This window comes from Ammodytes marinus, assembly GCF_949987685.1.
Source record: "Ammodytes marinus genome assembly, chromosome: 14".
Lineage (NCBI taxonomy): Eukaryota > Metazoa > Chordata > Actinopteri > Uranoscopiformes > Ammodytidae > Ammodytes > Ammodytes marinus.
The window spans coordinates 8630183-8774361 of record NC_137218.1 but is presented as its reverse complement, the minus strand read 5'-3'; the positions used below and the strand labels follow the sequence as shown (position 1 = coordinate 8774361).

Genomic DNA, 144179 nt, shown 5'->3' with positions numbered 1-144179 from the left:
TGATTGCGGTTTTGAGTAATGAACCAGGCTGGGAGTTTTTAAAAGCCTCAGGAATCTTTTGCAGGTGTTTAGAGTTAATTAGTTGATTCAGATGATTAGGTTAAGAGCTCGTTTAGAGTACCTTTTCATGATATGCTAATTTTTTGAGATAGGAATTTGGGGTTTTCATGAGCTGTATGCCAAAATCATCAATATTAAAACAACAAAAGACCTGAAATATTTCAGTTGGTGTGCAATGAATCTAAAATATATGAAAGTTCAATTATTATCATTACATTATGGAAAATAATCAACTTTATCACAATATGCTAATTATATGAGAAGGACCTGTATATTAAAGCAGAAAAAGATTTCATCACTGTAAATCTAAATAATGCAACCTCCACTCAGCTGTAATAAATAAAACTTTGTTTTTGCCTGAAGAGCACTGGAGTACTGCAGACTGTCCTCCTAAGAGTCACAGAATGAGTTATACTGTATGTGAACTCAGCTTTTTAGTCCCCCGGTTGAGAGATGGCCTCACTAACCATTAAACAATCCAACAACAGCAAAATTGAAAGTGACTTTACCAGGGAAATTATTCCCCGATCAATTCAAACCCCAAGACAAGAATATTTTAAATCAACTTATTGTATAGCAAAAGAAGAAAACAAAGATTTTTTTTATAGCAATAATACAAACTTTACAATGAGGAATTACATGTAAAAAGATGTAGACTTAGGCAGGCATTGTGAAATGATTGTAAATCTTAAAAAAGAAAGAAAAGCTCTGTCAGTGATAATCTCTGTCATTAATGAGTGACTGGGAGAGAGACTTAGAACTAGCCTGTCGCTGCCAATCCTGGATGATGATGGTTGTCTGTCCTGCGAGGAGATAATCCGTTCCAAACTATTGATCATTACAGCTACATATACAGTATATGGAAATTAAGTGTGCAGATTATACTGTCTATATATATATATACAGATATTTTTTTTCAGGCATTTAGCTGACACTCGTACCCACGGCGACTTGAAGTAGACGAGTAGATAAAGGCTCTGTGATTTGTTCCGGGACACGAAAACATGCTGTTGAGGGAGACACACTGGCGGTTTGCAGTGATTGTATCTGCAGCTTTTAAATTGTCAATGTAAGACAAGCCACCTGCCAGACCTTTGGGATGCAAATTAACATTTAAAATGCACAGACATCGTCATAATAGTCAAAAACATACTCTGCTCAGAAAGCAGTGTGTCCATCACTCGGCAGTGAGGGAGGTCTATTTTTTTATTTCATTTTCCACTCAGCAGAAGTGACATGTTTGGCCTGTCTATGAGTAACTATGTTTTGAGGCTGACAGCTTGAGTTTCCCAGGAAATAATCCAGGTTCATGTTAGCAAGGGTAGTGATGTGTTGACTGATGTGTTAAATCAGTGGTGCAGATACCAACGCTGCTCTATTCAGGAACTCTGCGGATTCATGTTTCTAAATCAATTTCAATCTCTCTTTTCCATCTGTTTACCTCTATATCCACATTCATGGAGGTAGACAGGCAGGTAGAACGTTGGCACCCTCAGATTTGTTGGCAGCTCCAGTAAAGTTACATTTCCCGACATGGTGAAACATCTTCAGTTCATTTTGTTTTAGATGCAGCTGCTTTATAGGACAGTAGAGCAGTGACAGTTTGATGAGAGCCGGCGCTGGCTTATGAAGGCTAAGTAGGGGGAAAGTGATGCATATGAAACTTGAAAACAAAGTTTAAGATCCAACGAGATGTTAAGGTGTTGTTATATACCTGAATTTCCCTTGGGATAAATAAAGTATCTATCTATCTATCTATTGTGTAAGCAAATCAATAATTTACATGCAAACAAAGAGGGGAGAGAAACACACAACTTGTGATATACTGTATGTTTGTGTGGGTGAATAAAATGGAAACTAAAGTCCTCTGTATCTAAGGCCTCCTGTAAAAACAAGCTCCTCCACTGGGAATAGCTACTATATGTAGGACATCAAGTGGGTGGATTTGTAGCCTTACATAATCCTTTCTTATTGGTACTCAGATCTATTAAGTTATGAATATTCCTGCAGTCATATTCAGTCAAAAGCTGTGGGCTGCACAGACAATTACTGTACATGATAAAAATCCCACAGCCTAGAAGAATGAGTTCTAAAGACAAATTGCTTTATTTGCTCAATTTAATGTGCATGAGTAAGCCCCCATAATGTAGGATATTTATAGCAATATAAAACCTTATAGATCTTATTGGTGAATTCTCTTTTTCTCTTACCTTGTTCTCCAAAGAGATGTAAGGGTAAAATCGGTTAGCAGTTAAAAGCTGTTAAATGGGACTGTGAATGGAAAAATACGATAGTCAAAATACATTCACACATACGACGCATGACAAGCATTTAAAATACATAAAGAGGACATACGATGGGCACGCTGGCAGCAGCATTACAAGCAACAGATATGTGAGGGGATCAGTTTCTTCCTGTGATCCCTGAAAAACGAAACATGACAGAATGTTCCTCAAAGTTACAAAAAGCATCCAACAAAGGCTTCCTGCTTTCATCAAAGGACCAAACCTTGAACTGCTCTGGCTATATCGAAATGGGTTGCTGCCTCTGTGGAATGATAACATATTGGGTAGGAATGATACACAGCTAAGATTGACCTATCTCTATTGTCAACATATCTGTAACACGAAATCCGCCCATACATCTCAATATCAAAGATTCAGTTACCACTTGTAGGAGTTTGGAGTATCCAAATTCACAACTCCTCTCAGAACCACAATTCCTATTGGGTTTTAGGGGTTTGGAAGCTTTGGGAGTCTCACAATTTAGATCTTGATTCAGCTAAGGGGGCACAAATGTTTGGGATTAAGCAGTGTAAAATACCATTTATGCTGTGCCTACCTATTGCAGTTAGTTAGTTATTTCTGTATTAAATCCTTAATGCGCCAAGACGACTGCTTTCATTGCCGATGAACTCTAGATAACTTCTGTGTGGGGGTGTGCAGCAGTGTGCCCTCAAGACACAGCTCTGCTTTCCTCGGTTCCACAATCAAAAGGTCATTAACAGCAAAATTCATTAATTTAGAGTCATAACATCAGGATTCTTAATTTTAATTAACATTTTTAATTTAACACTGTTTAATCTTACATATTCTGACCTACAAATGACCGAATCAGTGTTGACATTGTTATTTGTCTGACTAAAAGATAACTCTAGATAAAAGACAATAAAATAGTTTTTTGTTTTTGAAAATAATTTATTAAATGCAATCCTTTATAGGCTCAATGGAGAGTTTCTATGCACCGTGATGGTCACACTGAGGTTTAGAGGGAATTTTACCTTGGCAGGAGTTATGTTCTTGAGTGAATACTGAATTATTTTGATTTAGCGGGAGGGGGAATCCTTGAATAGTTTGAAAATGTATATCAGTGTCAGTCCTTGAACATCTGGTCTTGCCAAACTAAGGAACATTTCTCAAGTATAATATTTAGTATATAAAATGTCCATGATTTGTGCAATTGTATCTTTCAGTTCACACACAAAGTTACTGTCAACGATGACTCAGGAGTTTTTCTCCTTTCCTTATTTAACCAGAGCTGAGGGTAACAGAGCTGACAGTATTTTCCTCTCCAAGTAAATTTGATCAATAAACATATTGACGATAACACAGGACAAGAGACTAGCTTAGCTCTGCCTCACTTGCTTTATAGTCTGATAGTATCTCTATTTATCTGTCGTTCACTCTGGCTCTGTTACAACACTCCTTCTGTCTGTTTATCGTTCTCTTTCTTCCTCTCTTTCTCTGTCTCGCTCTTACAGTCTGACTGATAAGACTGCAACTTGGTGTTGATACTGGGAAAACATCCTTCACATTGTGTTTCCATGACAAACAAGCCCTTCTCTGTGTGTGTGTGTGTGTGTGTGTGTGTGTGTGTGTGTGTGTGTGTGTGTGTGTGTGTGTGTGTGTGTGTGTGTGTGTGTGTGTGTGTGTGTGTGTGTGTGTGTGTGTGTGTGTGTGTGTGTGTGTGTGTGTGTGTGTGTGTGTGTGTGTGTGTGCGCTCACCTCTGCCACCGTTTTAGAATCGTATATGCATTTATATCGATATCGTTCCTGTCCCAGTGTGTCATCTGTGTGTTTGGTTTTGCTTGCTTTGTGTGTTCATTTATCTTAATCTAAGTGTGTGTGTGTGTGTGCGTGTGTGTGCGTGTGAGGCCATCTGTTCTGTCGGGTCTGGTCCTGACTCCCAGGGCTTTTTTCTTCCTCTTAGTGTTGAAGGATCAAGAAGACAGATATGTACTACAAGTCCTTTTCAGATGTACTGTCCCTGATACCCACTGTTTATGAACATTTTCAGTAAAAAAATGTTATCTCCTGGGCATATACAGTATGTGTATTATTAGACAAATTTACATTCAGTGGAATACTAATTATCTGGCGAACAATAGGGAGTTTTGCGTGGACGACTTATGTCAAAGTGATTAAAAATTAAAAAATATATAAATGTTTATCCGGCCCTATCAAACGCATCCAATGTTTGTATTCCCCCCAACCCAACTCCAGTGTGAATGTCCACACAGGCCAGTCTAAAGCCCCAACCTTCCCCAACAAAGCAGCTTAATCTTGGGACCAGAGGTGGACCATCTGGACCAGGGCTGAATTTACTGGATTGGATTGTGTGGACCAATAGACTGGTTTCCTGTGTACAAACAGTACTGGATGCTCGCGCACAGGGGGCAAAAGACCACTTGGGTTGACAAGATTGTAACACAAGGCAACGGATATCAATGTAGTTGCCGTATGGTTGTAAGTTCTTTGACTCAATTGTAATAAATTATTATTTCTAAGTTAAATATGTTTATTTTTCGCTCAACTTACCTGGTTGTGTTGGTTATTTGGGATGTCTACAATATCAGGAGCATGACGGTAAAATTAATGTCACAAAGCTTAACAACTCTATGTTATTTCTGCTTTGCTGCATGGCTCTGCTTGAAAACGATGGAGAAGAGTGCCACTTTCTGCCCCCCTGTGTGCGCATATTTGCAATGATGTTGCACAGAAACCCGTCAACGTAACAAGTGTTTTTGTTTAGAAGATTGATCGCTGAATTTATTTGAGATTTCACAGACGAGTTGCCTTTTTGTTGGTGATCAGACAGAGACTTTGTTGCTACCTGCTGTTGTTAATATTGTGAAATGGTTTGCATCAATCGAATCACAAGAATCATTGCAGGATCTCTAGAGAGAAACATGTCCTCATTCAATTTGAATGAAAACACAACAAGCTCAAAAATGGAAGGTTGCCCCAAATTAGCTGTTGGTCCTTTAGTTGAAATTGAACAAAGGCTTACAATGTTTGTTCTTGTGGTCAAAAGAGATAATGTGGCCAAATTACAGATCAAAATAGCATGTGGTCCCTCTGACATAATTTTGAGACAAGGTAGAGAAGTAAAACATAATTTTGGTTGTAGAGAACAACTTTGACAGTTGATTCACGTAAGGTTTTATATTGACATTGTGTCTTGTGTTATGTGCTTTGATGTTGCACCGTTACGCAGGTATCTGATGGGTCTTTTGATCACTCTGTTGTTGCTCCTCCTCCACCTTTGCTCTGTTTTCAATTCCTCTGTTTCTATCTCTGCCTTTCTGCTGGAGTTTCCATGCAGCCAATTGGCACCCGATAACAATAATGTGACTGTAGTGGGGGCTTTGGACCTAGCAACACGCACGCGCATACACACACACACACACACACATTCACAGGCCCGGCCCTGTCTAAGTGCTAGTGCATTCTTTACCCTGCACTGCGTTAGTAGCGCTGGCTAGCTAATCATTGCTTGCTGCTTTAGTATCAGCTGTTCTGTAATGCCATGCCAAGGTTTTTTGTTGTGGTGACAGTAGTGTGCACATATTGCACCGAGGCTGGCTGTTCTCCGAGCTGTTGTTGTCATGGTAGATGGCTGTAACGGCAGCAGGAACTTTTTGATACATTTAGCATTAGCTTACGGTATTCCATTGGTTCAACTTGTTAGCTGTAGCTGAAAACGGAGGAGGAGTCAGCATCATCATTCAGTTTAAAATATACAACTCCACTTCAGTAGGCTTCCTTTGAAAATAAATATAATTTGCTTCCCTCCAGCATATTTAAGATAGAGAGAAAGACAGCTTTAATTTGTATTCATGACTGTTTTATAATTTAATAGTGTTCAATATACAAAGAACAAGGTCATCCACTCTCTTTGGTTGGATCCCCAGCTTCTGCCAAAAGGGAAAGACACTGAATTCCAAATGGGTGGATGTGGGTGAATGGTTGAATGAGAATCAAAAATTGTACAAACTCTGTGAGTCTGAGGCTTCCAATAAAGGCATTTTAGAAATGCATTTTGAAAAGCAGTCCATTTAAAGTCATTTCTACCCCTCCTCGAACATCTTGAGATAAAACGTAACTGACACATAAAGCGTAGGGTCTATACCTGCGTCATATGGAACGTGTCATGAGATAACTCCTGGTGTGTTGGCGCTTTATAAACAAAATGTATTTGACTAGACCTGACACATGTTTATATCTAACCCATCTTCTTATGATCTGTTTCTTGATTTAAAAAACTTCTCCCAGATATATGAATAAACAGGCATGAAAAAGAATGAAAGATTAAGGGGCAAGGCAACTCCCACCCATTAAAGTAAACTGATAGGAAATGGGAGTCAGAAAAGTGAATCTATAAGGTGCTCTCCTGTAAGTCATGTAAATCTATTATATTTCTTTCAAATGGAAAAACTTGTAAAAAGCGAACTATTACTGGGGTAAAGGGGTGTAACAACAACAACAGAAGACAAGGATGTTGCTAAATACGTTATTTAGCTGCTCTGTGGTGGTCTGTAGATTGGTCCACCAACCGGGTCCAGACTAAAATATCTAAAATATAGACTGTAATATAACCACTACAAGATGGTTTGGCAGGAAATTTGAAGATATCTTTGATCCCCAAAAGATGAAATCCTACTGACATTTCCTGGAGCGCCACCATCAGGATGACATTTGTCAAATATCTTGACAGCTACTGGGGGATTACCATTTCATTTGGAAGACACATTCATGTCCATTTCAGGGTTCATCTGAGCAATTTATCCTTTTGCTTATGACCAAATACCTTTCAAAACTTAGACTAACTACTGACACACTAAGCTAAGATGGTAAACATGAAACCTCTTAAACATTATCGATTAACATCGCAATTTTGAGCATGTTAGCATTTAGCTCAAAGCCCTCCTGTGTCTCAGTACAGCCTCACAGAACTGCTAGTATGGTTGTTAACTCTCTCCCTTGTTTATTCAATTGTCCAGATGTAAAATCATAAAAAGAAAAAAAAAAGGTTGTACGTAGTATGTAAGTATGTGATATAACTTGAATGGTAGCTAAGAATGAGAGTGGCATGATTTAGGTTTACCTCCTACCTTCTTCTCTCTGAACTCTGGTAAACTCCGCTCTCCTCTGTCATCCCCTCTGGCTTCCTCACACTGCTTCACTGCCTCTTTATTTCCCCCTCTGTCACCTATTCCCTCCCTTAGAGCTCTCGACTCCTGCAGAGAGATGCTGCGTCATGGAAACGACTGACTCGGTGTGTGTGTGTGTGTGTGTGTGTGTGTGTGTGTGTGTGTGAGGATAACTGGTGTTAAAAACACCCTAACAGCACCTCCTGCCGTCCTGCTTGGCAGATCATTATAGGCAGTGAAGATTTAGTGGGAGGCTGGAAAGACAGCAAAGAAAAGACAAAGAAAGAAGCTCAGCCCAGAAAAATTGCCGCTCGTTGTCTTTTACATGGTGTGGTTGTGTGTGTACGTGTGTGTGCGTGCGTGGGTTTTGTCGTTATATTGTCGTAGGGTTTGTTAGGGAAGAAAGTACACTTAATATAATTAATATTACGTTCGCTAGTAGACGATACACCCTTTGTAATCTAGGGTTTCATTTTCACGCAGATTCTGATTGGTATACATTTTAATAAAAAGTGATTTATCCTTTTCAAAACAGATTTTTCAGAGTCCAAAATTGTAGAGGTATTGAGGTTTTCTTCTTGCTTTCTGTGAAAAAACTTTTCTTACATAAATAAAATTACGCAAAAACATTTTTGTGTGAGTCAAAAATGTTCCACTTTAGCAAACCTCCACACCTATATCTGGACTTTATAAAACTCTTTATGATTGTACAAAGACAAGATTGGAAAATAGAATGGAGGTAAATAGGACTTAAGTCAGAACTGAACACACATACTCCCTAAGAGCAGTAAATATATTGCTTGCTACAGCTGCAATTGGTAATTTTCAAATAAGATTTGTGTCCAAATTTGAAAAATATCCATTTAATCTCCTGTTTTTAATCAACCAAGAGCAAATGTGCAAGACGTTAATTTAGGGAAATATGGCACATGTAATCTATCTGGCAATAAATTAGTTTAAATTCTTCATTGTTACCTTTTTTTTTGTTCTTACTTTGACATTTTCTAAAGCTAAACCTGAATAAAACTTGTGTTCAAAAAGTGGATTCAATACTGGAGCCACATTCAAACCCCCACTCCCCAGCCCCAGCTCCTCTTAATGTGTTACAAGGATGTGAGGAGTGAAAGACTGGCAAGCCAAAATGTGGGGACCCTATTCTGTGGGAACAGGAAAGAAGAAGTGCACCACCCCCAATCCCCCCCCCCCCCCCCCCCCCACACACACACACATTCTCCTCTCTGCTTAAGCCTTTACTGCATTGTCTGTCTGTCTGTCTGTCTGTCTGTCTGTCTGTCTGTCTGTCTGTCTGTCTGTCTGTCTGTGTGTGTCGTAGTAAGAAAGACTAAATAGCCACAGACAGACACGCAGTGCATTGGCAGCACTTTTACAGCCCACAATGATAGAAAAGGAGCCATGCAAATCTCCTAATTACACATGCACACATAAACACACACACACACACACACACACACACACACACACACCACAGTGTTGCAAAGGAGACAGGATTTCTGCTGTGAAATGGGTTTATATCTTCATTATTGATGAAGCGACAGAAACGGCATGTTTGGATTTGGAGCTTATCCCTACATAATGTAAATGTCACTGTGTCAAGTTTGTTTTTCTCTCTCTTTCTCACGGACCTGCAGTGGTCTTTGCGTTTCCATGTGGATTTGTGATGAGGCAACATTTGAAAGTGCTGCGTGAGAAATTAACATCAATTTTGAGATGCACTTAACATAAACAAGAATGTCACAGATGCAGCCTCCTCTTGCATTTGAATGTTTTTTGGTCCAAAAACAGAGTGAGGAACTTGTTCGATTGCTTCAGAGCACAACTCTGTGGTGTGCAGACTGTAGCTTTTCGGGATCCATGCTATTCGTACTTTCTGTCCATTCAGACATGTCATTGTAATCATCCTTTTTGTCTGCCCATCTATTCATTAACATTTACAAAATTATGAGTCCGTTCTTTAAAAACAAAAAATGGTTTAATTTCTATTTTATAGAGAATAAAAATGAGTTTGAATTGAAGTGTCCCTTTTGAATTGAGTGAACTGAACTCTATTCAAGAAAATTGTTGGATGTTTAGGTTTGGCACAGAAGTCTTGCATTGCAGCTCTGAAAAGCCTCTGAAAAGTGCTCTTGATTCATGTTACCCAGGGGGCAAAGTGATTTTATGGACATGGAGCGTTGTAAAAGGTTGTTCACCAAAAATGACATCTAGGACCTTCCACGATCACAACCTGGGTGGAAAACCTTGTCAACAAGCTGCTGGTAAGCTACAGTGGGCCGACATAGCAAATCAGAACCACTGTTTAAGTGAATGGGGGTGAATGGGGATGGGCTAATGGGGAATTTTTTAAACTTATAGATATCATTATGAGACTTTGCCAGTTGATTACTGACATTAAAACAAAAACTTTTTGTATTACAGTATTTTCCAAAATGTTTAAATAAATATGAAAAATCATCAATATCTTACTAATGATGCGAAAATTTGCATATCTGCAAAGCCCCAAAATCTCGATGTTGGAATAAAACCAAGTCAATTTGTTTTTAAATTTTGAAAACAAAACAAGTGTCCAACTGCCTGAAGCCTTTCCTAATCACAGTTCAAATTTGATCAATAACCCATAGAAAATCATTTTTTTACACAGTTACATTTCATGTGCCATGGACCAAAAGTGTCCTTTTGGAGTCTCCAGCTGGTATTTTAGGAAACGGCTAGACATTCCCTTGGAAAAAACAGTGTAAAAAATACTGTAATACAAAAAGTTGTTGTTTTAATGTCAGAAATCAACTTGCAAAGTTTCATAATGATATATATAAGTTTAAAAAATTCCCTATTAGCCCACCCCCATTCGCTTAAACAGTGATTCTGATTTGCTCTATGTCGGCCCGCTGTAGCTTTCCAGCAGCTTGTTGACAAGGTTGTCCACCCAGGTTGTGATCGTGGAAGGTCCTGGATATCATTTCTGGTGAACAACCTTTTACAACGCTCCATGTCTGTTTTTCTTCTTGAGTTCTTTTGAGGAAGAATTCTCTTCAACTCCACTAGCTCTTGTACAGTCTTTTCTGTATTCCTTATTTATGAAATATGTGCAGCATCCCTCACCTGTCTGCTTTGTCTCCCCCTTCTCCCTCCCTCTCCCTACCAATTCTTCCTATCAATTCCCACCCCCAGGTTTGTCAAAGTCCTTCCCATTGGACAACTCCCTGTTCGACAGCTGGCTGGCCCAGTCGGTTCAGATCACCGCTGACGACATGCTGAGCCAGTGGGCTCTGGGCGCCCAACATCGCGACAAGACCGGCAGCCTGCTTTCAGACCAGGTAGGGCTTTAGCAGCAGGTGCTATTTCTGAGTTAACTGTAATATTATGATAACTAACACATATAATAGCTTCTTTGATAATGCATAAAATATTAATAATGTGCATAACTCCAAATGGTATAAATAAATAAAAAAATCTCACTTATTCGTACTTTCAGAAGAAAAAATATCTGAAAGCTGAATATAATTTAAGCGCAAGTAAACACATGCAAGACAGCACAAGGATCAGAGCAGTAAAAAGAGGAGGTGGATAACATTAGACAGAGCTACGGTCTGGCTCTTGGCAGTGAACACCAGCACACATGGTAAAATTCAAACAGATGAAATAATCAGCAATGTCAAACAGTCTGTCACCTCTTCACTTGATTCCCAGTCCTCTTTACTGGAGCATCAAAACAGTGTAAGGAGCCAAATACTATCCTAGAGGTGATTGAGAAGGACATCCAAAGTTACAGAAAGTTCTTAATCAATAAAGACAACTTGACTAGAGGGTCAGAAGAGCAAAAAACACTCAGGGACAACACATTAATTTTCCGCACATGTGCCAAGTCAAAATATATGCTCAATCTAATTAATTTCCTTTGAGGTTATGTTGAGTGTTTACAGATGTGTCAAATGGGGCACTGCTGCAACCATGGCAAGTTTATATTATTCTTTATTTCTATTAATTCTTTTAAGAATACTGGAAATAATGAAGAAATGAAAGAAAAAAATAGTTAAAATGGGCATGGAGTGTAGGATTTATGCTAAACATGGGATACTAACAGGTTAAAGGATAAGCCTGGCGTTATGAACTTGTTGCTCTAGTATCCCAACTTTTGCAGGATATAAATAACACTGACATTCAACTGGGTTGTTATTATCTACTACCGTAACTTGAAACAATTCTGAAGAGTGTTTGCTTTTGATTGTAATGTAAGATCCTCAAAAAAGAGAATTGTCCACATGAAGTTTACCACTTATATCATGAACCTAGAGAAGAGTTAATGCTCCTAACTCGAAACCACATTGATATATTGTTTACTTCTCACCAAGTCCAAGACATGAATCTTTATGTGAGCAGTGTTTTGATTAATTTGAGTTAATCTCACTTCTCATAGTGGGTTGATCAGTTGGATAAGAGCGGATGGCCCGAGCAGAGCTGCACTGTGGCTGACCTGCTGTTCTCCTCAGGAATGTGCTCTTTTTGTGTGTTGATTGGCAGGGTTCTCCAACCAGTCTGATATAACTCCATTGTTTGAGGATGTGTTTAGGAGCACAAAAACAAAACAGTAATTTTCAGTAAAACAATGAGATTTTGATATGAATAACCCGATATCCTTAACAAGAGAGATTTGATCTTGCAATGTGAAAGGGCAAGTTAGAGATTCATTCTACAGAAACGTATTTTGAGGAGATTAAGCATCACAATGTTAAATGATGTAAGTGTAAGTATGCAAGCTTAGACCTTTGAATGTCTAAAAATGGCTAGTGACACTGTTGAGCTGTTGGAAATGTGAGTAGGTGGATGTGGGTGGGTAGTTTTTGTTCCAAAATATTACAGTCAAAAATGTGAGGTTTCAACACCAGGAGCACGAGCAACAAGCAAATTAATTGTGGTTTGGATCAGACATTTCTAATATGTCATGGAAATTTTGCGTAAAAACCTGTCTCAGTTCCTCCCTTCTGATTTACCCTTGTTTCCTCTTTTTCAATTATTATCCTTTCATCTCCAAACACCCATCTCTCCACTCCAGCTCCTCCAGGGTGAGGAAAGCCTGCTCAACCTAATGATGGAGAACTCTATGCAGTCCACCTGGAAAACCCCCCAGCTGGGACGCAAGGCGCGCGGGAGCAACACCAAGCCCCGTGCTCGTGGGCAACCGCAACCCACCACCACCACCACCACTCCCACTCCCACCCAACCGCAGACACTCCTGTCCGCAGCACCCACCTCCACCGCAGCTAGCAGCCTCTCCACTGCAAAGAGCCTCTGGGAGAGCTTTGCAGAGGAAAAGCCTAGCCAGGTAGGCCGGAAAGGGGAAAAGCCCAGGGGCTCCACAAAGGCTCTGCATCACCACCACCTTCATCACCACCAGACCAGGAGCTTGGACATGCACAAGGACCCACCGCCGCAGCCGCCCATCTCCAAAATGGATTCCTGTCACATCTCGGAGGAGCGCGACCGCTGGGAGAGCAACCACACTTTGGTTGGGAATGGTCTTTCATCGGGGGCTAGATCTGGTTTCTCCGCAAGCTCCTCCTCTCCACTTTCAGCCTCCAGCCCTGGCTCCACAGTGCCCGACACGGGAGCCATTGTCCGTGGCGGGGCCCCCCGACTACGCCTGTCCCGCCAAGGTAAATCCAGAGGGCGGGGCTTCAGCAGCATCGGAGGCCTAGCGCGGCTGCAGTCTGCGGGCACCGCCGAGACTGATGGGTACTTTTCTGACGGCGAGCAGAGCGATACGGACACACACTCCAGTGCGCGCAAACTCCGCTTGGCGCAGTTGCATTCTGGGAACGACGACCTGCTGAGGAGGAGCGTGCTGGCATCCTAAAGCACTGAGACTCAAGTCAACACATAGACACACACACACACTTACTCACTCACACACAAACAGACACACAGTTATCCAAGCAGAGTCCCGCTGGCTAATTGTACCTCCATCTGTTCCGAGTATATACAGTCTACAAAACATGGCTGTGTGGCGTTGTTCAACCAAATCCCCGTCATATTTACCAGTGGAAATTCTCTTAGGCTCTTACCTGCTTTGTTTTTGGGGTGAATTTGAATGTAGCTGTTTGCCTGTCGTACAGTGAAGCTACTCTACTGGAACCTAGTTTGACGTTAGCTTACTACAAAATACGATACATTCAACCAATAGGAAACAAACATTAGCTTTAGTCTGTTTTTGTATTAATTTTTTGTTTGTGGGTGTTGAAGTAACAATTTCTGGCCTCATGTCTGTGGTATCTGCCACACATAGGAACACACACTTTGGGGCATTATTATTATCATTATTATTATTCAAGCTGGTTTCAGCGTCTGCTTCGCTCCTGGTCTTTATGGCCTGTGATGCATCCAATGAGTCCTTGTTTTCTTGAATATGTTCAGTGGAAAGACAATTTCACACCAGAGCTGTTCTGAATATGTACAGAGGGTGACATGGGACAACATGTATTCAGCCTGGAAAAGCACAACTAGCTAGTAATGAGAGCTGTAATGTAAACACTCGTGTGTGTAATAGATGCTCATTCGGGGTTGGGGTTGACTTTCATAACGTTGACCCAGTTGTAAAATGTACACTAAAGCCGTTAAATTTATCCTCACAGACTAAAAACAAACAGATTTACAGCTTTCCTGATTTTTGAATGGCAAACCGGTTGACCCCAACCCTGGTGCCCATTCAGATTGTCACACAGAGACACAAACACACAAACGCAGACATACTGACACACATTCTACATAAGCAAATCCCTTTGCTCACATCAAAGCTGTTATTGAAATATTTGAAATTACTTAAGATAACTGCTTTCAAATTCTTCCTAATTCTGAGTCCTGTTTTTTTTGTTTTACCCAAATCTTTGAAGGAAAATCTTCGTAGAAACTCTGTGCCTTCTGTCGCTTGCCCAGTGCCCCCCCAGCATTCTCACTCAACCAAACAATCAGTTAGTAGATCAATCAGTCGTTTCTCAATCGGATTTGTAACAATCAAACCAAATGGAAATCCCGTTGGATTTGTTACCGAGTGTAGCCCGCATTTGGCTCCTTGTCACCTTAACAATTGTCTAGTGCCTGAAACAAGGATGTAACTGCAGCGTTTGCCATTAATCAACAAAGCATCTGCAATGGTTATCAAAGCAGAGCCATAGCGTACTATCAGTGCAAAGAGCTGCCTACTGTTCTGTGCCCGCCCCCACCAAATAGACCACTGCAGTCCAGAGCCATCGATAGACAGAGTTTGACCATGTTACACTTTAGCTACCATGTCACTGCCTCTTCTCCATTGAGCTGAGTGCAATTATAGATACCGGTACACACGGAGAAATGAAAAACACAGAACAAACATGATCAGCCTGACAGCGTCGTCCCATTCTTCCTATATTTTTTAGATTGGTGGCCAACCACTAATTGTTGATTTTTGTATTTTGCCTGATTCCTCTATCACTGTTCTAAACGTATTAAAATAATCTCAACTCAAAGGTCTAATTTTGGAGCTTTTAACCACAACCCACAATATTATTTTTTAGCATCCTAGAAATTATAATTACATAACTTAAAAAGGTTTCAGCGTAGTCAGATGCCCCAACCATGAGCTGTGCACTGAGCAGGTTTATGACACCAACATGGCTGCCACTTCAGTTTGACGTGGACAGGCTCTGGTCACCGATGGCTCTGCTGTACCTGTTCTCTCTGTTAGATGAATGATGACAATGTACCAATTGGCTTCAGAGGCCTGCGTTCTTCAGTTCTTGAATTGAATTCTTTGTAAATTTGTTTTTGTTTTTTTGTTAAAAAGTAATTTTTGTTCTCTCAGAGAGTTGTATTTTGTACTTAAAGCAGTCCATGGTATTTCTCAGGGGTTTAAAAAAATCTTTAAAAAAAAATAATAAAAAGGTTAAAAAATGTATTGAAAAAGCGACGCAAGACATAGATACATATATATATATATACATCCATATTTTATATCGTATACAGTATATATATATATATACAGTATATGTGTATATAAAGTGATGTGTTTATGTCTAGAAACTTCCCTTTTTGGCAAGCTTCACTGTTTGAACTCCTACACGACTACTACTGAGCATGTTCCTTCTCTCAGTATAACCATATGACCATCGGCCCTGGGTTCAATAGTCTCAACTAATAACTAATGCTCATTTCAACTTGTTTGAGTGAATGGATGATTGGGACAGGTCTATAAGATCTGATCAGTGGTCAACTACAAGAACCTACTTTTCTTTTCATTCTTTTAGCATTCTTGCAGTGAAAACCTGACCCCATCCGGCACCAAATTAGGCTGAAATAAAGCATTACAAATGATTGTGAGGACTGCTTTACCCGGGCCTGATGAACAAACACTTAAACAGGAGGTGTAAGTCCAATCTACTTCCTCTGTTTTCTCTGTACGGACAGCTTGTAACCCGTATTCTCCAGTGACCACGCCAAAGAACAGATCTTTGTATCAAGGCAGCATATTTGTGTCCTATCGACCCAAACACACATACACATGCTCCGTCTCTGGTTGTCAAGATAAAGAGTGTTAGATAAGGATGTCATACAACTCTGCCAGCGTTGTCCAGGCCAGCCAGCTCAGTCTGGTTTCAAAACAGCTCTATAGGGTTCAGTCGGAAACCTAAGCACATCCTATTTGCTGTGGTGTCATGTGTCCTCCTCCCATGCAGGGGGCACTGTTTATTCTACCACACCACCACTGATAAACCCAACCTGGATTCTTCCAGATCTGTATTCACCTATGGTGATTACATAGGAATGCATTCACATAGGAAAGGCCTGTTACCACAGTAACGGACTGGCGATGTTTGTTAACTCAGACTCACACACATTAACCCCTCTTCAGAAAAAGCCAAATGCTGCTGAACTGAACTCACGACAAACAGCTCACACAAACACACACACACACACACACACACACACACTCACACTCACATTCACACTCAAGAGCTGGTATAACAGGGTTATAGCGTATAAGATGACTATTTTTTTTTATGTATATTTGGTCTTGACTGCATCAGGAAGTAAGAGCTTACTCAGAGTGAAACGCCAGGAGAGTTTATTACCGTTGACAGCTCAGCGTCTGTCTCCTTTGTCCTTCAGGTGTAGCCATCATAGAAGACATTCTAAGTCCTCCACACTGGTGTCTCTTCCGCTGTAGAAAGGCAAAGTTGCTTTTGAACAGCTGGGTTTTGTGTTGGAAGTGTGCTTAAGTAAATTGTCTAAAGCAGCAGCTGATAGAGGACAGGTGGGGGAACTTTGACTTCTACCTTGGCTACTGTTGTTACAACCTTCATGGAGACTGACCATAACAACACATACAATAACCGCATTGAAGCTTGAGTTATGAAGCGAGGATGTGGTGAAGTATCATTACGGCCCACAGAATCCTCCACCGGGTGGTCGTAACCATTCATGTGTTGCTAAGACAGAAAAATGTAATCTTGGTTTCAATATTCAATGTTTCAGAGTAGCCTGACTTTGTAGACAGTTGTATTAGACAAGGCCCCGCATTTACGGCCTGAACATGTAGTAGCAAATGCTAAGGCTGCACAGCTCTGCCAGGAAAAAATATATATATTTTAATTTGGGCAAATTCCTTTCCTGAGGGTTGTGGAGGTAGTTGGGTGAGTTTCTAAACGTAAAGTTTCACTACTGGTCAAGCAAAATGGCAGTTTATAATTTTTTCCCCTCTAGATACTGTGCAGCCTTGGCACACACAAACTGGTTATTATTGTCTATTTACAGTGTGGCTGCCATGCCCGCTCCTTCCGCTTCGTAGATGCTGTAAACTGGAGACTCTTGCAGGTTATTTTTTTAAATCAATATTCACTAGAATACAACTTCAAAGCATCACTGTCTTTCCTCCATGTGGTACGCTGGTGTGGGTGTTGGCTCACAGCCCAAATTGTTCTCTAATGATCTTTGAATTTTGCAACTCTTGTCAGGTTGGACACATACATGAAAAAATAATCAGGTTAGCAGTTTTTCCTCATTGGGTTTTAATCAGTGTCAGGATCAGCAGATGATCTGGTGGACTGTCTGATGTTGTATTCTTCCCTGTGCATGATAACTATTCACTCCTTAGGCTCAATGGGTGAATATTTAACCATAGAGTAAGTTGGTGTGGATAATTGACGTAATGGCAGGTCAGAAAACGCACAGTGATGCACTCCACCGAGACCTCTGCTGAAAAGCTGGTTAACGGCCAACTCTGATTGAAACAGAAATCTACTGTACACACACTGTTATAAAACCCTTTGGAAAGAGGCAGGGCTGGGTTCCTCAGAACCTCACCAGTTTAGCAAAGATCTTGTTTAAAGCTTTTTATTAGCAGGGAAGCATGTTGGGACCTTCCAGCAACAAAATTCTGGTAAATTGTTTTCCATAAGCCAATACGTGCAACGATACCAACCATTTGAATTGGGGGTGGGGAAGTCTAAATTAAATGTGTTGCAGCTACTGGATTAAACTGCTTAGTGCTTCCTGTTGCTCATTACATGGTCTAGTGGCCTTGCTCTACTGTCCAACATCGGCCATACAAACTCACCTGCGTACCGCTGGAGTCTAAACACTTCTACAATAATGTATAATACTGTTCAACTACTACTACTAGACATTTTTATTTTCTGTGTTTTGAAAAAGCTTATTTTTGTTTCTTTTTTTACCGCTTTAGCTGGCCACCGTGGCTTGTGTCAACCTAGAAATCGAACTCATTATCTGCTTACTCTGTTCTTGCTGGCGCTTTGCTCCCCTCCTTGTTACAGCAAAGTTATGGCTTATAGGTCTCAACATCCACAACCCAGACACACTGCACAGATTGGAGCTTAGTCATTCAAAACAAGCTGCTGCTGCTGCTGCTGGAGGCAGACATAAATTCATTACCGAGTTAAGTCTAAACTGGTGGAGTCAAAGAACCACAGTGATTTGAATAAGATCATTCATGGTCTTGCAGGGAAGCTAATTGACACACCAGGATCAATAGAGGCACAGTCAGGTTGAAGTTGGGGGGGTCAGTTAGACAAACTAAATATATATTATATCTGCCTCCAGAGTTGCTCCAAGAAATGTTTTTAAAGCTTAAGCTCCCATCTGCACAAATTGCGCACCTTACTCTGCCTCTGTCATCCAACAACTTTCTTTCTTTTCCTCCTCCCACCATCAACAAAAGTCCCCCATTCTACTCCATCCTGAATTCCTAAATAAACTCCTCTCCTGTCATGGCCGGAGATCGGCCTCCTTGGCCGGCACGTGGCTCTTTTGGAATCGCTTTTGAAGAATAGGACATAATAGTGAAAAGCAGAAAAAGGGACGTCTGTAGCTTTAAGGACAAATAATGACAGGCACGTGTTGTGGCCGTACGTATGAGAAGGGGAAAACGTTGCACTCTGCTTTGCTCAGGCCTGGAGAGAGAGAGAGACAGAGAGAAAAGAGGAGAGATGGATAGAAAGAGAGAGGAGGGAGACGTTTACTGAACCAGAGCCAGTCACAGAAAGAGTACAACTTGTTCTTTCCCCTGCGTTCTGTTAGCAGCCTGTCCACACAGTCAAGTTAACAAGCAGCTAATACAAACAACACCAGGCCCTTCCCTTCTACTTGCCCTTTCGCCTTCACATCTCTTTTCCTCTCTACTTTCTCTCTCTCTCTCTTTCTCTCTATCTCTCTCTCTTTCTCTCTCCAGCTGGGTCTCCATCCAAGTATTTCCTTTACAAACTGTAACAATCGAATCAGGAAAGCCAAAAGGAAAATAGCATTAAAGTTGCCTTAAATGGCACGACCAGTCCAGAAAACAGTTCATTTTTGTGGCAGAATATTTTAATGTTGACTTTCACTTTCAATACAAATCCCCCTCTGTGGTTGTATGTGTTGAGTTGATTCCTGACTGTAAACAAATTCCTATGAAAAGACCAAAAACCAACAATTAATTGGTCCTACAAAACCAAATTGTATCCAAAGCCTGATAAAGCATATCCCTTGGTGGCATAGACCTTCATTATTGTATGAACACCGCTACTTAAGTTTATTTAGACTCAATCCCACAAACATTGTCCTGTTGCTTTAAGTTCTTGTTAAATACATCCGTCTTCAATTGAAAGAAACTGTCTTGGGGCATGGAATTTATTTGAATTTAGTTTTTTCTTATAACAGGAAATTTGAGTTTTTGTACCAAATTTCATTTTCTTTCAAATGGTAATATACTGACCAGTGCGCAGATTCTACTGTGTTCAGTTTGATTCTGGCCAGTCGCTGTCTGCAGACATCACACTGATTTCAAATAACACAAACAGCAGGAGCAGATGGATAAGTGAACGTACCCTTCAGCACTGTCTGTGCTGAAACTGATCATTGAAGTGGATGTCTGTGTTAAACTTAGTTGAAGCATCTGGTAGCGACAGCCTTTAGCTGTGTGGGATGGAACCAGTATTTCTTTAATATGCCCAGGGTTGAGGTCTCTTATTATCATTGCCCAACTTTCTGGAAAAACTCCTAAAGAGCATGTTGTTGGTTTCTTTAAAAAAAAATCTTGTTTTATTGAGTTGATGGAAAGAAAAATACTGAGTTAAACCCGGTTTATTATTTCAATGTGACAATCAGTCAGGTAATCATTTTACATGTTTTTACATTTAAATACCAGCTTTTCAATATTTTCTTTGTAACTTATCTGTTTGGGACCAGCTCCTCTGGTTATATTAAGCATATAACCATACATTTGGCCAAAACCAACCACCAGTTAAGACCAATAACAATCCAGTCTTGAAATTTAATCAGTTTTATTTCTGCCAATTCGACCTGAAACCTGAAATGGAAACATGGCTGGTGTCCCTGTTGTGTTTCCTCCTTCACAATGGGAGCAATTTATTCACCGTGCATTTACATCTGGTTTGAGCATTAAGCTTCTGGGAGGTTCAGACTGGGCTCAGAACATATATCACTGCAGACAAATCGAGATGTAATTGCAACCAAGACACACTGAAGATACATTTGGCCACAGCTGCCGACCCCGTCTCCCACTGGCGGTCAGAGCAACATTTGGTAACATTAAATTAAAGTTCAGCTGGGAACCATACACAAAGCGTAAATATAACAAAAGGGCATTGGTGGGAATCTGTCTTTATGTAGAGAGGAGCCATTTCAGCGCAGGCACTGGAGACACTTAACTTCCAGGTGTAAATGTAATCTGGATAAATCATCGGGACACTATTTGAATTTAAGATGCCGGTTAAGAGCATTTGTTAGGAGGCCCAATGTGCTGTATTTCTGTCTCTTCTATTTCTCTCACTCGTCATCATCACCCTGCCTCTGCTTCACTTCTTCCTCTATGGTTTCTGTTATTTTATCTCATTCCTCACTGTTCTTCTTCGCTGCTTTTGTAATCTGACTTGTTTTTTTCTTTCCCGCACACAGAATGAATGTTTATCTCCACTGTCCGATCTTTGATACATGCAGGGAAGTAAAATGTGTTCTCATTACATAAATTGGGGAAAGTGCAGTCCCTCTGTGTGTGCATGCGTGGTGAGAAAGCAACCCTGGGTTAAAAGTAGTTTTAAGTTACCAGCAGGTCTGCTGTTCTCACAGTGAGGTGACTGATCTTTTGTTCCAGTTTTTCCTCCGCTCTCTTCACCTCCTTTTTCATCCTCCTCCTCTTGGAACCAGAACAATCTTTCTCTCTGTATTAAGTCCACACTAAGCTAGCTCATTTCGTAAAAACACAAACAAAGCACCATTTATGTTGAGAATCAACCATGGCACACTAGTTTTTCCAGGTCGTATTGGTAAAGGGTTAGAGGTAACAGAAAGTCATCTTCTTAACTTCCAATGTGACACAGCACCTCACCAGGTCCACGTCATTGTTTTTCCTCATCTACCACTTTGGAAAAGGTTCGATTTAGTTAGCTTAGTGTGGACTAATAGCTCTCTCTCTCTTGCTCCGTCTTTCTGTTCTTTTACTTTGTGTGGCTTTGGCATTTTCTTTCTCACTCCCAGCTCCACTTGTGTTTGTGTCTCTCTCTCTCTCTTTCTCTCTCTCTCGCTCTACCTTACTCACTTTCTCCCCCCCTCTTCCCCCCCATTCCTCTGTATCTCTCAGTGCAGAGCAGGCAGTTTCTGACTCTCATTAATAACAACAACGGACAATAAATAAAAAATCTAATTTGCCTCCCTCGACCGGCAAATCACAAAGTTTTCTTCCTTCAGGTTCAAAAACCCATTATGTAACAAGACTTCAGAGTTTTGGTTTGCAAATCTTTCAGTTATAAACTTCGTCTCAGTACTTTATCCAATAAGCACTTATGAATATCCAATTTATATGTTAATCCGTTATTTTAAGAACTTAGTATGTCTTAGTGTTTGTTGAGAAAAAGGTTAATTGGTTAAGCTGTTTCTTGTATGAACAGTTTTATCTCCCTTCTCTTTACCCTCTAATTACTTCTTGAATTTTTTTTGGGTATTATTCTGCAACACAAGATTGTTTATGCATCATATTGGTCGTTGTTAGCCACTATTTGAATATCATTCAGCATTGTCCAATCATGGCAGAGCTGGACACAGGCTTTTTCTCCTCCTCCTGTCTTATTTGTCCTTATCAAGGTGTTAAAATCTCTGCTGTCCCGTTCATCCTCCACTCTGCATCGGTTCTTCAATACAATAATATGAATGTTGCAGGAGTTTATCCTTCTGTATTCTTTGTTTCAAAGAATGTTGTGCCATTTGTTAATAGCAAAGAGAACTATTGAACATATATGAAAAGAAGAGCTATTTTAAATTATTTTTTGGCTTTTTTTGCTATATTTATTTTCTTGTATTAGAATCTTCTTTGTAGGAGGGAAAAATAAAAAATAAATGTATTTTTCATTAGTGCGAAAAACCTATTTTCTTCCTTTTTGTACTATTTCGATGTTTTAAGCGAGACTTTGAAAAGCAATATGATGATGATGACGATGTTTCCTGTGACTGTATCTGCATGCTGTTTGTGTTGCCTTAAAGATGGCTGCATCCCACTTTGATCCCTTCCTACCCCACCCCTATCTGATGGAGTCCCAATCCCACCTGATCCAGTCCAGTGCAGTCAATAAAGCAGTGCTTTCTGTGTACACAAAACTCTCCGCCTCTCTGTTCAACACAAAAACACACAATCCAATTTTATTCAACAGGAAAAATGTCACTTATTATTTTCTTCTTCTTTTTTTCCTGGGTAAACAACATATACGGTGTATACTGTATGAGTTATCTTGATAACATAGCAGAACATAGAAAAATGTTCAGAACTGTGTACTACTTTCAAACTCTACCATGACTCAGGTCTTGTGAAGAGAATGAAACGGACCACTAAGAGATGGAGAACCAATAATTACCAGGACTCCTCCTTGAGTGTTTTGACCAAATGGAGCAACCTGCCAAGAAAATCATCACATTTAGTCACAATAGAATAATTTGCTATCACAGAAAGTGTCAGCAAGTGCCTTCATATGAATTCAGAAGTCAGCCTCTCCGACAGCAGCCTGGAGTTTGTCAAATAACATGCGAAAGACCCAGCATGATGCAAAAGATTCTGTGGTCTGATGTAACAAAATATTCAAAATGCTGATGCAAAGTGCTGTGTCTGCTGGAACTGAGCAGAGCTTATCTCCCCTGTAACACCGTCCATACCTCGGAGCGCGATGGTGCAGCTTCAGACTTGGCCGAGGAGGACAGGGAGACTTTGCCAGAGGTCCAGAGGAACACTGTAGCCATCCACAGACAGGCAGACCTTGAGGAGAGCTAGTTGCAGAATGCCAAAGGCCTGAGAGTGGAGCCAGTGAATTCTCTCCTCCAGCAGGACTTAAACCTGCTGCCAAAGCAACGCTGGAGCGGCTTCACAACAAAAATTTGAAAGTCCTTCAGCAGGATTTGAATCCCAGAGAGAAACTGTGGAATGACTTGATGAACGAGCCATATCGGCAAAATCCAAATGTGCCAAATTGATGGGGATGTTTCCACAAAGGGTTGAAGAGAAGTGACTGTGACAATCTTACTTACGATCAAATTCCTTTGTGCGATGTAAAAGTGGGTCTCTTATAGTGGAAAAACCCACAGAGAATTATTTCACCCGACTTCACTCTATTGAGTGTACTTGCATGTTAAAGCTCATGATTTTCTTTTAATGCAACACCGGCATATTGGTTAACTAATTTCTCTCATCACTGCTGTTTCCAGCTGTGGTGGGCTGTTATTAATAAATAATAAAGAATTGCTGCTGAAATAACATTACCTGTCCACCAAAGAGACACCAAAGTTAGCCACTAGCTTGTTTGAAAATAGTGGACCATTTATCAGCTTAAGAGACATATTTCTTTCAGGAGTGGATGGAGACAGCTAAACAGCTAAAAGGAGAGTAAAGTTTTGTCTGACATTTGTAACAGAAATACTGACTCCAAATCAATTGTAATGTTGCTCCGTTACTAGATGTGTATGTACTATGTGTATGTATCTGAAAACGTATTCAGCTGAGCTACCCAGAGAAGCCAAAAACTATTAAAATCACAAAAAATTACTAATATATGCTAAATCTTGACCAAAGATTTATGTGAGAACATAAATTATTAAATGATGCACATTTTCTCCATGACACCTCCCTGGGTTTGTTGTTTAATTTCCAAGAAGATTATTTATCACAAGATATATAGAGTAAAAATAATACACATTTTGAATTATTTTTGAAGTCAGGCTGTAGCACCATAAAAGGCAGGGAACCTTATGAAAGCATAGTCATAAATTCAGACTCTTATCTCATGGATTTATTTCAGGGCCTCTTAGTAAAAAACAAGACTTGATAAATGAAGTGCTCCTCTCTCTCTGTTTTAGATCTTTGTTTATTGTCTGCGGCTAGCACTTTTCATCATAATCTACTTTTCTGTCTCACTTGTGTGTGCATTTTAATCTGAAACCTTCCATTGGATTCAGATGGAGCTGAACTCTCTCATTCACACGAACGCGCCCTGGAAACTAGCCAAACAGACAGACATATTCATAATAATGGAAATCAATTTAGCAGCACAAAGCAAAAACACCTGGAGGACGTTCTTGCACCTGGCTTTCTTCACAAACGCTTTCATTTTTATTATTTTCCCATGGGGCCCCTTTTAAAATCATCTTGGTTTGCAATCTAAATGTTATTTTGTTCAGGCCTATTTAAAAGACTTAACTGGCTCAATCTGCTGTGTAGTTATAACACACTATCCAACAGCAACTGCAGGAGCTTTAAAAAGAGGTTGGGATGCCATTGTCTCTTGTATATTCAGGGATTTTATTTCCTGTGTTTGCCATCCAGGTTCACATCCTCAGATGGTGTTTGGGTATAGCAGCAGGATGAAGTTCCATAAAGCCGAGTGTGCCACGGGGGACACCGGGCAAACTTTTTCACACACCTGCCACAGTGCCTGGTGTTTTTACAAGCAGCAGGTATTTAAGCTGTGGTAGGCAAGATTTGTATGTATGAAACGCACCTGTGTTATCAGCTTAGATCTTGAAGTAAGGCTGAAGAACAGAATAAAATCAAATTTTCTCCGTTAGTTGTGATAGGCCTACTTAACATTCTCTGGTGTCTGGTATGAACATGCTCCTTCAGTCTCTGAAGATTACTAAGAAGTTGGTTGTTGACATGTGCAGTTTATTGGTGTTGTGTTATGTTATGTTAATCCTAACAGCAAGAAACAACCACATTGGAAATGTCTTTCTACCAAACAAGTCATCTGTGGATAAATGATAATTAAAAGAGGTTGTGGTGTTTGAAAAAAAAGTACAGTAATTGTTCAATGCTGTGAAGCAAAATCCCATCTCAAACCAACAACTATCAGCATAACCGATGCTACTAGATGAAAGTGAAAAGATGTGGGTCTTTATTTGGCAGCTTAACTTTTCATAATCAGTTGATTCAGCTTATTCTTGTCTAGGTTTGAACAGTTTATGGAATCCTCTTCTCTTATTTTAAGTGAGGAAATGTGGAAAATATGAAGTTATTTTTTGCAGCTTTAGACATTTCCTCGAGGGCAGCTCTCACTGTCTGTCAACTGATCCATTGCCCCCCCGCGGTGCAGAGATTTAAGTCTGACTGACTGAAAATACAGAAACACATGAGAGTAATCTAATGGGATCACTGCCTGATAACTGAATACTATTTCAATCAGTTAAAGACGCTTTGAAGATGACGGATGCTTGGATTTCGTTTGCTTACCACATACTGTAGCTACTTCTGTCTGACACTTTACAAACTTACATTGATGGCTCTTTATCCAGAAATCATCTCCACAATTCACTGAGACATCATTTTTCTACCCTGGCCCTAAGGGAGGGAATTCAGTAAAACATATCTTCTGCATTTATATTTGTTTGTTTGTTTGTAACCTTGTTGTGGGTCATCCGCTAGCTCATTAGCTGTATAGCAAACACACATGCTTAAAGGTGGAGTCAGCAATTCAGGAAAAGCCTCTTTTCAAAATAGATGTTGTCAAAGGTTTATATAAACAAATGTTGATTAATTGATCAGTGAATATTGTATATCCTCATCCTCACGATCCGCTCCCTGTCTGAACTGTATGTGCATTGAAAACAATCCCAGCGTTAATACACAGCCTAGGCTCTGTAAACGGGCAGGGTGGGGCCCTTTGTTTACATACCCTTCGTTTACCTGTTTAGAGAGACTATGCTGTGTATCATTGCTGGGATATTTTTAAGCAAACATATTCACTTATTTTGATAAAAAGTTATTTTTACAACAAACGCTCTCCAGAATCGCTGACTACACCTTTAATGAGGACTGCTGATAAGCTTTGTCTTCGTCCCAAAGACACAAAGCAGAAAGTAGTTTCCTACGCGACGTGACAAGTGGCAGGCAGAAGGGAAATGACTGATGAAAATTCAAAATGTCAAGGCCTTTATTTAAGAGCCTTTAGTGCTGGCAGCCGGTTAATATGACACATTGTTGAAAAATCAATAGAGAGCAGAGCACTGTTAGGATAAACTGTTGGCAGCTGACATCCACCACTGTGAAGCCGTGAAATCCACATTAGTTTCAGGACGTCCAGCGACCGACAGAGGAAGGAGGTGGGCGGCTCTGCTCAGGGCGTTTTGAACAATTCTATCTCTTACAATCTGATATACTGTCCTGCGTGCACACACACACACACACACACACACACACACACACACACAGCCCCCCCCCCCCCCCCACACACACACACACACAGCCACACACACACAAGCAGTGACAGCATGGACACACCAGTAGATCATCATAGTTCTAATAGCACTTGAACTCTCTTATTTCATTCCCTTTTCCCAGGAGATCCTTATCAACTGCACTAACAGATCCAGCCCAGGCCACTATTTTCACATGCAATGGTGTTGAAACCATCCAGTGCCACAGCAGGCTGAATTGTTATAGTAAGAGGCCATTGGGGTTTAGTGTGTTCCTGATGAATTGCAAGTCATTCAGTTCTTCTTAAAGCAACAAACAATGGACTCAGTAGAGGGATTGGCTTAAAGAGAAGAAAGAAAGGACTCCAGACCGTGTGGACATGAAAGATAGTTTGTTTTTGTTGCTCTTGGACCAGGTCCAGGGCGCTGTGCAGTAAGTGACGAAGCGTTTCTCCTTTTGCAAATACTCAGTGGAGTCGAAGGAGGGGGGAGGAGAGGTGGGGAAGAGGGACTGATAAGAAAAAAATAATACTATACGGAGAGAGCAAAATTAGTTTAATCATTTAAAATATGATTAATGATGTCAAAGTATTGCCTAATATTTATTTTCTTAGTAGCGTGTAACTTTTGTCATCCCCATGAGGAATTCTGAGTAATTACAACAACACTGACGGCGCATCTGCATGACTTAAGCCTTTTTTCTTAGCATACAATCAACAACTGAGACATCTCGTGGAGGTTTCGTGGGATTTCCAGCATTCACCTGTTGCGGAAGTCCCCTTCTGCAGTTCTAGCTACTGTTTTGCATTCTCAATCATGATGTAAAAAGTATCACTTTCTGTCCGGCTGAGCTCGAATGTCGCCAGATGACAACAGTTTGCAAACATTCCCATACTGAGAAATACAGATAGTTTTGTGGAGCTGATATGCTTAATCAATTTAGTGTTAACTCATTTGGAAATGGCTTGAATGTAACGGGCATTCATTCATATGAAAAAGCTACACACTATAGCTTTAAAGAGTTTTTACTTATACATGTAATAGGATGTTTCACATTTAAAAGGTCTCAACAATATTTTGGGAAATTATCTTATTCGCTATCTGTCAGAAAGTCAGATGAAAAGATTGATTTGGCTCTCTCTTCTTACAAACTCAAGTCTCAAATTGAGTCCTATAGGTCTTAAGTTAAATCTCAAAGCTTCATAAGCGATTAACAAGTCGATTAAAATAACTTGGTATTTGAACTTTTGAATTTGATATGTAAGGCATGTCTATAGTAATTGTATACACACATAAGACATTACAGTAATTGTAGTTTGTAAATATACCCATTCTAATACATTAGGTTTTTTGAACTTGAGAAACCAAATTTTTTGGTTTTAGGTGCATTACATGCAGCGAAACTAACAGCCCTTGTAGTCCATGGCATGGTAGGACGACAATTTCATCTCAGATTTACGCTGGGCACTTGGACCCTGCTATATGTGCTTACACTTGTAGCTTCTCCTGTGTTAACTTACTGTGTAATTTTATATAAAAGCAATCACATCCTTTATCACTTTCTCCGCTGTGGTTATCAGTGCTGAGTTTGTGATTGCAGGTATTGCCTCACCACTGTTGATATAATCACAACACAAAACGCCCTCTCAGGTCCTCTTGCCATAATAGTTATATCCTCGCAATGTTCTTTCCTCTTAGAAAAGTAATCACCTTTTAAGAATAAGGACAACAGGATGTCAGAGATTTCACTGAAGTATAGTTTTAAATCTGTATGTGCATTATACTTTTATATTAAATTGTTCTTTCCCTGCAGGCATTGATGTTGAGTGAAGTATTTCAATTAAAACCGGCACAGCCATTTTTCACTGAAGCTGAAAAAGGCCGTGCTTGCAATTATTTTTTAACCCTGTTGTATCGTGGTGATGAGTTAATTAACCCGTTTTGTCAAAAAAACAAACGTCTGTTTTCTAGAGATCACAAGATAATCAAGTCACTATCATAAAAAAAACAAGCTGGTTTTCTAAGTTTTTTCGTTTTTTGTTTGTTACCCAAAGCAGAAAGGAATAGATTCACAAGGACTTCAAATATGGAGACGAGGGCAGAGTCCCTCAGCTGCCTTCCTGTACTGCCCTCTGGTGGTGTGATATGACTTCATTGTTAAATTGCTCTGTCACCATCATTAGCAAACACTTTAACTCCCAAATTCGATACATGCAAAACCATGTATCTTAATAAACAATTAGTGCTGTGACTTTTACAGCTTACTAACAGCTCACCAGCTCACTTCCTATCTTATTGTTCTATTGATCCCTGCTTTTACTTAATCATCTTTCATTCAGTGAGTTTATTGAGTTCTGTTGTACTAAGTGTTTTTAATTGCTGAAAAAATGTAATGTGTGGCTCTATCTGTGGCTCTTGGGGGAGGGGTTGGTATTGTTCATTTTCTTTAATTATTTTCTTTTTAATCTGTTGCCTCAGCTGTGTAGGAAAAGTGCAACGGACAACCCATTACACAGAGTGCAATACAGTATATCATGTACAAAAATCTTTATATTCCTAACTACAAAGGATCGACCCTAAAACTAAATTCACAAAATGTTTTGTGATGCTGCTTTAGAACTTATTATAATTCAAACAAAAATATCATTAACAGACATTTGCACACTATCTTTTTAGCATTAAAAGTCTGCATTTGAGGGTTTTTAAATTTGTCAATGTGTCAAAACAGTTGGATTGTGGGTCACCACCAGTCAAAATCCGTATTCTATATCTTAACAGTGAAAGTTTGCAAAAGTGGCAATTATGGTCATATGGTTTTAAAATTCATTTTGAAAATTAAATATTGGACTTGTTTAAGCACAGTTTCAGGTAAGCAGCCACGTATTGATCGCCCCCCCAGTACTACTAATCCATTTGCATTGTAGGGCTTTATTTTACAGGTCAAAATAATATCGACCTTAAGATTGCTATGCAAGATGGTGCTCCAGAAGCCTTCCTGATCATTTGCAGTTAAATATTGACCAGATCATATGAATGGTACCTACAATAATATAATTTAAGTAGAAGCACCTATTCTGTGGATATTTTACCAATCTGCTACACAAAACGGTCAAAGCAAGTCACACCTTCTTATTTTTTACAACTATGGAGGTCCCTGTATCTAAAATCAACAGCAACAACAAGAGTAACACTTAAAAGGTGTCCCCCATTCCTGTGTAAACAAGAATAAGAATAAGCTACTAGGGATACATTTTGATGATTAGTGTGATTGTGTGTTTTTGTGTGCATGTACAGAACATAAAGTTAAGTGTGTGCATATAGGTATTCTGTTTTGAGTGTCTTTCTATATTATATGACACTTAAAAGAGGTCCTGGAATGGGTGTTTGTGTTTGGCAGGCAGCATTGTTCACAGCAGCGTTGAAGGACACATCTCCATAGTCTGTGTACCTTTCCCCATCCGTCTGCTACTATAAATAGCTGCCAGTGTTTTTGCAGTGTGTGTGTGTGTGTGTGTGTGTGTGTGTGTGTGTGCGTGTGTCTGCCACACCCCCGCTTTCAGGGATACTTACCAGACTCACTTTTCATGTACAGCAGTGTTTCCATCATTTTTACAGCCCCTGTTACTGTGAGCAGTAACTAGGAAGTTGAATTCACTAGAGACATTCCATGCTTCGTCTCTGACATAATTCCTAACGCACTTTATCTGATCCAAGTCTGTATTTGCAGAGGGTCCCAAACAATAAAAATGTTCATCATAGCGTCCGTGTGTATTTTTTTGACTCTTCTGTTTTCTTTCTGTTTGTGTCTTGATCAAGGAGATCCCTTTCATTTCCTGGTAAATCGCTAAAAAAGGATGCATCCGCCAGATCACCCGTGGCGGCCCAACCTCACAGTTGCACTCATGAACCGAGAGTTGATGCTCACACAGGCCAGTTTTGTAGATAGTTTTTTTTAGTTTCAGTGTTCTTTTAGGGAAGAAGATTTCCTGCAACTGGCTGTTTCTTACACAAGACATAATTACTTTTTACTTTAGGCCTACTTTTCTGCATTATTCAAAGATTTTGCCCCCCATTTCTTACACACAGTATCCTGAATAACCTGAAATATAAAACATTCATCCAAAGACCCATAATGAAAATCTGAGAAGACTAGACGAGAATTAACAAGAGTGTTTAGTTCTAGTGTTTATTATTCTTAAAGCAGTAGCCCTGCACTTTGAGTTCTGATAAAGTGGACCTAATGACTGCCAGCAGAGGGCCCATGGGCCTCCTTTATTAAAAAAGTCCTCTGATTGAATTTACTACTTCATCTCAAGTACTTCACCTTTTTTTTAATTCAAATCGTACATTCACCTGATTTATAAGAATGGCTTCAGCTGAATATAGCTGCACACGCAACATTCAATCTATAAATTGAAAATAGCCTCACGAGTGTGAGGGCTTCGGCTTCTGAGGGGAAACACTTTATATCAGGTTCAAGTTGTCATCGTGGTAAGTGCAGGCAGCAGGGGAAAGACCCGAATGTAGACTGAACACACTGGTGCAGTCCAATGATTTATTACAGATAAATAGCTTTACAGGCAGTTACTGGACGCTAGGCAGAATGAAATGTCATCATTTTGGTCACATTTTCCTCTGTTTAATACGTTCATGACCAAATACCTGCAAAGTTAATGCCATTACCATCATCCTCAGCTGTTCGTTTTTGTTTAGTGCAATGCATAGATATCTAGTTTTGCTACTCTGATCTTCAGGTAACAAACCAAACTGGAGATACTAAATATTTTTGGTTGCTTTTACGTGGCTGGGGCTCTAGTGTGTGTGTGTGTGTGTGTGTGTGTGTGTGTGTGTGTGTGTGTGTGTGTGTGTGTGTGATGCTCATTTGGTCAGAGTGCGTGAGATGATTTACCCAAAGGTGAAGTTAGTTTAATCTTTATATGGACTGTCTGGAGCTTAAATAAAGATAGAGTTCAATAAACATACACTCACACACCCACACCCAAACACTTCTTCTCCCCACTGGTAGCTGTAGGAGTTTGTGAGGCTGATAACATGACTGTAATGTGCAAGATGTTGGACTCTATTAATCACACATACACTTTCTATACGGTTACACCAATACATGCAGTCTATAGGGTTAGGGCTGCAACTAACGATTATTTTGATAATCGATTAATCTGTTGATTGTTTTCTCGATTAATCGATTAGTGTTTTGGTCCGTAAAATGGTGAAAAATGTTGATCAATTTTCCAAAGCCCATGTTGACGTCCTCAAATGTATTGTAATGTCCAACACACACAGATATTTCAGTTTACTGTCATAATAGGATTAAAGAAACCAGAAAATATTCACATTTGAGAAGCTGAAATCAGGAATTTGGAAAAATTTTATTCAAAAATTACTCAAGACGATTAATCGATTATCAAAATAGTTGGCGATTATTTTAATAATCGATTAATCGTTGCAGCTCTATATAGGATAACCTTATGTGAAAGAGAAGAGTTTATAGATTTCTTTCCGGTAAAAATAAACTTTTAAGAGACTTCAAATTAGTTTCAAGCATCGCCAAATCATTGAAACTTTTAACACCTTTAGTTACAGTTAGGTTAACAGGTGGTAATGCATTTGGGAACAGGGAAAATGTTCCAAAAAATCTTCTAGTGGTGCATTCAAGGAACCTCCAACATTGCAGTATCAACTGGGGCTAGATAACATTATTGCATAACCAAGTTTCTTGAAGATAAACAGTGACACCAATAGACCATCAACTGCATTGCTGCAGTAAAGCAATATTTTATAATTATACATTTGCTGGAAAGTCTGTGAGTGATATTTGTGGAACACTTAAATGAAACGTGGCCGCTTACAAATCAATCTAGGAAGAACATGGATGAGGTGTTTTGAAAAACTGCTGACATCTTCAGTTCATTACTAGTATAAAACCATTGGCAATAATATTTCAGATAGTGGTACACCTGCTTAATATGGATGTCCACTTCACGTCCCTTAACATGGGAGTCCGGGGGATGTAAAGTGGACTGTCCAGTTCATATGGTTGAAATGCTCTTAAGAACTCCTGATTTAATGTCTTCCATTAAAAGAAAGAAAATGAAGATAAATTGTACAGCACTTCTAAAAATACCAAATTTTACTTTTCTATGCCTTGTGCACGACCCAGTGGCCTGATAGTAAAGTGCGTGTTCTAAAGCTTAATTAAATGGTGTCAATGCTATAATTTACATAACCTCCAGTTAACAGTTGCTATGTAATCCTGCTTTACATACAAGTTGTCTAATGCAGATATTGAATTATATACTAATATACTTATTTAGCACTATTCATAATGTTTCATTTTACTTGAGTATTTCCATATCAATTTTTTTTTTACTGTACATTTATTTTACATGCGTATGACCGCCTGGAAAAAATCAGGAGGGAATTCTCCTTTAAACTTCTTGTTTTCATTTAAATAACTATCTGAGGCCTGAAGAGGTCCAACCCAATATTCACCATTAATCATGTCCCAGCCCCTTAGACTTATTTGCACTTAACTAGCAAACAGTATTTATATGAAGGAGTTAATAATAGTTCTAACTTGACTAGCTCCATCAGTTAGTGGATGCTTATGTATTGATACATTAATATTCACAATAAGGAAAGGTCATAGGCGTACAATAAAATATAAGTCACCTTTTTTCTGCACAACAATTTGTTTTACTTTGAATACATTTCAGTACATCTTGCAGATACTTCTGGACTTTGACTCAAGTTGGATTTAGATCGAAGTACTTGATTCGAGGGGAGTATTTTAACAAAGAATGTTTTTGTACTTTTACTTAAACAAAACTGAATACTTAAGATCTGACCCAAAGAAAAACGACAATGAAAAATCTGCATTGTGGATCAATGTTAAAGCCTGTTATTCATTGAAAACATTTATTACATTTTTTATGATGCAAACAGTGAGTCCCACCCTCGTTGGAACAGCTCATCACGTAGTCATGAGGGAATGTAAGACACACAAAAGGGACAGGAACAGAAAAAAATGAGTATTAAGCGCAAATCTATTGTTTCCGTTAAAAAAAAAAAAACATGACAATCAGCTCTCATGGTAAAGTTTGGCATCTTTTTTCCCTCCCTTTGTACTCTCTGGAATAATGGTCATACAAATCAAAAGAACAAGGCATGCATAATAGTTTCTGGTAATGCACATAGATCAAAAAGATACCACTTATGAATACAAAATCCATGTACGATGTTCATGTACATTTCATATATATACGGTCCCTTTCATATAGGTGTCTTAGGCCTATCTACCTGTTCCTACTGTGAGACTGTGTCCTCCATTATCTACACTTCGTCACTAGATTCCCCCTGTATAAAGGCCTGCGCTGGAAAGTACACTGGTAGGATGGACTTCTAATATTGACGATTACTAGATGTTAGAACCATCAGTTTTTTTTCCTTCATCTCTGACTGCAATGTTATCAAGCTATTTATCCCAAAGTTTAATTTACTTAAATAGTTTTTCTTTTGCATCAACTGACCATTGTGCTATCTACATGATTTCATCAAACCTCGCCTGGGTTATCGCCAGTATTATTTTCTATTACAAATCTTCTCCCACCTGCTATACTACCACCCCATGCATGTCTTTAAAAAGGGGAGCCCACCGACTACTTGGATCCATTCGATGCTTCTGTGCCCACAAGATACAAGTCTGGAACAAAAGTATTTTAACGTCCAGGTAACCTAAAAAAGTGGATCTAATTTCTGATACGCAGATATAAATGCACTGGTCCATTTTAATAAATGGGTGAGACAGCCATCCGTCTATAGTGACGGCTGTATACGTGGCGACATTTTATTTATTGAAACTTAAAAAAAAAAACAGGGGGAGGGGGGGGCAGAAAAAACAAGACGAACCAGAATGTGTTGATTAAATACAATGTGGAATGAATGTCTTTACTGTTAAAAAAGTGTACTGCAATGTATACAACTATGTTGCTCTCTCTCATTGCTCAAAATGAGTTGAAGAGGGGAAAGAGGCATCAGGAATTGTTGATATACCAATGGAATCATATACAGATTTACAGTTATAATGCATCTATCATCACACTCAACAGATGGCAGGAAGGGGGGGAGGGCAGCAAACGACAGACAATATAGAAAAGATTCAACGGTTTGTATTTGAACACCCTTTGCTGTGGAACCAATCCTATGTTTCTCTCTTAGAAAAAGACAGAGATGGAAATGAGAGTGTGTGTATGTATGCGCGTACAGGTATGAATGCTGTAAGTGTGGATCCAAATGTTCGACCAATAAAAGTCTATTGGGATCAAGTTGTGCTGGTCTGTCTGAAGGTGGAGTCAGACTTTAACCAAACATGGGGCTGAGTATGATGGTACTGGTGGCAAACGGAGGGCGTCATGAGTGGTTGGGTTGAGACCCCCCTTCCCCCACCCCCCCCAGATGGTGGTGGTGGTGGTCGTGTGTTACGGGGCTTGGCTGCTTTAGTCGATGTACTGGGAGAGCCAGCGGAAGCCCTCGCCGTAGCCCTGCCTCTTCAACACACTGCACATGAACACCTCCAGTGGTCTCGTGTTCAGCTCCTTCATGGGAATGTTACCCTAAGAGAAAAGCCGGATGAAAAGTCACACTCAATCTACTTCCTCGTTGTTTTTACTGAGCAAATCTTTGTTCCAGACAAAATATTTCCGTCATTATAAAAAAATAAAAATTAAATCAACTGTGATCAACTATTACGAGGCTTTGTGTTTTACACGATAAATCCAGTTTTATTACACAGCTTAGGCCCCGGCTCAGAACATTCTGTACTGTGCTCAAGCAAACCCCTCCCAACTGTGCGGGAACCGAGGAAGTGTACCGTGCTAGAGTACGGAACAGCGTACTCACACTGGTCAATCGAACTAGACTTTAGGGGGCAAAAGTACTTGGGCACGGTACAGATTGCCTAGTGCGAGTGAAATACGTCTTTTCAGTGGTCAACAGTTAAAAATGATATTTCTTCTTATGATCAAATGTCCAAAAAAAGGGTCAAAAGTACAATCTGTACATGTGCTATGTCTACTCACCTTCCCTGTCGTCTGTCCATACAATCCAAACAGTTCCCTCAGCTTCTCCTCACTGATGGCCTCTTGTCTGTCGATCTTGTTGCCCAGGATCAGGATAGGCACGTTTCCGATGGTCTCGTCGGTCATTAATGCCTGAGAGGGTAGACTGGGTTTTACTATGTTGATTTCATTTTTATTATTAAGTTGATGAATAAAAATAGTCAGTTACACATAGGGTTGCAAAATTCCGGGAATTTTCAAAGTTGGAAACTTTCCATGGGAATTAACGGGAATGTATGGGAATTAACGGGAATTTGGGGAATTAATGGGAATAAACGGGAATTTACTCAATTTAAAGCAACCCAAATGCACTAAATTCTCCTAACTATGTTATTTCAGTCCAGGCAAACGTTCTAGACAGTAAAAAGCAGTTTTTTCAACTAAGTTTTAATATATTTATGAACATTTAATTTCAAATCAGATTTTTTTGAAAGTTTATTGAGACACCCAACTTGATATCATATATTGATTTTTACTAGACCAGGTTTACATAGATAGGCTTAAACTGTGATTTTAAATATAGTTGGAGAAAATATATTTTAGCATAATCTTGACTAAAACAACCAGATTTTATGCAAGTACACTTGGCAAATTGCACATAGCACACATCTTACTGCAGGGGTACTGAGGCCACGCCCCCTACATGCTCTGTGCATTCCCCATCACATGGGGGGCATTTTACTTTATTTATTGAATGGGTGGGGTCAGACAGATGCGTAATATTTTACTCAACATTCATCTTTTTGTTGTTCAGTGAAATTATTGATTTTTCATAAAATAATCAAAACTTGATTAAGTTCTTCTTACAAATAAATCTGTTCAAATGTAATGTTTTTTAATTGTATTATTTTGCACTATATGTTTTGCATGACCAAACATAGTGTTTAAATGTTTAGATTTATGTTTGGATATGGAAAAAAAATCATTTAAATTACCGCCATTTAGTTAATTCCTATAATTTATCATTTTGAATATTCCCAAAATTCCCGAGCGAAAGTTCCCGTGGAAACTTTCCGGAAACTTTCCGGTAATTTACCGGAAACTTTCCACCCCTTTGCAACCCTAGTTACACATGATTAAACTACTTTTAATTAATTACTTTAATTAGTAATATATAAAAATTATTTAGTAATTTCATATATTTAACAGAATTGGACTTCCATAGGAATTAATCAAAAGGACAGTGTTGTTTGTAGCTGTTCCTGCTTATTGAAATTTTAAAAAATGCTATCAATGCTTTGCCTCCTCTGCCATGGGATCCTCTTTGCACAATTATTTAACATGTTATGATGTAAGGTCCTCGATTTCTGAGGGACTGACACCCACAGTACGACAGATAGGTACTTACATCAAGTTCTGCTTTAGACTCGGCCAATCTGATGAGGTCTGCACAATCCACAAGGAAGACAATGCCATTAATGGCAGGGAGGTAGTTTTTCCATACTCTGCGGGCTGTGAGAACCAACACACACACACACACACACACACACGCAAACACAAGTCAATATTGAATTACAGTCCGGTCTGTCTACTTGGGTTAGACACATTTTGCATTAACTTATGCTGGAGCAGTAATCAGAAAAAAAGAAGGCCTGAAATATTTCACTGTATGTGTAATGAATCTAAAGTATATGAAAGTTTCACTTATAAAAACTGAAATTACCCAAAATAATGTTTTCCATGATATTCAAATTGATGGAGATGCACCGGTTTAGAATACCAGAAAGTTGTATTATAGCTTCACTAACACATACAGTGACCAATTAAAAACATTGGTTCATACACAATGCACACACCTTGCGCGTGGCCTCCAAGGTCAAAGGTGGTGAAAGTCATGCCAGCAATCGTCAGCTCTTCCGAGGCTGGAAGAAGAAAGAAAATGATGATGAACAAATCAGAGGCAGCTGAAAAGTCAGTGGTACACAATACAAGCAAATGTACACATGTGAAACATGATATAGAGTATTACCAAAATGTTTGTTATCATACTTACAGCTTGAACCCATTTAACAGCGGTTTGTTTAAAAATGGCAAACTTAAATGTCTGAATAATTTGCCTGATTTTATTTGCATGTTAGGTTTCCAACACATAACAGATTGAGAATGTGTGTGTGTGTGTGTGTGTGTGTGTGTGTGTGTGTGTGTGTGAGAGTGAGTGAGTGAGTGAGTGAGTGAGTGAGTGAGTGAGTGAGTGAGTGAGTGAGTGAGTGAGTGAGTGAGTGAGTGAGTGATTGAGTGATTGAGTGAGTGAGTGAGTGAGTGAGTGAGTGAGTGAGTGAGTGAGTGAGTGAGTGAGTGAGTGAGTGAGTGAGTGAGTGAGTGAGTGAGAGAGTGAGAGAGTGTGTGAGAGAGAGAGTAGAACCAACTCACTTGGATGTAAAGTTGGCACATGCTGTCCCAATCTGTCATCTTTGAGCATGTGCAATAGCGTTGTTTTGCCAGCATTGTCCAGGCCAAGAAATACTAACTTCCCAGATTTCTTGTACAGTCCTGAAACAAGCCCAGAGAAATTTTAGAACGCAAATCTGGACACTAGATTGTTGTTATACTGTAGATTGGGATGCATCATAAAATACAACGCTAAATCTTTGGAATTCTCACACATTGGAAAACGTTATTACATGTGGCGATCACAGGAAATCAGCCAAATTGTATTGAGAAAAAAAAGATGATACTTTGTTTTAAATTCACACAAATAAATACATAGCTTCTTTGATGCATGATGAAAATATACTAAAGTGGCTGTGCTTAACCTACAGATTATTCTGTTCTCTAATCTCTGAATGTAAACTAAATTAAAAATCGAATCCACCCTAGCCCAATTTGTCTGTAATGTTGTATTCTGTGATGCTGGAAAAGGGTTAGTAGTTATTGATTTTATAATTTCAGAGAAGAATAACATTCAGATGCTGATACGCAAGACTAGAGTACATTTAAAATGCGTACGAGTGCTTTCTGATGAAAAGAAAACAAAGTTGTGGGCGTAGAGACTAAATGAATAAATGAGAAAAGTTGCAATTATTGTGACTCCCTCCTCAGCCTTCAATACAAGATTACAAGGCTTTGTGTTTTCCACCCTTGGTGATACCCAGTAGATTTGTGAACATTCTGTCTGAGTCAGCTCTTCTAGACGTCAGGATTAGTACTCACACACAGCACTACCTGTCTGACCGGGAGAACGGGAAGGACTGCTTCACACGAGCACAGCTAACACAGAAACTAGAACAGAGCACCTTGGGGAGAGGAGCAGCTGCTTCTCATAACAAGACCTTCCACCATATTTCAGATGGACTCATCGATCACTAGCACATTGAAATAGCTACAGGGTCATTTCTTTCTAGGGGGAGACATTTCCTTGGTTCACATTACATTAGGGATGGCCGTCTGTAGATGATCTGTCAGACTACTTTCCACGTCTGATAATAGAAACAGAAAAAGAATATGTAAATGAGACCAACTATATATGTGAATAAAGCTGCATTAAACACCTTTTATGTGATCACAGTGGGGGCAGGGGGGGGGCATTTCTGTATTAAGACAAAATCTAAAACAATTTGAATGAATCTAATACACAATCTCTTGCATATGGATCAGGTTTTTGAATTGATTTTCTATAATGATTTTGTTCCTTAATATTGGCTGGGAAATAATGTATGCCATTTAGTTGATGCTTTTAGCTGAGCCACTTTACAGAAACATAAGTAGCATGTGTGTGGCCCCAATGGGAATCAAACCCATAAGCCAGCGTTTGCATTAGTGCTCTATCGAAGGAGCTTTAAGAGGGGACGTTATTTCAACTTACACTCAGGCATTTAAAGGAATGGTGACGATTAGTGATGCATTTGTTTCTTACTACAAGGGCTTTAGCTGAGAAGGCAATTTTCCTGAAAATGTATTAAGTAAAATCGTATATTATGGATTAGAAGTTAAGGATCAACTTCTTCAACAACAGGTATGGAATCATTAGTGAGCACAACAACTGTAGCACCACTTTTCATTCCACACTTTCAGACTAAGGTCAATGATAGACCTGTGGATGCAACCATTAAAGCTTTTCTTTTGATTGCTAAAGACATCACTTAGACTCTCTCACTAAATCCTCTCACAAATGAAAAAGGGCTTGTTGGTTCACTCTATGGCATTGTGAGCATATTTGTTAGTGTGTCGGGTCACCGGTACTCACCTAAAAACTGTAGTACGCTATTCAAACTGGTAGAAATCCAATTTATTATGAATGACATATCCGGAGCTGTTGAATCCTGAAAAAAAAAAAAAAGTACATAAGAAGACACGAATGCACAGGGACATGTTATTTTGTCTGCTACATTAATCACATTAATCACAATTCAAGCAAGGCAATCCAAAACATGATACAAGTCATATAATGGGTCTTCCTTTTTTACCATTACTTTCCCTTGAAATTATTTAAAAAATATATAGAAATAACTTAGAATCACTGATGTAAGGACAAAAAAAAGAAAATTACTTATGCAAGAGATTTGCATGACCTCATTAAGAGAGTATCTGTTACCCAGCATGAAAATAATCCTGAAGTGCAAAGAATTGCCTCAAAGGCTGACATGGCATAGTCACACCTTATCTTTTCATGATGCCGTACAGTTCACTTGCTAAAAACGCTGAATCGTAGGGAAACATGGATATCTTAATTTATCATGTAATATTATATAATACATTGAGAGAGTCAGAATCTTAGAAAGAGAGTACATTTGAAGATACATTGGCAAATTCCTGTACATATTTACCAAGATCACCTTTAATCCTATGGATGGGGATAGTGTCTTAATCCTGCAATTTAACAGTATCGCTAAATAATATCCATAACTAAAGATGACAGTGCTTTTATTAAGTGGCACTTGTTATTCTTAATTGTGGCTTAATAGTAATAGAGCCTTCAGGGATAGGTACCTGAAAGCACCAAAAGCCAATACGACACAATTAAGGGTCTAACAGACAACGGTTTGCAAAAGATAGCAAAAAGACAGTGTTTAGAATACGCTCTGAATACCAACAGATCCGCATGACAGGCACTAAAACACTATAGTATGCATGCCAGGCCAGTAGATAGCACTTGGCAGTGAAACTTTGTAGTAGACCTTCCGGTGCAATATGCCCTAATACGAAGAGGAGCTGTGATGTCATCGTTTTCCACAGGGACCGGTGTTGCGAGTTTACAAGGCGACACATGAGTTGCGTATTCAAAAGATTTATCTCTGGAACCGGGTTTCTAAAGTGTTTGTTTGCAGCCCCCCAAAGTGCTGCCGTCGTGTAAACGAATGGTCAAAATGTAAACAACTTTATACGTTTAAGTTTAAAACGTTGCTGTGTAAGCGGCCCCTAAAAGTATCAGACGACAGGGGACAGACAGTGAGATCAATAGGAACCAATCAGCACCCGTTACCACAAACCTCGTAAAAGTGACAGCCCTCAATTCTCTGAACATGCAGTGTCCCTCAGCCTATCAGATAGATATTGGCATCTAGTGATAAGAACAATGACTGGCTTTCTAAAGCCAATGATAAGCTTGTTTCAGGAGTCTTTGGACAGCAGGACAGGAGAATCAGAGCGCTGATCACACACCATCTGACAGAGCCTCAATAGGCAACATGAGTCTTCTTCAACACAAACCATCTGCAAAGACCTTGGAAATTAAATCTCGTCTGAGCCTCACACGATAAGAAAGCCAGATTGTATTTCAATCAAACTGAAATGGATCTAAGATAGGGACTGCTGTCACTGTGGGATATGAACAGTTCTCTGACTGAATATGTAACAGCTTGCTGCTTAATAAATACCCAAGTATCTGTAATTGTAGTTCACACAACCCCCCTCTCCAGTTGAGCATGTTTACATGACCACAATAGTTCGATAACTGGGAATAATCAGGTAATGGTAATAATCTGACTGGCACAGCACCGGCCCCCAACTTGATGACAGTGCAATGGAAATAATATGGCAATTCCATGAATTAGATAACGATGGGTTTATTAGTGTGCATGTAAACGTGCTCATTGACATGTGATGAAATGTTTTAGCAAGTGTCATGAAAATCTGAGAAAAGGGGCCGAAAAAAACAAAAACAAAGTTCCTCTTTTTGTAACCACAAAAGAAGCTTTTAGTTAAACAAATATTGCCCAATGTAATCACAATGTTTGCTACATTAGACAAACACACTCAAACATACAGTTTTCCAACTTCATATTATATCCTAGCCCTTTTTTGTGACAGTTACAGAAGCATCCGAACGTGTAAGCTGGTGCCGACCTCTAGACCTAGTTGCACAATATGCAAATAACTCCAGGGCTAAAGTATAAGGTGGTAAAGTTCAAGACCACGCAAATACAGCTGAACTACACGTCAGCTGCTGCTACACTCTCATATGGTCCCACGCCTGGCCCCACTAGCTGCTGCTACGACACTGTGGCATTACACACTGATGCTCATTGCTCACACACACGTGGAGTGATGCTGCTTTGAATGCTAAAGAATTAAATAGTAACTGACAACAACTATTGGCACTTAAGACACCTGAGTTTAAAAAAAGTCAGCAAACAAAAAGCTAAAAAGATTGACTGAAGGCAGGCCCCTGTTGTTCAGAGTTCAAGGCAAAAAGATTAAAATGGTGTGACAAACTGCTGGTTGCCAAATTGAGATCATTCAAAGTGGATATTTGACTAGAAATACCCTTTGAGCTAGCCCGATGAGACATCTGTTTTAAATCTATCAAATGAGTTATCATTTCAGCACAGGATTGTTTACACTAAAAATAAATCGAGCTAACATGTATGCCCTTATTTCTATACATCTGCCAACTAATTCCTCAATTACTAATGTTTTTCTACCTATTTGTCTTAATTTTCTTTAGTTTGGTTGTTTCTAATGTTTTGTTTTGTTTTACAATACTCTTTTATCATTGTATTTTGCATTTCTACTGAGGACGTTTTCATTTATCTGCCTTGACTGGAAAGCCCACTTCGGTTGTTTTTAAATATGCTTTATAAATAAAGTGACTTGACTTGAGAAACAAATGGATATTGTTTAAAAAAAGGTTAAATGTGCAACGTAATACAGGCTTCCTACAGCTTAAGGCAATTTATATTTAAGACTTAATGTCACTTAAAATTTAATCAAACAACATTTTACAATATCCATGACTGTAGACAAATGAACTCAATTACTTTGGGTTTGGGAAAATTGTGCATAGAATGCGAGTTATTTTGTCCAAAATAAAAGTAAAGATCTACTTCAATGTACGTATCAACTTTTTATTTAAATTTGATTTTTGTTGGTTTGACATTCATATCCACAACTTTCTTATTAATTTATGCAATGCTTTTAAAACCGTTTTAAGAATAGGAACACTAATACTATTTATGTTTCAGAAATTAGTTTCATTTAACAAATTAAAATGGTCAGCAATAGTACGATTGTGACACATATTCCTATGATATTGATCAATTCCCATCTACTGTAGGATGTCAGGCATGTGTTAGGAATCAACACAGATGTCATGAAAACAATTCAAAATGTAAAAACAAAATTCAGTTGAGTACACTTGATATGGTTTGACTCGGCTGTCAAACAGGTCCAGTTATCACAACCTGTCAAGGTAGCAGCGAAGTTAAGCTAACCTTTATTGCTATACATGATGGGTTTCGGTCAGATTGTGTGATAGTAATAAACTAAACACACCAAAACAACACAACAAATATCTCAATCATAACAACTTTCACCAAAGCAACATATATGTATACGTAAAGTATCATTTTTATAACGCTTGGGTGAGGCCGGCTAGTAAGGCTGGCTAGCAGGAAGCCACTAGCTACGTGTCATAATCTCTAGCAGGCGACGTTGCATCGAAGTTAGCTTACCTAGCTTATCAGCAGCTGGCAAGAGAAATACTTAACCGATGAACTAATAATTCTTGAGACTTTTCATAGAGCGAATATTTATATTTCCTATATTACATACGAACGTTTGACTACATATTACAGCGGGTCAACTTCGGTTTATATCCAACTTGAGGCTCTTTTCGAGTTAGCAATGCTAACGTAGCATCGTAAGGAGCCGGGGATTTTTTTTAAAGCGGAGATGCCTAACCTTCTCAAAACACCACACCAAATATTATATACCCAGGCCAAACCTTCTTATTACATCATTTCAAACCTTATTATAATACAATGCCAAATCCTTTCATGACAATCTCTTCCAGATATTTTTTTTGCCGAGATGCCGACCCATCTCATGACACTCTTTCCTAAATCATGTTTAGAAAATGTACCAAAAAAACTTACCCGTTATCAGGTGTAGAGTATTTTAAAGAGTGTGTACGTTCTTATATTCATGTAAATTGGCCTCCCGCTCGAAAAAATTACAACAGAAGAGCCTGCCCTGCCAAACGCCAGGTCTTCCTCTCCCTTTTTTGTGTTTTGTTACTGAGCCACGACACTGCAATGGCTGTCCAACAACTCCCCGAAACTCAGCCCAGCCGCTTCCTGATGATGTTTCACAATCATCTCTCCGACTGGAGAACTGAAATAAACTTAGAAGGGCCTAGTATTCTTATTATTTCACACTTTTTTGCCCACATAAAATATTTTATTAAATAAGGCTGGACAAATGTTAAATACGGTTTACTACTATTGTTTTACTTAATTTTTATTTTACTTTGCATCTTTTATCAAGTGTGTTTACCTTCAATTGTTTCTCTTACGTCATTCTCTCCCTGCTTTGATGTTCATCCATTTCTATTTTAATGTTAATTATTGTAAAATTCATGTTTTAAAGTACTCTGGGGGCTTGTAATTTCTATATTGAAAAGCACTTTGAGCTGCATTTCTTGTATGAAATGCACTAAACAAATAAAGTAGCCTACATATAATAAAAACAAAGACAATAAAAATAAGGTGGTTAAATTACAAATATTTGCATCTAGGCTGTACATGTGTGAAAATAATATTGTTAAATATTTAAATGCCGCTTAAAGCAAGTTAGTTTTAATTCTTTTTTAGGCTTTTTTAAATACCAGTCGAAATGACATTTTAATTGTACTGGCTTAACAATATTTATTTAGTCAAATATTTATTTAAAAATAAAAAAGGACTTTTTTGGTTCAGTTAAAAAGTAAGATGATCTATTACAAATGCTGAAAAAACGTTTTTTTGTTAATACTTTGTTGGGTAATTTTTCAGCTCATTCAAAATACACAACTATAAAGCAAATACATAAAGAAAAATGTGTCACTTAAATCATGCAGGGGCCTCAATGTCCTAACACAATCATATGGGGTCTTGCAATGCTGTGTTTTAAACAAAACCATTATCATTATGATATTATTATTATGAGGTTGGAGGCTAACATTGCAACATCAGAGACACTTATTAATTAAATACTACCTCTCATGTAAAGACATTTGAAGGATTAATTAAAGACAAGTTGATACCGATTAAGGCCTTATCTTTTTATTAAACTTGCACTGCATATCTATTGCTCTACTTGAGCATACAATTGCAATAAGAACCATTTGCACTACATGCACTTGCACATCATATATTTATTGCCTTTTATTCCTTATACAGTTTGAAGTCCCCTTTATCTTATTTTATGGTATGTGTTTTTCAACTAGCATTGATGAAGAAAAGTTTGACACTGATTCGCGTTGTACTTGTACATTGACAATAAAGGATGTTCTATTCTATTCTAATGAATTGAAATACTTTTGCAGGATTTGCAGGAACCCTGAACATGAGCAGATTAGCGGATTATTTAAATCAGTTCAGACACATTCAAATACATAAGCAAATGCTTAAAAAACATAGAGATTGATTGTAGTTAAAACGGGAGTTTGTAGCCTACTCTGTCCTCTTGTTTCCAGTAGACTGTAAAATCCGGAGCACAGAAGGAAATGCCACGTGTACACACTGCGCATGCCCGACGATTTTTACGTCGATCCTGCTGGGTGATCCCAACTTCCGGTGAAAGAGGAGAAGTGTTTCACACCGATTACTCTGACAAGGCCTGGCGGTACTCACCCGTTAGTAGTTGAACGGGGTTTCAGCATCAAACCATGGCCCTTTTGGTCGCCAACAAGTCTGCTAATTCACTTTGTTAAGGAATTACGAGACGTCGCCGTATACTGCGCTTCGACTAAACGCCACATCGTGAGAGCCACAGGTTTTAAACGTTGCCCCGCGACTGACAGCTAGTTAGCGAGCTAAAGACGCAGCTAGCTATTCGCCAACCAAGCACCTCTAAATTAGACCCTGGTGTCTATTTCAAGATGTCAACAGCGGGGTTCAACTCTCAGAACGGGACGGGGACAGGACAGACATATGCGAATGGTGAGTAACATTTAAACGTAAGCCAAGTTAGTTTAAGGCGAAGTGGCTAACATTGATCAAACTCACTTGCGCAGGTAACGAGCTAACACTAGCAAAAGTCCATGGGTCTTGTGGTCTTTGCTACTGTTAGCTTACTGTTAGCTCGCTGGATAACGCTCTAACTCAAAGTGAGCCAAGCAAGAGTGAGCTGTCGGGTACATTTACTCCGGGATAACTGCGCTTAATCTTGGCCTCTGCTATCTTGGCCTCTGCTATTTTACTGATTTAAGATGATAAATAAAGCTTTATTTCGGTACGGTAAGCTAAGTATACCTTGCTATATACTGTTAACTGTTTGCTACCTTTGGGGGTTTGAAGTAGCTAAACAACAGGTTGACAAACATATGGGTCTTAGGTTATCATAACTTTTAAGGCTGTGGTGTTGCACCATCTTAGCCCCTGGTAAACAATACCGGTGATGATGAGATCCTCCTATGTCAAGCTGCTCGGTTAGCCACAACTTTTCCTACCATAATAACTTCCAAACGAGCTCTGACTTGTCGTCATTTTCCCGTTTAGTTTTATTGCCAGTAATTAATCCCATCTGAAGGTTACTTATTACCTTACTGTTGTGCAATAGTTAATTTGTTTTAAATAGCTGAGGCTAAATAGGTTACTTTGCCTTGTACTTTTTTACTGTACATGTGGCATATTGGGGATGATCCAGATATGTTACTGCAGAGCTTTTTCTGGGTTTAACCAATTAGTTACCTCGGGTTGAGATTACACTCACATTTCTATCTTGTTGCCTGAAGAAAAACAATCTATAGACAGCTGACAAAAGTGTTACTGTGTACAGCCTTGCCATATCAAAGATGCAAGTGAAAGGAACCTTTCTAGTACTGTGCACATGAAGCTGCTGCAGCTCGAGTTTATAATGCCTCGGGGGGTTCTAAATATTTACATATACATGTGTCCGAACTTCTTACTGTCTTTCCAATCTCTCTTTAATCAGATGGGTCACTAGGATCCAACTCTGTTCACTGATCAATCAGTAAATTATACGATACTGACCAACACACCATGAAAGCCATGTCACTAAAACTGGATGGGATCATATTTCAGAACAATAGCTTATTAATTAATTATTATCATTGTCTATGAGTGAACAGTTCGGTTCAGTAAGTATATCTGTAATCAATCATGACAAAGTGATTATGTACATCATATACTGTATGTTGTTTCACAAACATGTTTCTACAGGTGATACACAGGCGATTATGATTAGTATGGCGGCCGTAACCTTCATGTGTTAAGTCTGAGCAAGTAAACCTCACATAAGATCCCTTATTTAAATCGCACACACATTTTGAACAGCATCTAAAAGTTAGTTGAATTGTGAAGATGCTGTGGTTATAACTGCATTATATGTAATAAAATGGTCCTTTTAAAGATCCTTTGTTTATCTTTAACTTGCTACATTGATTGGACAAGAGGTGTAACTGACTGGGAGGTTTAGTTCTTAAAATGCTCTCTCAAGAATGACAAAGTTTTGAGGTGGATTATTTGCCTTCATGTATCTTGGCTCATTGAGAAGAGTTGCTTTCTAATCCCTTCTTACTCTGCTGACTTAACTCTGCTTCCAGTTAAGTAGTGCGGGACTAGGGGAATAGGAGTCAATCTGTTTGCATTATGTAATCTTTTAGGGTTCAACTGAGGTACACTGACGCTGGAATTGAAGGACTGTTGCCAATGCCTATTATATTATTTAGGTAAAAAAGTTATTGATTGCCACTGTGATCCATTTCATTCTTATTATTTTTTTCTGACTTGTAGAGAAATCTATGAGATTGTTTTTTCCAGCTGCTGACGGTAGTTTCATCTACTATTTCAATAAGAATTCATCATGCTATGATATTTGGTATGACACCATTTTTCTTGGTATTGATATTTTCCCATTCAACAGAGTGAGAAACAAATATTAGTATATTTGACTTTGGTATCACAATATATAATGAAAGCATTGCTTAATGGCAAAATTGTCTGTGGTGTTTTACTACCTGTCTTTTAAGTCAGGTAAAATGGGACTTGCTCGGAGCCCCCTACTCACTGTCACTGTCATCAGATCATGGTAAATTCAATCCACGTAATGAGATTAGACCTCAGGTTGTCAGTTCATTGGCTATTTGGTGGGTGTTTCCACTTGGTGTCATTACTACCAGTACTACTAGGCCATCTTCATATTCCCAAGGATTTGCTTTAATTCAAATAAATTTAAATCACAAACAAAAACTATTTTCAGACATGCAGTCTGTAATATTGCTGAATTTGTCTGTCTTGGATGCCAATGGCTTGGCTTTTGAGCCTTTGAACGTAAGGCAAAAGTGTTCCATAATGGCTACGGTCAAGCACGACAAGACCGTAATCAAGAGAGCTGGAACCCTCGTTCAGATTCAGGCATCTGGTACAAAAGAGGGGAGTACATCCTTCCTTTTTCTGGTTGGAGCTCACATGAACTATTGTCAGAACATTTAAGAAGTGAAGTGTAAGTCTGCAAGAGCTTCTGTGAAATATTGATAGCTGGACCTGTGTTGTTTGCTTTATGTATGAGAAATATTTATTAACAACTAAACATAGTCCTGTTTTTGTTTAGTTTGTTTTTATTTATTGCACATAAGAAAATACATAATATCAGTAAATAATGAACAATATACAGTATATAGGAATTGGGAGTCTGAAATAAAACTGAAATGTGCAGAAGGAGCCTAATGTAAGACATTCAACACAAAGACTAACAAACTAGTACAAAAATGTGTGACACAGCTTCATGATTAATCGGGGTATTAAAATATGAATGGAACCTTGCTAAATTAAAACGGAACGATTATGACATTGCATTGCTTAACAACCTGTTGTCTCGGACCTAGATCCTCTAACATGCCTGTATTTCCCTTCCTCTCTTCTTCAGGTCCGTCACAGAATCCAGTAGCCATGCAGCAGCATCCTGGGGTCAGCTACGGCATGCCTCACCAACCAGCCTACAATCCAATGCAGGCCAAAGCCCCCGCGCCCCCCGGCCCCGGACTACACTACCCCTCTGGTCCGTACCAGCCAATTCCCCCAGTCAGCTCCTATCAGCCTGCCCCACCACCACACAACTCCTACCCAGCCCCTCAAGGCCAGCCACTGCTGACCAGGCCTCAAATGGGAGCTCCTCCATCCATCCATACCCCTCCTCAGTCTGCCAGCCCCGGTCCTCGGATGCCCCCTGCGCAGGCCACACCTCCCCCTCCCGCTGTGTCTTCTAGTAGCTACTACCCAAACCCCCAGCACCCACAGCCCATGGCTCCAGCAGCATGGCAGTACAACACAGCAGCTCCCCCACCAATGGGGCCACCCCCTTCCATGAGCACACCTCCCCGCGGCCCGGTGGCTAACCATGTGAACCCCGCTGCAGGCCCGACAGCGCAGCCGCCACACTCCTCACCGGCAGCTTACAGCTCCGCACAACCACCCCACAGTGCAGCCCAGCCCCCAGGCCCAGGGATGCCCCCCACATCTCTGCACGGATACATCCAGCCAGGTAGGAACACAAAGGCTCTACTGCACGGTAATTGCCCAACAAGATGGGACAATTCCCAGTTTTAGTAATGAGACATTAATGATGCAGGCACTCCTTGAGCCAAATCAATAAAAATGTGAATCATCCTGTCCAGGTTTCGGTAAAATCAGGCCGGTGAACTTTAACCAAATAAATCTAGGGTCCTTATCCGCTAATCACTGCAATTAAAAAAAAAACAAAGAAAAACCTTAGAAAAAAACCTTTCTATAGCACAATTACAGCGTCTTGACTCTGTTTCCTTGATAGTCTTTTTTCGATGACATGTGCTGCAGATATGCATATCTACAAAGCTGATATGTTGGAGCTGGACATTGCCCTCTGCTCCTACATTGGACATGTTGGCTGGCTGCTGCCTCTGACTGGCCCATTTACTATGAAATGGTACAAAGGTGGAACACGGAGTTTATTGATTCCAATGTGATTCTTAAGAAGCAGTATGACGTGGCAATAAGAACAAATCTAAATTGTAATTTACGATTCTGGTTCAGGACAGGTTGTGTTGCTGAAATAATTTCTTTCTCCTGACGATATAGCGGAATGTATCTTCTGGGTTTAAAAAAAATTAAATTAATTCTGATGTGTCCAATAGTCATTTAACATATTCTCTGGATGAAGTGTTTTTGTTAAGTGATATGAGCATGATACAAGTTAGTTGTGTAATGTGTTTCGTCATAGAAATGTATAAATGAACCTTGAATTTTTTTTTATCTGTAGTGCAGTACTTTTTCATAGAAGCAGACGTCACATAATGGTCCCAGTTTTACTGCTAACCTGCATATCTCTCAGTCTTAATGTTAGATTGGGTTGGAAATTGCTGTTCACATTCCCTGTCCCAACAAGAAGAGTCTTCTTGATTTTAAGGACCTTTCCCCCAGCAGCACTGTCGGGGCATATCCTTCTAGTACAATGCTGACAGTGACATTAGCAGCTAACTGGAGAAATGATTGGGTCTTTGTGGTGCCACTTTCTGTTGTCTTAAAATGTGGCTTGTGTCAGAAGCTATTCCAGCAGCCATAATAATCTGTTGAAAAGTGTTGGCTCCATTGAGTGTTTTGTCAGTAAAATATCTCAGAGTAAGTGTAACATGTGACGGTGCTGATAGCTGATGCAAAGATGTGGCGTGCACAATGTGTAGCAAAGAGGATTATCATTTTAGTCTGTATCATGCAACTTCCCCTCAATCTAATCTCTAATCCAATAAATTCCTTACACTCTTTACCACCGTGTGTCCCTGAAATAATTCTGCTTTATAGATGGATAATCATTTCTAGTTCTAATTGTCATTAACCTTTTTTGTCCCCATAAGTAGAACAAACATGTCCAATTGTGCATGGTAATACACTATTCCTTTTGTGGAATGTATATATTAGGAATTTAAAAAAAGTAATAATAAAGCATTTTTTTTTTTTATCAAGAAGTTAATCAGGAATTTTATTTGAGTGCATATTTGTCTGGTTTGTCAGCAGTAATACACATGTCCCTGTTCTGACGTTGGCTGGCTGTGGGTCAGTGGTGCCACCAACTGTTGTCACCTCGTATAGAGCTCATAATGTTACATACCACTGATGCCTCATCTTACATGATGTGTGCTCTTGTTCTACGTGCCACCCTGTCATCAGTCCTTGCTTGTGTTATTTACTTTCTTTTCATCCCCCTGTACTTTTGTGAAGTGTCCTTGGGTTACTTGAAAGTCCCTATATAAAACTAAGCTATTATTAACATCTCACAAAATGTACTACGGAAAGAGAGTACTCATTGAAAGAGAGTAATTCAACAACAACTTTGATATATGATTAGTTATCATGTATTAAACAAAATGACAAAATATTTGCTGGTTCCAACTTTAAAATAATTGATTCCCCTTTACTCTGGGAAATGTAGTAAATGAGTCATTGATAAATCAAAAGGAAAAAAATGCTACAGGAAGGAATCTAAATGTGAAAAGAAAATAAATCTGTAATGTCAGTCCTAATCACTGTTGTTGTTTTTCACCAGGCACTGCACCTCCACCAATGAATCCCATGGCTCCCCAAACATACCAACCAAGTAGAGGTCCCTATGGCCCGCCACCCACAGGCCCACCTCCCACCATGAAACCCCCTCCCACTGGGCCCCAAATGGCCAATGCCACACCTCCTCCCCCCAAGGCTGATGGTAATTTTTTTTTTTTTTTTTTGTATAAAATATATCCTACATTTAATTCTTGTGCTTGCCCTTCATCCAAATATCTTCAGACCTGCTTGCACTTAAACGTTCTATATTAATTTGCATTTTACATTGACTGATTTATTTGCAGTGGTCCTAAAGCTGCCAATGGCCTGCTATGAGCTTAGCCCTGGCAATTTATTTTGAAAGCTTTTGCATCAACTGTGCTGGATAAAAAAGACAGTATCCAGCACAGTTGGATACAGTTTGGTCTGAACAAATGTTTAAGACCAAATGCAGTTTATTTTGTATTAATTTTTGTATTTTTATTTTTATTTAACCAGGCAGGTGTCAGTGAGGTATTCCTTGAAAGAGTCCTTGAAAGCTGAATTAGGGATGAGAGTGTCCAGTTTAAAGGTTCATTGTATGTTTTTCCAGTCACTGGCTGCAGCAGCCCTGAATGATGTTTGACCATCAGTTGGTAGGCTATGTTTTAAGTTGGTTAGCAGTTGTCTGTTGCACAGTTGGGACAGTTTATTTGCTTTACGATTTCCATTGGTTCTAAATGTTACTTGATGTCTGTTCACCGGTTTGATAATTTTTCTTTACTTGTTAAGAATAAATATATTTACAACTTCAATTCCCTTCAAGTTAGAAGAGCAGTATTAAAATGGGATGTTTGAAGTACAAACATTTCTGAATGGTCGATACCGATTGTAAAATCAGAAAACCTTGGGTCTTTAACTTCATGTCCTTTTTTGTTCTGATCACCTTCCGTTGTCTCCTCCTTCCTCTACATGCCAGCTCAGTGTGGGGGGACTGCTAACAGCACTCTGTCCCCCACTGAGCCCGACTGCCAGGAGGGAGATATTGAATGTCCAGGTGTGGCCAAATCTGTCCTGTAGCTGTTAGATGTTCTCTCAATACTCTGGTGTCCATCCTGTCCCCTCTTTGCTGTTGTTCATTGTGTCTAGGGATGCACTGCAGATTTCTAAGAGAACAAGATAATGTAAAATGAGTAAAAATGCTTTGCTTTCAGTTCTTTAACTTGTGCTTATGTAGCTGGGTGCTAGTACTGCTTTAGCCCTGCCTTTTTTATTTTTAGTACCAGTGCATCCTTGGTAACATTTTCTGTTAGTTGGTCTGTCATCCACCATCGCTCCCATACTACCTCAACTCGTTCTTTGAAACTCCATGCATCCATTCCCATCATCAGCACCGTCAATAGTATTGTTGTATTCCTTAAGCACTCCATTGTATCCATCTTATATGTATATTTTTCTGTGGTTTAGATCATCCCACACCCATCATCTTTGGTTAGCACACTGGGAGAGAAAGGGTGAAAAGTTTCGCTCAAAATATTCACACCAACATATGTGTTTGCTTTGAAACAGGGACTGTGGCTGGCAATGGCCCACAAGCACCAAACAGCTACAATCATGTTGACAGCAAAATGGGTAAGGCCATTTTCTGCCACATATTGGATCTTTCCACAGTGACCACATGCACAGTCTAGGTTTACCAAGGAGGATTTCATAGCAGTAAATAGGCAAATGGTCCTCTTTCTGTTGGTCCTGTTTTCCTTATTTTATTTTACAATATCTTCATAGTCAATCACTTGAGTGGTGTTTAATACTAACAAATGATGAGCTGTTGCATTGATGCTTCTGTACTAATACAAAATGCCACATGAGTAAAGCTTGTTGTTCTGGCATGCTGCAACCAGTTGCAAGTCTAATTTTTTTAGGTTTACATGATAATATTCTATACTTTACTGTTATACTCATCAGATACCAAATGTATTTAATCCCCAGCTTGAGTCCCCACTAAATGCACCAATTTAGGAAATTGATTTTCCCTTTTTTTTTTTTTTTTTAAGTAAAAATTAATTGGAACAGCAAGAAAAATATAGTTTAAGGATATTCTCATGTAAAATGGTTAATTTTTCAGTAATCCTTGTAATTTAGTATGTTTGAATCCTCAAGGAAACTGAACACATTTCTGTTCCCTCTTCTTCCACAGCTGGCATGCCCCAGCCTGGACCGCCTGGTCGGCACTTGGGTCACTACCCCTCCCTCCCCCCTGGGTACCAGAACACCCCCTCCCCTGTGCACCCTGGGATGCAAGCCGCCACGCAGCCTTACACTCAAGCACCTCAGCCATACCAGCAGGTCAGATAGCAGCCAGGCTCTGACTTAATACTGTTTTGCATTTACAGTTTGTTTTCTTTTCTTAGTGGTTGTGGAAAGATGTGCGCTGCCATTTGTTTAATGTATTTGCTTTTCACCTAGCACACATGTAAAACCCTTCTGCCTTCCTTTGTGGAAACATTGAGTTGTCATTGAGCCATTCTTCTATGCATCTGTAGAAGCAAATAGCAGTTCATGTTCACAGAACCTACATACAGTTTGCTTTATTTGTTATGTGATTTACTTTAACCAAAAACACAACAAATAAATAAATCTTTGAGTTTACGCCATGGCTCTTTTAGGGACCCGGTTGAAAGTTTGGTTTGCTGATACATTGGACTGGTTGCTATTTCTTTTTTCCATAATGCATCTTCATCAGTGTCATCTTATACTGTGAAACATTAGCTGGGCCACTTCCTGAGGAAATATTTAATCTTGATGATCTCAGATTTGGAGCCAATTAATAACCGCAGATATCTACACATTTAATCAAAGCATGGATGGCCACTAGATAAATGATTGGGTCGTTGTAACTTTTTGGTAAATAGATGAACTCAATAGCTTATTGTTGTCCTTCTGTCAGCCCCCTGGTGGCCCTGGGCCGGCCCAGCTGAGCCCGTCCCTGGCGGGCCTGAGCCTCCAGTCCAGCACCCCGGAGGCCCTGAGAGTGGTCAACCTGCTGCAGGAGAGGAACCTGTTGCCTCCTACACCCATCCCCGCACCCACACCCTGCCTCCCACAGGACCTGCAAAAGATCAACTGCAACCCAGAGTAAGCCCTGGTGGACTGCAACTGACAGCATGCTTCTATATTTTGATTCATTTATTAACATAGACATTCATTTGATGATTGTTTAGGTGTTCGCAAGTATTGTGAACTTGTGTGTTTTCGTGTCCCTCCAGGGTTTTTCGTTCTACGCTAACCAGCATCCCTCAGACTCAGTCTCTGCTCAATAAAGCCAAGATGCCACTGGGCCTGCTGCTCCACCCATTCAAAGATCTCTCGGTAAAACCCAAATCACAAAATGCTAAATCGATCAACCTGTGTTAACATTGTGTGTATGTTGTGACAGGAAGTTCACTTATTCATATGAAAAAATGACTTGAAATGAATAACTTATTATTACCTAACTAATCTAAGTTATCTAATAAATGAAGGAATCCCATGCAGCCTAATCTCCAATTAAGTTTCTTTAATTTAGCTAAATAACGACAGACTTGTACTCATTAGACATTGAGAATCCTCGTTTCCCTTCATAGTAGGGTTTGACTGAATACACCTCTGGGCGAAATCAGTCAGAACGAATTTGCAGGGGGGGGGGGGGGTTTTCTAGGTAATTTGAGGACACAAACAGCGGAGACGTTACACAACTTGTACAGCAACAATAAAGTCTTTATTTAAATGCCAGTTTCAGCAAGCTGCAAGAGTGAGAGAATGACTTTGCCTGGAGGCTCTTCTCACACACGGGTTGCTTTTGTTCCTTACAGCAGCTTCCTGTGGTGACATCCAGTACCATCGTCAGGTGTCGGTCCTGCAGAACGTACATCAACCCGTTTGTCTCTTTCCTGGACCAGAGGAGGTGGAAGTGCAACCTGTGCTTTCGGGTCAATGATGGTAAGGATGAGTGATGAAAGAGATTTGATCCTCTGAAAGAGCAGCTGTTAATGAGAACACTGGAGCTGATTACTGTGGCTTAGCAACAAAATGTCAAGTATTTTTTTATTGAGCAACAAATGGAGAAAATGAATGATGAAAAGGAGCTGGTTGTAATGACCAAAAATATTTAATTATGAAGCTACTACACTACTGTTATGCAACATTTACATAGAACATCTTTTAGGATTATTACTGACATCTGATAGCCAACAGTTTCTTATAATATTTCTTCTTAGCACAATTAGTGAAGACAAAATTGTAGTGTGGACAAACTCAGATATTTTTCATCCCATCTTATCCTTTTTTTCTACTGTGTGAACACCAGAGAAAGTGCACTGAGTTTCAGGGTCAACCGGTTCAGTGTAACAGGGGTGATTGTTGTTTATATTACTGGAGGCTAATTATGAATAAGTACAGACCTGTTAATTGTGTGTTCATTTTGGAAATATATGTGTTTATGAATCTTGGATTATTAATTGTTTATTCCCTTCATTGGTTCAATGTTGTCTTATCATCATGTATCATATTATACAGTTTATATAATGCAGCACATATTTTCACCTTTATGTGACTGAAGTCTTTCTTTTTGGCTAGAATTACACACAAAGTTCATAGTGCACTAATTAATACTATAACTTCACAAAATGGTGTTTTTATTTCTGTGTGTAGTTCCAGAGGAGTTTATGTACAACCCAGTCAGCAGATCGTACGGAGAGCCACACAAAAGACCGGAGGTCCAGAACGCAACCATAGAATTCATTGCACCTTCAGAATACATGGTGGGTTTCAACAGCTTTATTGGCACTAGTCTGGTTTAAGATCTGATCAGTTCTCTGCGTCCTCAAGTTTATTGTAAATAATTAGCTAATTTAAATTGTTCTTATGAAACTCTGTATAAGACCAATACCTATTAAATTATGTATGCATAATCTGTGTGTGTAATTTGTGATCCTTGGTCTTTATGGACTTTGACTTTGAAGTTGCATGTGTTTGCCCATATTTACCCAGCTGAGGCCGCCACAGCCTGCTGTTTACCTCTTCGTTCTTGACGTATCCCACAATGCTGTGGAGACGGGCTACCTGAATGTGTTCTGCCAGTCACTGCTGGAAAACATCAATGCGTATGTACATCGTTCATTATCCAGTTATTTGAGATGTTAAGAAGACAGCAAGGTCTTTTTCCCTGTTATATTTTTAAACTGTACAGAGGGCCCATACACAAATTGTCTTTAAATGTTTGCTTAAAATAAGTTATTACTTACATTTTATTCATTCAGGCGTAGACCACTATGTCAGAAAAAGGGGAATTACAGGCAAATGGTTGTTTTGTTTATTATTGCCATGATGTGACGTAATATTCAACAGAAGTGGTGTGACTGCGGGTGTGAAGTACGACTTTTTAAATCAAGGTTTTAGGTAATCCCTGTCACTGAGTGCTAGCTTTGTTTAAGTGTGTGTGTGTTTGTGTCGTAGGCTTCCTGGAGACTCGCGGACAAAAGTTGGCTTCATCACCTTTGACAGCACCATCCACTTCTACAACCTTCAGGAAGGACTTTCCCAGCCTCAGATGCTAATCGTGTCTGACATTGAAGGTGAGACGCAGCTGACAGCAGAGGCCAAACACTCATTACTACAGCAACATGACACCAGTTGTATGTAAACCTACTGCAGAAGTTTAATGAATATAAATATATAATTTATGTATAATATATATACTAATAAATATATAAGATATTGAGATCACTGACTGTCAGTAACCTCCAGTTTAACATAAACAGGAACCGTTGTCTTCTACTTTAGGGGGAAACTTTCTCAAATGTCTAAACCTTGGAGTCAAATCAAAAAGTCTCATCACTATTAAGATATCAGTGTTTCTATAAACTGAAGATATTTGTTTGAATAAAATATTTTTTTGCTTCACAGATATATTTTTACCAACACCAGACAGCCTTCTAGTAAACCTCAATGAATGCAAAGAGGTAAGAACCTATAGCCCCTTTTACACAGCCAGTGAAAGCCGGGAATATGCCGGCCTTTCGGCCCTCCCCCCAGCTGTGTAAATGCGACAGTTGCGGAACGAGGGAAGAAAGGTGCGAGTGATCGTTCCGGGAATTTTACTACCTCGGGGGGTAGTAAGATTCCCGACACGATCAGTTCCGCCTCTCTGTTTAAATGCTCCAGCTTGTTGTTGCGGAACAGGGGGGCGTTTGACGTTCCATAGTGTTCTAAACATGCGACCATGTTAGCAGTTGAAGGACGTGTGTTTAACATTAATCACGGCGGCCTGATGTCCCGTAAAAATCACCAAATAAAAGGAACGGTGTATAATCTATCTGATCATAAGGTCCGTTGCTCAATCCAAACCCCCGCGCTTCATTTTGCAGAGTGTATGAGTCTATTTCTGCCCAGGAGAAGTTGTACAATGGAAAGCTAGGCTAAATAAGGGATAAAGTATAGCGAACGGGTCACTTGCTAGAAATAAAGACCGACAAGCTGAAGCTTGTTCAGCTTGAAGGTCGACCTAGTAACGGGGGAATAGTCTGCTCGCCCCGCTAGACTGTCTGCTTCAGCTGACTGAAGGCTCCGGCTCAGCTGTTAGCCACAGAGCTACTGTTTTGCTAACACATTCCGCCGCCGCTATTATTATCCTAAGTCTGAGCGTATATCCACACTTTATTTCTGTCTACAGTAACGTGACTTCACACACTGTGTGTATGTGTATGTCTGATTGGCAGATCGCTGCCCTCACAAAGAGACTCGCTCACAACTAACCTGTCACACACACACAGAGGTGAAGCGGTCGGATTGATTTAGTCAGTTTGGTTAACAGTCCCAGTGATATTGGACTCAGCGCGTAGCGAGATCAACTGGCACATCGTGGGGACAGTAAAATACGGCCCTCTTACTGCAAGCTCCAGCACTTCTGCTCTCAATTCACCGGCCATTGTTGTTGTTGTAAAGCAGCTGACCGGCGCGGCGCTAAATGTTTACGTCACACCTGACGCTGTTTACAAGCACCTCTTTCATTCCGGAGCGCTGTGTAAAAGGAGCTACTGATGCGCCAGCAGGCCGGCGTTGCTTGGTTCTGTGTAAATAACACAGAAGCAAGCAAAGCCGGCATATTGGAGTGATGTTGTTCCGTCAATATGCCGCAATCTCTGTGTAAAAGGGGCTTATGTTGTAAACCTGGATAGTATGTGTATAACAGCCCAAAAGCCCTAAGGAGGGGGGGGGGGGGGGGGGTATATTCGAATATATTCTAACAAATTATGCGTCATTTAAAATTAGTTTGAACTTAATTTTTTGAAAAAGTGACAGCCCTAGTAGAAAATAACATTAATATCTACTGTGGTGTATATTTAAACCATGTGGCCACACTGCCGAGTGAGAGAGCACTTACCACACCTTTTATTCTGGGCTCCCACCTCCTTGCAAATGGAAGAAAGATTTACTTTGAATCAAATGTTTTACATTGGGGGATCAATATCGGTTCACAAATTTAAAACCCCACTGCCTATATTTGTATTTCAGCTTGTGCAGGATCTACTGAAGAGCCTGCCAACTTTATTTGAGAAGACTATGGAGACCCAGTCTGCCCTGGGTTCAGCTCTGCAAGCAGCCTTCAAGCTGGTGTCGCCCACCGGAGGGCGCATGTCTGTCTTCCAGACCCAGCTGCCGAACCTCGGTGTGGGTGCGCTCCAGTCCAGAGAAGACCCCAACCAGCGGGCATCTGCCAAGGTAAGAGCTCTGGTGATAAGGTTTCTCCCTCACTTCAATGAGGATCTTGAGAAATGTTATTTGCTTTTGATTCATTTTGAGTAGTCGCCTTACTTTATGATGACCTAACGTGCCACCTGTTGTTTTTTCCTTCAGGACATCCCGCACTTATCCCCAGCAACGGACTTCTATAAAAAGCTGGCTCTGGACTGCTCCGGCCAGCAGGTGGCTGTGGACCTGTTCCTGCTCAGCTCTCAGTACTGTGACCTGGCATCACTGGGTAAGTCAGATAAATGGGAGGGTTTATTGGACCTTTTTCATGATGGTTTAAATCTGTAGCGCTTGATTCAGCTAGTTAATGTAAATAAATGAACATTAATAGTCACATTCATCGCTAAAAAGTGCCAAGTCATTTCTGTCAAGTCAAGTAGAGTAGAATAGGGCACGTTATATCATCATCGGTAATGGAAAAAAGCTGGAGACAGAAACAAGAGTCATCAGCCAGGAAAAGAGAGTAGGGAATTATTTGTGAATCTGTTTTTATCTGGTCCAAAATACGACAATCAGCATCGCATTGTTACTTCATTTCTCCTCTTGTGGGCTTTCTCTCTCTTCCCAGGCTGCATATCCAGATACTCGGCGGGAAGCGTTTACTACTACCCCTCCTACCACCACCAGCACAACCCCGCTCAAGTGGAGTGCTTCCAGAAGGACCTGAAGAGATATCTAACCCGGAAGATTGGCTTCGAGGCCGTCATGAGGATACGCTGCACAAAAGGTAGGTTGTTTGACTGTCATTAATCAATTCATTCTGATTATTAAAGCTTTTCGGTGTTTCTGCAGCATTGTTTTCAAACTGAAAAATTATGATTGAGTTAGGTGATATCTTCCCTTTAGGCAACCGCACAGGCTTCTGCTGTGATAAACTTATTTAGCAAAATGTTGTTGAAACATGTAAACATTTTTGTTGTTATTGGTTGTAGTTAAGTGTAACAGTTTGATGGTGTCATTGCAGTTTGACTGATCTTTGTCTTTCTGCAGGTATGTCCATCCACACGTTCCATGGAAACTTCTTTGTGCGCTCTACGGATCTGCTGTCCCTTCCCAACGTGAACCCAGACGCTGGCTTTGCCGTTCAGATGTCCATCGAGGAAAACCTGGACGACATGCAGGTTGTCTCTTTCCAGGCCGCTCTTCTCTACACGTCCAGCAAAGGTACACATAGCAAAGTTTTATTTTATTTTATTTTGAAAATGACACATAATTCATTTGTCTCTTGTTCAAACACAATGTTTTCTCTCACAGGAGAGAGGAGGATCCGTGTCCACACCCTGTGTCTCCCTGTGGTCAATTCTCTGTCAGACATCTTTGCTGGGGCTGACGTTCAAGCCATCACAGGACTGTTAGCTTGCATGGGTATGTACCACACTATCTTAAACCTTTTCAAACTCCCCTCCATGCATGTTTTAAATTAAGGCCATGCTCTACTACAAGAGATAATTAGTTTTGAATGCCATTTCTACAAAAATTACTGAGTTACAAATGTTTCCTAATTAGATAGCCATTTGGTCGGCCAGATACATAAGAATTGCAGTGTTTTCATCCGCTCTGCTGTTTTTAGCACTGACAGATGGAGATGAGTGGTGACAGCTATGGTTGCCCAGCAACAGTCGCATACTGAGCAGCCAGATCTGTCCTGTCTCATCTTGCTTTCACTTAGAGAGCAGGAGAGGACACTTTGCTTACTTCAAAATATGGCACAGGATGGCAAAAGACACAATTGAAATGCTGTTTGTTCTAAGTCTGTGTCTTTTCTAGGATTCACTTGGAGCCATTTTGTACAGTTGAATTTTTTATTTGATTATAGGCCCAAAAAATCGGTAACACAGTGACTTGAAAAAATTAGATTTTGTCTCCTCCGGACAACTGTAAACATGTCCCCCCCCCCTCTGTCTAGCTGTGGACCGCTCTGTGACAGCCAGTATGGGAGACGCCAGAGATGCGATGACCAACGCCGCCATCGACTCGCTGTCGTCGTACCGACAGTCTGTGTTGACCATCCAGCAGCCCGGCCTGCTGGCCCCGGTCTGCCTCAGACTCTTCCCTCTCTTCATTCTAGCCCTTCTCAAACAGGTTAGTGAACACACAACATTAAAATGCAACTATTCAACATTTTTCTGGCGCAGAAAGAAGAAAGAAGCATTTATTTATAAAAAAAAAATAAAAATCAACCACACTATTGGGCCCATATTGATCCAGTTTTATATGTTTGTGTGTGCGCCCTTCAGAAAGCCTTCAGGACGGGCACCAGCACCAGGCTGGATGACCGGGTGGCTGCCATGTGTCAGCTGAAGTACCAGCCGTTGATCTACTCCATGCTGATGATCCACCCTGCTCTGTACCGGGTCGACGATCTCAACGATGAGGTAAGGAGGAGGACATTTGGCTTAAGCCCCTGCACAGCTCGGATAGTGGACAGAGATTTCTGTCATGCAGCAGTAACATATACTTTCCTTTTTAAGGTCAAGTATATTCTCAACGGGCATATGTTTAGTGTTTTTTGTTCATGATTAAAATGATATGATTGGAGTAAAATTATATTTGCAAGTAGTATATTGATACATAGAATAGAACCATCTTGTTAGAGAATTTGAGTTATTATTATTTTTCTTTTGCTTTTAAAAACTCTAAATTCAGTCTAGGTGTTTGTTTTTTCAACCTAATATCTTCAAATGTTTTGTTACTGAGTAATCTTCTCTTCTCGTCCTCAGGGAGCTTTGAACATCAGTGAGCGGACCATCCCTCAGCCCAAGCTGCTGCAGCTGTCTGTGGAGAAACTCAGCAGGGAGGCAGCTTTCCTCATGGATGCTGGAACGGTACGAAGCTTTAAGCCACAGGTTTAAAAGTTATCTCTCATAACAAGCTAATTTATTGCTGGGCTGCATCCAGAGGAACAATGTCTGCACCATTTTAATTATTCGTTTTGTATATATTTTCTCTCTACAGCCGAATGTATTATAGAATGGGAGTAGAGTGGGTTAATATCATTAAAAAAAAAGGTGGTTTCTTGAAGCTTGTACTAAAATCAAAGACACAGTCTACAAGATTGATCTCTTATTTAAGGCACACAGTAATGAGGCGTGCGTTCAGTGATAGCTCTCCCTACTAAGAATACTCTAGTATACTGATAGTGTTTTCTATATGTACTTAATTCTATTCCAAAAGGTTATCTATCTGTGGATCGGACGGAACTGCCACCCCACCTTCCTCACACAAGTCCTTGGAGTTCCCAACTATGCTGCTGTGCCTGAGAACCTGGTAAGAAAACCTTAGTTTCAGCAGTTGCACTTATAAAACATTTCTCCAGCTGTGGTCATATTGCATGCCTGAACTTAATGAACTTGATTGATTGTTGCTTCTCTCACAGTATATGCTGCCAGAGCTGGACACTGCCGAGTCGCAGAGAACCAGAGCTTTCATTGGCTGGCTGAGGGATCAGAGGCCCTTCTTCCCCCCCCTACACGTCATCAGGTAGGCAACAGACAATATGGGTTTTGTTTTTTTGTTGGATTTTTCCATAATACAAAAAACTCTTGAATTCTCTTCATCAGCCCTTTTAGAAGTTAAGAATCAGAGCAACTAAAACTGACGTCTCTTACCTTGTTTTATTTTATTTCACACTTTACCTTTTGACTCTGTAGGGACGAGAGCCAGCGGAAAGCCAGCTTTATGCAGAACATGGTGGAGGACCGAACGGAGTCGGCCCTGTCTTACTACGAGTTCCTGCTTCACCTCCAACAGCAAATCTCCAAATAATCTTCAGTGCTACCGTGGAGACAAGGGAACACTGAAGTGAGGATGTGCATTTGTGTATATGTGTCCGTATGTATGTATATGGGGTATGAATGTGTGTGTGTGTGTGTCAATGCGTCTTAAAGTTGTGGTGCACCATCTCTCTGAGGAAAATCTTCTAATCTGAACTGATGTGACACGTCACTCAAATCAAACTATGTGATGGACAGTGCGAGGATGAAGTGACAGTCGATTCTGATGCTTATTTGGCACTTTTTACCCAGCTGAAGAAATGGCATTGGAAGAAGAAGAAGAAAAAAAAGAAGCACGAAATCCAAGATGATTATGTTTATCAACGATTTGGATGAATCAGTGTTTATTCTCATAGAACAATGCTATCTTACTGAGTTATCTTTCAGATACAGTCCAGGCAAATGTATGTGTGAAGTTTTTTTTGTTCGAAGAGCACAGTCGTCTTTACTAAAACAAGTCAAGTGTGTGTATGTATGTATGTATGCTTAGGTTGATGAGTATGTTTTGGTATGTTTGCGCTCAAGGACTGTTATTGGATGTCAGCAGGAGTATTTGTATACAGAACAACACTCTTTAATATTGTACCTGAAGGACAGAACGCGTGCTTATTTTTTTCTCAGTCAATATAATTGTGTGTCGAACAAATCCGTAGACTCTGTTGTGAAAGGCAGAAACATCAAAGGTGTTGGAAGGCGGATCGACCTCGCCGTCATGGCTGCTTTGAATGTGCGGCGGACAGGCAGCGGACAGTCGTTTTCATTGGTCTGATCCGTCCTTCACAAGCTTTCTGCCATCTCTTCTGTCTCTGGACATGCAGAACACCACTGGCGACATCCCTGTTCTTTTTATTTCTTCTTTTTTTCTGATAATATAATAATTTATGAGCCTCCCAATCTGATTAAATTCTATAATTGCCTTGTATGGGAACTCACTTTTTATTATTAAACATCTGTTCAAATACAGACTCTATATATGAAATATTTTAATATAAATAGGATATGGGAAATTCTTTAACACAGACATAACAAAGCCATTGTGATCTTTTAATCATGCTTATTGATACTTGTATATTGAAAAGATTTCATTATATAAGGGTGAAGAAATGCTGACGATTTTAGTATATACATAAAGGTGACGCTAAGAAAATAAAATGTTTGGGACTTTTTAAATGTAGTTTTGTGTGTTGGTGGCTGAACTGTGTTTATTCAGTGAAAAGGAAGACTACAAAACGGAATATGGACCAATATAGTCACTTCTTTCTCTTGACTGGGTGTGAATTGAAGGGTTTTGATTTGGTCTGATTTCATACAGTTTGTAATCTATGTATTATACACAAATATGTATTTAGGAATAGACAAATTAATATGTTTTGGTCTTCATGCACAAAATTGTCTTTCATAAAAAAATTGATGAAAATAAAAAGTAGCCTGTGTTTGTACAGAGTAAATTGCAGAGGTGTGGACTCCAGTCACATGACAAATAGACTTGACAAAAAAAACTAAAAGACTTACAACTCGATTTGGCGTCATGACCACACTTGACAAGAGAGAGAAAGTATGGATTCCCTAAAAAGAAATTCCTGACAAAAGGTTTGCTTTGACACCAGCCGACCACACCAGCAGACATATAACATGATATATCTTGGATTAACACATTGAGATGTAAAGACTCTGGTCAACAAAAAGTTTTAAAAAAATGTGCCTCAAGAAATACAAAGTGTGTCACAAGAATAACAAAAATTATTTCACTTTTGGGGGTAACGACATAATTACTGGGGCAAGAATAAGAACATCAAAACTACACAATATAACAATTAGTTTTCAGACCAACTCTAATCATTGCATATTTTTTTTTATTGTAAAATATGGTACAGTTTTGTCTCCTCAGGCCTCGCAAATATATCCAAATGTCCTCTAAAAAGGGAAATAAAGCAGATGCAAAGTCAGAACCAGGGGTGTGTAAACTCTGTGCCACTCGACCATTGCTCATTCAAACCCCTGAAACAGTGGATAGGGATAGTACTGTCCCCGACAGGCTCCAGGATCCTTTCCAGCAAGATGCATGAAAGTCTGTAAACGTTCAAGACACATTTTTGGGGTGCTTTTATGATTTTATTAGACAGTTTCTTGCAGACATGCAGAACACGACTAGGACTGAGCTTCTATTGGTGTGCGCTCTAACCACTACAGCACGAGCAGCCCCCAGACTAATTATTTTTGTCGACAAAAATATAAATAATGGAATATATGCATTAACACTGTTTTTGTCAGATGTTATAAGCCATGCATACACATGGATCTAATTCATAAATCTCAAATTAAATTAAATTAAATGTATTTAAAAAGGGAACAGTGCAAATTAATAAAACACATGATCATACAAGGGTTAAAATGCCAGAATTAGCCAAAAGGCTATTTTTAATCTGTAGTTCCCTGACATCAATGTTAAAAGAAAATACAATTAAACAAGATAAAAACAACGACATAAACAGGACGGAACCCCAGAGCACAAAACAGGACATCACAGAACAAACAGAACTGACTAAGTAAGGTAAAACAACAGAACACAAAATACAAAGCACCAGTGAAAAAATGAAATAAAATCAAAACATAGTGTTGTTAGTGCTGACATGTATAGGCTATGTATTGATCAACCATTGTCTTAACTGCCTAGTAAACGATTTGTATGTGTTTAGTTCCCTGATATGTCGTGGGATTTAATTCCATTCCCTTGCACTTTTGACGGACCAGGCTGACTGACTAAAATTGCTTTTTCGCAACGGAATAACACTATCACCCCTTGTGACACGATCAGTCTTTATTTTGAGAATTGTTGTAATTATTTTAAGTTTTTCATTCTGAGATACAAAGTAGAGAGATTGTTTTCTCATTTAGTTTGTCTTAATTTTTAGCAACTTAGTGAAATGCTAAGGTTTCTCATTATTATTACATGCGGGATATTTTCCCCATTCATTACAGTGACATACGATTCCTGTCAGTCAGCGTGGCGGGCATTTCGCCCAATTGTTCAGCGTACACGTCATCATTGTGCGTTCCTCTGTTCGGACAACGCTCTGTCATGTTTACGGTTTGATTCAGACTCTTTTGTGTTGTCGACAGTAAGCTTTTGCATAGCTGTTCTTTTTTGTTCTGTATTTTTGTGAGTGAATATACTTCGTAGTGCAGGCTAATTTATCGCAGTATGGAGTCCGGAGAGGCCACGGAGGAGAAAGCTGGGGTTGTGTCTGCGGCGCAGAGGAGAGCAGAGATCCGCAGGAGAAAACTGCTCATGAATTCAGAGGATAGAATGAACAGGATAGTGGGATACCCCAAGAAGAACGAGCCTGAAAACATAGGTATGCAATGATAACTCACCCATTTTAAACGACAGTGCTGATGGACGAGGATTTTCTCTTGAAACATGGGATGGAGGGGTTCCACAGCTCCCTAAAATGTCTTAAAAGCCATTGAATAAGTAGAACAGAAAATAAGGCCTTAGCTGTTTTTAAAATGATTTAATTCCATCTTTAAAATATCTTATAACGCTGTTTATTTTAATAAGTTACAACCGCTGTGCATTTTATGAGTAAATAAAAAGTAATTGGTAGCATCTATTGTTTACATCATTTTCAAATAGCAAACATATCATGCAGAGCATTATGGCATATAACAGACACATTATTTAAAAAAAGGGCTCTTAACGTAAAGATTTATTTTTTTATTGAAATATCATTAATTGTTTGTTCTATGAAATCATATCAGAAAACATTTTTAAATTTCATTGTTTGGTTTCCAACTATTCAAAACAAAAAAAATCAACTAAAGAGAAAATCTCTGCAAATTGTAGCTGGATCATTGTCTTTTTTCTTGCTGACGCTGACTTAAAAATAAAAAATAAACCTGATGTCATTGTCACCCATGTTCTCTTCAGCTGCAGCGTCCCGACGTCCCACTGAACCCCGCTTCCATCTGGATCTGGACCGGACAGAGCCGTGGTCTTCGTCCTCATCTTCCCCCAGACCGTCTCCCTTCCTGCCAGAGGTTTCAGTGTTGGGCCACCGCTCCCGTAGTGCCACCCCAGAGAGGAGGGGCTCCCCTCTGCTGGGCTGCAGTGACCCGCCCACAGGCTCTCTGGAAGACGACATCGCAGGGCTCCGACAGAGGCCGAGAGGGGAGCGGGTACCGGACGACATCAGCGGATCCCCACGTCGAGGCCTCCAGAAATACCTGTCCCGCTTTGATGATGCCATGAAACTGCGCGGTCAGCTGGCCAATGATAAACCTGCCCAGGACGCGGAGTCTGAACCAGAGGAGTTTGATCCCTTCAGAGCCTTCAGGCTCATTGGCAGCATCCTCCTGGCCCTGTTTGTCAGGGTGTTTGTCTGCAAGTATCTGGTGAGGCTGCTCACTGTAGACACTGTGTTCTTGACAGAACTGTGATGGGCCTATTGTTTATTTTACCTGAGCCATTAATCAATGAGAATGTAGATCTTTAAATCATCCATGGGCCTCCGATAGAACCTTCTCAGGGTTTAGTGACAGTAGGTGACGAGCATTATCCAATTAAGACAATACATATTAATAGCCCTTTTTTGTAGGATTTAAAACAAAATCTTCTATCACTCAATGATTAAGGATGTACTGGGGCAAATGAGCTGATTTTTGCATATACATTCTCATATTCTAGTCATTAACTTTCTGTAATAGCTGTACCATGTTTTCACTTGTGGTCTTAGATTGTCTTTGAACACAAGAATAATAATTATTCTGGTAGTCTTTAGTCATTACATGAAAATGAGATATCCTTTCAGGTGTCAAATGTCAGAAAATGAATGTGTCATCATGATTCATAATATGTTGTACATGTTGGTGAGGGGAAATAGAAACATAATATTATTGTGGTAATGTGACTGATGTTTCTTTTCATTCTAGTCAATATTTGCTCCATTTCTGACCCTTGAACTGGCCTACATGGGGTTGTCCAAATATTTTCCAAAGGTGAGTTTGTTCTAGATATCTTTATAGTCCATTATTGATATCTCAAATTTACATTGTATGCTGGGAATGTAACTTGAATAAATCAACAATGAATAAATAAAACATAGTTGCAGCCATGTATCATCATGTCTTTGTCTTATACTCCTCCTTTGTCTTCCAGGTAGAGAAGAAGGCCCAGACCACCATGCTGACCACGGCCCTGTTACTGTCCGGTATCCCCGCGGAGGTCATCAACCGCTCCATGGAAACCTACCGGAGGATGGGCGATGTGTTCGCTGACCTCTGTCTTTACTTCTTCACCTTCATCCTCTCACATGAGATCCTGCTGCTGTATGGCTCAGAGACTCCCTGACCGACCAGGAGGATCTCAGCCTAACAGCACTGACCACTCTGGCCATAGGCAGCAATTACAGGATAACGGTAAATGCTAAAATGTAGTGCAACAGTTGCACAGGCTTTACCATTTTTACATTAGCCACCATCAGCTGCCTGGGCTGTGAAACCAAAACTGCTGGAGAAATTTGAAGGTAGTTGATCTCCCAACTACCGTAGTATACAACACGATGAATATCTATTTTCCCGGCAGTGCGTCAGAAAGGGTTGGGGTCAGTTTATTTTCCTTACCCGAATCCTGAATTTATCATAACACTTATTGCCTGCTTGATAACAGCAACGTTTTGGGGTAAAACCCATTCTGTTCAAACATGTTGTTAAAAAAATCCACTACCTGAAGTGACCACAACCTTGGATAAAATAGATTTAGTGGGGTTCTTGAGCCGTTATCATTGACAGTCAACTGAACGAAGAGCTTGGTTGTTTCTTATTTCCTCTTGCATACTATCATCACCTCTGCTGTAGGTTTTGCAGTTGTGTTACAAATGCTAACCATTATGGAGGTCCAACAAACAATATCCATTAAGCAAAAGTAAGTAAGTGCATGGAGTTTGACAGTGTAGTAGTCAGCCTTCATTTTAACACACTGATGATCTATTCGTTTAAGATCCATTAGATTGCTGGCAAGAGAGATCAGAAATACTCTGGGTCCATAAAACACAGCTCTGGAAAAAATTAAGAGACCACTCCAAATGATCAGTTTCTCAGTATTTACTATTTCTAGGTACAGTATGTGTTTGATTAAAAAGAACATTTTTGTTGACAATATTGTCATTAAAAGCATATCTATTCATTACATTTTCAATTCAAGAAAATTGGTCAATCCCTTTTTTTCCAGTGTGAATTGATGGAATGCAGATTACATTTTGAACTGAAAGCTTGTTATTTTTTGAGCTCTTAAAGCATGAGGAACAGTTACACAATTCCTTCGGTAAGTTAGAGATTAAATAGATAGTTTGAGTTTTTGAGATATCTTTTATACCTTGAGATACTGACATCTTCATCCATCTATTTAAAAGCAAAACCTTTTCATTGATAGAGAATTTAAATGGTATCTTAAGAAACCTGAACTCTCCTTTCATACTAGATGGATAAGAATCGTGTATTTGTATTAAAGGCCAAGCTTTATGTTACATTTTCTGTCATTGTCACTGCAAATGAATGTGAGGCGGTGAGAGTTTGTATGCTTATTACTAATGAATAACTGTGGTGATGTGTCCTACTTTGCTTTGTTCAAGCCTCATTCATACATACTGCGTTATATATATATCTACTCTCTACTTATTCTGTGATGTTCTTTCCTCTCTCCGTACTTTTGAATTTCATCCAAATTAATTTATTAGTGTGACTGTGAATATGTATATTTTTTTCCTCTTCATGTAAATGAATTGGTGTGATTTATCCAATGACTTGTTCTGACCCTCTTGATTGTTTTTGATAATCTTTACAGAATAAGTGTTTTTAATGTTATACAGTAACTTCAACTTCAGTAACAAGTAAAGTGTAAACATGATGCAAAACAGTCTCTGCTTAAAAACATACACAGGAATGAATAACCAGTACAGTTCATACCAAATAAATACTACATGTGCAACGTACTCTGTTTCACCTTCTTCATTTTATGTTGTGTGGTGAAAAACTAAAACTTTACCAGAGATAGTTTGCTTGTAAGCTTGAGTTGAAGTTAAGCTGGTGTATATAAGGGCCCCTCTGTCCACAAAGGCCATCGGCAAAAAGAAAAATACTTTTTTCCTATTCATTATCAAAATTATCCAAGATAGATTAAGAGGAGGGGCTGAGTATTTTAAGTTGTATTGTTTTACAATTTGAAGTATCTTTTCATGATGATCTCACAGGCTCTGGTTATGCAACTCCTGGTGTATAGGTCCTACCAAATAGACTATTATTATGCTTGCCTTTGGTGAAACAATTTTAAATATTGTGTATTTAATTTTAATATGGTGTATAATATGCATTATTTACATTACTTTGGGGTATAGAGGTATGGACATGTTGTATAAATGAGCTATACATGGGATGCATTACATTACATTACATAACAATCTTAAAATGCCCAAGTTAAAAGATAGTATATAAATGTCAAACTTGGCATAAATGCTGAGCTCATGTTGTCTGTACTTGACAAGTACAGACAACAGTAGATCGTTTATACATCCGTTTTTTTTTTATTATTGTAAAGTGCCTTTTTGATTATTGAATAAAACAATGATAGGCTATATACATATATGAACAGATGCAGACATTATGAAAGTGTAACAGTCACAAGTGTTAGTACTGCAGTGCCAACCTTTGCTTTACTACAATAAAAAGTTTCTATTTTTACTCAGTTATGTAAAAACATTTGGCACCACCTGTGTAATTTTGGGCTCCAATGCATTTGTAGTCGCACCCCTGACCTCCCACCGCAGGGCGGCGCACCTCGCAGTTCACCCTTTGAGTTTGTGAATTGGAAGTGTCGCAGTTTTTTTACGCAAAGGTTCAAAGACACAAACAACCGTCCAACGAACGGGAGTCGTCTTTAAACTGTGAACTCATTTCACTTTTGTATGAGACGTAACTCCGTGGAATAACAATGGGACGTGAGTCGAGGTATGTCCCAATTGTGAGGTCGATTTGTTGTTTTTTATGTTATGTGGAATAGATTGTGGCTGCTAAACTCTGGCTGTTTTAATTTCGATAGCTAGTTGAAATTAGCATGCTAGCGGCGCCGTCCTGATTATAGTACACGCGAGCCAAAACAGTTAATCTCATACAACATAATTACAATATGAATAAAAATGTGTGTTTTTTAAATAAATATATAGGCTTTCTAGATAACTATTATGTTGTTTGGTCATCAGACACTACAGGAAGCGGTCAGCGTCTCGGGGACGGTCGGGCAGCCGTTCAAAGAGTCGCTCACCGGACAAACGCTCCAAGAAAGAGGAACGGGACCGAGGCCGGAGGGACAAGTCCCGCAGCAGGGAGCGCCGCAGGTCCCGCTCCAGAGACAGAAAACGACCCAGGTGGGTGGTCTACGTCACTGTGTTTTTACAGCAAATAGATGTGACAGAGAGAGAGAGACTTTACAACTTTACACTTAATTAACCAAAGTGTGACATTAAGCTGCAAGTGGATTCAGGTGGGTTTGTATACAGCCTGAAATAGCTTCAACATAGACATGATGATCAATATTATGCAGGTGACACTGACATGTTTTCACATTTCAAAGTTGTTAATACTATTAGACAGTAGAAAATACATGGAAGATAATCTATGACTAACGACATCAAAACTAAAATAGTAATAATTTGTTTTTGGAGGGTCGAAATTTGTTTGCACATGCTCAAAAATTCGTTGTTTGTGATCAATTGAAATAATCACATGGACTAAGAAGCTAATTATACCAGTCTACTACAATACTACCTCTTGTTATATCATTTTTTTTTAATCTCAAATGTTTTTCCATTGCTGTCCAGACGCTCCAGGAGCAGAGAAAGGAGGAGGTCCAGAAGCAGAGAGAGGAGGAGGTCTGGCAGCAGGAGCCGGGCCCGCAGGTCCAGATCCGGCAGCCCCAGCAAGGGCAGGAGACCAGATGAAAAGTGAGGGGCCTTTTAAAGCTATGAATTCATCATCATCAATTTGTAGACTTATTTTAACTGCACATATTAACACACGGGTTGACACATTAAGGTATGTCAAAATGGCCAGATAATGTATGTACAGTAAACAAAGACAGCGGTCAGATGAAGGTGGTTTGCCCAATTTTACTTAACAAAAACGATGTTCTAGATCTAGATAACATGCCGGCTAGTGGTTTTGATGGGTAGGTTTTTCTGTCAAAAGGCCTTCTGTCAGATTTTCTTTTTTAATCGGCAGATTAGCATGACATCCCAAATTGGTTTATGATCTTAAATAATCACTTTACAAAAAAAGAAAGTTTGACACAGCTGCTCCCAGTTTGATGTCAAAAAGACTTTGATGGGAGCGGTTGGACGTGGTTTCCTGATTCCTTTCCGCCACTTTGTTTTAAGTTTCTAACTTTAACAACAACTTTATAGTTTCCAGCGCAAGAATAATTTCGGCATGCTACTGTTTTTCTTATGCTCTTTCTTGTAACCTTCCCTAACAGGGCCAGGAGCAAGGAGAAAGACAACATCGACCCTCTATCCGACAAGAAAAAGATTAAAGAGGAGAAAGAGGATGAGAAGGTTGAGGATGTAAGTTCCATAAACTTAAGTTCTTGCTTATCTCTTAAAGGTCACCACATAATAGATCTTGGGTGGGAAATAATTCTGATCGTTCTATGTGTGTTCAAGCAGGCGGACTTTGACCAGAACAAACTAGAGGAGGAGATGAGGAAGAGGAAGGAGCGCGTTGAGATGTGGAGGGAAGAGCAGAGGAAAAAGGCCATCGAGAACATCGGAGAGATCAAGAGAGAACTGGAGGAGATGAAGCAGGGCAAGAAGTGGAGCCTGGAGGATGACGAGGGTGAGGACCTACTGTTAAAAAAGCCATCAGCCCTTTGAATGAATCCACTGCTGGTTATCACTACCAGGAGTGAGCCATGGAAACTACCGTTTTCATCCAAAAGTGCCACTAGAATCAACAGAAACTCAAAGTTATTCGTAGCTACTTTAAATCACAAAGTATATCATTTTATAAGGTATTTATACAGTTATTTATAAATAATAACAGCATTGTGCAACTGTATCAAGCAAACACTTGGTATTTGTAGTTGATAAGTTATTGAATAAATCAATTAAAATAAAGTGTTTGATTAATATAAGTAAAGTTTTTTCTCAGCCGAGCTAAGGGCAGAGGGTGTTGTACTGTATGGAATGTGAAGCCCACTGAGGCAAATGTCTTTTTGTGGTATTGGGCATTACAAATAAAACTGAATTGATTTGATCTATCACTTAACCACTACAGACCTAAGCTTTAGTGCTGCAGAGCCTTACGGTTGACTCTTCATTTCAGACGATGACGAGGATATGTCAGCTCCAATGGAAGGCGACGATGAAGAGGACGGTGAGGAGAAAGGAGAGATGAAAGAGATGGAGGTGAAGGAGGAGCAGAAAGAGGAGGGAGAGCAGGAGAAGGAGACGCCCATGGAGCCAGTGGCCGAGGAGGACGACGTGGATCCTCTGGACGCATACATGGAGGGAGTTAAGCAGGAGGTCAAGAAGTTCAACATGGGAACGGGCGTCAAAGGAAACGATAAGGTTAGTTCTTGTATTTAGACTGGAACCAAGTCCTGTGATGTCTAATCAGGGTTATGAACAACGCAAAAAGCAGCAGCTAAACGTTGAGGGGGCTTTAAATAATGCATCACTATTGTTGACCTCAATTGGAAAACATAAGGGCAAGAAACATTGATGACCACCCCAGTCATCCTTATTTACTTCTGACACAAACAATAAAAACAGACAAGTAAGATAGATGTCACATTACTTGCCATTTGTAATCTTTTCTGTTTGCCAAACTGCTGCCATGCTGTTAATAAACTCCTGTCTACTAGTGTTGGACTGCATGTTGACTTTGTGGAACTTTTATCTTTCTTTATATTTACCGGAAGTGTTTTCTATCTTTAACAGAAAGGAGGAGCAATGCCATTTACCAAGGTGATGACCGTTCTTAAAACCAAGAAAGGACTTCACATGCACAAGAAGAAGGGGGAGCTGATGGAGAATGACCAGGATGCTATGGAAGTGAGTTTTCCCTTTTCTATTTATTTCTTAGGTCAATCGTTCACCTGCATTTCTTCGTTGTGATTGCTTTTTTCCCCATAAAATGTCATTACGTTTTTCCCAATGGAGCCCAACTGCTAACTCTCCAAAATGTAACTGGTGTGTTTGACAGTACTCATCAGAAGAGGAGGAGGTGGATCTGGCTACGGCTCTGACAGGCTTCCAGACCAAAACGAGGAAGGTCCTGGAGCCTGTTGACCACAAGAAGATCGAGTATGAGCCGTACCGCAAAAACTTCTACGTGGAGGTCCCTGAGCTCGCCAGGATGAGCCAGGAAGGTCAGTAAACTCAACACTGGAGATTTAGATTTCCACCTATGATTAGCTTTTATTCCACCTCCTGAGGTTTTTAAATAAAACTTTTTCACACATCCTCTACTACTGTACCAACATGAGTTTTACTTCACATTTAAAATCCTAGCTGTATAAATGTAGTTATGTGTGTACACATCCATTTACAAGTTCCTGCCATTAGGGTTTACAATACTGTTTGACTTTTTTTTTTTTACTACTGATACATTGAGCATTTGGCATCTATTTTACATGGGGGGAAAATGAGATGACATTTTTTTTATTGCTTGGTAGAATTCAGAATATCATGTCTTGTAAACCTTCAATCACTGCTCATCTTCTTACATCTCTTTGTTGGCTGGTTTTAATCGATACAGACGTGAATGCGTACAGGCTCGAACTGGAGGGCATTAATGTTAAAGGGAAAGGCTGTCCCAAACCCATCAAGACCTGGGTGCAGTGTGGGGTGTCTATGAAGATCCTCAGTGCTATGAAGAGGTGAGTCTGAAGGATTGTTATTGATGCCGTGATGGTCTTGGCAACTTTTAAAGCAAACAAAGTTAAAGGCTTATTTGCCCAGTGAGCCCCCAACTTGAACCACATTCCAAATGTGGAAGCCATGCCACCACGCCAGTTAATTAAATTTTTCCATATGTTTCTAGGCATAGCTACGACAAGCCCACCCCCATCCAAGCCCAGGCCATCCCTGCCATCATGACAGGCCGAGACCTCATTGGCATCGCTAAGACCGGCAGCGGGAAAACCATAGCCTTCCTGCTACCCATGTTCCGACACATCATGGACCAGAGGCCGCTGGAGGAGTCTGAAGGACCAATCGGTAAGGAACACATCATTATTATACTTTCTTTACTTATCACTACTCCTATGTTTTATAAGGACCCAAATGTAGGTCAGAGGAAGACTAAAATAGGACCCGTTTTCACTCTGGGATATAAACCCACTGGCTGTTGGCCTCTTTATCTGCCATTTAAAGTAAAGTTTTAGTCGGTTAATTTTCTTGGAGAAATTGTTGCATCACATTTGAAAAGTCAAAGATGGAAAATGTATTTTTCATTCTTCTCCCGTTTTCCTCCCTCTCTCACAGCCGTAATCATGACTCCCACCAGAGAGTTGGCTCTGCAGATCGCCAAGGAGTGTAAGAAGTTCTCTAAAGCTCTAAATCTGAGGGTGGTGTGTGTTTATGGAGGCACGGGCATCAGCGAACAGGTAAATAAACACACGCATACAATGATTTTGCCTGTCACATAATTATTTTATTTTATTTTATACAATTTTATATATAATTTTCTCATCTATTTTATTGTATTTTTTTTTACAATACAATCAAATCTGGTTCTGCTGCATTTTCTTAACAGTTCATGGATTATTCTTTCGAATGTGACACTTGATCCATTAATTAAGAAAATCCCTAACAGATTAGTATCGTGAACATAATCATTGTTGTCATCCCTAACTTTGAAACAGTACATTTGAATTTATAGAATACATTAACGTGCTCTTTCAAAGAAGAGGATTTTTTGGGTCAACTATTGAATTTGAAGTTTGAGCGTTGCATTTATACTGTCGGCTGTTGTTTGCTTCCAGATTGCTGAGCTGAAGAGAGGAGCTGAGATCATCGTGTGCACACCCGGAAGAATGATCGACATGTTGGGTGCCAACAGCGGTGAGTTCAGACTCCTTGACCATGTCACTTCTGTTCTTTATTCTGATAGGATGTCAAGCATTTTTCTGATGCCCTTTGAGCCTTTTTTGTTAATTACCTTGCATGGAACACATTTTAAAATATGATAAAGTACATAACCAAGTCAGTACCACACTTACTAAACTGTTGACATTATTTGACCACCTTTGGGATCAGTCAAATCTACAAGACAGTGATGTGTTTCCTGAACATCGGGGGAAGTCCAGGTAGGTGGACCTGGTGCTGCCTCCGTGGTTCCTCCAACTTCAAGCCAGGGCCGATCATAATGTTTGAATTGATAAGTGGGTTGTAAGATGGGTGTATCAGGATTTGTGATTTATTATATGAAATGAGAGTAGCTTGAATGCTGAATCAGGGTCCTACTGTGTTAGAGCAATCATTTTAGTACACTTTTACTGTTCATTGTATAACTAGACAGTCATGATAATAGAAGGGTTCTTGTGTTTCCACACATGCGAGGTAATCTGTAATATGTTTCCCTTGTAGGTGAAAAGGCGCTTGGTCAGATAATGCTTGATGGGGCTCCATCTCTTGTATTGTATCTTGAGGCTGTTTTCAGACTTTTACAGGTCCCCCAATGCCCTTGAGATGGTACGCAAGACCAGAAAAAAAAACTAAACTTACGTAAAACTAAAATATTAATGAAATGAAACCCTGGTCACGTGAAATTAGTCATCAGAAAAATGTGTTGAAGTTACCATGTCTTGTTTTGTTTTCTAGTAATACCAAGTAGTCTTAACTTGAAAGCGGTTCTGTGTTAGTATTTGATGATTTGTCGGCTAACTTTTCTTCAATTTAATTGTTTGTCTCGTGCTCCTCTCCCTTGGTGTGCAGGTCGAGTCACCAACCTTCGCAGAGCTACATATGTGGTGTTGGATGAAGCTGACAGGATGTTTGACATGGGCTTCGAGCCACAGGTGGGTGTAACTTAGAATTATACATTGGGAAAAGTGGTTTCTCATACCCATTTCTAAATAATTTGTTGTTGCTTTGATGTACCGTCTTGATGTAAACAGTTAAAGCGGCAACAAGTAACTTTTAAATATCTTTTAAACAGCCTCATGTTTCCTCTCATAATCATAAATTACCTTTAACAGCAAACGAGACCATCAGTGCAAAGAAATACGTTTTTATATAGTTTTTATTACTGCATTTGATCTGGTCGTCCACCCAGTCCGATTTTCGGTTCACGCGTGCATGCTCTATGGTCACATATCCGTATTGGTCACAGATTTCAGTGTGGCGCAGGATCGCGATTTGAGAAGCCTGTCCCTCCAGGTGAGGGAAGGGGAGCGGGAGCCTTGTTTGAGACAGTTGTTTGTCGTCATAATGACTGATAACGGGGCTGAACCATAAAAGAAAAAAAAGAAAATGCAATGAAGAAAAGCTAAAAGGGAGAGTGATAGTCGGGCGGGAGGGCGTTGCCAAGCAACGTATACACAATTTCACGCAGCGAACCTAGACTGCAGTGTGTACTCCTAAATGAATGAGCGGTAGCCTACTAAAACAAAGTTTACTTTGCCTCACCAGCATCATCAGATGACCATTATTCATCTGAAATAGTCATTATTTACAACATAAACACATTACCTCATCGTGATACTAACTAACTGCCATCTCTCGTTCATTCGCTTTGTGTGAGGACACGGGGACTCGTTCAGCTCCGTGAGAGGTGACAATGCATCAACTCATTGCAATCAGGTGTGTTTAGCACTTACTGGCATTAGTTGATGCTGTGTCACCCATAGACTCACGGAGCCGAAAAGAGTCCGGTGCCCTCACACTTTCAACACACGGACACGCACCATATTGCTTCCTGATTATTTGAATCTTGCACGAGCTAGAAAACAGCTTCACGACAGCTGGCGTCGTAATAATACTACCGCTTTTGTTCAAAGGTGTCGCCAACGTGCCGACTTACTCGTAGTAGCTTTAACTAACCTCAAAACCAGCACGAATTTTATGAAATGAGAGTACTCATTTTACATCATTGCCAGTTTCTTCTGTTCTCTTGTATTCTATTCTGACCAGTAAAGCAGACCAACAATAAAAAAATCAAGTTAAACTAAATGTACTAACATTGAGTTGTTGTCTGGTTCCGACCAGGTGATGCGTATTGTGGACAACGTGCGTCCAGACCGCCAGACGGTCATGTTCTCCGCCACCTTCCCCAGAGCCATGGAGGCGTTGGCTCGCAGGATCCTCATCAAGCCCCTCGAGATCCTGGTGGGAGGCCGCAGTGTGGTCTGCTCTGATGTGGAACAACACGTGGTAAAGCATGTCATTGTTTGTATAAAGGGAACAATTGGTTTAGAACCCAGATAAACTCCTGTGCTGGCCTACCAATGTGTTCTGCTTAGGTTTTTCTAATAGCCTTTTCTTTGGGTTTGCTTGTATAGCTGGTGATTGAGGAGGATAAGAAGTTCCTGAAGCTGCTGGAGATCCTGGGTCACTACCAGGAGAAAGGCTCGGTCATCATCTTTGTGGACAAGCAGGAGCATGCAGACTCACTGCTCAAAGACCTGATGAAAGCCTCGTACCCCTGCATGTCGCTGCACGGAGGTAAGGGGTCACTTTTTGGATGCACCGATTACATCTTGGTGATACTAAATACATTCACTATCAATGGCTAACCATAAGTCTAGGATGAATGTTAAATAACCCATTTTGAAGAGCATCTAGTGAATGCTTTCTGCCATGGGTATGTCTAGTGCTTGGTCTTTCTTATATTCCTTTCCTGTCATCCCCTTAGGAATTGACCAGTACGACAGAGACAGCGTAATCAATGACTTTAAGAATGGAGCCTGTCGCCTGATGGTGGCCACCTCAGTGGCAGCCAGAGGCCTAGACGTCAAGCAGCTGATCCTGGTGGTCAACTACAACTGTCCCAACCACTACGAGGACTATGTTCACAGGGCCGGACGCACAGGGCGAGCAGGCAACAAGGTTGGTTATTTAAAGCTAAAGTTAATTTGGTGTGCTGTGTTTTTAATGTATTAAAATGCATTGGCTAGTTTGATGTAATTTGGTTAAATATTCCAATTATGTTTATATCTTTACATGTCCCTTCTTCTTGTTACTTTTCTCAGGGCTTTGCCTACACCTTCATCACAGAGGATCAGGTTAGGTATGCTGGTGATATCATCAAAGCCTTGGAGCTGTCCTCCTCTCCTGTCCCGCCTGAACTAGAGAAGCTTTGGCTCTCCTTCAAAGACCAACAGAAATTGGTAAGAAAGGGGGATCTGAACTAGTTAAAATGGTGTGTGCAGCAAAGCTCCATTCAAACATAAAGCTGCACTAGGCAGCATGTAATGGCATTTACAAATGCTCTGATGATTGAAAACAAAGATGTTATTTGCACTTGTTCTTATTCGCACTCCTTCATCCTTGCAGGAGGGTAAAACCATTAAGAGCAGCAGCGGCTTCTCGGGGAAAGGCTTTAAGTTTGACGAGACTGAACACGCTTTGGCCAACGAGAGAAAGAAGCTTCAGAAAGCTGCTCTTGGACTGCAGGATTCTGATGATGAGGACGGAGCCTTGGACGTGAGTAAAATTTAAATATCACCGTTTCATTACTCCGTTTAAAACTCTGATCAAATATCTATTAAATTCGCATCATGGTGCAAAATCCAACGCTCAACTGTACATGTGACTATTCCAACTCATCCCAAACTATCTCCCCTACTTTTTCACCTGCTCAGATTGAGGAGCAAATCGAGAGCATGTTCAACTCTAAAAAGAGGGTGAAGGATCTGTCTGCTCCTGGGGCGGCGGGCGGCTCGGGGGGAACTGCTTCCTCCACAGCAAATGTCTCAGGCGGGACGCCCGGCCTCGGACCTACGTCTGCTGGAAACATTCAGAAACTGGAGATGGCCAAGAGGCTGGCACTCAAGATCAACGCACAGAAGAACCTAGGTGCAGAGGCTCAGGTATGTCCAACAGACATGAAATATGTTTTGTGCAGGTTTGTCTGTGAAGGAGAATTGCTGAGGAATGACGGGAAGAGAGGAATTTTTATCTCTAAATCCTACATCTTATTTGTAAATCATCACATAAGATTTATTACTTCAATTGCAGTTATGTTTAATAATTGGATATTACATTTATTGGCTGCTGCACCAGACATGGACCTCAATAAAAATCAAATTGTGGATTCTCTTCATGTACAGGATGTGATGCAGCAGGCCACCAACGCCATCTTGCGAGGCGGCACCATCATGACTCCCTCTGTGTCGGCTAAGACCATCGCAGAGCAGCTGGCGGAGAAGATCAACGCCAAGCTGAACTACACGCCGGTGGAGAAGCTGGAGGAGGAGCGGCAGGCGGCGGAACAGGCCGAGACCATCAAGAGATACGAAGAAGAGCTGGAGATCAACGACTTCCCTCAGGTCAGCAGCACTCAGTCCCCTACTCTACTAAAATACACAGCAGATTCCTCTTTTACATTTTAGAATTGTTTTGGGATTTTCTTTTTCCCCTTGCCAGGTGATATTCAGTGACATTTTTAAAATCTAACAAATGTGTTTCTTCCTACTGTTTCTAAGCTTAAAGCTCCCAGTGAAACCCAAATCCACAAACTGTTTCTATGTCATTTGGAATTTGTAAAAGCGTTACAGAAATTCGGTTTAGATGAAACATTGCCTTGGAGACCGTTTGATACAGCGACGCCCACACCGTCCTCTCAAATGGTTTACGACAGCAAAAAAGCCTTTTTTTAAAACTACATTTTATAATATTTATGAACATTTATTTTAAATCAGATTTTAGTTTTAGCTTATTGAGACACCCGACGTTGATAAAATGTATGCATTTTTACTATTTTAGACCAGGTTTACAGAGGCTTTAAGTGTAGATTTGTAGTCTTAAATACAATGTTCCTCATTCTGTCCTTCCTCAGACGGCCAGGTGGAAGGTGACATCAAAGGAAGCTCTGCAGAGGATCGGTGAATACTCTGAAGCCGCCATCACCATCAGAGGAACCTATTTCCCTCCAGGCAAAGAGCCCAAGGAGGGAGAACGCAAGATCTACCTGGCTATTGAAAGTATGTGTCTTTATTATTTGATTAATTCATTCTAATTATTTATCAGTATTACATTTTTAAGAATTTTTACCCTTTCCAAATGAAAATCTTTTTGAGTACCTCTGGGTTCTAAATGTACTTCTTATGGTAATTCCTGTTCTGTTTTGTTTGCTAAGAACTTTATAACCTGTATATTAATATTGAGTTTGTTTTTATCTAGGTGCAAATGAAGTGGCTGTGCAGAAAGCCAAAACGGAGATTACACGGCTAATCAAGGAAGAGCTCATCAGATTAGTAAGTATCTCTTGGATATTGAAATATAATAAATTCCGGATTACATGTGGAATAAGAGCCTGTTTCAGGTTGTCTGGCTCTAGTTTTTTAATTCAGGAAGCATAAAACATGGGAGATTTGTTTTAAGCACATACAGTATCAATAAAAGGTGTCGCTCATATTCCTTTCCTTTTTTTTTCAGCAAAATTCCTACCAGCCGACGAGCAAAAGCCGGTACAAAGTGTTGTAGAGGGGACAGTTTCCATCAGTCAAGAGTCTGCTGTCATCTCTACAGTTTCATCAAAGTGGTTGAAGATTATTTTAGTCTATTTTTTAAATAATGCTCCCTTCAATTACCTACGTTGTGTTTTTCCCCCCACTTGGATTCCTTTGTGCTTCACTTGAGTTGCTTTGTGATTTTATACCTACAGGTCATAAATACCAAAATGTCTCATGTCATTTTGACCTCATGTGTCTGTGAGCCAATCAGCAATGAGCTATCTGCAATGTCTTTGAATAAAAGACATGTATTCTGTTAATGTCTTTCTTTTTTCTGGTCTAAATTCACCCCGTTGTCTGTACAGGTAACGTAGCAACTGTAGTCTTTATGTGGAGAACCTCGGATACAAGATTGTTTTTACTTTTCCTCACAATAAAAAGATGTGTTGCTAAGGAAATCATGCTTTGTGCTGCTGTCTGCATTATTATGTGTGGTAGATACTGTGTGTGTACCCTTACAGACTGTTTTAAATTATTCAACAGCCTTTGGTTTTGTATATTATTCATCAGCTGCGGGAAGTGCTGTTTGGTAGGCATTAAGGCTGGGATATGACTCAATTTCAGGACAATAACATCACAAATAAAGTAGGGTGTTGTAGCTTTATTGCCAACAAACAGCTTTTTGGATTTTGAAGTGAAAACAACATTTTGGATGTCCAAGTGGTTCAGGAGAGGAGGGAGAAGAAGAACCTCCTCGTATCCCCTTGTTTGGTGCTTTGCGCATGCTCAGACGGCGCTCCCGTCTTATTAATTTTTAATGGAAAATGGCTGCGTTTCTTATCCAAACCTCTGGAGCTGGGAGATGAACAAAAATACTACATCAGTGTAGCTGAACTACCTCCCGACTCGTTAACGTTACAACCGAAAAGCCAGCCGATGTGCTTTTGATCCGAACGCCAGCTGTCCGATGTCCTCTGCGCTGCGAAAAAAAAAACATTTGGGTAAAATGGACCGACTCTCGCTTTGAGGGATGAAAGCTAATTTTTCTCCTTAACCCTTTCTGCTCTGAGATCTGCTAACAATCGAGGTACAGTAACCTTAGTGCTAATGTCGGTAGCCGATTGGGTGCATTTAGATTAATCGCAATGGCCTAGATGTATGCACTGCAATTGGATATGCGCACTTTTCCGCTCCCTCGTCAAGATTTCAAACCCTCTTCTCTATAAAACCCACCTATCCATACAAAATTAGGCTGAATCCAGACGTTTGTGTTGTGCCGTTGCACATGGGAAAAGTGGCAGGAGGGTTTGTCGTCTGGTTGCAAAAATGCGGAATCTATGTGCATGTTTGTTTTTTTGTGAATGAATATTAAGCTACTACAGACAGTGTAGCGTTTGTGATAGTAAAGAACACACCTCCTTGTATCTTTGTTTCCTCTGCAAAAATCTCACTAGGAGACGCAGCAGCATACTGCTTCGCTTTGAAATAATTGCCTCATATTAGTTACAAGCACGGTATAGCAGTTATTTTGCACATGCATGCTAGTTATTATAGAGTGTTCCCTTTCACTGCCCTCCTCTACAAGCAGGTCAGAGGTCAACTGTAGACCAGCTGGTAGGGATGCATGCATTTTGCTCAAAGGCACTTCAGCACCACTTTAATGAGGTTTTAGCTCTTTAACCCAGGCACCATTTTTTGTCTCCATTATCACAAAGCCATCCTACATCACACATTTACATTCAGACTTTGGGTGAGTTATTACAAACATATAACATTTTAAATCAACCTAGTTAAAAACTCTTTGACCTCTGACCTGTTTTTAACATCATTGTTTATAATTAGCCTTTGAAAAGTCAGAATAAGCAGACCACCAGCCATCTTTATGGCTTGCCCAGGCTCACATGCGCATATCCCAGCTAACATGAATGTGAACTTATCGTCAACATACACCGACAGGACAAAATACAATCAAAACAATGTTACAATAATTTGATTCAGAACTTCTATTTGAATCTTTCCTGATCGCAAAAACTACAACAAGGTTGGTTCAGAATCCCTTTACTGAAAATAACCTCTAAAAGAGTTAGAGGTTATTTTCCATATAGGGTTTTGTAACCGGCCGTCTAGTACAAGCTGGTGAAAAGTTGAGAGATTTCTTCTTTACATTAAGTATTTTTCAGTTTTACAAGAGGCTATAAGGATGAATACAAATTGATTTGCTGGCCAAAGGCAATTGTCATTGTGTAACACCCTTAACTTGTCCAGGTTTCTTTCCTCTATAGGCCTACAGGTCAAATATCAACACCTTTATTGTAGAGTTGAAAATGTCTTCAGTTTATTTTATTTTGTCCCTTGCATTGTAGTTTAACAGCACTTAGAGCTATCAGTACCTTTATCTGTTTGTGACAATAACCCAGTGGCACCTTATTTCTGACTCCCAGCAGAAGATGATGCGCCAGGTGACCAGCAGTGACTTCTGCATGACCAGCAGGCCGTCGTGCCTGGCGGAGGACGGCCACCTCCACCCAGCCTCCCACTTTGAACTGTGCACCTCCCAGGCCAACAAGTTCTACCCTCCAGTCCCTCCCTCCCTTCAGATGACACTGGCCCCTATGGTCTTACCCAGCGGCAGCCACAAGCCCATGGTGTGCCAGAGGCAGGAGGTGCTTGGTGGTGGTGGTGACCCTCGCTCGCCCGGTAAAATACCTGGCGTTAAAAGCCCCGATCAAGCACCCGACGACAGCAAGAAGAAGCCCAAGGGTGTGGGGAAGACGGGCAGGCGCGGCAGGCCTCTGGGAACCACCAAGCTGGCCGGATACAGGACCAGCACGGGGCGACCCCTCGGCACCACTAGGGCCGCCGGCTTCAAGACTAGCCCGGGGAGGCCGCTGGGTACGACCAGAGCGGCGGGCTACAAGGTCAGCCCCGGACGGCCTCCTGGAAGCATCAAGGGCCTCTCCCGACTCAACAAACTGGCTTACGGTAGCACCTGCAGCGGAGCAGCGTTCCCCTATCCACTACCGCACAAGGAAATCATCTGTGAACCTTCCTGCAAAGAGAAGCCAGCAAATGAGTAAAAGCTTAAGGCTACCCCGTGTTTCTACTAAACCCTCCACTGGTTGGATAAGAGACACATGTGTACAGGATTCCTGCCTGGACATAGGAGGGTGATTGTAGCCTTTCCCGGTCTGCTGTGAGACTGCGAGGAGGAGATTTTCTATTGTTGATGTTGGTGTCATCTGTGTGCCTGCCACCTGATCTAATACTGTACTGGACACTATGGTGTGTGTGGGAGTTCCACTGCACGTTGCAGTGTCTGTTTTCTTGTAAAAAAAACAACAACAGAAAAACACACAAAATATGACCAGATGGTCACTGAGAGAGGGGCTTTATCTTACTAACAACTATAGTGGAAGTTCATGACAAGTTACATTTTTAGTGTGCTTCATGTAGCATTTTAAGCATTGAATGATCGAAATGTTTTATTTCAGTTAAAAAAGGCAAACAGCCACAATTGTGTGGAATAATTTGCTGGGCCACTGTACTGCACAAAACTAGGCGATATATTACATGTTATGTTCATCACAGTAGGCTACAGTTTTAATTCCATATTAGCTAATGTCATTGGGTAATCGCTCTTGTTCTTGCTCTATAAACAAATACATGCAAAGCAAGAAAGAAGGGAGAGACCAGTAGCAACATTGTGTTTGCAACAGGAGGGTTTGCTGGAAATGTGGTCAAAATGATCTATGTAGCACCTTTAATGTGTCACAAATGTCACCTTGCAAAATGTCTATATATTATTTGCATGCAAACGTCATCAAAGTTAACAGAGGCGACTTACAGATTGTTGTGAGGAATAACACTGTTATTCGAGTTCTTTTTTTTTCTACTAAAAGTATCAAACAAAAACAAAAATACATGCATTAGACATTGTCATCATCCCTCGCTTTTCTTATATCCTGCTAAACGTTGGCAAATGTGGACCGTGGATAGTTGCTCCTCGACCACCACAGTAGACATTTGAATGAATAGTGTTTGTATGTTTTGCTCGGTACCAGATCACTTGGAATTATAGTAACTGTTGACGTGGTTCATCTCGGCCACTAGACAGCTCAGAACGTCACTGTAGAAATTGGAAATTTGTTCATTAACTTTTTGCTTATAGGACTGTTGGAATTTTAAATCAGATACCAAATTATACATACCCCTAAATTGCCGGATGCATTTGTGTTTAATTTTGTACCACCATAGTGCAGCTGAAGACAGAACTGTGCTTAAATAAACTCGTCTTAATTGAGAAGAATTTGTTGAAAAGTTTTGAATTTTCACACCTAGACTTAATCTTCTCATTCTTAAACAGGTCTTGGTCTAATTTCCAAAAAGTTGATTGTGTGATTATTATTTAATCTGACCGGAAATCTGGTATTTTGTTTTTATATCCCAACTCCTGCAACAAGATCTGGACATGTTTCTACCTTTTTGACAGTATTAGCTCACAAATATTGATATACTCTATGTATAGAGAGAGAGAAGATTGCTTTATTTAAAAAGGTACATCTGGAAACTCTGTCAGCCAAAGAATTACTATGTAACTTCTGTGATATCCATCAAAACCAGAGGATGCATTGTTGGTGTCAACAAGAATACAAACTTACAGTAGATAGAATACGAGCTAACAAAATTCAAAATAAATAAATGGTTTGCTTAATGTTACATTTGATCTGGGAAAATTAGATTAGATTTATATTCAAAATATAATTTGATCTGTAGATATGTTGCTGAATGCACTGACTGACTGATATGGCAGTTAACATTGTAAATATAAAAGTTATTTACACAAATTATTGCTCAGAAAAAAACATGTATTTTATGTGACATTTGTGAGACATACCAGTTCCCAACTCAAATATCGTATTTGTATTCTTGCGCACAGATAAAAAAAGGAAAACTTTAAATACATGTTTTCTTGCATTTGAATGCTTATTCATGAACAAATGAGACCATCGCTGACTATACTATCACTACACTTCTGGCCTCCATTCTGCACCAGGTTATGTTAAGTGGGGACTGTGCCGATAGGTGGCACTGTTCTTTCAAGAGTGAAAGGGCGATGGAAAAAATCACCTCCATCATATTCATCACCTTAAAAACATCTTGAGAGTAATCGAATAGCCGCATTTGTCACAGGTGTGAGACAGGCTACACGTCAGCTCAGTCATGGTCTCATTTGTTTACACTGATCACACAACAAGAATTCAACAATTATATTTTGATGTTTGAGTTTCTTCAAGGTAAAGTAATGTTATGGCTTATTAATCTTTCCTGGTTTGAGTTTAACAACTGCAAGGTCCAGTCATGGATATTTTTTCATGTTGCTATTTATTATGTTGTTCTTACATTAACATGGCCCCGTTGAAAATGTTAACCTCACTGTTGGGGAAGCTGGTGTTTTGGTGAAATGTAAGATAATGAAGTGCAAACAGGCTAAAGACAGAGATGAAAGATGCAGTAGTTTTATTGGTTTCTTTTCACAACATCCTTACTGCACCGTGAATACAGTAGCTCACATCTAGTCAGGTAATTCAAAAATAACTGTCTATTTGTGTCATTGTAATGTAGCCAAGTGTTTATTGTTTTAAATTTTAATCCTAAAAAGTTCCTTGATGAACACTCAGTTTTAGGTATCATTCATTTAAATCCAGAGGGAGAAGAAACCGTACAGCTTAACTGTGTTTCTCTCGGGCGACAACATTTAAAATGGTCAAATTTGGTGCAATAATCTGTCAATCTGTACAAAGTGGTGTACTGTGAAAACTTTGATACTATCACTTTTTATTATGGTTGTATTTTGTATACTTGTGTCCAAGGCCTTCTGTCACTTGTGTTGATGTGTGTGTTGTTAACAGAGGTTAAAAGTCACTTACAAACATCCTTTTCGCCCTCCTTTACCAAAGAATACGATGTTATCCAGCTGTAGGCATTGATGCTATAGTTTTTAAAATATTACATCTCACAAAATAACCTTAGCATGACAGTTACTGTGTACAATGTAAATGAAAAAGCACTTGGGGACAATTAATAAAAGATAGTACGATTGTTTGGTTAAAAATCTTTAACTTGAAGCGATTAAAAAGGCAGTTTCTTGAACAAATTTTAAATTGCTTTACAGTGACAATGTTAACCTAGAACTTCACATTTCATTGTGTTAACATCCATGTTATCATCTTCTTATGTGTAGGTCTTATGTACCTGATATTAGACTGATTATCTTTTGTTGAGGTTATGGCTGACCATCTCACATTGTGAAGTTTGTGTTTATGTTTAGGCTTTTGATTCATACGGTGAGGTGGAGCCAGATGGGATGAATATGATAGCAGGATGCACTGTAAGCTGGATAGCCCCCTTATCACTCTTAGCTGTATGGAAAGGAGGGGTGTCATTAATATCTATGATTTCATTCAGCTGCATCAATTTCGGGGTCCTGCTATTGTGTATGCTGGCTCACTGTCAGTGTAACTGGGACCCTTGCCACGACTGTTAATGTAACAGATATCTTATACTTAAAAATAACAAGGCACTGTATCTACACACCGAGACCTTGAAAAGATGACAGTGTGATGTGTTTACCATGTTAGGTGTCACTGCAGAGCATCCTGAAGGTCTGTGTAACAGTTGTTTCACTATGTTACGTTAAGTTCTTATCTAAAATACTTTCTTGCTATCTTTGCTTGCTATGTATGGACAAGGTGCAAGAAAGTATTATGCTACAAAAGACAATTTCTTTCCTGAATGTTATTTACTTGATGGAAGGCGCTAACATTTTGGATCTAACCCTGCAGAAGGGATAAACGATGATTATGGAAGTTGGATAACCTAAAATAGACTTTAAAACAGGTTTGATTTATTTACATTATTGTCATTTTTAGCGTCAGCCCATTTCTTTCTCTCACCTTCTTCAATGAAAACATGTCTTTTGTCGGTACATTTACATGATTATTTCAGAAAATGTTACCTCACACTTTTAGTGTTTTTGAGGAGACGTGAAGCCCAGTTACTCCTAAGTGTGATTGGCAAAGTATGTGAAGCTTTGTATTAATACCATTTTATTCCTGCATGATTGTTGTGGAACGTTCAAAAGTTGTGTAATAAATCTGAAAGTAATACATTCTGCTGAAATATCATCTTGAAATATTTTCATTATGCAAAAGAGTCATATTTCATAAACTTTTTAATGAGAGTACCCGTCATCTCAGCCATGAATCAGATTTTATTTTTGCTCTGTTTGTCACCAAAAAATCACAAAAAATAAAAAGCAGAATATAGAGCATTTGTCAGTGGGAAATAAAAGAACACTTATCTGCTTAAAGGTCAATTTCTTTTTGTGTATTTGTAGAATGTTTGAACAATAACTTCTCAAAATGGATTCCTAAAATGTGTTACCATTATCATGTAAAATCACATGATCAGCAAACAATTTTACAGAAGGTTAAATTTAAAACAATTTCAGCTGCAGAGTAGCTTATTTTACTAATGTTTTATATTTACTTTTACATTCATTTAAAACTAAAAAGTTATGTGATTATTCATTATCATTAGACCAGCAGCAGAGCATGCAGAACAGACAGCAGTATGTAAAATAGGCCTACTTAAAAAAACTAAATTGTACATATTATGTTTATAAAGGTATTTTACAACTAAAATCACATTTTTGTTTCGTATTAGCCTACAATCGATCGGCAGGTGCTCAAAAGAAATGCATAGGCTATAGACTAACACATTTTTCGATATTACTCTTTTATTCATCTAGTATTTTATTAAATATGTATCCTATTTATACAACAACAAAAATAAACTTTAAGTAGCCTATAGGTCAAAATTATTTCTAATCATCTCATTTTGAATATGGAATATTTTCCCTGCACCATTTACAATATATAGGCTATAATATTTAAATGAATTTTCTGTAATAATAATAATCAAGACAACATAAAATCATCACAGTACCACTCACTTGGTTTAATCTTAGCGCAGACACGTATCATGTAGAATACTGTGCTGCACCACAGATTAGTCACTGTTTATAACTAGGTGGCTAGGCCTAGCTCTACAAGAACTCACACAACTCAGCAGTGTCTCCAGCATTAAAGGTGCTGTAAGCGGAATGGTTCTTTTAGCTAACTTCCTGTCAGTTACTGCAGTTAGCAGTCCCCTCGCTCGTCCCTACGTCACCACATCATGCACTCCGGTCTTCAAGCAGCGAGTTATCTAGCATCATCTCAGATCCATAAGTGTGATAAAACATGATATAAACCATCAAAACAGACATTGGGAAGGATTTTTACCTGCTCCGCCATTGTCGGCGAATAAACATTCACCCATCTGCTCTGCGGGTGCACCGGCAGTGAGACGGGTGCCGGTTTGTAGCGTTCTTTCTTCTGATTGGATACTACTTTCGGGATCCCCGAACAACTTAATTTGCAGATTACATGCAGAGCGGGTGACTGAGAGATCGGAGGTATGAAACCAGGGCTGGACTGGCCATCTGGCATACCGGGCAAATGCCCGAGGGGCCGGCAGCCTTTTGGGCCGGTGAGGTTAAAAAAAAAAAAAAAAAAAAAAAAAAAAAAATTAAAATCTTTTTTTTTTTTTTTTTTTTTTTTTTTTTTGGACCCTCGGCTGTGTGACTCGGCCCGGCCCGGCCAAGTCACACAGCCGAGGGCCGAGGTCCCTTCCCTCTCGGGAGTGCCATGGACATATAAATGTGCGTGCAGGCTGTCAACTTCACCTGAAAGTTACCAGGCCATTACTCATTATGATTGGTTCTAGGCTAGGCCTGGCCCAATCACACACACAGCAGAGGGCTGCCCATTCAGAGGCTGCATTGAGTTGTTTTATCACGCATTCAACTTGTACTCAGTAATTATGAGCATCTGACGATGGTCAGTTTTACATTCAGGGCCGTCGGACTGCGGACAGGCTTGGGGGGGCCCAAGGCAGAGGGGGGCTGCACCCAAGAAAAAATAAATTATTTTTTTGATTTATATTAATTTTACTGGCTCAATATAGGCCCCTGATCTTTGAAGGCCCCGACATTTTTTATTTAGGGGCTATGAAGATCAGGGGCCTATATTGGGCCATTAAAAAATACAAACGAAGGGAAAAAATTCCCGAAGCTGACTGGATTTTTTAAACTTTCTTCTTTCTGCTTTTTGGTCATTCTGTGTCTTTGAATCATTCCAGAAAATAGTACTAAATAGCTTACATAGGAAACAGTTGATTTAGCCTTTGTTTTCTCCTCAAAGTGCACCAGATTGATGAATTTTACTTTAACATTTAAAAAAAAATCTTCCGGGGGAGCATTCCCCCGGACCCCCCTAGAAGGTCCAGGGTCCACGACACAGTCTCCCAAATTCCTGTGAGAAACACTGTGTGTGTGTATGTTTATTAAGAGTCATTAGACCAGGGGTTGTGTTCAAGTACGCGTAATAATCTGGTCATTCATCAATAGAAACATTGTGTTGTTATCTGGCTCAGAGAAGGACCAGTCACTCATACGTTTTGGACTATAGACAAACAAAGCTTTTACATGTTTGTATTGTAAGACCGCCTCTCAGAGAGCCCATCAGGACTTTCTGTATAGGGGCCCAGAATTTGGTGCAACACCCCTTCCTCCGCATATCGTATAAACGGTGGGCTGCCATGGCCAAAAATGCCAGGGCCGATTTTTTGTCCCAGTCCAGCCCTGTATGAAACGCGCACACTATATAAGTGATCACTGTATGAATATAGAGCGATTTAATACGTATATTAATCTAAATATATCGCTCACTTCACCTTTAACTTGAAGCCAAAGAGAGATTGAGTGAACCTGTTTTGTAATTGTCATAAAACAGACTTAACTTTTACATTCTAATGACCAAGATTTGTGAGTAAATCCAAATAGACTACACATCCACACATTTTTCTAATAAGCTATCTTTGTATGAAACTGTCATCTGACCCATTCTGCTCCACTTCATCATCCAGGAACAACAAAAAGTCAACAATCAAGTTTCAGCGTCTCAATGGAAGGCTTTCAGACTGTTCAAGCCCACGGAGATTCCGTATTGAACACATGCTCGTCCGTAGCCTATTGAACACACTCTCGCCTGTATTGAACATATGTTTGCCGAATTGCCGTACTGAACGGACTCCCGCCCGTATTAAAACCTTCTCCTGCCCTTACGGAACCCAAACCCCCCCGTATCAAAACCAAACCCACCAAACGAAGTCTCAGCCGTATAGAACGTGGACGAAGTCTCAGCCATACCGGACGCACTCCCACCGAAACTCAACGGAGTCTCAGCCGTACCAAACGCACTCCTAAATGCATTCCCACCGAACGGAGTCTCAGCCGTACCAAACGCACTCCCAAATGCATTCCCACCGAACGGAGTGTCAGCCATAGGCATACTGAACGCACTCCCAAATGCATTCCCACCGAACGGAGTGTCAGCCGTACCGAACGCACTCCCGCCCGTATTGAACATGTTCCCACCCGTATTAAGCATACCCCTTCCGCTATCTGCCACTGAAATTGGTGGTAAAACCTCCACTGTAGCCACTGCCAGGGAGATCTTTGTCCACTCTTCACTCAGATCAGCCTCCAGTTTATCTCTGACCTCTGACACCGCTACTGTCACATCCTCAAAAGAGCAAAGAGGATGGATATCAAAGCTGGGTAAGTCTTTGAATTCATTCAGACTTGAAAAGTCGGGGTACTTGTTGAGGAAATGGAGGTGATCCTCTGTGTGTGAGAGCTTCTCCAGTTCACTGTCTTTCCTCCGCAGCTCAGTTATCTCCTGCTGCAGCTTCTCCTCAAGCTCTTCAGCTCGACTCACTTCACTTATCTGCTGGGATCTGATCTGTTGCTTCACTTCAGAACTTCTTTCCTCAATGAGACGGACCAACTCAGTGAAGATCTTCTCACTGTCCCTCACAGCCTGATCTGCAGAGACATTGATAACCTCCACCCTCTGCTGGAGAACATTGACGTCCTTCTCTCTGTCCTGGACTCTCTGTTGGATTGTTTGTCGACTCGTCCCAAGCTCCGTCTGCCTCTCAGCCCTTTCTGCTGCAGCAGAAACTGTGTCATGGCCTTTGTGATCATCCATGGAGCAGAGATAACAGATACTCTGCTGATCAGTGCGACAGAAGATCTTCATTACCTCGTCATGACGAGAGCAGATGTTCTCCTGAAGCTTCAAAGTGGCTTCAACCAGCTTGTGTTTCTTTAATGGAGCTATACTGTAGTGAGGCTGGAGGTGTTGTTCACAGAAAGAGGCCATACACACCAGACAGGACTTGAAGGCTTTCAGCTTCCTCCCAGGGCAGAAATCACAGGCCACCTCTCCAGGTCCAGCGTAGGAATGATCTGGTGAGGCAGCTTGAAGTTCTACTTTCTTCAGTTCTTCCACTAACTCTGCTAACATGGTATTTTTCTTCAGAACAGGCCTCGGTGAGTAGCTGTGCCTGCACTGAGGGCAGCTGCATGTTTCCTTCTCATTCTCTTTGTCCCAGCAGTCTTTAATACAGCTCATGCAGTAGCTGTGTCCACAGGGAATAGTCACCGGATCCTTCAGAAGATCCAGACAGATTGAACAGCTCCGTTTTTCTCGATCCAGCTGAATGACTTGCTGCGCCATTTCTCCTCTGGACGACGGTGAATGTCAGTTAGTTTCACTCTCTGTTTCCTGATAAACGCTGTGCTCATTCCCCTGTTGTTACTTCACTGATCTGCACGGTAACAGCTCCTCACCCTCTAACCCTCACACAGTGCTTACACACACCCTTAAACTGTCAGATCTGTGAAAGGGGAGGGACGACATGTACTTAAAATAGGAGGGGCTGAACAAGAAAAAAACATCTGGGTGGGGTTATAAACTGCTTATAAAGTTGTGAGGAGCAGCTTTACAGTTGCAGTTTGTCTTCAGCCCTGAGTTATTTAATACAGGTTCTTATCAATAATAAAGTACATAGCCTTCAATATAACAATTTGCACAAATCAATACAGGCCATCTTATGTTATTTTGTGCATAGGCCTTTTAATTTAATAAGTGTTAATTACATTCTTATATATTACTCAAATTAGTTTTTTAATGCTATATTCAAAAACTACTCATATTTATTTTATCTATTAAAGTTATGCATCCAACTCCTTTAAAGTTAATTAACAACATAACAACAGTGTAACAGTTTTTTTTAACAGTTTGGTACTTGTAAGATAGTGTTATTTATAAAAAACAAAATAATACAATAAAAAAAAATTGGTCTTTCCGGAAGTCAGTCTGATATCCGGAAACACTATCGGATGTGCAGCATTTATTTTCTTCCGCCACAGCTCGAATTTTTTTTTCCTATGATCCCAACTCCATCTCCTGACATCTCAACATGTCTTGAAAACGGCTCATATTTATACCCAGCTAAGTTTGAAACAATATGACGGGGATTTTGAACAAACTTCACATCTCCTATGTTTTATTATTTATGTTTTTTCATTCCGATGTTTTGAGGTTTTCGTTTGCGTCCGCGCGAGGTAAGACAGCAGCAGCTCGTTAGCTCAACACTGCTAATTGACAGTTAACGTTCATTTACAGCTAAATGTTTACCATACCAACTGCTAGTTGCTTGTGAATTGTCTCACTGTTGTGTTCACGTTTTATAAGATTTTATAATTGTTTCAAACAGAATTACGATGACTATATGAATAGACATGATGAGACGTCACACTCACACACAATCGTTCATGGTGTCGCAGGTCATTGTACTCTTAGGCTTTCCTCGTCAGCCTGTATACCTTAGACTTCTACCACAACTCGGGAGTCCTGTCATCTGCAGAAATATTTAAATTACTCAGTAGTTGTTGGGTGTTTCACCGCTGGACAGGAGACCGAGAGTACAGGGAAACTGATGGACAGTTTTGTGGCATGATGTGGGAACATTCATGTAAACAGGATTAGGAAGATGGTAGAGGAGGGTTACAAAGGGCTACACCTGTAAGACTTGAATGTAACATAGAAGTTATCTACAGGAAGGGACAGAGCTGTAAGAATGCTGTAATAAGAAAAAATAGATACAAAGCTCATCTTTAGCACTTTGGCTTACACTATTAAAAACAGGAAGAACAGCCGTGAGATACACTACTTCCGTGCTGCTGAGTTTGATCTATACTTTTCTTATTGTTCCAGAGGATGATGATTCACAGGAGCTCACGCTGTCGGAGGATGCAGAGTACGACTTGGAGAACAGCCCCAAGTTCGTGGAGTCAGACGACCTGGACTCTCTGCCAAAGAGGCAGTTCAAGACAGCTGAGATTGCAGATGCTGTGATGGGGACCGAAGCCCCCATGGATCCATCTGACATACAGTCCCTCATCCCCAAAAATGTGAAAGACTTCCTGTCGGGCTTCTCCCCGCCTTGTGACGAGAACAGTGCCCAGTGTAGTTCACCCTCTCAGGCAGCGGACGGGGCGTCAGAGGAGGAGAACAGCGCCGAACCATCACAGCAGGTTGCTCACTAGATGCATTATAACATGAATAGGAGTTGTTGTAAATTGCAGAGGAGGGGCGCAGTGGGGTCAACTAAAATAATATCCAAATTTGAATTTACGTTGGTGGATTAGGAGACTATGGTTAAAGAATTATTGATCCCACTACTAATGACCAATAGGAAAAAGGCAGATATCAAACAGCATTTAAAATAATTCACACAATGACAGACACATATATACAGTTTATCTCCATGTGAGTCGCTGAAATAAAAGGTGATTTCAGGATAGGAGAGAAAAAAATAGCGCTAATGCAATATGATGAAGTAGTATTTAATGACATTGTATTTTATACTTTTTGAATTGTTTTTAAGTCTCTTGACATCCTCTGATAGATTAGAGTTGAAAAAATAAGTCAATTACTCTATTAGTTGATCAACAGAAAATCAATCTATTGATAACCGATTCATCCTTTCAGTAATTTTCGAAGGTAAAGTACCAATCCTTCCCTGGGCACAGCTTCTCCATTGTCAGGATTGCCTCTGGCTGTAGTGGCACATGTTGACTTCTCCCTGGATGTTTCCCTCCAGGTGACTCTTGAAATCGTGCATGCGGACATTGTGCCGTCTGACGATCGGAACACCACGGAGGCCGCCAAGACGTACAAGGTGAACTGTGATAGGAGGAACATCACGGGAATGGACATGTTCACTGTGCAGGTCCTCAACACTTCACAGGTATTCACGCTGCCCTCTGACGCTCACTGATTACAGAAGAATACTGAATCCTTGATGTCTTCTCATACATTTAAGACAACTTTATTTTTTTTTGGCCATCATTTTCATAATCAATACACTACAGGAGTTCATGAAGACAGTCGCTTCAACACAACGTACTGCTTGCACAACCATGTCAGTTCACTGCACGGATACAAACTCCTGCATGTAGTTGACAACTGGGCAAAAATGACTAACAGAGTTTGTTGCAGCCCTAATTGTATCCTACTATATCAAGCACTATAGTGATGCTAACAAACATTAATATCAGCTTTCCTGCAACCTTTTCATAATAGAATGTCTGGTGTGGTCACCTACTTTGTAAAAGTTGTGATTTGACTGTGCTGATTCGGTCTGTTTTTATTCCACAAATAAACTTTATTTATTGTTTCTATCAGGACCTGATGGAGTTCCTGAATGCTAACAGCACAGAGTGCTCTGTGGTGCTGTTTTTCACGGCCTGGTGCCAGTTTTCAGCCGGCCTGGCCCCTCACTTCAACGCCCTGCCCCGAGTCTTTCCAGGCATGCACTTCCTGGCACTGGATGCAGCGCAGCACAGCAGGTAAATGGTCATGTTTTCTGGTATTTATTATTCTGTAAATAAGATGTAGTTGAATATCCCAAAAACTCAATAGCCATTTTCTATTCTTGTGTGTTGTCCACCAGCCTCTCCACGAGGTTTGGGACGGTGGCAGTGCCCAACATCCTGCTGTTCCAGGGGGCCAAACCCATGGCTCGCTTCAACCACACCGACAGAACGCTGGAGACGCTCACCTCCTTCATCGCTAATCAGACAGGTACAAACGGATGAGAAACTGTCTGAAATGATGGCTTTGTTATGTTTAAGACTTAAACCATAAACACTTGTAAAGGCAGTGACTTACAGTTGCTACGAGGAACTTGTTATTGTTTCTGAAACAGTCTAATTTTCCCTCTGATGCTCATAAACATGTAACTGCAAACAAGACCATCAAAGAATGCTATTTTTTATATAGTTTACTTGTAACACACTAAATAGTGTTCAGCCTGTAGATTTTGTCTGAAATTACATAGAACACCACTCCACATAAACACTCTATAATGAGTAAAACTCTAAACTATATTCAGACACGGCTCACTGCTCATCTTTATGTGCTCCAGGGTTTGAAGCAGTGCCAGACAGAAATGTGATGGATGAAGACCTGCTGGGCCCCCTCCCTAGTGTCCCTGTGAGGAGCATTGACTGGCTGCTGGTCTTCTCTATCCTCTTCATCACAAGCTTCACCATATACGCCATACTGCGGACAGACAGTATCCGCTGGCTCATACCAGGACAGGAGCACGAGCATCAGGACTGAACATACAGACACACACAGACTGCAAGGCACTGGATGTAGATGATTGTTTGAAAAATGCTCAAGTGTTTAAAAAAAAAAATTAATTTGCTTGTGTTTCATGAACAAAATTCATTTGTGTGAGCCATTGTTGTGATTTATAATACAGAATAAAAGGATTTTTGTTGATATTATGACTTCAAGGCTTTTGGTTAATTTAGAAAAGCCAAAGCTATAGACGTAGGCCTATGTTTGTGTATTTCTGTGCTCCTCTTTGTGTTGTATAAGCTATCAAAGTACCAAAAAAGAGCTATGCCGTTTGTTATGGTGAGGTACAGTAGGAACAGCTCTTCAGTAGTGTAGCCCGCAAATGTCAGTTCTCAACTTTTTATGTTGACAAATACTCCTAATGTGAATAATCATACAAACACAAAACTAAAGGTTGTTTTCATATAGAATATGCATTCATATACTATTGGAAATATAGTGGATTTTGTATTCAATTAGTCTCCATAACACTGTAGGACAGGCTATATGAAGAACACATAACCAGACTCCCATGAAAAATATGGGATTTTAAACAGGCATTGAACTGAACAGCTATGGTCGGTATAATGTGTGAGAGAGGACAGGAGAGGACACACGGTGAGCAGAAGAGGTGGTGGTGTTGAAGGCTGACAGCCGACAAAGCGCTGGTTATGTCTGGGTTAATGTTTAGCCTCAGGACCTGCAGCTTACGGCCCTTTCACGGTCTGTTCAGGCTGGGCAGTCCGCTACTGCTGCTGCCTCCGCTCGGCAGGAACTACTCAACAAAAATGGTGAGTGCTTCTGCAGTGACACTCAAGTCTTTTGGCTTTAGCATTTATAAGCATCTTATCTACATATGCACACGAGGCTGGAGTTACGCACGTGTGTGTGTTATCTGTCAAATGTTGGTCTATGAAACAGAATGTGCCGAATGCCCCGTGGAGGAGTGCCACTGCTGTGTGGTGTAAAAAAAAAACATACGCCAAACTTTATTCAATTTACACTTAATTAAGCGTCAACGCGTATGCCTGAAAAGTGACACACGTGTTAAATATAATTTGTGCAATGTTTAAATGCATCAGAGCTATTATTTAATTCGGCCTTGAAAAATTTAGCTCACTAAACAATATTTACTTGAAATTTCAACTTTATGTGTTTAGCTCTTTCTTCTCCTACTTGGCTAAGTAAATATTTAGTAATTTGTGTTTCTCTGTCATAAAGTTAAAGATTTTGATATTACGTTATGATTTCTGGATTGTTAAGGTGGGTTGGTTGTAACAAGTCATACAAGAGTCATTTACTACTGTAGGCTATACAGTGTGAGTTCGCAAATGAGTAAGCCAATATTCAACTGATTTAGAGAATGAGTAAAACAGTCTAGTGTTTTATTTATTTATCATACCGGTGGATAATTCACACAATACTTGTAGAGTTGTATAAGAATACTACAGAATTTTGAGTTGGCTTTAATTAATGTGCCTTGGTTGTCTTCATGTTTATGCCAGGGTTAGCAGGCTTACTCATCGTACCTGTGCTAGGCTGCCACCTGGCGGACGCAGCGGTAATAGCACTTAGGTACCTGCTATGATAGATCATGTGACGTAAGGATATTAACAAAAACTAAAACAGACACTTTTTACAATGAATATGGATCATAGAACACAACACAAAATGGTATGAAGGCGAACGAACACTGAATAAGTGTTTATTTTATTTTAGGGAATTACAATAGCATCAGAGTAGTTAAGTGTGTGTGTGTGTGTGTGTGTGTGTGTGTGTGTGTGTGTGTGTGTGTGTGTGTGTGTGTGTGTGTGTGTGTGTGTGTGTGTGTGTGTGTGTGTGTGTGTGTGTGTGTGTGTGTGTGTGTGTGTGTGTGTGTGTGTGTGTGTGTGTGTGTGTGTGTGTGTGTGTGTGTGCGTGCGCGTCCAGTCCTCAGACTCCCACTGGCTCACTCCTGCAGACCGGGATCAGCTGGTGATGGAGCTGCGGGCCACAGGCTGGGTGGAGGTGGACGATCGCGATGCCCTCTTCAAAGAGCTTCACTTTAAAACATTTAATCAGGTGTGTGTGTGTTTGTTTACGTGATGTACCTAACATGTTACAGCCAAAGTTTGTGAAATTTGGGTTAAAGCGATGTTACTGTTTCACACGCTTTGGTGAGGTTTAGAGTTCAGGCCTTGGCATAGGGCCAATATTACATTTTGACCAGGCTGACAGTTCAATCAATACAGTCAGGTATGTACTCTATGCTCAGGTACAGTCAGGTGAATCTTGTTTTCTGTTCCCTGTCTGCGCCTGCATGCACTCTGATCAAGAACACAATGTAAAGCAGAGCCTTATTTCACATAGAAATTGTGTTGATGCTACTCAGCTGACGTGTAACTAACAGAGAATAGCGATGATTTGAAACACAGGCTCAGAGACCGAGATACACACATAGATTTTAGTTTCCATTTTGAATAATATAAGAATGTTTCCATACTGGCACTTACATCAGAGCTCACTGCTGTCATTGATGATGAGCTAAAAGTCAAAGTTAAACATTTTTGCTTCTCAAATGATTGAGAGTAACAGGCATGACTTACCACTGGGATCACAATATCGTACCAAATCTACGTCAAAGTGTGGATGGTTAGAGTGTGTGGGTAATGGGCAGCTGACATCTGCTTCAGTCTTTCTTTTTCAGTGTTTTTCATTTCAGATGGCCGGTAGAGGCTGCGATGAAACGCTGTCAATTTTCTTTATAAAAAAGTCTTCGGGCCTCTGTGTTCTGCTGTGGGCCTTTGGGGGGCTGCTGAATGCTGGCTGGAGGTCTGTTTGATGGGGATCAGGACACAGACCGCCAGACGCACGGCCGTCTCGCTAACCATCGGAAACACACAAATTCATCTGTGTTTATACTCTGATTGGTTGCAGGTGGAGCAAGGGCCAGATTCCTCTCTGCGACCACTGGTTTTTGTTTGGTTTATGGATGGTTTCTTTAGTCCTACCTGCAAAGAAAAGCACAGATGACTATTAAAAATGTGTTATTTATGAGATAAGCCATTATTCCCACTCATTGTCTTTATGTCTGACTTTTTTAATGCCAGCAGGCCAGCTGTTAAATCCATGGATGTGATTGAAAGCTCCAGTATAATGCTAGTAAAGTGAACCATTTTTACATATTCTATCAAACATACGGGTTCCACCGAGTGTGAATTTGTAGTGTTTTTGTTATGAAAAGGATCTCCCTCTCTTCTTCAATAGACCTCAAGTCAAGTAGTTCTGCAGACGACTTGAAGTGTGTCGTTTAACTGGCTTGTTGTAAGAGACAGGTGCGGCTTATCACATCCCCATGATATCCCCAGGAAATCTGCCACAGAAAAGTTTCCAGTGAAAGTCTCAACAGCATCACACTTATTGTGACCTACATTCCAGTTGTTGTTCTTCTTCTAAAATACATATAAATGTTTTTTTTTGGCACAGAAAGTGTGGCAGCGTGCTACTTTGCCTCAGTGAAGTAAACTGCATCATCTCAAGGCCACTTAGCGGACTTCCTCTAATCCTATCGTTAGTTGTTTTAGCCCCAAAACAGTCTGTTTTTACACTTCCCCGTGTTTGAAGTCGGGTGGCAAGCGCTGACCTCCCCCATCTGCTCCTCCGGGCTCTAAAGCCTCTCCTCTTACCCCGGCCCGTCAGACAGCATTACCCTGAGACACGCCAGGCGGCCAGTTGGCAGCAATTGGGGTTTCGATCAGAATGATTTCTTTCACAAACAATCAAATTGGTTAAAATGTTTCATCTGGTTCAGAAACCACTAACAACCCCATCATTCCTTCTGGTTGATGTGCATTGCTCGCTTTTTTCTCTTTTCTTCTTCTTTTGCTGGTTGCCACCCTGCTTTCCCAATCTCTGTCTCTCTGTCCTTGTCTCTCATTCCCATCCTGTGCCCCATGTTATTGGGCTCATGTTGTTCCAATTTGACATGTTGGCAGTTCTTTCCATCTGTCTCCCTGTCCTTCTTTTTCACTCTCTTTTATTCTCTCCATCCATCCCTCCACACACACTGATACACACACACACACACACACACACACACCAATTCTCTGATGCTTTTCACAAACTGTCGGGCTTGTTTTTCATGGACGTTCTTAAAGGGCTTTTACCAGAGGGGAATGGTGATGAGGAGCGACACGCTGGCTGATTTCCATTCGCCACTTACTCTCCGAGTGATGGCCTCGAGGAAATCAGATCCCCGAGAGTTTCTAATGAGAATAACAAATCCCCCTCTCTGCCTATTATTTACTGTCTATGCTCTCTGCGAGTTGAAACACTCCCTTGTGTGGCATCCAGGGGGCGGTAGAGGTATGTCTATGACTGGCGGAAATCCCACAGTGGCAGTGTGTGTATAAGTGGAGCTGCATGCATGAGGCACAGAGCCACTCATAGCTGCAAATGAACTAAAAAAAGAAGATGACAGCTGGATTTGCTTTTCTTGGTTTGTTTTTATCTGATTACAGCAAGTGGAAAGTGTTTTGATTCTGTTGTGACCGGCTCGGCAATTTATCTGCGGCATGTGGGTAAACTGTGCGTTGTTAGTGGCAATAGTCTTAAGAAGTAACTGTGAGTTATTTTCTTCATCAAGTCCGGTGATATTTAATTGGGTTTGAGAGGTGAAATCCTCCTTCTGGAGTCGCTTTGGTCAGTGAGAATCCCTGTGACCATATGTGGAAACATACGCATGTTTGTTTGTGTGTGTGTGTGTGTGTGTGTGTGTGTGTGTGTGTGTCTAATACTGTAAACTTTGGTAGGAATTGTGCTTGTTTTTAAGTTGCAGTTACTGATATTGTTTACGCGCCGAGCCTTATGTTATGTATGTTTACAGATGATCATCTGCTTTACATTTCAGAGGATGAAATGGAAACATTCATGCAGCGCAAGTGCAATGAGTTGCTTTAAGATGCAGTATGCATAGGAGAGGTGAGCTGTGCATGCTCAACTGTTGTGTTGTGTTAGCTGAAGTTGACAACGATGGCATTTCGTCTTTCCCCACAAATATTCAATCATGCAGTAATGGGAGGGAAAAATCACTCAAAAGCTCCACTCGGGATAAAAAAAAAGGCTAGTTATTATCATTGTCTTTGCCTATATAAGGAGAGCTGGTTTTATTTACGGTAAACTAGGAAAATTAGGATGTCTGCTAGTGAAGAGTTCATTAAGTTTTCCAGACAGTGATTTTAAGAGTCGGTGCTAAATGATTGGCATCAGGTAGTTGATTGAAAATAGATGGCAAAGAGGGCCGGTCATGCTGTAGTGGTTATAGCGCCCTCCTATTTCATCTCTGTCTCTCCAAACTGTCAAAATAAAAGTAAGAATGCTAAAAAGATTTTTTTATTTTTTTAAATAAAAAAAAATGAATGGAAAAAAAACAAACATGATTTGTTGTGGGACATCACATTGGATTATGGGAAATTGTTATGTTTAAAAAAAAATTTTTTTTAAAGACTAAATGATTGATCGATTAACTGACCAACTATTCAACAGATTAAAATGTATTTAAACTTTAGTGATAGTGCTATTAGAGGTTGGGCTTAAATGTAGATAATCTTGTGTCTCTAATGGTACAACTACTATACAGCTGCTATGACTACCAAAGAGTTTGAAATTAGTAAGCTTTTTAACTTAATGCCCAAATGAAACTACACTACTAAAAAAAAAATCCTTGCATTCATGAAAGGTATTTGGAGTAAAAGGTGTCAGGATTGTACATAATGTAACATGTCCATGTATAAGATGAAAAGCTACTGAAAATCAGTTGGAAATCAGGCCTCTGAATAATTGTTATTTTTCCCACATTCAACCTCAAAATTAGCCCATACATGTGAGTGTCTCCGCGATGCATTAACACTACACAGAGCCGCTTAAGAAAGTGTTTTGAGGTTACATAAAACAGTTACTTATTACTTATTTCATGTCAGTGTTTGCTCAAATAAATTAACCAAATAGCAATTGATATTCATAGCTTTGAAGCATTTACAGTCACATTGGTGCAAAAAAAAGAGTGCAATGAAAAACATCAAAGATTGTGTCGTAAACTTGCGAAACAGTACGGTGAAGTTGTGGTTCACCACAAACAGTAACTGCATAACAAGTGGCGAAAAAGGCTCCAGGGTCTGCACAGCTCCTGGACTTAAAGTTTGAATCTTGAGACTGAGGAGAGCACTGCTGAGCTCCCCCTGCTCCCTCCACACTGCTCTCAGTGGCTGATCCCCCTTTTTATATTCAGTCAGGGGCTCCCTCTCCACCAAATCTCCCTCAAGCCTCTGCCTCTAGTTACAGGCCTTGCTCTGCTTGTGTTGAATAAGTTGTCCTACAACTAAAACTGAGCCCCTGGGTAAACCAACCCCTTCAGGGCCGCCACCTACCCCCCCATCTGCACACACACATACACATACTCTCACAGTATGCATGCACAAGGTCCAATGAATTATTATATAATTTTGATAATGGGCGCCTTACTAACATTTTGAAGTTTCCTCTGGCATCGAAACAATGCACAATTGCGTTTTCTTTGCACAATTAATACATTTATTTTTGGTTGAGTTTTTTGCTGGTTGACTTATAATTGAAGAATTATGATAAACGGCTATGATTTTGCTGATAAAGTATAGCTATAAAGTAAGTGTTTTCTTTGTGTCATGTTATTATAAAATGAATACTTTTGAAGAAAGATTATATAATTAATTGATAAACTTAATGGATATATTAATCAGCATTGGATTTAATCAGCCTATGTTTCTCAGCTATGGAATGGGTGTGGTGTGCCCATGAGCTGTTTACCCTCAAAGAATTTGGATGTTGTAAATAAAAACTGTTCCAGCAGCTTTTCCACCCTGACAAAAATACAACTCTGGCATTACTACAGAAAGCTGGTCATTTACTGGCAGGTTTAAAAATGTTGGCAAGTTTAAAACCTTTTTTCTTAACCCCAGTATTTAAACACATACATACATAATCACACTTCACGAGCGCTCACACCATATCCCTTTCTCAGGAAAAGGGCCCAGTTAATCGGCATAGGCGGTGTTCAGTTCCCACCTCCGTCTCCAAAATGGAACTTTCCCTGGGAACTGGAGGCGTTTTGCATTCATCCCGTCCTGTGAAAATGGCCGGAGGGAAGCCGGGAGGTGTGGCGCCCAAGCAGAGGTGGTTAGATAATCTCGCTATCAGCCCTGACGTCTGCATGTCTCTTGACGAGCCCAATGTCTTTTTAATCCCTAGCTGGTAACCCTGCAGTTAATGAGGGGGTTTGCATAATTTGGCCTCAACGCCATGCTTGAGCATTACATGACACTCTACTAAAAACGGAGCTGACTTGCCTGGACATTTGTAACCCAGGATATTAGTGACTTAATGAGTGTTCACGGCGTGTATCACCTTTGTCGGAGCGACAAATTGAAGCTTTTCTCTGTGTTCCTCCACTCTAGAGAACGCTGACTTGAGAAGATTACGATGTTACACACACCCAGCAGAGCTCTCTCTCTCTCTCTCTCTCTGCTACATGAAAGGACTTTAACGCTTGGCAGCTTCGCTTCATAATTTTTCAATATTTTGCTTTAAGTTACATGTCAACTTAGCCTTGTCCGGCCAGCTGGAAGCTTATGAAGAGCTGTTTGGGTAGAGAAGTAGAGAATTGAGAGCTAAGAGGTGTGGTCGTCATCATCATCATCACCACTACCGCCACCACAGTGCAATTCACAGCGTTCTTGCGTTTCACTGCGGAGGAGTGAAGGTTTTCCAGGGGGCTGACGCGGGCGATGATGGGCCTCGCAGGGTAATCATCGGGTAGTCATGGCGGTGTGTAATGGAGGAGAGCGGCCTGTCTTTATGTGTGTGCGTGTGTTTGTGTGTATGGAGTCTGCGGACACATACTTGTGTGTATGCCGAGAAAGGTTTGCAATCTGTGCATTGGTACATGCATCCCGACGTGCATGTGTGTGTCTGTCAGTGGCGAGTAAGAGTAGGCACAATCTGCATGCACTTAGTCCTGGCAAGGCAGAGCAGGCGTTTTCTAAGCCCCTGGACTGCGCGGCGGTGGAAAACCGATCTGTAAATAACAGACACATGTGTTTGAAACTGAGTCCTGTATTCCAGCCCACGGCCGCAATGAGAGAGAGAGAAACACCACTCCGCGCCGACGTCAAAGTTGTCTCATCCAGTGTTGTATGACAATCATGCTGTAATAGCACCAAATCGGCTGCTCAGAAAGCCCGTACGTGGGGAAAGGGGGCATAGCGGGGGTCTGCCGTCGGTGTGTTTCTGATTATTTGAGATGGGGGCCTGCATAGTGTCATGTCAAATTATCTGAGTCTGACAGCTACAGCTTGTTGGGCCAGTTGGGAGAGAGCGGCTGGCTGGCTGGCTGGCTGGCTGGGCTGAATGGATGGACCTGTTGACCTGTCGGCTGGAGAAGTGTGGCCCGTACAATACAAATGAGGTAAACAAAGCACTTTGAGAGGCAGAGTCCTTGACCTCTGTTGACACATGACCTCAGCCGAGGAGTTGAGGGTTGGTTTTATTTTCTTGCTTTTCTGGCCCAAGTGGAGGGCGTTGAGAGTTGACCCACAGATGACAGACAGGCATAGCAACCGCCACTTTGCCAGTATTGTGTCCTGATACTCTCCTTACTGCCCCCGAGGGACCACCACCTGTGAGAGAAGGTCGAAGTAGGGCGCGATCTTTTAGGCCTTTTCAGGATTTAATTTTTTTTTGTTTTACATTCATCTCCAATTCACTTGTAGTGGGAGATTACTGCCTTCCATGCGATTTTGTTCCTTTCTCATGGCTCACGTTGCACAGAGACTTGACTTGTCTTCTTCTGTTTCACATTCCGCTCTCTTCCAAATCATATTTTGCACTGTGGTTAGTTTGCACATCATTTAGGTCAAAATGGGGAATATCATTTTTTGTGCGTGACACTTTTAACCCACGTTTTGTACATAATTTGAAGTTTGGGATAATGAGTATAAGCTCTGGTTGGGGTTGTTTCACTGTCAATTTAATATGCAATTAAAAGACACACTTATTTGGATCCTAATACAGCATTTGTTCTCAATTATTAGTGAACTTCACCATGCCATGAACTGGCTGTGGAAGAAAAATATACTTCTTGAATTCAAACTAAACTGAAGTGAGCAATTATGGGTCCAGGCTAGAAGTTCGTCCTTCTGCCAAGTTTGGAAATCTGTGGAAAGGCACCTCACAGATGTGACTGCATATGTTTGCAGTTGAAGACCCGTCTTGATGTGATGGAATCTACAACCGTGTTATTGTGATAATGTCGCCTTAAAGTGGTCTGACCCAGTTGGCATGTAGTGTAAGAGGAAAGTGAACGCCCATTATTCACACATGCTGATCAAGGCCAGGAGCCTGTACACAGTAGGAAAAATAAACTTTGTTAAATTATTTCTTAATAACCTTAAATATATCTTTGGTATTTATGTTCCAATCCTACACGAGCATCATTATTATCTGTGTAGATTACAGCTCCACCACAGCAACGACTGTCTTTTTAAGGTACAGTGTGTAATAATAAAGGAATATTTTGGTGTCATGTTGTGGGAAAGTTTCTAGATTGCAATGTTCCGTGAGGCTCTACAGAAGCTACGGTGGCCTTCAAGGACAAGAAGCTATGAGGTGAAGATGTATTTAGTTTATTTATTCTATAGTGTTATAGCTCAGGTTGCATTTCTTCAATATGAAAACGCTCATTCTAAGGTGATGAAAAAAACTTACATTTATTTCCAAGCGATTATAGACTAATTAAAACGGCAATACTGAAGAACGCCAATACCTTCTGCACCTTCAATACATTGATAGTGGCAAAAAAATAAAAATAATGTAATTGTGTTGATGTTAGTGTGTCTTCACACTTATTCTGAGCCCAATTTTGGCCAATCGGGAATGTCTTGAGATTCCAAGGGACGAGTTTTTGTTCTATAACAGAGTCCAGGCTGGAAATGGGAGTTTCTGAAAGGAAAACGGTGTTTTGAAACGGGACAATGTGCAGGAACCCTTAAGTGTTCACACAGAATCCTTTTACCTGTCACTCAATGTTCCTCGGCGGCAGATTAGCCGGAGCTGGGCCCTGAGAGAGAAGGAGAGGACATGTTTGGACAACACCTGACATGACAGGCTGCCTAACCATCTCCATTAGAGCCAATGAGAGCTGAGAAAAAGCAGACCGCCTCGCTCTCCAAATTGGTGCCAGTGGGGTCAAGTTGCAGGAATATGCCAATTACTTAAATTGATCGGGAGACGGTTTCCTTGATAACCAATTTGATCAAGCTGCCGATCGTGTTACAGCCGTCGCGCTGCACGAGGGGGGGAACGAACAGGACGTCTAAGAAATTGGTTACAACGCACTAAAAAGGCTTAACGCAATTTCTTCAGTGAGAGTAATTCTGTTTCGTCATGTCAGGTGGTGGACGGGCCAGCAGCCGTGGCCTGTAAACAATGGCGTTTCAGTTGATTTAATTAGGCAGGGAGGAAGTATTTAGGGGCTTAATTGAGATTGCAGTGGGAAATTGCTCTGAAATAGGTCTACCTGATTTTTTTACCCTCTCTCTTCACAGTGGGCATGACGAGGGATTTCACTCTCCTCTTTGTAGATAATTAGAATAACCATAATCACTCCCTGGATGGTCTGTGATTGGAGGGAGCCACATGCCGGACTCGAAATATGAAGAGTGTGTATGTCTCTGAGTGTGTGCCTGCATGCTGTCTGCTCCTTACGGGGGTGTGGAAGTATTGCACATACATGCCTTCATGATAGTTTTCTACATGCACATATGTGTTATGCTTCTCTGTGCCACTGACAGCAGCATTGCTCCTTGTGCTCTATGGGTCTGCCAATCCATGTAACGATTAGTCGATTAATCAACTACTCAATCGGACAGAAATGAATTGGCAACTATATTGATAATCATTTACCGATTTTGAAGTTGTTTCGTCTGAGAAAAAAAGAAAAGAAAATTGTTTGCAGCCTCTCAACTATGAATATTCTCCGTATTATTAGTGTTGCATTGTTTGACTGACAAATACAACACTTGAAGGGCCCACCTAGGGTTTTGAGAAATTGAAATTAAAACCATTGTTGTATAGGTCAAATGGACTTATTAATGTTTGATGATTTTTTCATGCATTATAAAATGCGTATAATGACATTACTCTACTGGAAAATCCAAGAGCCTAAATCAAAAGCCACACCATAAATCTTAACTTTACAACTGTTATAATTTTCATTTTTTTTATTTAGCTTTTTGGAGGCTGTAGTTGGGGTTGGTTTTTAACTGCTTTGCATTACAGTGAAGTTGTTTCTAAAATTTTGTACACCCCATTGAAATCAATGTGAGTGGACTAGAGCAAAATAATCTTTTTATGGTAATTTTTGTTTGACATTTGATTGTTTGTTTCCTAACCAGGCATTTGGCTTCATGTCACGTGTGGCTCTGCAGGCAGAGAAGATGAACCATCACCCAGAATGGTTCAATGTTTATAATAAGGTAATCATAAAACATTTTCTATTTTATGGACTCAAACCCAATTTGTAAAAATGACTGAGGGCTCTACATTTGTTTAAGCCTTTACAATCAAACAGTGACTGTTATCACCACTAGTTACTGCCATATTTGCACTTCTATTACAAATTACAGACCGATTGAGATCAATCAACCAAACAGATTTTGTCATGTCAAACAGTCCTTGCTGGTCGTGGACAGCTCTCCACCAAAAGCCTGAAGCACAAAAAACTTCACACTGTAATCCCATCGTTTTTCTAGTGAAAAGCTGTGGAAACACCCTCCAACGAAGCCCCAACGCTCACGCACACTCTCACTTTCTCTGCCTCAGAAATGAAGTAGCGGTTGATATGACAAACCCAGGCCCTGAAAATCTCTCAGCATTAGGCTGTAGCCACTGAGTTACTGTGTGGTGGACCAGGCCGCTCTGACAGGAATGCTGCTCCTAATCCACTCTTTATTAAAGTGGCTGTAGACTGGTGTGCTACAGGTCTCCGGGCCCCCACAGCACTTTCCAGCAGACACTTACACACAAATCCCACTCTGAAGCTCACTTCAGCCTCGACAAGATAGATGATGTATACGGAGCTACTTCTAATATTCTATTAATATTCATTCAGAACCTGTATCGGTTTTTCTTGTTAGTTTATAAACTTTCTTTTCTGGGCCAGAGCTGCTCTCCAGGGAATTCCCCCTTGGTTGAATTTCTTAGCATAAAGGCCAAAAACAGAATTTTAAGAAACATAATACAAACAAACACCTCCAAAGCTCACAAAACAGATTTGTAAATATATATTTGTGGTGTGAGCGGGAGTTTAAGAACTACAACAGTGGCTGTATGCAGAGCCTAAAGTCTGTCGTCACAGTTATGACCACACAGAGAGACAAAAACCGAACACTCAGGCTGAAACTCGACAGCTGAATCTGGCAACACACACACTGCACAGTCAGTTGTCAAGAAATACCAAAAAAACGTGATTAAATACTCCCACCTTAAATTCTACATAGGAACCACTGCTTCAACATGATCTCCTTTGATATTGATTCACATGCTGTTCATTACTTAGAGACTTTATTGGAAATTTGACCATGAATTTTTGGATTGTTTACCAATGTAGGATTTATGTTGATTTGAATGATTGATAACATTGTGTCTGTGTCCTCGCAGGTCCAGATCACATTGACGACACACGACTGCGGAGGGCTGTCAAAACGGGATATCAAAATGGCCAAATTCATCGACAAAATTTCACTTTCAATGTAATGTCTTTATTCTAAATCAGAAAGTTTCTCTTTTCCAGTTTCCCTGCTTCACAACTCGCAGCTTTCAAATAATTATTCCTCTAAAAAACAAATGAAACATATTTTATTGATTCATAAACCTCTGTTGTTGTTTTTTTTTAATAAAATCTGGGACAGATATTCAATGTTAACGTTTGTGTTTAGTCTGCAGCATATTTTGTACAAGCTTTCTATAACAGTAAAACTTTGATTTTTTTTGCAACAGTTTTGTCTCTGTAATTGAATTATAATAATGTAACCCTACACTTACTCTTAAATAAGACAGAATCCTAAATGTAAACACCGGAGCAAGATTTAAAACTAAGGCCTACTGATTCTAGTAGATTTAATTTCATTGTGTGTCACTGTGTGGGTTTCTTGTTTTCAGCAGTGTTTATTTTTACACAAGGAATTAAATAAGGTATAATTGCTTTGCTGCACTCTGACCGGTACTTGCCAGCGATCCGGGGTATACTTTTCCCTGTCAGTTCTCCACTGCAGCACATGTTCTGCTTTTGGCCCTGGAGAGTGGCGCAAAATGAACAAGGGGTCACAGTCAGTAGGAAGGGGATTTATTCGATTTACGGTTTGTTAAGGATTGAGTCAGATACAGGCTGCTGTGTTTTCCTAACTTGATCGCCATCAGCGAAGAGAAAAGAGTGTAATAAAAGCCACATTAGTAGGACTATGTTGCAAAAAGCCTCCTTCTCTATCCGCTCCTGTGCTCTGTACTTGAGACTGGAGAAGGGAAGTTAATGTTTGTAGCTCATACGTATTTCCTTTAAGATTTATTTCAGCAGTGTATGGCCTGAAGCAAGGTGGTTGCTAAGAGAAAATATGAATCCATAGATTGCTCCCAACTATTTGATTAAATATACGTGGTCAGTCTTTCCTGATCAGGTCAAGGTGAAGAGAATCGCACCATATGTTCAAATTTGGTACCTAAAGGAATAGTTTGACATTTTGGGAAATTATTCACTTATTGACTTTCTTGCTGAGATTTAGACGATAAGATTGATACTGCTCATGTCTTTACGTTAAAAATTAAGCTACAGTCGGCAGCCAGTTAGCTTAGCTGAGCACAGAGACTGAAAGCAGGGGGAATCAGCTAGCCTGGCTTTGTCCAAAGGAAACAAAATCCTAAATAAAACATATCTCATCTGTTCAATACATACAAAATTTAAAATCTTGTGTTGCTGTTTCACTTAGGATTAGGAGCAAGATTTACCCTGACCCCAACCATTTAGGCCCGATACAACTAACCATGAGCTAAGCCACAGTAAGTCTTAACCACGCCTTCTAACGGGGGCACTACGGCACAATATAATACTAATGGGAGGGAAACACCAGTTGAAGGGTGAACAGACTTAGGAACATCTGTAGTATCAATCTTTTCCTCTAACTTGGCAACACTGTATTTCCCTAAAATGTCCAACTATTCCTTGTGTCCTGGTGACTTTGCATCTGGATCTTCATTTGTTTCAGTGTAGTCCAAGAAGCAGGTAGGAATATACTAAAAATATAGTTAGTATGGCAATTTGACATTTAGGCACAACAATTAAATGTTTCAGCCAAGGTCATCATTACAATGATACATATGATAAGAGGCCAGACGGATAAAGATGTTCAAATGAAATGCACTTGTAATAATAACACTCAAATGTCTCAACCAAAGTGTTGATTAGGATCATGAGCGGTGCAGCATGAGTAGGTGAAAATCATTGTGGTCATTGATGGGAAAATGGACAACCAAAAAACATACTTCACCCATAAGAAGTACTGCATTGAAATTATATAACAAAATCCCCTTTTCCTTTGGCGTCCTTTGGTGTAAAACATCACAGATCGATGTTGGGAAGTTGAGTGTGGTCTGTGTGGTTCACTGTCAATGTTTCACATTATTTTCTATAGGTTTCATGTTTTTCCACATAGCAGTTCTGTTCAAAGTCATACAACTCTGTAGGTCACCTACAGTTTGATGTTGTTTCTAAAATTCAGTTTTCACATTTCATGCCTGGACTAACATGGTAATGTGAACCGTATGCGCTTTAGTCTGGTTGCATTTATATAAAATCAAATTTATTCAACCAATTTTTACATCGGTTTGCGTCTTTACAGTGAAGGCCATCCAGGCCCACACACATGTTGGTGAGGTTAAAGCACATGATCAAAGTTAGATATAAATATCATATTGCAAAGATGATTTTGGGAGACCCTAACCCCCTGTTCATTCATCTGTATAGTCTTAGAAACAGTTGCATCTGATGTGTAGAAAAACCTCACAACACTGACCCACGCAACAACCCCTAAAACTGCTTTTTGTAAGTTATGATTAATGACACAAACCCCCTTGCCTCTGTATACACTATAGGACTACTGTGTATGCCATTTGTATTGTCTCAAGTGGACACACCAGCGTGATAACGCTTTCAACTACGTAGTATTTTACTCCTACAGCTGGTCAAGGGGGAGCTATAGTTTTAACTACTTCAGTTTGCTAACTTAGTACATTGGGTTCCCAACCTTGGGTCGGAGTCCATCCAGAGAGTCACAAGATGCATTTGAGGGGCCGTAAAGTGGCAGGAGAGAAGAAATACAAAATTTGAAAAAATATTATTTGTGAGAATAATTTTTTAAAACAGTTGTTGATTAATTAAAGGTGCTACGAGGAACTTTTAAATATTTCTATCCACTAATAGATTAATTGTCTAATTGTGTCAGCCCTACAAGCCTCTCTAGATGCAAGGCCACCATCATCCTTCCTCTGGGGAGGAGGGGGGACTTTTAAGGGTCCAGACAGCCGTTCCTTCAAGGCCATGCCGGGCCAGACCAGTCCAGATGTGGTCTCTTCAGATAATTGGCCTCAGCTGATGGACAGAAGCAGCAGGCAGCCAAGCCAGCTCTCCCATTAGAGAACTCCCTGGATCCAGGCTCCTTAATCCGTTTTCAGCTTCACCTACTAATTCTGCACCGCCAGTAGTCCAGCCTACACACACACACACACACACACACACACACACACACACACACACACACACACACACACACACACACACACACACACACACACACGGAGAACGTGTTGAGGGGGGGTAAGAGATTTCAGAGGGGAGTAAAAGACAGCAGAGTGGAAAGGAACCGAGTTCAGAATAGATGAGCGGGACGGGCCAGGTGGGGGATGCCTTTTCCCCCTTCTTTTGTGAAGACCTTGAGATGGAAAAATAATAATTCTCCCCAACATAAATGTCTAGTGACTGACTGAGAGCTGGACTGGGGGGGAGGGTTTCATCCGTGAGTGAGAGGCGAAACCGTGAGCAGGAGAGAGGCTTTCTGGGCTTCTTCCAAGTAGCTGCTGTGCGTGATAGCGGCCCATATTTCTCCTCTTGTGTGTGAATCGCAGTTTCACTCCCCGGCCATGTGGGGATAGGTTGGCGGACCGGTAGTTGCAATCTGATACTGCCAAATAAAGATAACAAGGTCATAGAAAGTCAATCTTGACTCCCGTCTGCTTTTGGAGTCTCCAGGGGGAGTGCACAGACCAGTGTTTAGCATGTGGGCCCGTCTGTTGTGGGATCTGTTGCAGACACATCGCTGATAGTAATCACAGTGTTCACTTGATGCTAGAAAGCAGCCAGGAGCGCAACATGTGCGGATTCATTTGTGTAGCATTTTGTTCTAATCAAATGCACCACAGTTGCACATTGCCCATGGGGCTACTGGACTGTTCTTTTGTGTGTGAACAGAAACATTTGTTCCCTGTTTTGCCGATTAATTGGCAGTTTAACGCTGTCTCAATGGGAAGTGATTTTGTTCTAAGGCCATCTAGCAGTGTCACAAATTGTGTCCTTAAAAAAAAATCTCAATATGTGTTTACTGTCCGTCTTGGGTGTGGTGTAGTTTACAAGCCTAACCATGTCTACACTACACCCAATCTAAATATGGGTGTAGACTGTGTGTTAACAACGCTAAGTCTACAGCTAAGCTAGCAGCTCTGTGACACTGAACTTAGGCACAGTGACACTTTGCAGTAAATGCTCATCGCTAATCATGCTCACCATCTTAGTGTTAACATGCTAATTAGCATTATTTACATGGTACAGCTGAGGCTGATGGGAATATCTTAAGTTTAGCAAATAGTTGGTCCTAAAACAAAATATTTAACGTAACATTGGACCACATGAAATGCACTAGTAAAGTGCTCACCAACATTATTATAATTCATATTCAAGAAGAATATCTCAATCAAATGTAATTGGATTCAATCAACGTTTTAGCATAGCCACTCTCTGTCATGCCCAGTCAACTTCAAGCAGGGATTTCCTACATCCCCCATAATTCCTTACATCGACAAGTTGGTGTTTCAAAGAGAGCAGCAGTTGAGCTCATCAAGGGAGTTCTGACGAGTAAGGAAGTCAGATAATTGGCTTCCTTTAAAATAAATCAAGTTTGTTTAACCAGATCCTTCATACAGAAGGATTTATTCTTCTTCCCAGCCACCCAAGCACACACACACACACACACACACACACACACACACACACACACACACACACACACACACACACACACACACACACACACACACACACAACACACACACACACACACACACACACACACACACACACACACACACACACACACACACACACACACACACACACACACACACACACACACACACTCACTACAAAAATAAAAAAAGCTGTGAAGCAACTGCAGCTCGACTCAGCATTGCACTAATCCCAAAATGACTGTCATGTGTCAGTCTTGTCAGAATTACTGCACTACTGAGACCAAGTCTTGGTGGTAATTACATGATTTTCTCGGGACACATGTAATTATAATAATTCATGGTGTTGTACTTTGGCTTGCAACAGCATGCATTTATTGGCCAAGTGCTCTTTTAACTGTGTGATCCAGAATTTAGTAATACATCTTTAGCACTACACCAGAGTGGATCTCTTTGCAGCACAGCATTAATGCTGGCTTGATATAGCAGTTAGTATTAGAATCACCCAGCTGATTTCAGGCCTATTAAATAGATTTTATAAAATAGATTTACAAAGACAACATATGCATGCTTAACACATTTATGTAATACTAAAAGATACAATGAAATCCTGTTGGAGAAAGGCAGGAAAATAAAAAACCGCTGGGCTGTTTGAGAAATTTGCCTGATGATCCTTTCCTGGAAGATTTTGAAAGTTGGTGTCTTGTTCAAGGACATTTTGTTGGGTGAGAGTTAGACAGATCCTGTGAGCTTCCTGATCCAACCTGCTATTTGCAATTCTTAATATTTTTTTTGGTCATGTTGTAGAAATGGCATCCCCATATTGACTAGTTGTATCACATACAAACATCCTTATAAAAATATTTTTTATATATTTATTTATATTATTCACTGGTCAACAGGGACTCTCAACTCACAATGGCAGGTCCGGTACAGTAGACACACTGGAAAGCTTTACACCTGTTTTATTCTCTTATATTTCAGGCCATGCTACTTTTTCTGTGTTCAGTCATTACTTTAAACAGGTGGGCACTGTAGATTTGAGCAAATGTTACTCAAAATAAGTTAACAGTGCATTTGTTGGAGACTATTTTAGATTGTGAATGAATACATATTTAGTGCACTAGTGTTGTTCTTTTCCCTTTTTTTTCCTGGGAGCCAGATCACAGTGCATGTTGATGCAATGAAGGAACATGTCACCCAATGCAACGGTCTATGTTACAGAAGAATACAATTCATCAGGCTTACAAACACTGTCTTTATGAACTAATCACAATGACCTGAAGTTTTCATAAACTATAATAAACATTTATTAATACCTTCTTGTAAGGATTTTACTGGCAGTTGCAAACCAGCTTATAGGTGTATTACCACCATCTCCTCATATGTAGTAGGATGCAACTCCACACACCGGTTGCGTTCCGAATCGCATACTTTCTATTATATAGTATGTAGAAAAAAGATTTAGGATGTCCCGATTCTTGTGGCCAGATTTAGGATGGTTAGAAGTACCCGGATGTCCTACTTCATGCGGCCAAGATTGTTAGTGTTGAAAAGTGCATCCTATTTGGGCGATTCTGACCCACAATCCAGTGCGCACGTGAAGTGACGTCACATCGACGAAGCCTCCATATGAAAACAAACGGGGATGCGACGGATATAAAAGCAAGAGGCAAGATCAAGGCGCAATGTTATGATGAAATAAGAGAGTAAAGTATGTCCCAATAGTATGCCTACTGCATCCTAACTAGATTATTTTTATCGTCGGATGTAGTATGTAGAATAGAAAAAAGAAAGAGTATGCGATTCGGAACGCAACCACCAACTGTTATATATCCTCCTAGAAACTAATTGGAGAGGACTAAACCACAAGTAGGGGTTATCAACATAGACACACACATACAGACAAACAAACAATGCAGCCACGTATAGATTAAGAATTTAAACAGTGTTGTTCACACACCAATACAAAATGCCAGTCCCATATGTACTGTATATGTAACCACTAACTTGAGACAAACACCTTTCATCAAAAAACAATGTCCCACCCCCTCCTTTTTTAAACATGGTAGAACCAGGAAGTATAAGAAGATGTGAGATCCTTTGCTTGTGGACTAGAAGGACAACGGTAAGACACTACCTTGATATGTCCAACATGCTAGCAGTACTTAGCTTACTATCAAACAGCACAGAGCAAACATTTGTGGTAGTGCTAATGGCCCATATGTTTCTTAATGGCTGCCAACAGAACTGCAGACTCACAAAGTCTCCAATGCCAAACAGACATTACCAAAAGCATTGCATGAAATTCAACACCATGCAAAAACCATTGTCTGCAATTTAACAAGTTATCTCAAGTTCTCAACCCGCGACATAGAAATGTGTTTGTAGATAACAGTTGTTAAAGTGGTCACTAAATAACAAAATCATAAATTAGAATAGCACTGGACATATTTATATTTTAGGGGAAATTGGTATGCCCTATGTGGTGCCATGTGCTTTTTTTTTTTATTTTATTTTATTTTTCCCAAGTGTGCTCTTTAAGGAAAATGCCCACCAAAGCAATGTTGAGACCGGCACAACTTATTGTGTGGTATAAAGTAAAGCTGGAATACACTGAATGAGAAGGTTATGGACACATCACCATGAGGGTTTTATGTATAGTTTAAAGCAGGGGTTTTCAAAGTGTGAGAGAGTGAGCCCCCCCTCAGAGAACAAATTTCAGCGGAGCCCCCCCCCCCCTTTTTAATTATTTTACAAATTTAAACATATTTTTGAAACATTCTAAACATTTTAATGCATTTTTAAATACATTTTAGCATCTTAATGCAGTGTTTCCTTTAAGCATGGATAGTAGTGACTGAGTGTGCAGCGGAATGAGAAAGATAGGCAGACAGACTTGCCCAAATTATTGACTACTGTTAAATGTCATTCACACCCAGTGTTTTTTCGCAAGAGCCTCCAATGTCCTGATGGAGGAAAATAGTAGCCAGTGGAGAACCAGACCCTCCTAGGGGGGTCTGGGGGTATGCCCCCCGGGCGATTTTTTTTTCACCTTTTTAAAGTGAAATGCATGAATCTGGTGCACTTTAAGAGGAAAATTAAGAGGCTAAATATGAGGAATTTTGTGTGAACAAATAATTTGGAGACACTGGGTCTGATGGATTAGAAGTTATTGAAGAAAGACATGTGGATTTTCCATAAAAATATTAATTTAAAATAAAAAAGATTATGCAGGGTCCTCTGGGTTGGGCTTGGTCCTCTTTTTCTTTGACGAGACCTACAGGTATTTCTCTGTAATATAATGAATGCATTTAAATGCAGTGAGAGGAAAGAAGCAGAATAACTCTTGTCCAGCTATGCCGTGATCTTAATATAAAAAACACAAACTACTTTTTTTATTTTTTTCACATATTCATCCGCCCCCCCGCCATAACCCCCACAGTTTGAAAACCACCGGTTTAAAGATTGTGAGGGTGAGACTGTTTTGCTCTCAGGCCATTATTCAACTTGTTTCAAATGTGCTCAGTTCTCTTTTGTTTAATCAACACAGCATCATCACAAACATATTCTACAAATAGAGATTAAACGGACATAGTTCTGCTTTGTAGATGGATTAAGGCTGAATTAAAAAAATATTTAATTTGTAGTATGTATATTATATACAGTAGTATGTATGCCTATATGTAGTACTACCAGGTATCGCAATAAAATTGCCAGCTGTAAATTGATAGATTTTTAAATTTAAATGGATTTAAATTTGTGCTGTGATATATTGTCTGTATACAATGCTTAACTTGTTTCAGGGCTACAATCAGTTCAGTGTGTGTGGTCACATTCACATAGTTGTGAATGTGACTAATGACAAATTCAGAAATCATAGGCATCTCTCAAAGTAAAATATTTTGTGTTCACTGAATACAATTTGGCTTGAGATTGTCTGAGAATGTCCAGCAGACATGTGGATGATGTCACTAAGAGTGACTGAAGAGCTCTGTGGAATTCATGAATGTGGAAATGGGAAGTTCTGTTATGGCAGCTGAATGAGTAAAATGAAGCAGCTTTTTACAGCATTTTTGTAGGATTTTTCCAGGGATTTTTTCAAAATGGCATATGTAAAAGCTTAGCTCCGAGTTTATATACCCGGTGTTTCTAGTATTTTGACAAGCCCATTATATCATTGAAGGTTAATGACAAATGACAAAGTACAACACAAGTAACAACAATATTGCAAACTAAATCCCCCAAACTTTTCATACAGTTGAGCCTCTATAAAACTGTTTAAAGGTGCAGCGTATAATATAAGAGTATTTTGGCGTCATCTAGTGGTGAAAGTTCCCCGATTGCAATGCTCGGTCTTTCCCCTTTCCGTTTGCAGAATGTACCCACGTTACAGTGCAAGGACAATAAGCTAGTTAGTAAAGATGGCATCATACACCACTGCCTCAAGTCATTCGGAAATATCAGGTGATGAAGTGAAAATTGTTATTTATTCAATAGTACTTTGTCTTTCTCTTCCAAAAGATGCATTTCCAGATCATCCTTTCATCACAGTTCATCCTTTGTGCGCATACAGGTTGGTATTTGCAGTCTATTGTAAACCATACAGATTAAGACTTTTCAGGTATATCTGTACACATACAAGGGCGAAAGCTATAATGAAGTAGGTGGACCCAATAAAACTTCCCTCTCAGATTGGATGCTGTCATTTTATATCACCTGTGGCAGTTGTCATAAATGTAAAGTATAATCCATGACATTTGGCTGAACCGGCTGGGTAGCTCGCACCACAATGGCACAAAATTCCAGTCGGAGAGCCAAACAATGACTTCAAGGTTCAGTAAGCGGAATGGTCAGTTTAGCTAACTTTCTGTCAGTGACTGCAGTTAGCAGTCCCCTCCCTCGTCCCCACGTCACCACATTAATGCACTGCGGTCTTCAAACAGCGAGTTATCTAGCACCATCTCAGATAAGTAAGTGTGATAAAACATGATGAAAACCATCAAAACAGACATTAGGAAGGATTTTTTCCTGCTCCGCCATTGTAGGCTCATAAACATTCACCCATTTGTCGCTCTGGCGTAGCCTGGCATTCCCAGACCTGCCACTAGGCGCTGGCAAATTAAATTTGCGGCGCCTGTTGGGGTCTGGATTTCCAGGCTAGCTCTGGCGTGCACCGGCAGTGAGACCATGAGTGAGACGGGTGTCTGTTTGTAGCGCTCTCTCTTGTGATTGGATATTAATTTCGGGATCCCCAAAAAGTTTATTTGCTGATTACATGTAGAGCAGCTGACTCTTTCTTTATATGTCCATGAGCTGACTGAGAGATCGGCTTTATGAAAAGCGCACATTGTGTAAGTTATCACTGTATGAATAAAGAGCGATTTAACACTTATATTAACATTAATTAATCGCTTACTTCACCTTTTAATGGTGTGTGGTTTGGAGACACCACCGTCTGATGAAAAGCGAGATGAGATAACCCAACGTTTGTTTGAAACAAGCAAAACATGCAACACCATAAATTGCTGATTGTGATATTTTGGTTCCATGGCAACAGTAATCCAAAAGCAATCAAATGTGAGCAGAAATGCAGGATTTCAGCCTGTTGGTTCACTTTCTTCTGAAGGCTCTCTGTTTTCTGCAAGTTTAAGATTTGAAAACCCTACATGCCATTTTTTTAGAGATCATGCTTCAATGAAGGACTACATTGTGCAGCTCTAAAGGACCATACAACAATTTACAAATCATGCAAATTTCAAAGCATGACAATGTTTTTTGGACTGACTTCATATTTTCCTCCAATTCAAGCAGCCATTTCTTTTGATTGATTTTAGTATCCAAACTAAATGTGCAGAGATTGAAATACACTTGTAATAGATCTATAAATAAGGCTTCATACAGTAACTTTGCTGATAACAAAAACACAAGTATATAACCTAAAGTACTTATCTTGATTGTGTGAGCTGCCATCTTGTTTTCAGGGTTCAGCAGCTGCTTTATTCCCATAGTGTGGTCGCTCATTAAGTGATGAAGGTCAGTGCTGCTATTCTTGCATTACCTGGTCAGTATTGTTGCATTACAGAGTCTAGGTAGTGCTTCTGTATAAACTACAGGTTTGGATCTAAACAAAGACTCTGTGTTTATAGGATGCAGCTGCAGTGCAGGTTTTCAGGATCAGATTAACTGCTGCAGCGACCTGGTGGAAGCATTGTATTCATGGCCGACGGGGGGCCTAGGTCTAGCCGGGCTTGTTTTGTTAATTAAGTTTTCACCAGATGGACGGGGTTGTACAGACCAAATGTCAGTCGCAGAAGTGTAGTGACATTTCAAATGATAGGTTTGATTACATTATGGTGTCATTATTTTTTTAAATCATACCCGTTAAATACTTGTATGGAATATGTAACATGGATAATTGTTGTGCCACACTTAACAAAGACGTCCTTCCCTTTGATAGATGAGTGCTGCCAACTTTTATGCAACCAGTAATTACTGAACAAAAATATAAATGCAACACTTTTGTTTTTGCTCCCATTTTTCATGAGCTGAACTCAAAGATCTAAAACTTTTTCTCTATGCACAAAAGAACAATTTCTCTCATATATTGTTCACAAATCTGTCTAAATCTGTGTAAGTGAGCACTCCTCCTTTGCCGAGATAATCCATCCCACCGCACAGGTGTGGCATATCAAGATTTAAAACCTTAATTTATATAGGTAAATCCCATTGACACCGGAGACTCTTTTTCAAGGGAGACCTATTTCCATTTACACGTTCTGGTGTCCTGGTGGCATTATAGTATCTGGTGTGGTCACCATTTTCCTCATACAGTGCAACACATCTCCTTCGCATAGAGTTGATCAGGTTTTTACAGATGTACAGTGTATATCTGTAAATAGTATTTGACACTTGCCTTTTGGTTTCTTTAATGGATTTCATTCATAGCCCACTACCGTGTTATGTCAGCATGGCCGCATTTACCTGCTAGTGGGGCCTAGGGCTAAAAATATGCTGTTGTGCTCCCGTGGACACCAACACCGAACAACCTCATGGTAGCTTCTGAGTCAACTTTATTAGTACAATGAAAATTAAAATAGGTCTTGAGACTATGACCAAAGGGCTACAAGAGGACAATGCAGAACCTGTCTTAGTTGATGTTTAGTGGTGCCAATTCTTATAGAAGTAAGTGATTTGATCCTTTTAGCTAGCTTCCTGTCAGCAACTGCAGTTAGCAGTCCCCTCCCTCATCTCTATGCCACCACCAAATTAACATGCAGGCAGCCGTCTTCGTCAGATAGTGCTGCGATGGAGAGCAGCGAGTCACCGTTTACACAGGCACAGAGACCCGTCTCTTTATAGAGCTATGTCTCCTTATTGGATAAAACTAGCGGGATACTCAAAATGTTATCTGGCATTTACTGCAAAGCTGAATGACTGGGAGACCTATGTTATGAACTGTGCATACTGTTAAAGTGATTGCTATATGAATATAGAGTGATTTAACATGTATATTAACAAAAAATATCACTTCTCCTTTAATCAAATAATTTACTAAAATATTGACACAGTTTAACAGCAGTCCTCCCTCTTGATGCTGTGACCTCAAGTTGTGGGGGCTTTTCATTCATGCTTAGTCTGCTGATTACTTTCTCAAATAACCGAGTGACTGTTTTTTTTGTCAAGGAAATGTCCGAAAACTGAAGATGTCGTCAAAATGTCTCAGAGCCCAGGATGTCTCTCAGAATGTCTTGTTTGGTCTGATCAACAGTTCAGAAAAAAGCAGCAAATCTTCACATATGAGACATTTGAAATGATGCAATATTATTTGATATTCAAAATAGATTTTGCTTTATTAGGGCCTAATTAGATTTTTTTTTTCAAATTCACCGGAAGCTTTAATTTTATACTCAGTATACTGTTTTTTTCAAAGGAAAAACCATAAACTTCACAGAAAATGTAAATAGGGGAGAACGGGGTAATTTGTCACATGGGTTGGATGTCACATTCGTTATATCTCGCCACCAGAGCGTGCTAGCTCTGAAATGTTGATATAAAAAAGGTCCAGAATTGGGATCAGAGGTCACATACATAGACTTCCTTGGAGGAAGACAGCTGCATTTCAGGTGAGAGGATGTTTTGTGTTTTTCATGTCAAATTCAAAATATTTTGCTTCTCAGTATTTTTCTTCTAGGCTTTTACACAATGGGTTTATAACAAAACACTTGTTACCCTCAGAAAGTGTGAAGGGTAAGCTATAGTTTAGATTGTTGTTAGCAAGATAATTAGTTGTCAGATGGTTGTTGGCCTTGATGCTAGCAAGAAATTCAGGTTGGGGTTGGTCGTCAAATTTTTTGGGGGGTTGGTTGTCACATGTTATCTCAAGGCTGCAGCCAGAAAAGGAACCCAATAACGAAAGAAATTGTCAAGCTGTATCCTCACTGACACCCCAGAGAAGGAAAGAATAGAGCAGGAAAAGGCAGCTAGCAAGCAAAAGGAAAAAGGGTAACAAAATCAAAACAACCCAGTGCATCCCAAACTAGACCAGCTGCCAAGGCTACAGTAAGTTATGTAGGCCTATTTGTCAACTTGACAATGCAATTAAACTTTCAAATTTGGTTCTGCCTCATTGCCTTCTTTTTAAGATTTTTCCCATTAAGATAACATTGTGACAAACAACCCCATAGTGTATGACAACCGACCCCTTGATGGGGTTGGTTGTCACAATGTGTCAGAGTGTCTTTGATGGTAAATTACTTCTTCATTACAATAAGTTGGAAAAAAAGAGAGACACACATTTCAAGCCAACACCTTAAGCTTCAATTTAATGTAGGAATGGCTATTGACAGATGTTTTGGTGATGAGCAATTCTCACTAGAGTAAAAAGTGTGCCTACTTACCCCGTTCTCCCCTACTGTATATATCAGGTATTAGTTAACAGTCTGTGTATTCAAGTCATTCTTATGTGAGAAAAAGGCGAATCCTTAACTGTGAACACTCAGGCTCAACACAACACTAGTGGTTACATTTGACACATTCTCCTTTTCTCTTTCTTTGCTGTATCTAATAATTTAGGGGAAGTGGGGATTTCCTAGCCTGAGAAACACTAGTTCAAATATTTACCTGCTATAAAGCGGCGTGTTGAACTTTGCCCTTCAGGTTCAGGCGCGTGCACGGTGCTGCGCGCTCTTATTTATAACTGGGAAAAGAGTATTATGGGTAACATTTACGACAGCGTGCGGGCTTTGTTTTTGTTACCAATGGCTGTGCGCCTAGAGTGCGCTTTGTCCTCTCGTCAAACATTTCCAAATCAAAGCGGATAGTCGCAATTACAGCCAGTGCGCATGCCCGCCCTGAGTAAACGTTCTGCCCCCCGTGAACGCGGGCGCGCCCAAGGAAAGAATTTGAAGCGGCGCGCGCTGCTGATGTTACTGTTGTGACTTGTTATGAATGGTGAACCCAAACGACAAAAGACCTTCAGTGAACCAGTGACAGAGTGAGATAAAGAAATAGAAACATCAGGTAAATTATACGAAAATATTATAGCCTATAGCTCCATGTTGATATATGAATTTTCCAGTTCCGTTCCAGTCAGTAAACTAGCCTATTAATGAAATATTAGCCTACTGAAAAATTATGAAAACACACTTGAATGCTACACACACTAATAGGTTAGGACTATAACAGTGTCAATTGGATGATTGTTTCTTTTAAAGAATAAAGTTAAAAAGTAAATTTAATGCAAAGGCCTACTTACTAAAGTTTTTTATATAGCCCTTAGACGACATAAATTCACCAAACCAAAAAACATGAGGAGGCCCAGATAAACTCATTTCAAATGTAGCCCTAATAGGCTAATACTGTTGAAATATTACATTAATAATATTACAGACGCACTTCAAATTAAGGTGACATATAATTTGATTATGCAATTATAGAGGAACTAACAAGTGTCAAAAGGCCACCTTCACGTCAATAAAACTAACTTCACTATAATTTCCCAGTTAGAGTCCCTTTTTTAACAAAGTTTTGAGTATAGGCTAACGATAAATAAGCCCATACAGATATTATGGAAACACCGCAGGAAGGTTATTTCTGAAAAGCCTCTAAAAAAACTCACTTTGCCTTACTTTTAGATGCTGCCTTCAACTAACAGTGACTTTTATTTTTTTATTTTATTTTTTTAAGTATGGAGACTTATGGAAATGACCCATGAGGCGTAATTTTGAGTGCCCTGTATATGGTTAAATGTTATAGAGCTACTACAAAAAAATACAATTAATATTAATTAGATAAAATATTATAAAGGCACTATTGGAAAATAATCCGTTAAGAGCCACCATAAGGTCAACGGACTGCCTGTCACACCTAAATTTATTACATATACGTAGGCCTATGCTAGTAGGAGATCCAAAAATAGGAAAGGGCACCATAGCGTCAAATAACACTTTTAACAAACGTATAGGGTAAGTAAGTAGGCCTACATTGAATATAGGGTAGAAAATGTGAATGGCAAAAAGTGACTAAGGAGCTAGAAACTCTCGAGTAATGTGGACTAGAATACTTGGACCAAAACCTGAAACCCAACACACACTCTGTAGATCATATTAATATTAGGATGAGCATCACATTTTTAAAACTCACTATAGAGGCTGGTTTACATTAGGGAGATTGACTTGTAACACTGTAGATCCTTATCAGGATTAAATAACGATTCGTGCAATAATTCCTCAAGTATAAGATGTTGTATTAGTCATTAGTCATTAGACGTCTGTTTCGCATTTAATGATTTATTAGAGTGTAATCCTAAACATCCATCCTGCAGAGCCCTATCAGTTAAAGCACACAATCACGTACTGCTCCATTTGTGCTGCGCGCTAATATCAGTCCGGCGGTGAGTAATATAGATATGTGGATTTCTGCAGGTGTCAGAAAACAAGATACGGTATTGATTGAATTCATTTTGTTTGCGCTTGGACAATGGTGCGCGGGATTGCGCCAAAGAAGGACTGAAATGCAGTTTTCGAGGTGGTTGACGCGCATGTTTTAGCTCAATAGTGATGGCGTCAAGTCACAGGATACTTAAAAAGAATAATAATAATCCTGTGATTGGAATAAATATGCAGGCTGAATATAATAGTTTGAGGCTGAGACGCACACCACTTGGTCATTTTTTAAATACAGTAATTGGAGTTAGGTAGGGCTATAGAAAGGTGCGGGAAAGCTCCATCCCTCAGACTGGGTGACTCCAAATGTAATCTCGTGTAATTATATCCAATGAGAGAAAATCCTATTTTTGACCTGAATAATATAAAATTGAAACACATCTGAAGCGCATGTGGGACCTTTCTGCTCTGAGTGGTGAAATATGGTGATTATCATACTCGCCAAATAACAGTCGCCCATAATAAGGCTTGACGCTGATCATATTAAATCCTATTCATTAGATATTAAGGTCTGAAAGGTTGCAAGATGCGTTGAAACTCCGGTGGATTTATCTCACAAGCTTCAAAATGGACGAGAAACAAAAATAAAAAAATGGCACGGTTATGTCCAGAGTAACTACTGCCTATATTCCCATTAATCCTTAAAAAAATCTTCATATTCCTGTCATAATCCTACTCAAGTGTGTGGATCAAAAGGCTGCGGGTATTCAGCAGTTATTTGTTTTGCTGCTCTTTTGGGGGGAATGTTGGACCACTGCGGCTCGTCTGTTAAACAAAGACTCCTCTTAAACATTCTTGAAATAAACCTCTCTTTTCCTGGAGTTTATTCAAACAAACATGTACCATAAACACACGAGAACTTTGAATCACCTTTTTGTATACAGTTTAGGCTTAATGAACTTACTTCTGCAAAGTCTTACTTACATCATCGTACAAAACACGTTGCACTCAAGTTAAACATGCGGGCTTTTCTATTTCAAACAAAATGAAGGAAAAAAAAAACATTTTCAAAGTAAAGTCACTGAACGGGAGGCGTCATGGAGTCAAACGGGCCGGTGGGCAGCCTGCTATAGACGGTAAATAGAAAGCACACAGAAGCAGTATAAAATATGTACAATGTAGACTTGATTTTTTTTCTTTCTTTTTTTTTTAACTTAGAGCCTGGATTCATGATATGCTCGACACATTTATTTATTTATTTATTTGTTTGTTTCTTGCAAACCCTCATCCCTTATCCCACCCCTCCCTTGCCAATCAGTCTTCAAAAGCAAGCAAAGCACAAAACAGAAAAAAATCCCATTGTCTGTTTCATATGTTAGGCCTGTATATATTTACATTTACATATGTACAGTGCAGTAACACGTCTTCATTATTTAAAAAAAAAATACCCCCCCAAAAAATAAACAAAAACTGGACATTTCAATTGCTGTGCAAGTTCATTGGTAAACACATACAACCCGCATAATCCATTTTTTTCCTTTTTTGAAAAATGTTTGCAACCAATCCAGTTTAGTTGTCTTTGAATTTTTTTTTCTCCATCCACATGAAGCCTACAGGCCTAGGCTCTGACACCTCTGTCCGTTCATCACATATATATTTATTTATATTTGTTAGATTCAGCTTCGCGCTTATTGTCCCGTCAGCTGTTGTACTGACAGGCGTTCAGGCTCGTGCCGGGGCTCTGCAGGCCGCTGTATCCGAACGTTGGATGCTGTTTGGATTTGAGTCTGAGCGTGGCCAGGCTGGAGTTACAAGTGTCCCGGTAAACGCTGTACGGAGAGCCGGGAGCCCCGTACGGACACGCGGATGACGACATGGCCGAGTTGATCCCGGAAGTGCCGATCCCGTTCAGGTTGCTGATGTTGTTGAGGCCAGGGGTGGGCATGCCCGGCACGGCGGAGTGGCCCATCCCCGACGCCATAGTCATGGAGGAGATGGAGTTCGGCGCAGAGAACATGGACTGAGAGGTGAGCGGGCTCATGGAGTTGAAGAAGGTGAAGTTCTTGGTGGACAGCGGCGCCGGGGTGAGGCCCTTGTTGGTCCAGTTGTTGTAGGTGTAGGCCGGATACATGTCTTCATAAGGCTGCATCAGGCCGCTGAACTGGGGCAGGTAGCTGTTCTTACACAGGTCCATCTGCTGGTTCCGCTCCCGCTTCCTCCACTTGGCCCTGCGGTTCTTGAACCACACCTGGAGGAGACACGCACGGTTATTCTATGAACATTAACGGCAGTGTATTGTGGAGAATGCGCGTAGTTGTTGCTTACCATGTCATGTGTAGGCAATTAGGAATTATTTAGGTTCTTGATTTATTTATTTTTGTCATAAAATTAAGTCGTCCCTGCCTACACTTTCATGTCTTATAGCCCAAAATCTACAAATTGCAGTGGGTAGCATTATAATGAAGATAGACAGCATGTATTATTGTATTATTATTACTGTGGAATAATTATGTACTTTTTAGCGCAGGGGTGTCAAAACTCGTTAAACTCTACTTTATGATACAATATGACACATACACACACACACACACACACACACACACACACACACACACACACACACACACACACACACACACACACACACACACACACACACACACACACACACACACACATACACGTCAATGTTAATAAGTCATGTAATTTATTGGGTTTGAATATTTCAAAGGCAGACTCAGGAGTCCCACAGCAATAGATAGGCTAAATAAAAAAAATTAAGCTGCAGCAGCTCATTGATAGACAGTTCTTTGATATAACATCATCTGTTTAATGCTCTCAGATTTGTTTACAACAGTCTGTAAACACAGCAAAGAAGGTCCTGACTGTATTCATCTTATTTGCCTTGTGGCCAAACTTTTCAGTTGGGCAAGTTGGGCTCTATACATTTAAATGTTTATATATGGTCACAAAAAATCAGTTTCTGCTTTTTTTTATTTATTTTTTATAAAATGAACCTCTTTAAAGTTAATTTTATCTTCAGTCTTTCAGTGCCCAAGTCTTGGCTGTGGATTTATGTGAGAGCTCTTTTCTTTTTCCCAGTGGACATATCAATCTGGACTTTGTCCCAAATGTCTTTTTTCTCCTAAAATTCTCAGTCAGGTTTCCTGAATGGGAAACCAACATTTTATTTTAAATTAGTGCAGCACTGACTGTAAAACTTTTTAAAGTAAAAAACCTCTTTGGAAGTTTCTTATTATTTCTTATTATTCAAACCTCATTTGTTAAGCAACATTAATTTAGACTTGTATTTAGTTATTTGCGCAGTGTTAAAGGAGTTCTGAAGGATAACGTAAATAAATTACAATTTCAAATTGTGTAAAGAGTCTTGAAAATTGTTTATCTAAAATTCAGCATTAAATATCTATTTATGCTGAATATTAAAAACCTTGTTAATGGATACTCAATTAAATTCTGACAGATTAAAAATGATACACGGGGAATGTAAAGAAGCCTAGTGTAGGCCTATAGTGCATACATACAATAACAAATAGTAACAACTCAAAACAATTCTGTTGGAGCCAAGGATGTGTAAAAACAAATGAGTTTCATTTATTTATTTTAATATAAAATGTTATAACCTGTGTGTGTGTGTGTGTGTGTGTGTGTGTGTTTAAAATGAGCATGTAGGTCACTCTGCCCCTAATACAACCAACAAGTTTACAAAATGTTTCAAACACGCGCAGTCGATGACTGTATAGGAATCACACGCGCCTCTGGATATCCTCACACCTTATCGGAACCTGACAAAATATCAGTTAGTCGGCACTCTGCAAGTCATTTTTTAATTCATAGTAGAAACAGTTTACACGTGACGGACCCGCGGATGCTATTTATAGTGGCGCAGGGAACAGGGTGCTGCGGACAAATTGTCCACAAAAACATGAGCGATGTGACTGGGAGCTGCGGTGGAAACACGAGGGATACACTTGAGCTCAGTTTCCTGTACCCAGCAAAAAATTAAATAAATCTAAATTAATAAATTATATATCTATACATAATGTTTATCACGATAACGAGAAAAAACACCATTAGAGACGACAGGGACATGTAAAAATAGCTGAGCACACAAATATCACTTGATCTCCATGTAATATCTGTTGAGCTTGATTAAACACTTAAAAGGTCAAGTCTAATCACTTTAAAACGTCAAAACATGAAATAAAAAGCTCGGATATGAATCAGAACTATTCAGGCTGCTCTGTGTCATGCCAGGCTCTGTACTACAAAGTTTTCTTTTTATTCCGCCAATATAAAAGGAAGCACTGTTTTACTTTCGCCTTCCTTCGCCTCAGAAATTGCACTCAAAACTTGTTCAGATACTTTTTGTTTTTTTCTCTCTCCCCCCTGCACTTTAAAAAGCTGTATGCATTTTTTTATGCAATTTGAGACGAATGGTCTTGTAAGCACGGGCCGGCAGGCGCCAGTTGCCTGTAATGAAAACCGACTGCAATTGTTTGGTTTGACGCACGATTCTTGCATCCATAGTTGTTGTTTTTTACACAGAGAAACGAAGTCAGCATAACCACCTGTGTGGGAAAACTGCATACGCATGATTTTTGTAGTCAGTCCAACAAAAAAAGAGTAAAAAGCACCTTTCTGTTTCAGCTATCTTCTAGTTTAAATTTGCCATACAATAATTCAAACCTCTTTTGGTTAATGTTGGTTAAATAGGATTGTTTAAATGTTCTTAAATGTATCGTCCTGATTCTGAAAACAACCTCGAATAAATCTAATCACATGCATTTCCTAATGATTGCACAGCTCCAGGTAGATCTGGCTGCATGCACAGTCCCCTCCTCAGGGACATATAAGGGCCCAGACTGATGATGTCATCCAAAGACAAATAAGTAATTGGCTCCATGAGCAGCTGCGAATACACTCTTTAAAAAGAATCGAATATCTAACTGATCCAAATAGTTACAGAACTTGCCTTTCTGCTAAAATCTCACCAAATATGTGTGAACACAAACGTGTTTTATAACAGTTTTCCTCCTGCTTGTGTCAGCATTGCGCGCTATGTTGTGAATTACGCACGTGTTCGAATAATGGATGACTTACTTTTTGGACACACCGTAGCTTCACATTCAGGGATGACTGCAACTTGATATCTGTTAACACCACAGTTTTGAAAATCGTCCAGTTTTTTCGTCAACGGATTTTCTTCAGGGTTGAATTATGTCAAACGTTTAATTTCTAACTCGCTAAATTGTTTAATAATAATGTAGTTATTTGCAGGAACTTTGTTAAAAGGCTGTATTTTAACTCTTTAATTCAGCACCTCGGACGAAGTTGTTCGGGCAAAAGCGACCCTGTAAAGACCTCAGTGCCTCATATAATATGATAATGCAGGTTTACGACTGAAACATAAATGCTGGGTGTCTGTGCTGATTTACCCAGTAGAGAAGATTTTTCTAAATTGTATGAATGAAATGGGCAATTGATTTGCAATTGCAGTATTTAATTTAATCGGACGCATCAATATATGACACTTATATGGAGCCGTTAAGTCTAGTTTTTGTATTTTGATAATGAAAGAATTAGACTACTGTTTTGTTAATTGTACTGTTATTTTCAAGGCCCTATATTTAATTATTGACCTGATTCGCAGGTGTTTGAGTTATTTCATTTATTTAGGTGGTTGTTTCAGCAGTCTTCAACACAAAATAACTCTCTAATGTATGCTCTTAATTTATTTGTCTAATAGTCTGTTGACGCACGCATTGCGCACACTTTACGCACGGCCTGCTATGCCTCTTACCCGGACTCTGGCCTCGGTCAGGTTGGTCCACACGGCTATCTCCTCCCTGGTACTCATGTCCGGGTAGCGGTTCCTCTGGAAAGTGGCCTCTAGCTCCTGCAGCTGCTGGCTGGTGAAGTGAGTCCGCTGCCGCCGCTGCTTCTTCTTCTTCGGATCGTCCACGTTGCCGTCATCGCTCCTGTGTTCAGCGCTCCTCTCCTTTTCTGTGGATCATGAATTGGGTTTGAATTACTATATGCTCCAGCCATATGTTAATTTGAATAGCATGCAAGTAGGGAGATTTAATCAGCATTAACGCAAGTATTTTTTCCCACTTAATGTTTCGTACAGTTATTTAAGTGCAGCAACGGCAAGGAAAACTAAAGCTTTTGGTCAACTATAACAGCAAAGGCCTGCCAAAAAGAAAAAAAGCAAAGCCAAAGATACAAAGTTTATACAAAGTTGTTCATAAAAAGGGGTCAAGAGAGAAGTGACAGATTACATCCAAATATTTACAAACACGTCTGAGAGTTTTCTGTCGATTCTTTCAAACAAACTTAAATCTGCTCTTCTCTGTGTGTTGAGAGATCTACGTATATAACTTTCTTCACATCGAGGTCTGCCATCTCTTATCTCCAGACTGCTATCTTGTATTCGTGTCCTAAAAATATTGCCTCGTTAAACCTGAAGGGTCAACACGTGCAAAGGTTACTCACAAAACGGGAATGGGTCTGTTAAATGTTAGCCAAAAAAATAAAAGGCAACCTTAAAACTTAAAAGCCACAACATAATGTTTTGTTTAGGCCCCATAAATAACATCAACAAATGAAACGAGACATAAACTACATTCGCCCATCTTTGCTATTTCCTCCTCGCGTGGACTGAGACAAAGCCTTGTTTTTTGCTATAGAAAATGTGACAGTGGAAGAACAAAAATGTGCCTCCAAGAGTTGTTAATACAGACCGTCTGGCATTCAGTTTTGGTGGACGGGCCCAATATTTATAGTTTGTTTTAATGCATTTACTGACAGCAGGCCAGGCTGTTCTGCACATTTTTCCCTGACAGACCTCGGTATCATGCCAAGTGTTTGGCTGAGCCAGCGCCATAAACAAAAATTGGGGTGTAACTGCAACAAAACTAGAATATTTTCCCCTGTTTGGTGTATGTCTGCACATTATAATAGAGAGCAGAAATAAACCAAACCACATTTTTACTTCGAAAAGGTTTCGATGAAAATTATGAATGTGCAAGTTGCACCGTAACACACGGAAACAAATCGTTAATGCATTGCCTTTGAGAATAAGCAAACGCTTTGACATGTAAGATTACTAAAATATTATCTCCTTTTCCTGTCGCGTTAAACGCCCGGGGTGCCTTTCTGACGGCCCATCGTAAACGTGCTTATAGAGACGTAAAAATAAATTGTTATTGCACTCTGAAGAAAAAGGGATCGAGTTGCGAAAAAGCACTCTTTGACTGTGTACCTGCCAACTCTGTGTCCGAAGATTCGCTGCTTGAGTTCTGTAACGTTTCTCGACTGGTTGTGTTGGGAGTTCTCGGTAAATGAAACGCGGGGGCCACGACGTCGCGGGACGGCGGAGGCGGCGGCACTCTCACTGCCTCTGCGATTCTGTCCATATTCATCCCACCTTTTGAAAGAGAAGGATGCGTACAAAAGATTGGAAACGAGTGGTGAATCCTTGGTTTTACGCACAAAAGCTTCTTCCCCTCAATAGCTTTAAAAATCCAAACGTTGCCAAGACATACACGGCGACATGAGAGGATGAACCATTACAGGTAGAGTTTCCACCAGAGTTGTGTTCTTCCACGAGAAAAAAAATCACACAGTCCCCTTCCCTTCGTCTAGAGCGGTGACGGCCGACTGCGCTCTCCTTCTTCTCTTCACTGCAGGGAAAAGCTTGTGCCCGTTGAGACACAGAGGAAGCTCCGGCTCATAAGAGTCCCACCCATCTGCTGCGTTCTACCTCCCCAAAATGCTCCAGTCCCACCCACTGAGCTCTGCCCGCTGCAAAAAAGTATCCACCCAAACGTGACATTTAGACTGACGTCAGGCTTAAAACAAAGTGAATCGGACGTCTGGTTTTGTCGCATGCAAATCAGCAAATGTCTTCAATCAAGTTGAGGTGGAGTGAAAACGCAGAAACGTCCATTCCCATCAGGCCAATTCATACCACACTACAGTCTCTCCACTTGGTAGACTTGAACGGCTCGGTATTAATTGAAGACATTTTTTGCAGCGTTTTTTTTTTTTTGCTTTTTTTTCACTCGCCGTGAGCGCGCAATGCACCGCTTTGCACTTACGTAAAATGGTCCTTTTTATTCGCGCTGGCATGTTTGAAATGTGTCCAGCGCAACACAGCAGGGTGCGCTTACACATACACACACCCGCCACACAATGTATCTACATCTCGGATATGTACTGAGCTGAGTAAACATTTGCCATCCAACACAGAGCTTGCCCAGTTACTGTTTTCAGGCGTATGAAAAAGTGCATAGTGATATGAGGATTATTATGTGAATGAATGACGGCCACTGTAAACCAGTGTCGCTCTATCAGCTCATTGTTTCACCACAAATAAACAATCTGGACTAATAAAAGTCACGCAGGCTGATCCGAGCGCTCGCTGTACCGGGACTCTTTTTCCCGTAGGGGTGCCCACAGGACTGTGTTAAAGTTAGTGAATATTAGTCTGTTGACGGCAGCAAATCTGACTACACTGCACTCTCCACAAAAAGACACCGATTTATCATCAAACGTTAAATAAATAAGAAATGCATCTAAAAACTACACTGCTGGCTCCAACTTTTTCGGCACAAATCCCATTATGATTGATGGTCCGCAAGTATGAACTGATTACAGATAACACGATTGTGACTGCTGTTGACACTTCAGCCTTCAGTCAGTTTTGTGGGTGCTGGAGCACAAATGACAGCCATTGGTGGTGAGTTGTAGGCGCGCAGGCATCAATAGATGACATTACGCAAAATTGAATTGGAAAATCCAAATTACACCTCAGATGTTATCATTTCAGGGTGTTTTCTGGTCGGATTATAATCTGTCATCCTTGACACTCGTGCAAAGTGCTTGCATTGACACACAGCGCTAAGGGTTACAGTTAAAGTCAACTGTAACCCTCTGAGCAATTCACATGTTGTGTGTAGAACTACAGAGCTTCGTCCAGAATCCAGATGTTGACTTGCGTGGTCTCAGTGTGCTGTACTAGGGGCATCATATGCAGTACAACTTTCAGATTTCCAATAGATCCGGAAAAATAAGATTTTTTTTTCTGGTTACAAAACACTCCGGCAAATCTTGTTCATTTGTATTGGACGTCTGGATGGCGCAAAGCGAGGCCTTATTAAGGTTTACGTTAAACTGAAGTCAGGGATGAGTATTGTTTTTATTGTTTTTGCAGGGTTGAATGTGTTAGTAAAAGGCATTTCGTACATCCAAAAACATTTGCCAATGGAGCGTGTCTCTTGAATTACTTATCGGGATAAGATGGATATTTTCTTGTGTCCCTGCGCAATTATGCATGGACGGAAAACCAAGTGCAAAACGTAGACTTATATAACGCCACTTTACACATTTGTTCAACTACAAACTAATAGATACTCTACTGCAATATAGCCTACTGTGCTGCAATATGAGACCTGACCTGCCGAGTCAGGCTATGGCGTGCAGTCTAAACGTGTCAGGTAAATCCGCACCGACGCATCAGGCCTTTACGCGTCTGAGTGTCACCGGCGCCAGTCTCGAGCATTTTCGACCATTGTATGAAAGTGACTTCTGACAGGAGATCCCTGTCCGACCGGAAAACTCCCCCGAAGGCCCTTTCAAAATACAATTGTGCACGCTCTCAACAATCACTTTTCTTTTTTCCATCTTTATTTGCTCAGCCCATCTCTGAACACAGCGTGTTGGAGTGTGGTGCTGCTTGTATTTTTACACATTACATTCCTGATGTGTATATATTCACTTTAAAAAGGAAGTCTGAAAAACTAGAAACTGAAAAAGCCCTCTACTTTCTGAGCGCGTAAACATATTTTGGAGATACATTTTGCACACTGCAGCGAGTCTACCATACACGTGTATAAGCGAGATGAAGGATGAGCATAAGTGACATTGAGGACCTGGTACACTGCCATTGTGTCGGCAGGTGGTATTTACTATGCAGGTTGTGAAACTCGAAATCGGTGCATGTTCGTTTGGGGTTAGTGGGTACGTCGCGTATCCGTGAAGTGTGGCTCTCGGTCGGTAGGTTCAAACATGGTGCTTTTCTAAGGGCTGTGGTGCAGTTGTAAAACGTTCTCCTAATATATGAATACTACAGCAGCAGTCAAAGAAAAAATCTTAATAAACCCAATGCCCCTCAAAGTCCCCATAGGAATATTAAAGGATTTACAGCACATGGAGATTTTCCACGGATACCTTCTTCTGTCCCTCCAGCATAGATATTACAGGCTGATAGATGGGGGTAATCTAAATAGCCAACCTCCTCTGCCTGCATCCCAGCCTGCGCCCTGCTCCTCCTCTGCTCTGGAGGGCACTTGCGTGTGATGGATGAGTTAAAAAGCCTTTCCTTCCGGCGAGCCGGGTTAAAGGCCAGTGGCAATGCAAACACTCATATTATTCCTCCCAAGAAGTGAAAATAAACTCTGTGAACGACGTTAATCACACACCAAACACGTATAAAAAATATAGTATATTCAGTGTATTTTTTTCCTCTTAACTGTATAAGGCAACCAAACAAAGTCAAGCTATAACCACGGGGCCCAGAAAACAAAGCAGACAGAAAATTAAAGCTGGCGAGCAGATTCAAAGGCAGGGCAGCAGCGCAGATGTAACAGGACCCGGTGGGTAACTGGAGAAGGACAGAGCTGATTATTTCCTTGGTGATGGTTTCCCTGCTTGGTCCAAGGCCTGTTTGACCTGGAACCTGACAACCAGCAAACACCCAGACAGAGGGGACGCAGGTGTAAATAAAACAACAGCCTCTAATTGCCACCAGTGAAACACTCAATCTTTAAATATGCCATACAATGTGGGTTTTTCTCACTCTTCCAATAAATAAAACTCCAAGTTGAACTCAGTTCTGCATGCATGCATACATCTGTTCTTTTAAAATAGAAACATAGCATTTGATGGTTTGAGTTGAGGTGTAATTAGTCCTAAGAAATATTATTTATGTAACACAAAAAATGTATTCTCTTTATAAAACAGGCTTTTTTCAATAAACCCATTTATAGGCTATTAACAACATATTCCATTGTAACTTGAATGAAGGTCCGTTTAGCTTGCATTTCCACCAAAGGAAATACAAACATGTACCCAGCAACCTCTTACACTCCGTTTGACTTCATTATAATTATGTTTTCAATTTGTGCCGTGCTGTTTGGCATCTGACCTTTAAAGCTCAAGCTGCTTTCCTTATTTTAAATGATTATTTCCTGAAAGAAAATTAGGTTTAAATGGATTATTTAAATGGATTATACCAGTGTCTGCTTCAAGTGCATGTCTGGCATTCGAATGCCTGAAACCCCAGAATATTTTCCACATTTTTTACGTCTTCATTTTCTTTGGTCTTCGATCAAATCAAGGTTCCAAGAGCATATTTTTTATTTGTATATTGAGAAATTATTACATGTAAACATCTGCTTTTCTAAACAACTCTCTGAATATACCTTTATGTTGCTTGCTGTCTATCTGGTTTTAATGATAATCCACTTTTTTTGTTTTTCAAATGCAGAACTCACTAGGATATGATTATCATCAGAAACCAGACGCACAAAATAAAGCAGATTGCTAAGGAAGTAAAACTCAAACTACATTTCTGAGTATGATGTTTGAGTCTGCTTTCATTTGATTTCGGCACGCTTCCATTTGCATCTCATTGTGATATTTCCGCTTTTCGGCATGACGCAAATGCCCTGGGCATTAATTAACCACATAGCAAAACTATTTGCCTCTAAAAGCGTAAGAGGCAGATGCCTGCCTGTTAGCACGCATAGCCTGTGTGCAATAACAAGCTCTGACCTTGCGCCATTCCGAGAGGTAACAGAAGGTCTACTGCAGACTATATTATCTCTTTGCCTTACCTGATTGTTTATAGTTTTGTATATATTATCGAACTATGAATTACTCCAATTTTCTCAAAGGCAATACAATTATCTAACCAAGCACAATTCATACCTGTGTCCCCACAAGAAATCGCATTCTTAGACGGATTCAGTTCCATTCCAGTTGCCTGAAAAACAAAAGAAAGTTGCATCAGAGAAAAATCTTCCTGCATATCAAATACTTTATATATACTGTATATATAAATTACATTTCTTTTATGTTTTATCTGTGAATTGTCAGATTTTTGCTGATGCACATAATGTATTATATAGTTAGTTCCAAACCAACAAGCAATAATACAGTTATACAGAGTTGCTACACCACATGGAAACTTCATATTCATGTTCAATTACTTTTGCGTCCTTTTCTTAATTCTCAAACGTTTATTTAAAATAAAAAGGCCTATAGATAATACAAAATTCTTATGGAATGAAAACCCCACGTCCACAGCACAGCTCATAAAAAAAACATTACTAGCAAACCTTTCACATATGTTAAACTGTCTTCTATTTAGGCCCTAAGTAACATCGCTAACCAAACATCGTAAAGTTTACCTAGGCCTGCCCACCACACACACACACACACACACACACACACACACACACACACACACACACACACACACACACACACACACACACACACACACACACACACACACACACACACACGCACACGCACACGCACACGCACACGCACACACACACACACACACATAGCCCCTCTTATCTACAGGAATCCCTTTGCTCCTCTGTCCTCAGTAAATCTTCTCTCGGCTCCCTCAGCGTTCACACGCTTCAAAGGCGCAACCGCCTGCACTTTATATTCATTTCGTTCATTTAAAGCGTCAGTTAGAGATTTGGCTGGTGTACACTGGAGATGATACAGCACGCTATAGACTGACAGTGATGTTCACGCACTCTGAATGGTAGCCTACTGACTATTTTAGCTGCTAAATTATACTTTCTACAAACGCTGCTGTTGTCTGTGCGTAAAGCTCCAGTCACCCAGTCTACGGCCACTACACAGCCTTTCTGACACGCACTGCATCATGGACGTGGCACTTGTCAACATTTAATTGTCTCCATCAAGTTTAGTACGGGGCTCGTGCGTGTGACTCACATCAGAAGCCTAAACTGCCAAGAGCAGGATGCTCTAACCTACTGACCGATTCCCTTAGCTTGAATTCAGACAGACAAAGGTGTGTTTGTGTGTGTGTTTTTCTTTTTACTCACCAGTTGGTTCCCCGCAGAGGCAGACGAAAGAAAAAATGAATAAAGCCCTCAGAGTTTCCCCATGCAGGTGTTCAGTAAATCCACTTTATGCGTTGGCTGCGCGTAAAGGCTGCGTCCGCGGTAATCAGTGCTTTGGTGGTGTCTCTGCGGCGCTGCCTTGGTTTTCTTTGCCAGCGATCTGCAGCACGCCTCGCGGTGACGTCACCACACCCCCCATACACACACAGACACTTCCTAGTCGCTACCACCATCACCCACCGCCCCCGATGTCATCTTTCTATCCTCCGGCACCTTCAATCTCATCTTCATTCAAGTGATTTTTTCATCTTCATATTTGAAAAAAAAAAATAATCATTTGCCCTCACCTAAATGGCTAGATGTATCCTCCTCTTAATTTTTCAACCACATTATGTTGACAATAAGCCGGGAGAGTAACATACAATTGATATATGAATTAATACTTTTAAATAATAACAATAAGGATAAAAACACACGCAATATTAGGTTAGTAATAATAAGCCAATAATAATAAAAATAATATTTTTTATGTATTTATTTTTTCAATTTCAAAAGCAATCTGTCTTGTACAAACCTTCCCAAATCGCTGTGTGCTAGTAGCTGTGAAGAAAAACTTTTCGTGTGAAAAGCTTTAGAGTAGTAAGGAGTCAGTAATTTGTGTGCAAACCAACGCATTTTTTTTGTTTTTAATCTCCAATCTATATCTATTTGTTTTAACAACGAGAAGAAACAGTCGTTTAAATTTAAATTAGCACAGCTTCTGTTGCATTTGTCAATGCTTTATTTTGCTTTTCACACGCTAAAAATCCTAATGTTGTACTTATTAAGTTGTTAGACGTTAATGTCTATATATATATGGCCTAATTTAGAGCAGATTGCCTCAACACGTTGTTTGGGTTCGGGGAACCAAATTAGTGTTGTTGAAAATGAATGAATGCGGCAAACAATAAGCCGTCTTCACATTTTATAGCCCCAAATCCCTCGTTACAGACTTATTATTTAAACATTTAATGGTTCATAACACAATATTTACATTTAGGTTTTACCAGTGCTTTGTTTCGCTGTTGGATTTATATTAATCAAAACATTTTAAATGCGCCAATTACATTTAGACAATAGCCTATAGACTGAATTAGATTTTTACAGTATTTTTGAATTTAAATAAGATAATACATCCTGAAAATAATTAAAGATGTTGAGACGGGAACATTAAGGCCTGTGTGTCTTTAAGCTGCTGTGGCACAGGGAGACCAAGACACAAAAGCACAACGAAACCGACGGATACAAAACACTGACTCTTCTAAACCATTTAGCCAAAGCAAATACTCTAATGACTCGGGTCAGGTATTTATTCACAAAAGGGCAAAGTTACATATTGGGCCGACTGAACAATACTTTGAATACACGAATCTTCAAAGTGAATATACAACAATAAGTCTACAATAAAACATTTAAAATACATTTAATAATAATAATTGACAGTATCTGAAAAGAAAATGTGTTTTTAAACGCATGTAATGAACATCCTTGTTGCAGAGCTGTTCTTTGAAACGAGACAAAACCACTCTCTCTGGATTTCAAACGTCCACAGCCAAGATGTGCAGCCCACGCACAGCCAGCAGGCCCAGCTCTGGACCACCACAGCGTCTGTAGTGTGGCAAAGAATATTTCCAGCTCCACATAACTTGGTTTTTACAACCTCCTTCTTTTGGCCTGAGACATGAGAGAAAGTGTGAAATTTGTCCCACCCTTACACTTTCCTTTTTAACTCGGCCAAGAGCTGCGCACGAAGCAAAGCCCGGCTCTGAGAGAGGGATCCTGCAGGGATTAATGGGGAGCTGCGGGCCTCCCGGACACGGACAGACCTCCTTCCCATGGAGACACCGAAGGCTCTCTAACCTATAGCCTATACTCACGTCAGCTGTTTTTCGTTGCCCCCCCCCCCTCCAGGAGGAGGACACCAGGTTACTTTGCACCAAAATGGATGGATACAGTGCACATACAGGTGAGATCTTGATGAAATCATTCTTTGCAGAAAAATACAAACAGTATGGCCTCGGTTTCAAAGTTAGTCAGTTGTAACTCTTGCTAGATTTATTTAGCAATTAAAGTCAAAATTGAGATTGTTTTTAATGACACCAAAATATGACAGCAATGGGCCAAAATAAACTGTTGCTTCTTAAACAGTTGAATTTGACCCAATTTCTGTACAATTAGTGCATCGCTGCAACTGCAAAATGTCTGCATCTCGTGCCCCAACCCTGTCATATCAGTATCATCCTGGTCAGTTGGAGCCGCATTACAAACAAGTGTTTTGTATGACTTCCATTAGGCCTCAACACTGACCCAGCTCCCATGCAACTGTAGCCTCAAAAAAGCAACAATATCGTCCTGTGTAATTGTCTACCTGTGAGGCCTGCATTGCTAAATAATGAGGTCCAACACACACACACACACACACACACACACACACACACACACACACACACACACACACACACACACACACACACACACACACACACACACACACACACACACACACACACACACACACACACACACACACACACACACACACACACACACACACACACACACACACACACACACACACACACAGTGTCTCTATAATTAGGCAGGCAGGTATGAGAATGCTGTGATTACTCAATGAGTGACTCGGGGAGTTAAGTAGCGCCCTGAAGGTGAGGCCGTGGCCTCATCTCTCCTCTGTAAATAGGTGGAGGGATTATTTAGCCCGTTTGGTGTGTGTGTGGCCAGGGCCTGTCTGGTGGTCACCCCCGCAGCGTAAATAGTTATTCCTAAATAACAGAAGGGATGATGATACACAGTGGGAAATGTGGCAAACAAGCTCACACCCCGTCAAGGAGGTGGTGGTGGTGGTGTGTGTGTGTGTGTGTGTCAGTATGTGTGTTTGTGTGTGTCAGGGTCACAGCAGAATCATCTGTTTTAATCTGGTCTAACCCATGCAGAAGGATTTTTTTTAAATGACCAGTCGTTGTTTTGTTCACTTTAACCCTTCAACCAGTGCGCATGTTTCCGCAGAGCGATGAGCAGAGACGCGCTTTATGAACCGCGTGTCGTCCAGACTCTGTAGAATCAATCAGGAGGGGTTTGTGAGCTTGACGCTGGGCAGCTCGACAGGATGGAAAACCTTTTGTAGCGTCGCAGCTCGTTCTTCTAACTCAGAGCAGAGCAAAATAGTCCGCCTGCATGTCAGCGAGCCAAACACCCAACCAGAGCTCATGCATTCAGTCTGCTATGCCAGCAAACCATGATATAGAGTTTCCACTAGATATGTATCTTCTTCAAAACATGTGAGCAGATGAGGATGAAGTCACCCTCTTCCATACGGGGGCCATTATGAGCAATGGATGCTTCAATTGCCTTTTTTTTTATATATATATATATATATATATATATATTTATTTATTTATTTTTACTTTGAAGCAGTCCCCCTTGAAGTGCGTTGAAAACGCAGATGTCACAGTTTCCAATCGGCAGTGAAATTAGTGATGTTTTGATTGCGTAGTGCTCGGAGATTACCAACGTAAACAGCTCTGGTGCATATACATCATTTCAAGAGGAGGCATCGTCCTCTTTTTTCCACTTCATCCAAACTCGGAGGGCCTCCCCGGCTTAGCGCTGATGAGAAGCGGACGTCCAGCTTCAAGTTTGATGATGATCATCTGAGCATCAACGCTGGCCATAAAGCGATATTTCCCTTTCCTTGAACATTTAAATGACCAAACAACACTGGCTGCTGCCTGCATCCACCACACTGGGGCTGATCTTATCTTAAATCGAATCGTTCCATCACTTCCTTTCGCTTAGTGAGTAAAAAGCTGGCGAGCAATAAATGTCATCTTCTTAAACTCCAGATTTGAACATCTCTTCATAAAAATGTTGCTGCACTCTTGAACTTAACATTAAATATAGCCCCTTTAAAATGATCCACCAAGGATAAGCATCACTTCAAAAACGACATTCACTCATGATTGACCGCTTGTGTGAGTCATCTGAAGTAGAAAGTAAAGAAAATAATTCATCGCGTGATGATAGATTCACAGTGTTTGTATCCATCTTCCCTAAATTCTTCAACACAGCAGACCCAGCAGTGCATGGCTCCATTTATCAAAAAATAGTTTTATACTTCATTTAAAATTGTAGCAGACACACCAGAAAGGTATTAAAGATATTTGGGCAAATTTGAGGCAAATGTGTTTCAAAATGAAGCCAAAAACATTTAGAATATTCCTATTTAAAGGTGCACTTGCAGTTTCAAGGGATGGGGATTTGTTTACAATTGCAGATCCTGCAGTTAGTTTGCAAAACATATTTACTGGAAATTAAATTCTATTCATCGTATATCAAAACAAAATTATTTTGAGGCACCTGGAACGAAGCGTGAGACTAGAACATTTGTGTAACAAACAGTAACTTTAAAGGATTTTTTTTTTTTTTTTTTAGCATTTTGCCTCACTATCCAGCTCATTAAAAGGTGACAGAAACCGTTCCTGCAACTGTGCGCACCTTTTTGATGTAAAAATGGCCTGGGCAAAGGTCTAACATCCAGGTTAACTTAGCTCAAACACTGGTAGTCAAGGGGAGCAGTTCAAATGATAAACTTTAACATATCACTAAAGTTGTTGGGATTGTTCATTTATACCACTTAATGTTTCGTACTAGGCCTGTATATTTTTACACTTTTGTAATTTTGGAAGCAAATACATTTGTGACCGTCACAGGAGCTTCCTGGTTTCTTTCCAGTTTTGATATTATTCTAAAATGACATAACGTGTAAAAATATAGAGCACAACAAAATGCTGTAAAGAAACAAGTCCCAACAAGCAAACAGGAGTGTTTAGTGATGTTGTAAAGTTGATCTTTTGACTTGCTCCCCTTGACTACCAGTGTTTGAGCAAAGCTAACCTGGATGAGCAACCTTTTTCCATCTCTATTGCACAAGGAACAGGAATGGTATCTGTTGCCCTTCCTCGAGCAAAAAGCTAAAAATGTAAAATGTTGAACTATTCCCTTAAAGCTCCCATATTGTGCAAATGCACTTTTCCGATG

At 40.1% G+C, this 144179-nt stretch overlaps 10 protein-coding genes across 14 annotated transcripts in view; 7 read left to right on the top strand and 3 right to left on the bottom strand.

The window, feature by feature from the left end:
• Positions 1–22601, top strand: part of jade2 (jade family PHD finger 2) — a 169075-nt gene extending 146474 nt beyond the window's left edge. Inside the window, exons 13-14 of the mRNA XM_080040454.1 lie at positions 10679–10824; positions 12561–22601. Coding sequence (XP_079896580.1) covers positions 10679–10824; positions 12561–13361 — 947 coding nt within the window. The 3' untranslated portion in view covers positions 13362–22601. The remainder of the gene's footprint in view (positions 1–10678; positions 10825–12560) is intronic.
• Positions 22602–33622: 11021 nt separating this feature from the next.
• sar1b (secretion associated, Ras related GTPase 1B) lies at positions 33623–44343 on the bottom strand. Its single transcript, XM_080041659.1, has 7 exons — positions 44160–44343; positions 40031–40106; positions 38218–38337; positions 37644–37709; positions 37196–37299; positions 35809–35940; positions 33623–35343 (listed from the first exon to the last, which is right to left on the bottom strand). Exons 2-7 carry the CDS (start codon positions 40086–40088, stop codon positions 35227–35229), a joined length of 597 nt encoding a protein of 198 aa, XP_079897785.1. The 5' UTR covers positions 40089–40106; positions 44160–44343; the 3' UTR covers positions 33623–35226.
• Positions 44344–45851: 1508 nt separating this feature from the next.
• Positions 45852–64788, top strand: sec24a (SEC24 homolog A, COPII coat complex component). 2 transcript variants are annotated; one of them, XM_080040674.1, is made up of 23 exons: positions 45852–46205; positions 49153–49767; positions 51802–51960; positions 53346–53408; positions 53974–54122; positions 54724–54911; positions 55043–55145; positions 55631–55754; positions 56466–56575; positions 56805–56917; positions 57270–57388; positions 57720–57775; positions 59328–59534; positions 59670–59793; positions 60133–60291; positions 60555–60728; positions 60819–60929; positions 61471–61646; positions 61802–61939; positions 62285–62389; positions 62739–62831; positions 62941–63044; positions 63215–64788. In XM_080040674.1, the coding sequence occupies exons 1-23, from the start codon at positions 46145–46147 to the stop codon at positions 63327–63329; spliced, it is 3366 nt and encodes a 1121-aa protein (XP_079896800.1). In that variant the 5' UTR covers positions 45852–46144; the 3' UTR covers positions 63330–64788. The 2 variants fall into 2 exon arrangements, with proteins under 2 accessions (XP_079896800.1, XP_079896799.1); XM_080040673.1 differs by having other exon boundaries at positions 55628–55754.
• Positions 64789–66410: 1622 nt separating this feature from the next.
• camlg (calcium modulating ligand) lies at positions 66411–70317 on the top strand. Its single transcript, XM_080040555.1, has 4 exons — positions 66411–66693; positions 67269–67732; positions 68270–68335; positions 68496–70317. The coding sequence occupies exons 1-4, from the start codon at positions 66540–66542 to the stop codon at positions 68685–68687; spliced, it is 876 nt and encodes a 291-aa protein (XP_079896681.1). The 5' UTR covers positions 66411–66539; the 3' UTR covers positions 68688–70317.
• Positions 70318–71219: 902 nt separating this feature from the next.
• ddx46 (DEAD (Asp-Glu-Ala-Asp) box polypeptide 46) lies at positions 71220–82456 on the top strand. 2 transcript variants are annotated; one of them, XM_080040397.1, is made up of 23 exons: positions 71220–71338; positions 71590–71754; positions 72208–72330; positions 72861–72948; positions 73051–73219; positions 73709–73953; positions 74326–74439; positions 74591–74756; positions 75146–75266; positions 75431–75606; positions 75874–75995; positions 76374–76452; positions 77326–77408; positions 78598–78762; positions 78891–79053; positions 79244–79437; positions 79581–79718; positions 79885–80034; positions 80193–80420; positions 80661–80879; positions 81389–81533; positions 81733–81806; positions 81988–82456. In XM_080040397.1, the coding sequence occupies exons 1-23, from the start codon at positions 71322–71324 to the stop codon at positions 82033–82035; spliced, it is 3192 nt and encodes a 1063-aa protein (XP_079896523.1). In that variant the 5' UTR covers positions 71220–71321; the 3' UTR covers positions 82036–82456. The 2 variants fall into 2 exon arrangements, with proteins under 2 accessions (XP_079896523.1, XP_079896522.1); XM_080040396.1 differs by having other exon boundaries at positions 73048–73219.
• A 366-nt stretch (positions 82457–82822) lies between these two features.
• On the top strand, positions 82823–90574 carry cUnh5orf24 (chromosome Un C5orf24 homolog). 3 transcript variants are annotated; one of them, XM_080040469.1, is made up of 2 exons: positions 82823–83005; positions 84446–90574. In XM_080040469.1, exon 2 carries the CDS (start codon positions 84452–84454, stop codon positions 85079–85081), a length of 630 nt encoding a protein of 209 aa, XP_079896595.1. In that variant the 5' UTR covers positions 82823–83005; positions 84446–84451; the 3' UTR covers positions 85082–90574. The 3 variants fall into 3 exon arrangements, with proteins under 3 accessions (XP_079896595.1, XP_079896594.1, XP_079896593.1); XM_080040468.1 differs by having other exon boundaries at positions 82823–83091; positions 84449–90574; XM_080040467.1 differs by having other exon boundaries at positions 82823–83091.
• A 1635-nt stretch (positions 90575–92209) lies between these two features.
• On the bottom strand, positions 92210–93766 carry LOC307260623 (uncharacterized protein; the record flags this gene model as incomplete). The annotated part of the gene is made up of 1 exon (XM_080040897.1): positions 92210–93766. The coding sequence occupies exon 1, from the start codon at positions 93689–93691 to the stop codon at positions 92210–92212; it is 1482 nt and encodes a 493-aa protein (XP_079897023.1). The 5' UTR covers positions 93692–93766.
• Positions 93767–94389: 623 nt separating this feature from the next.
• Positions 94390–97812, top strand: txndc15 (thioredoxin domain containing 15). The gene is made up of 6 exons (XM_080041056.1): positions 94390–94581; positions 95234–95553; positions 96123–96269; positions 96707–96870; positions 96975–97105; positions 97449–97812. Exons 1-6 carry the CDS (start codon positions 94485–94487, stop codon positions 97643–97645), a joined length of 1056 nt encoding a protein of 351 aa, XP_079897182.1. The 5' UTR covers positions 94390–94484; the 3' UTR covers positions 97646–97812.
• Positions 97813–98262: 450 nt separating this feature from the next.
• Positions 98263–110710, top strand: LOC307260213 (pterin-4-alpha-carbinolamine dehydratase 2). Its single transcript, XM_080040383.1, has 4 exons — positions 98263–98439; positions 99578–99709; positions 109111–109191; positions 110375–110710. The coding sequence occupies exons 1-4, from the start codon at positions 98320–98322 to the stop codon at positions 110468–110470; spliced, it is 429 nt and encodes a 142-aa protein (XP_079896509.1). The 5' UTR covers positions 98263–98319; the 3' UTR covers positions 110471–110710.
• Positions 110711–126774: 16064 nt separating this feature from the next.
• Positions 126775–133540, bottom strand: pitx1 (paired-like homeodomain 1). The gene is made up of 4 exons (XM_080040535.1): positions 133455–133540; positions 133172–133336; positions 131708–131910; positions 126775–128134 (listed from the first exon to the last, which is right to left on the bottom strand). The coding sequence occupies exons 1-4, from the start codon at positions 133477–133479 to the stop codon at positions 127586–127588; spliced, it is 942 nt and encodes a 313-aa protein (XP_079896661.1). The 5' UTR covers positions 133480–133540; the 3' UTR covers positions 126775–127585.
• Between the last annotated feature and the right edge of the window lie 10639 nt (positions 133541–144179).

Coding starts and splice junctions, on each gene's coding strand:
- ddx46 (XM_080040396.1), top strand. Junction 72,949..73,047: donor AGGATGAGAAGGTTGAGGAT/GTAAGTTCCATA, acceptor TGTGTGTTCAAG/CAGGCGGACTTTGACCAGAA. Junction 79,054..79,243: donor CTGCATGTCGCTGCACGGAG/GTAAGGGGTCAC, acceptor TCATCCCCTTAG/GAATTGACCAGTACGACAGA.
- cUnh5orf24 (XM_080040469.1), top strand. CDS start 84,452: ATGATGCGCCAGGTGACCAGCAGTGACTTCTGCATGACCAGCAGGCCG.
- txndc15 (XM_080041056.1), top strand. CDS start 94,485: ATGACGGGGATTTTGAACAAACTTCACATCTCCTATGTTTTATTATTT. Junction 96,871..96,974: donor GATGCAGCGCAGCACAGCAG/GTAAATGGTCAT, acceptor GTTGTCCACCAG/CCTCTCCACGAGGTTTGGGA. Junction 97,106..97,448: donor CTTCATCGCTAATCAGACAG/GTACAAACGGAT, acceptor TATGTGCTCCAG/GGTTTGAAGCAGTGCCAGAC.
- sec24a (XM_080040673.1), top strand. CDS start 46,145: ATGTCAACAGCGGGGTTCAACTCTCAGAACGGGACGGGGACAGGACAG. Junction 55,755..56,465: donor GTGCTTTCGGGTCAATGATG/GTAAGGATGAGT, acceptor TTCTGTGTGTAG/TTCCAGAGGAGTTTATGTAC. Junction 61,647..61,801: donor TTCTAGCCCTTCTCAAACAG/GTTAGTGAACAC, acceptor TGCGCCCTTCAG/AAAGCCTTCAGGACGGGCAC.
- LOC307260213 (XM_080040383.1), top strand. CDS start 98,320: ATGTCTGGGTTAATGTTTAGCCTCAGGACCTGCAGCTTACGGCCCTTT. Junction 99,710..109,110: donor ACTTTAAAACATTTAATCAG/GTGTGTGTGTGT, acceptor TTTCCTAACCAG/GCATTTGGCTTCATGTCACG. Junction 109,192..110,374: donor GGTTCAATGTTTATAATAAG/GTAATCATAAAA, acceptor GTGTCCTCGCAG/GTCCAGATCACATTGACGAC.
- camlg (XM_080040555.1), top strand. CDS start 66,540: ATGGAGTCCGGAGAGGCCACGGAGGAGAAAGCTGGGGTTGTGTCTGCG. Junction 67,733..68,269: donor TGTTTGTCTGCAAGTATCTG/GTGAGGCTGCTC, acceptor TTTTCATTCTAG/TCAATATTTGCTCCATTTCT. Junction 68,336..68,495: donor TGTCCAAATATTTTCCAAAG/GTGAGTTTGTTC, acceptor TTTGTCTTCCAG/GTAGAGAAGAAGGCCCAGAC.
- pitx1 (XM_080040535.1), bottom strand. CDS start 133,479: ATGGTTCATCCTCTCATGTCGCCGT. Junction 133,337..133,454: donor TCATCCTCTCATGTCGCCGT/GTATGTCTTGGC, acceptor CTCTTTCAAAAG/GTGGGATGAATATGGACAGA. Junction 128,135..131,707: donor TGACCGAGGCCAGAGTCCGG/GTAAGAGGCATA, acceptor TGTCTCCTCCAG/GTGTGGTTCAAGAACCGCAG.
- sar1b (XM_080041659.1), bottom strand. CDS start 40,088: ATGTCATTCATAATAAATTGGATTTCTACCAGTTTGAATAGCGTACTA. Junction 37,710..38,217: donor TGTGCCAACTTTACATCCAA/GTGAGTTGGTTC, acceptor TTCTTCTTCCAG/CCTCGGAAGAGCTGACGATT. Junction 35,941..37,195: donor AGTCTAAAGCAGAACTTGAT/GTAAGTACCTAT, acceptor CTACCCTCTCAG/GCATTAATGACCGACGAGAC.